General features: G+C 38.7%; 1 protein-coding gene and 1 pseudogene across 4 annotated transcripts; one reads left to right on the forward strand and one right to left on the reverse strand.

Annotated features, from left to right (window-relative positions):
- The first annotated feature begins 2,321 nt into the window (after positions 1–2,321).
- On the forward strand, positions 2,322–91,560 carry CYTIP (cytohesin 1 interacting protein). 4 transcript variants are annotated; one of them, XM_012136806.5, is made up of 10 exons: positions 2,322–2,423; positions 3,376–3,423; positions 3,909–4,010; positions 68,737–68,786; positions 69,046–69,100; positions 73,072–73,174; positions 73,391–73,484; positions 76,276–76,345; positions 85,201–85,267; positions 88,180–91,560. In XM_012136806.5, the coding sequence occupies exons 3-10, from the start codon at positions 4,008–4,010 to the stop codon at positions 88,638–88,640; spliced, it is 903 nt and encodes a 300-aa protein (XP_011992196.1). In that variant the 5' UTR covers positions 2,322–2,423; positions 3,376–3,423; positions 3,909–4,007; the 3' UTR covers positions 88,641–91,560. The 4 variants fall into 4 exon arrangements, with proteins under 4 accessions (XP_011992196.1, XP_042099767.1, XP_004004731.1 ...); XM_042243833.2 differs by having other exon boundaries at positions 3,934–4,010; XM_004004682.6 differs by lacking the exons at positions 2,322–2,423; positions 3,376–3,423; positions 3,909–4,010 and adding an exon at positions 60,864–61,109.
- An 18,133-nt stretch (positions 91,561–109,693) lies between these two features.
- On the reverse strand, positions 109,694–109,861 carry LOC114113455 (U2 spliceosomal RNA; annotated as a pseudogene).
- Positions 109,862–144,179: the final 34,318 nt, after the last annotated feature.

The following is a 144,179-nucleotide window of genomic DNA, read 5'->3' on the forward strand; positions in this document are numbered from 1 at the left end:
ACTGACTGTCAATATGTTCTTTCTATACAACCTATAAGAACATCAATTTTTCTCACTTTCATAAAGAGAAAAATGGCAAAAGTGAATCTGAAGGATAATTTTTGACAGCAATATATCCTCCCTTTTCTTCTTTCCTCGTTTTTTCTGGGTCCTTCCTATCCCTCGCTTCTCTTCTCCAGTTTCATTTGAAACCAGAAATAAATAGCTTCAGCTAGTATTGTCACTGTTTCAACGGTTAGCTTTCTCGTCCTCTGTAGCAAGTCCATGAGCATACCATTTTCTCTTCAGTGTAATTATTATAATTGGAATAGAATATGGTCTTGGCTCATTTAAAGGGTAAAAAGCTGAGTGGCAATGATGTTGATATTATTGTAGTAGCTTTTTAATGAAAATAGTATATTTTTTAACATAATAATTTATTTAACTTATATTATTCTCTTTATTAGCAGCTCTGCATAATAAAGGGTTTTTAGACATCCCATTTGTGCTTTCACCTGCAAAGTAAACCCATGTTTAATTCATCACCTTGCCAGCTTCAGGAAGTGTTATATTGATGTTTTGTAGGAAATTCAGCTTTAACAAAGTTGTAGTACTGGTTATTGAACATACAAAGGACTCTCTCTCTATAGGAAGTTTGCAAGCTCTAGTTACATACTTATATAAATAGATACATAACAAGCTAATGGTGTGAAAATTGGGGAAGAAGTAACTAGAAGTATCTGATCTTAAAAAATGAACAATTTTCCAGATGGGCAGAGTTCATTATGCATGTATTGGAGGGAGTGGGGAGCAGTCTTCAAGGCAGTGATTAAGTATGATATAGTGAAAATTATGAAGTCTATGCTGCAGTGAGAATAATAGGGAGATGAGCCTGAGGCTGGACTGGTAGTTTGGGGCCCAGTGTAGGGGCTACTGAGTTAATAAGATAAAGAGTTTGAATTTCATGGGCTGTGTGTATTAAATAATTCACTTGGTAACAGATCAATATTATTTCCTTGTTACATTCTTTTTAAAAATATTTGTTTATCCGTTTGGCTGTGCTGGGTGTTAGCTGTGGCTTGTGGACTCAGTTGCAGCAAGTAAACTCTTACTTGTGGCACGTGGGATCTAGTTCCCCAACCAGAGATTGAACCCGGGCTCACTGCGCTGGCACTGTAGAGTGTTAGCTACTGAACCACCAGGGAAGTCCATCCTCTCTTGTATTCTGTTTAGTCAGAGAAGTGTTTATGAGGGAGGGAAGTTGAGTTTTAAGTGGTATTATAATTCCCTCTGACTTTCAACATACGTGTAAGTTGCTAAATAAGGACTGCAAAGGTCTCTAAGTTCCATCCAAACTGGGTTAGAGACTTCCAGAACAGACTAGAATTCTTATCTTGCATTTAAAAAACACAACAGCTTAAATCCCTTTTGATTCATCAGAAAGTCACACATTTTTAAAAAACAGCCTCTTTGTTCCAGTTAGTCATAGATAACCATATAACTTAAAATATTGAGTCTGCTGTCTAAGAAGAAATACTTAGAAATGGCATAAGTCACTTTCTATATCTGACCTGCTGTTTTGTCACATAAAACAAAAAAGAGGTCAGAAAAAGACCCATGGATAAAGCCTCTCCACTTCACCAAATAGGCTTGCTCATCTGATTAATCTTTTTTAGAGTCAAATTACTTATATAAACTGCTTGGAATAATAATACTGATCTTAACTCTTTTTGTCTGCCTATAGTAATTCCATAAACATTGCAAGAGACAGGACTACTCACAGTAAAGCTTTGTTTATAGCTTCTTAAAATAAAGTACTTTGAATTGGTACTCCCCAACTCTGATCATCGTAATTAGATTTACAGGTAATCTTTTGTGTGTTTCCTCAGCACTTAGCACATTATAGGCATTCTGAAGGATGAAGCACATCCCATTAAACAATTTGGGCAAAAATAAAGTGTAAATAAGTGTAATAAGAAGTGTAGCCAGGTGCTTTGTACTCTGACTGGGCAAACAAAGGCCGGGGACTAGCATAAGAGCCTGGTGGGGCACAGATCTTGGCCGTCTTGCTTGTTTCTGTGCCTTCGGTGCCTCACACATAGTAGGTACTCAATAAATATCTGAGGTCTAGTGAAACAGTGAATAGACTCCCTTTCCTCATGGCTTTGCTTGCGGTGATTACTTTAAGGGCATAATAGATTAATAATTTCTGCATGACTACTTGGGCTCCTGAGTTAATGTTTGCAAAGCTCTTTGAACTTCTTGGGAAAAAGAATGGTGTTTTTTTTGGCACCCTTTCACATTTGCAGTGGCATACAAATTCCTCCTCCTCTTCTTCCTTTGGCTTTGCCTTCCTCCAGCTCTGTGCCGGGCCAGGATCTCCCAGAAGGCAGCCATACCGTTCCCACTGCCTTTTTCGTGCCACCTCCAGCCCTGCAGTACAGGTAGGGGCAGAGCAGATGCCAGAAAGATTTAAGACTTTGCAAGAGACTCTGGTAAAATGGAATTTGGGCTGATCCTAATAACACTTAGAGCAACTGGTGTATAGAAGGATGCAGATTCTTTGTCAGCCATGCAAAAAACTACTGGGACAGGCAGGTTGATCTGTGAGGATACATCGGTTTAGATCCTGAAGGGAGATAAAGGGTGTCATAGGGGCAATTGGGAGCACACGCCGAAGCAGCTGGATTCTAGAGTGTGTATGATTTTAGACACACAATACAAAATCTTGATAGTGACTGGTAGAAAATACTATAGTTTTATAAGAAGGAACTCAGACAAGATGTGTTTCTTTTACATGGGTAGAAATTTCAGCTTTTATGATTACTTTCCCTACAAATTTTTTAAATATTTGATGATGAAAAAGAGAGATTCTATCTCACAATAGATAATCATAGGCTGCAATGTTTTCCAAGGTGTTTATTGCTATAAAAATTGTCTTGATATTTGGAAACTCAATAATTAAACAGTTCAAATGTGATTTGGGAAACAAAACTGTTTGCTATTAAGCATAGCTGTCCTTTATGAACAAATTTAAGAAAAAGAGTTTTTTTCTTTTTAAGGTTACAATATATGAACTTGCAATTGATCACACCCCATGAATATCTCAAGGTAATTCAGGGAAAGCTGGTTACAGGCACAGAATAACTAAAATGTCTATCAGTGGCAGATCTTGCCTTAAAGACAGGAACAGATCCTATTTTCCACAACTTATAAAATGACTTGTTTTCCAAACCAAATCATGATGTTTTCTCTGTGTGTGGAAAAATTTTCATGATGCATATTTATATGCTACTTGCTGTATGTGTGGCAAATTTGCTCTCTCTAGAAATTGCTTCTAGGGACTGGAAATGAATATTATGTGGATAAAAAACTAACATGGTTTTCTGTTGAAAGGACAGACCACATGAATGGTGCCTGCTTTGCTTTAAAGGGAAAACTCAGGTAAGTCTGACTTTAGTTGAACAGCATGAAGTAAACAAAAGGTCTTAAATTTTGTTTAGAACAAATTATGGAAGTTTCTTCCAATTAAACTGAACTCATTAATCTGAAAACAAAAGCAAGGGGAATAAAATTAGAAGTTAGTTTATAGTAAGTAGCATTTGAAACTGTGAAAACTTAGTGTCCCCATAAAATCCACATGTGAAACATTTAGATGGGAGTGACTTCAGATAAGAAATGGTTTTTTTTTTCTCCACTTAATTCAGTATAGAAGGAAGAACCTTGATTTTCCATTGGTACAGGGCTCAGGGATCAACAGGCATTACTGAATTTTTGTTATTTCTTTTTGTGAGGTATTTTATACTAAACAGTTTGCCTGTGTCCCGAAATAGATGGGAACCCCCTTCAGGAAGAAGGAGAAAGGGCAGCATGAATTAGGGTGAGATTGAATTTCCTTTTTGGAATGTCAGTGTCTTATTGCATTGCAGGGGGCTGTAAATTCATTTGGAGCAGACCAGATTATACCTTATAGCTCTGGTGTGGCAACAAGGAGGGATCTCTGGCTGAGATTTACCAGCTAAACTTCTATGGTAAGTTCAACTTTGAAATCTGTGCTTGATTCTCATTATGTTCTTGGCTTTGATGTGGGGGAGGGGAGGAAATGAATAAATTCTAATGAAATGTTTTATAATAAGATAAATAAAATATGGACAGAATAATTGTTGGGAATTCTTTATTGAAAGTGTTTAATGAGCTGCTTGGTTCTTTCTGGTTTAGTTCCTAAATATTTTCAGCTTCTACTTGTTTACTAGGTCTCTTTGGCTGATATTCTTGTTACTACATCTCTTCTACTTTCTCTGATAGCATATGGTCCGTAGATTTGATCACAGGGATGTCTTCTTTCAGGCAAATGTTGAATTTGTGACATCCAGACAATTTTGAGCAACAGTTAGAAAGGTCCAGTAAAAACAGGAGTGTGATGTTACTGCAAGAAAGGAAAAATACCAATAAAATAGGCTGATTTAGAAAGTTGAAGGTTCTTGTTAAAAGAAAAGGAAAGAGGAAATTGGTGAGAAGCCAAATTTAAATGGACTGAGCACTAGAGTTCAAATATGATATTCTAATGATGAAGACAGGATAAGGCAGCTAATGGAAATTTACCGTGTGTGTGTGTGTGTGTGTGTGTGTGTGTGTGTGTGTGTGTAAGAAAAAAGGTAGAGAAGACTTGTTATTTTCTTATCTATATCCACATTAGCCTTTCTGAGGACAGGGCCTCTGTTCTTAGCTCTGTACAATCTGCAAAGAATAGACAATCAAAAAAACTTACTGATCAAAAAAGGTATTTCTTTTTGTAGCTGCTACAAAAAAAGATCACCAAACTAGGTGCTTTATGTACTTTCTGTGAGACAGGTCTGAATAAGGTAATCAGAGCTCAGGCAGAGGCAGCTGGAACTTACTCAAAAAGTTGCAGCCAGAGGGTGAGCCGTGAGCAGATCATAGTGTTCCCTCAAATGCTCATCAAGGCGATCACACTTTTGGTTCAACCACCAGGGGTCAGGACATTGTCTCCAAGAAAACTTTATTAAAGGACAGTTTTGGTGTCAAAGAAGAAAGAGCAGTGGATCTCAGACTTTTAGGATGAAAAGTGTTCTAGGACTAGTTCTGGAACTTCTAGTGATTGTCGTTGTTACTTCTAGTGATTCTGATTCAGGAAGTCAGCAGGGGTTGGGAATATGTACCCCTGGGAACCTTTGCTTTGTAAAAAGGTAGGTGTTGGAGGACATCACTCTTGAGAAAGAATGTATAGCGTTTCTCTAGCTTGTTGATCTCATCAGAGGACTGTTGGTTCAGAAGCCACCAGCCACCTGGTGCTGAGAGGGACTAAGCAGCCCGGATAAAGAAGCAGTGCCTGTGGCGCCCAGACCTGGGTTCAAATACCCTTGTGGCTTCTGAAATTATATTCTTCTCTTTTGAAAGAGACAACCTTGTTGTCTACCTCATGGATTTAAAGAAACAATACAAAGTGCCTAGCAGAGTGACTGACATATAATAAAGCAATTAGTAAACATTTCCTCTTGTGGTGGGGAGAGAAAGCAATGTCAATGATAATTCCTCTGGAGCCAGGAAAATAGTTTGCAGCAGATATAAGGTAGGATCAACCAGGAGGCTAGTTCCTGGATCCTGGGGGTCCAGGGACAGCATCTGAAGATAGATTCTAAACCAGAAGATGAATAAACACGAGCTTGGGAGACACAATTTCTCACCATTGTGAATGTTTCCCGAGAATAGTAATGAACAACACAGATGGCACAGTTAATTGGAATTATAATTGATCCCCAAATAGTATTTAAATCAATAGTTGAATGGATTTTCCTTGGGAAAATCATTATAAAAACGTCTAAAATGGAACAAAGTGAAATGTATCAAATTCAGTGATTTGTTCTTCTTTGCCACCCACCCTACATCAAAGGAATGATGAATGAAGAGAGAAACAGTCAATGGGAGGAAGGAAACAGGAACCACAAATCAAATAGACTGTCATTAAATGAAATCGTTTTCTGGTAATTCATTGTGATGTCAGGTTGTACTGAACTGGCTGGCTGGCTTGCAGATGGCTGCTGCCAGTTTCTCTCCCAAGATGACACTTGAAGAGAAGAGGAAATGGGACTGATTCCTTAGTTAGGTGCCCTTTAAAAAAAATGCTTATTTATTTGGCTATACCAGGTCTTAGTTGCAGTATGAGAACTCTTAGTTGCGGCATGTGGGATCCAGTTCCCTGACCAGGGATCAAACCCCAGCCCCCTGGATTAGGAGCATGGACTCTCAGCCACTGGACCACCAGGGAAGTCCCAGTTAGGTGCCTTTATTAAAAGACAAAGATGACGTTTATCAGCACTTGAATGTAAGGTATGGCTGAACCAGCAAACAAGTTAATAGATGAGGGATGTGAACAGGAAAGGGTTAGGTAGGCTCAAAGTATCTGCAGGCAAGTCATTTAGCTTCTTTGGGCCTTACTCTCTTCTCTAAACTTCCCTGGTGGCCCAGACAGTAAAGCGTCTGCCTGCAATGCAGGAGACCTGGGTTCGATCCCTGGGTTGGGAAGATCCCTTGGAGAAAAAAATGGCAACCCACTCCAGTACTCTTGCCTGGAAAATTCCATGGACGGAGGAGCCTGGTAGGCTACAGTCCATGGGGTCGCAAAGAATCGGACACGATGGAGCGACTTCACTTTCACTTTCTCCTCTCTAAATGTCCTTCTAGGCCTGATACATGATGATAAGGTGTAGATGGTGGGCCAAATCCCAACACTTTAAACATTTCATTTTATATTTCTCTCATCTGGAAAGTAGTCCCTAACTATAGTACCTAAGTTGTCACCAGATGAGAGCTATTTTTAGGAATTTTGTTTACCCTGAACTATGAAGTTTTTTGGCAACCCACTCCAGTATTCTTGCCTAGTGAACCCTGTGGACGGAGGAGCCTGGTGGACTGCTGTCCATAGGATTGTGCAGAGTCAGACACAACTGCAGCGACTTAGCAGGCATGCATGCATGCATTGGAGAAGGAAATGGCAACTCACTCCAGTATTCTTGCCTGGAGAATCCCAGGGACAGAGGAGCCTGGTGGGCTGCCATCTATGGGGTAGCACAGAGTCAGACACGACTGAAGCGACTTAGCAGCAGCAGCAGCAGCATGAAATTTTTAGTGTTTTCTCCACACAAATTCAAATTTCAACTTAAATATGTTTTAACTAATGCTGTTAGTTCTCTGGATAAACAACTGTGAAATTGACAGTCATGATAAGTAGTGAAGGAAATAGCGGTAACATTTTTTTGAATGCCTATCAGCTGACAGGTATTATGGGCTTCCCTTGTGGCTTAGCTTGTAAAGAATCCACCTGCAATGTGAGAGACCCGGACTTCATCCCTGGGTTAGGAAGATCCCCTGGAGAAGGGAAAGGCTACCCACTCCAGTCATCACATTTCATCTTTCATCCTTATACTAACCTTGTTAATTAAGGTTAATGAGGTTAACCTTGTGACCATTTCCCTGGAGGATTATGAGAGGTCACAGAGACAGCAAACAGCACAGTCAGGATTTGAACCTAGGTCTTCCTAATTCCAAAACCCATGTTTCTACTCCTTTTGTGCCATTATGCCAAGCCCCTTCAGCTGTGTCCGACTCTTTTGCGATCTTATGGACTGTAGCCCACCAGGCTCCTCTGTCCATGGGATTCTCCAGGCAAGAAAACTGAAGTGGATTGCTTTGCCTTTCTCCAGGGGATCTTCCCAACCTAGGGACTGAACCCGAATCTCTTAAACCTTCTGCATTGGCAGGCAGGTTCTTTACTGCTAGCACCACCTGGGAAGCCCTTCTACTCCTTTAATATACCTTACATCTGCTGTACAACTGCATTCATAATAATCCTGTAGAGTTTCTCTTTAATTGTTTCCTAATTTTTATTCATAAATATAATGCAAAGTATATTAGTGTCCTATTTGTTCACTTTCCACTTATGATCATTTTAATGAAGCACTTCTGTTCTTGATGGTAATATTATATTATTTTGTTTACTTTGAGTAATGAGTTTACTGAGAAGTCTGAACTGGCCTAGGGCATTTGCATGAAAGTAACAGTTTTTTTTTCTTCTCTAATTACTTAAGCTTTGTCAAATCTCGCTTTTCTTTGAGCAGATACCATGATGGCTTGGTCAGTTTTCTTTTTCTGTAAAACAAAAACAAAACCGATTCTGTGCTGTAAAAACTCAATCTCATCCAATTGAAAATGTTACCCTCCACCAGTATCACAGGACAGAAGTAAGGTTTGGAGATCAGAAGGACAGGGCTGTGTTATGTCTCTGGGATACTATACCCTCTCCCATTTCTAGGCTACTACAGTTTCATATTTGGGGCAGGGAGGAAGGAGAAGAAAAGAGGACAAGTCTTTCACATTTAATAGTGTACCTGTAGTTCTTCTGTGTAAGTTTTTGGCTCTTTTCCTGGTTAATGTGAACTGGCCAGCTCTCTGGATGGTAGGCATCCATAGAAGGGTTTTCAGTGGACAGTCAGTGATACAGGAAATCCTGCCACAGGAAGGCCTGCGAGCCACTCAGCCTCCTGATGCTGAGGTCTGCTCCTTCAGCAGCCAGCCCTCACGCATGGAACGTGGTAAGAGAGCACAAACTGGCTACTTCCCCTGAGTTCACTTGGCGCATGGAAACATGCTCCAGGACTGTGTCTTCTCTCTTCTCTACATCTCGATTTTTCCTTCTGTTCAAATAGGTACGGGGTGGGGGTGGGGTGGATTAGCAAGGCCACCACCTACTACAGATGTCAAATCTAGACATGAAATGGCAGCATTCCCTTACGGTAGGCACTCTTCTCTGGTTTTAAGAATGGTTCTCTTGGCAGCTGCTGCACTTTTTCAGTGGCGAGAGGTGTAGACAAAAACTTCAATCATCACTCCCTTCCCACCCTTACCAAGGCTACCTCACAGCTTTGACGATTTTCTGCTTCCCTTTTCCATTTCAGTCTTCCTTTTAGACTCAACTGGGGAAGGAGAGGGCACAGTATGAATGACAGTGGAGAGCATCAGAGTGTTTCACCTGTGCCTTAGTGCAGGAGACACCAGTTTGATTCCTGGGATGGGAAGATCCGTTGGAGAAGGGATAGGCTACCCACTCCAGTATTCTTGGGCTTTCCTGGTGGCTCAGCTGGTAAAGAATCCACCTGCAATGCGGGGGACCTGGGTTTGATCCCTGGGTTGGGAAGATCTCCTGGAGAAGGGAATGGCTGCCCACTCCAGTATTCTAGCCTGGAGAAGTCCATGGACTGTATAGTCCATGGGGTCAGAAAGAGTTGGACATGGCTAAGTGACTTTCACTTTCACTTTAGTTAGCCTTGGAGGAGATGGTGGCTTCAGTTGTTAGTTATCCATCTTCTTTATCTCACTATTGGGACTCTACAGGTCACATCTGGGGTAGGAGGAAAACTTGCCCTCCATAGCCTATTACATTGTGTACTCTTGGGGGCAAAAATTAATTGATATAAATTATATAACTTACCTGTGAAAGATATTGTCAAGAAAATAAAATGGCCAGACATATTGGGAGAAGATACTTATAAAAGACATATCTGATAAAAGACAGCTATCCAAAATATACAAATAAACTTGAACGTCTACCAAATGATAAAAAAACAAGCTGATTAATAAATTACAAAAGATCCAAAATGGACACTTCTTCAAAGAAGATATACAGATAGCAGATAAGCATTTATAAAGATGCCCAGCATCATCTCATTACAGAATTGCAAACTGAAATGACAGTAAGATACCAGTACACATCTATTTGACTGGTGAAAATATAAAACACTGACAACACTAAACACTAGTCAAGATGGGGAGCAACAGAAACTCTTATTAATTGCTAGTGGGAATTAGAAATGATACAGTCACTCTGGAAGACAGTTTGATAGTTTCTTATAAAACTGAACATATACTTACTATAGAATCAAGAAACTGCAATCCTTAGTATTTATCCAAATGAGCTGAAAAATTACATCCACATTATTACCTGCACATGAATGTTTAAGCAGTTTTATTCATAACTGCTCAAACTAGAAAGCAACCAAAATGTTCTTTAGTAGGCAAATAAACTGTGTATTCCAGACCATGGAATATTATTCAGTACTAAAAAATGAGCTAGCTATCAAGCCATGAAAGAACATGGAAGAATCTTAAATATATAGTACTAAGTGAAAGAAGGCTACGTGAAAAGGCCACAAAATGTTTGATTCCAGATTTCAGCTATATGATATCCAGGAAAAGGCAAAACTTGGAGACAGTGAAAAGACCACTGATTGCTAGGGAGTGGGGATACAGAGAGATGAGCCAGTGGAGAACAAAGTATTTTAGAGCAGTGAGATTTGTCTGTATGATACTACAATAGTGGATACATGTCATTAGGTACTTACCCAAACCCACAGAATGTACGCACACAAAGTGAGCCCTAATATGAACTCTGGACTTTGGGTGATAATAATACATTGGTGCAGGTTCATTACTGGCAACAAATTCCCTGGAGTGGAATGTTGGTGGTGGGGGTGGCTGTGTGTGTATGAGGACAAGGGGCGTATGCGAACTCTGTACTTTCTGGTCCATTTTGCTGTGATCCTAAAACTACTCTAAAAGATAGTCTGCTTAGAGTTAATTTATATTAAAATATTATTATATTATTATAAACAGTCAAAATAGAGAAATCTGGTTTCTAAATAGATAACAGATTTTCCACTTTTGTACGGGACAGAATGGTGTTTTATGACTCCCCTTTGACAGTGAATGTCTACCAAAGGATAGCTGCACTGTCTTCTGCATCCTCCGTGTTGTATAGTCGCTGATACTGATCCTGAGATGACTAGGCAGCAGCACAGGTGGGTAAGTAGAGACACCTCTTCCTGGAAGCCTTCTCTTTGATAGTACAGTCAGCTCAAGGCCGCAGAAAACTCTGCACCACAGTTACTGTTCTGAATGATGTAAGTCTACTGTGACTCATTATTACCTGAAAAACCAAGCACTCCCCAAAAGCTGGGATCTGTTTTCCTAGAACACTCTTTTGTGTTCACAATTTTTGTTGGTCTTTAAACCAGGTTAAAAGAAGCAGAGAAAGATAAAATTGAAGCTGGTAAATTCAATGTAGGATGGTTCTGCGAAATGTAGCCCCTTGGGCAAAGCTTGCATTTGCCTATTATGTTAACTCTTTCACATTTAGCTGTAGATGCCCATTCTTTGTGTGCCTTGGTCTCTCAAACAACCTTCTGTCAAAATAAGAGGTTGTACCCAACTAATAAAGAGTCAATATTTGAAAAATTCCTAGCTAAGTATTAACAACATATATTTTGAGTGGTGGGTGTTAAGTGATTTAAAATTATATTTATGCATTTTCTGAAAAATGTTCTTATAATGGACATACATTTTTTATTATCAGAAATTTCTTTTATTAAAAGAAATCTATTTTCATTTGAAAATAAAGGTTATTTTAAAAAACCGATAAAGGAGGTATGAAAATTTTGAAAGATCAGGATTGCAAAAAAGATTTGCCTTGCTAACGCAGAATGACAACAGTAATAGCCAACACTCTATGGTGCTTTCTATGTGCCAAACATTGTTCTAAGTTCTTTATTTTATTAATCAATGTTCTCTTCATGACAGTGTCATGATGGGAGTAATACTGATATGCCTATTTTACAGGTAAGGAAACTGAGTCATAGAGGCCATAACTAGTCTACTGCTAGATAACTAGTAAGGGGTAGAGTTGAAACCTGAGAACAAGAACCAGTACAAGCTAAAGATCAGAGCTATTAATTTAATAAAAATAAATAGGATAGAATAACAGAAAAGCTTAATAGGATAAATTAAGTACCATAAATCAGTGAGACAGGGGATGGGTAATTTAAAATGCTATTTTGGGGAAATAGAGTATTTAGGTTAAAAAAATTCAGTTTAGTGAATACCCATAAAAATAACCACTTTATTCCACATAGATTAAAAAGCTAAGTGTAAATAGTTAAGCCAAAATAATTTGGAAGAAATATATTTGAATATTTATCTGATCATTAGATAGAAAAATATTTTCTAAACTTAAAAGCAATTAAGGAAATGACAGAGGAAATGATTGCTGAATAAAAAATTGAAAGAATTTTCTGTATGTTATAAGCCAAATGAAAAGACAAACAGCTATTAACACATTACATAAATTGTGATTTTTCATATATATCTATAGGCAAATCACAAAAGAGGAAACAGAATAATTAATAAAATATGAAAAATCCTAACCTTCTCTTGTATTCAAAGAAGGACAAATTTTCAAAAATTCAAATTAAAACAAAAATTTGGTAGCAGCTTTCACAGAGCACCTTTTAACAAAGATTTTTAACTGCTAATAATCAAGTTTGTCAGGAATTCTGCAGGAGGGATGAACGATTTAATGTGCAAGTTTTCTGCCATTAATTTAGCAATATCTATCAAGAGCCTGGGCTTCCCTCATAGCTCAGTTGGTAAAGAATCTTCCTGCAATACCAGAGACCTGGGCTCGATTCCTGGGTCGGGAAGATCCCTTGGAGAAGGAAATGGCAATTTACTCCAGTATTCTTGCCTGGAGAATCCCATGGACAGAGGAACCTGGCGGGCTATAGTCCATGGGGTCGCAAGAGTCGGACACGACTTAGGGAGTAAACCACCATCATCAAGAGGCTTAAAACCAGCCATATTTTTCAAACCAATATTTTCTCATATAAGGATTTTGTTCTACAAAAATGACTGTGTGGACAAAGATTTATGTTCACATTTTATAGCAATCATTATTTCTAATAGTGAATTATTAGAAATAATGTTTAATAAAATTGAATTAATTAGTAATAAGTAAAAACTGTATTATATCTGGAGAAGGAAATGGCGACCCACTCCAGTATTCTTGCCTGGAAAATCCCAGGGACAGAGGAGCCTGGTGGGCTGCCATCTGAGGGGTCGCACAGAGTCAGACACGAGTTAGCAGCAGCAGCAGTGGTATAGCTATAGGATGAACCATCACACTAAATTAAGATCATGTTGTGAGTAGTTATTAGTGAGGAAAGAAAACAGTTATTAGATAGTGCTCTAAGTGTAATAAAAGTGGATATATATGTATAAAATTATGCATAACTGTTTAATCTAGTTAAAATTAATAACAATAAAAAGAACTAGAAAAGTCATGACAAATGTTCACAGTGATAATTGGTGGTGGAATGGATTTTTATATTTTACAAACTGCCTAAAACAGACATAATAATGGGAAAATTATTTTAAATAAGAAAAAAGAAAGAAATACGGGGTGCAACAAAGAGACAAAGAAAAAAGGTAGATCGTTGAAAATGGTGAAAGGCGCATAAATGTGATCTCAGATCTGAGGCTGTGGCAGAGCTGGAATGGAGTGTAGTGCAAATAAAGACACTGGAACAATTAACGCTTTTGGCTAACACTTTCAGAGCATTGGAATTGATAGAGCAACTGCAAGGACTGACCTGGGCTTCTCACTCAGCCATTGGGAAGCCAACCTATCCCTTGGGATATGTTGATGAAAGTGTTTTCCTAAAACAAGCCAGTTTTCTGCCCAAACTCATGTTTTTACAGATGCCACATAGATTTTCAGCTACCTTTAAAATGTCTATTTACTGTGTTTTCAAAGAAATGAATGTTGGAATTCAGTCTCTAGCATTTTCTCTATATTTTGTTTAAGTCCATGAACATGCTTTCCAATTCGTTGCTATATTATAAATTTTGAGAGTTTAGGAAGCAGCAGTAAATGTAGACATAATTTGTCTATTAACTGCTGCTTTAACTTCTCTATAGTTTAAAAACTCGCCGGTCTATGTCTGACGCAGGATACAGCATGCTTGGGGCTGGTGCATGGGGATGACCCAGAGAGATGTTATGGGGAGGGAGGTGGGAGGGGAGTTCATGTTTGGGAACGCATGTAAGAATTAAAGATTTTAAAATTTAAAAATAAAAAACTAAAAAAAAAAAATGAGAGAGAAAAAAAAAAAAACAACACAGAAGTTTCCAGTTTTTCCTACCTTCACTTCAATTGGCCTTGTCTGCCTTAGAGGTGTATGAAGGCCTATTTTATTCAAACGTTTTTCTCCCCTGAAGTTGGATGTGCTAATCTCCTGGCTGTAGGCTCGGTTCCATAGCCAGTAGAATTTATTTCCCTGAATTTTCAGTTCTCAACTGGCCCTCTTAGCTATAATCAAACCCTTCCAGAGACAGGCCCTTATGTGCTTGCTCTCAGCATACTGGATCCCTGATCCACACACTCAAGTCTATAGGTTCAGCTTCTGTCTCAGATTATTCTGGGGGTCTCATTCCTGTCTTCCCTTGCACTAGCCTGTCCACCACCACCTAATCCCATATCCCAACAGTGAGTGACCACTATGTAGGCATGACAGAAAAGAATGCTATTTTTCTTAATTCCTTTTCAGATGATATCAGTGGTTTTTAAGTTAAAATATGAACATAATTATTCATGTCTGAAGATCTTGAATAAAGTGTACTTAAAGCTGTATTTTTCCATTGAGTCATCGCTGAACTCCGTTATGTAGAGAGGAGCATTTTCCTTATCCTCAGACTCAGTAAGATTCCACAGGGTTCTCCATCAGCCCAGGATGTGTCATTCTGGTTGTTGAATCTCTGAAGAGTGATGTCACCGAGTCCCTTGGCATTAGTCATTGGAGCATATGCGTTGTTTTGATGCTTTGCTCTGCTGAGCCAAGGCGATGCCTGTGAATTCATACTCCTCAGCGTTCACTTTCTTTCATTTCCCATCTCCTCTTTCTCTCTGAAGGCAGTTTTGCCTGTCACCAAATACTGTACCCCAAATGCCAATGTTCTAAATGCAAGTGGTGTTGTGCCTATTTACAGGAACATTTCATCACTTGAGCCAGCTCACCTTTCAGTGGGTACCCACCTACTGGTAGGACAGCTATTGATTTTGGCTGCTGCTTTGTAAACATACAAGTCACAACCAGAAATGTAAATTTTAACTTGGAACATCTATGCTGCTGCTGCTAAGTCACTTCAGTCGTGTCCGACTCTGAGTGACCCCATAGACGGCAGCCCACCAGCCTCCCCGTCCCTGGGATTCTCCAGGCAAGAACACTGGAGTGGGTTGCCATTTCCTTCTCCAGTTCATGAAACAGAAAAGTGAAAGTGAAGTTGCTCAGTTGTGTCCGACTCTTAGCGACCCCATGGACTGCAGCCCACCAGGCTCCTCCGTCCGTGGGATTTTCCAGGCAAGAGTACTGGAGTGGGGTGCCATTGCCTTCTATCAGTTCAGTTCAGTTGCTCAGTCGTGTCCGACTCTTTGTGACCCCATGAATCGCAGCACGCCAGGCCTCCCTGTCCATCACCAACTCCCGGAGTTCACTCAGACTCATGTCCATCGAGTCCGTGATGCCATCCAGCCATCTCATCCTCTGTCGTCCCCTTCTCCTCCTGTCTCCAATCCCTCCCAGCATCAGAGTCTTTTCCAATGAGTCAACTCTTTCCATGAGGTGGCCAAAGTACTGGAGCTTCAGCTTTAGCATCATTCCTTCCAAAGAAATCCCAGGGTTGATCTCCTTCAGAATGGACTGGTTGGATCTCCTTGCAGTCCAAGGGACTCTCAAGAGTCTTCTCCAACACCACACTTCAAAAGCATCAATTCTTCGGTGCTCAGCTTTCTTCACAGTCCAACTCTCACATCCATACATGACCACAGGAAAAACCATAGCCTTGACTAGACGAACCTTAGTCGGCAGAGTGATGTCTCTGCTTTTGAATATACTATCTAGGTTGGTCATAACTTTTCTTCCAAGGAGTAAGTATCTTTTAATTTCATGGCTGCAGTCACCATCTGCAGTGATTTTGGAGCCCAAAAAAGATAAAGTCTGACACTGTTTCTACTGTTTCCCCATCTATTTCCCATGGAGTGATGGGACCGGATGCCATGATCTTCTCTTTCTGAATGTTGAGCTTTAAGCCAACTTTTTCTCTCTCCTCTTTCACTTTCATCAAGAGGCTTTTTAGTTCCTCTTCACTTTCTGCCATAAGGGTGGTGTCATCTGCATATCTGAGGTTATTGATATTTCTCCTGGCAATCTTGATTCCAGCTTGTGTTTCTTCCAGTCCAGCGTTTCTCATGATGTACTCTGCATATAAGTTAAATAAACAGGGTGACAATATACAGCCTTGACGTACTCCTTTTCCTATTTGGAACCAGTCTGTTGTTCCATGTCCAGTTCTAACTGTTGCTTCCTGACCTGCATACAGATTTCTCAAGAGGCAGGTCAGGTGGTCTGGTATTCCCATCTCTTTCAGAATTTTCCACAGTTTATTGTGATCCACCCAGTCAAAGGCTTTGGCATAGTCAATAAAGCAGAAATAGATGTTTTTCTGGAACTCTCTTGCTTTCTCCATGATACAGCGGATGTTGGCAATTTGATCTCTGGTTCCTCTCCCTTTTTGAAAACCAGCATGAACATCAGGGAGTTCACGGTTCACATATTGCTGAAGCCTGGCTTGGAGAATTATGAGCATTACTTTACTAGTGTGTGAGATGAGTCCAATTGTGTGGTATATGAGCATTCTTTAGCATTGCTTTTCTTTGCAATTGGAATGAAAACTGACCTTTTCCAGTCCTACAGCCACTGCTGAGTTTTCCAAATTTGCTGGCATATTGAGTGTAGCACTTTCACAGCATCATCTTTCAGGATTTGAAACAGCTCAACTGGAATTCCATCACCTCCACTAGCTTTGTTCATAGTAATGCTTTCTAAGGCCCACTTGACTTCACATTCCAAGATGTCTGGCTCTAGATTAGTGATCACATCATCATGATTATCTGGGTCATGAAGATCTTTTTTGTACAGTTCTTCTGTGTATTCTTGCCACCTCTTCTTAATATCTTCTTCTTCTGTTAGGTCCATACCATTTCTGTCCTTTATCGAGCCCATCTTTGCACGAAATGTTCCCTTGGTATCTCTAATTTTCTTGAAGAGATCTCTAGTCTTTCCCATTCTGTTGTTTTCCTCTATTTCTTTGCATTGATCGCTGAAGAAGGCTTTCTTATCTCTTCTTGCTATTCTTTGGAACTCTGCATTCAGATGCTTATATCTTTCCTTTTCTCCTTTGCTTTTCACTTCTCTTCTTTTCACAGCTATTTGTAAGGCCTCCCCAGACAGCCATTTTGCTTTTTTGCATTTCTTTTCCATGGGGATGTTCTTGATCCCTGTCTCCTGTACAATGTCATGAACCTCATTCCATAGTTCATCAGGCACTCTATCTATCAGATCTAGGCCATTTATCTATTTCTCACTTCCACTGTATAATAATAAGGGATTTGATTTAGGTCATACCTGAATGGTCTAGTGGTTTCCCCTACTTTCTTCAATTTGAGTCTGAATTTCATAATAAGGAGTTCATGATATGAGCCACAGTCAGCTCCTGGTCTTGTTTTTGTTGACTGTATAGAGCTTCTCCATCTTTGGCTGCAAAGAATATAATCAATCTGATTTTGGTGTTGACCATCTGGTGATGTCCATGTGTAGAGTCTTCTCCTGTGTTGTTGAAAGAGGTTGTGTGCTATGACCAGTGCATTTTCTTGGCAAAACTCTATTAGTCTTTGCCCTGCTTCATTCTGCATTCCAAGCCCAAATTTCCCTGTTACTCCAGGTGTTTCCTGACTTCCTACTTTTGCATTCCAGTCCCCTATAATGAAAAAGACATCTTTTTTGGACATCAAGGACATCAAGTTCTAAAAGGTCTTGTAGGTCTTCATAAAACCATTCAACTTCAGTTTCTTCAGTGTTACTGGTTGGGGCATAGACTTGGATAACTGTGATATTGAATGGTTTGCCTTGGAGATGAACAGAGATCATTCTGTTGTTTTTGAGATTGCATCCAAGTACTGCATTTTGGACTGTTTTGTTGACCATGATGGCTACTCCATTTCTTCTGAGGGATTCCTGCCCACAGTAGTAGATATAATGGTCGTCTTGGTTAAATTCACCCATTCCAGTCCATTTTAGTTCGCTGATTCCTAGAATGTCGATGTTCACCCTTGCCATCTCTTGTTTGACCACTTCCAATTTGCCTTGATTCATGGACCTGACATTCCAGGTTCCTATGCAATATTGCTCTTTACAGCACCGGATCTTGCTTCTATCACCAGTCACATCCACAACTGGGTATTGATTTTGCTTTGGATCCATCCCTTCATTCTTTCTGGAGTTATTTCTCCACTGATCTCCAGTAGCATATTGGGCACCTAACGATCTGGGGAGTTCCTCTTTTGGTATCCTATCATTTTGCCTTTTCATACTGTTCATGGGGTTCTCAAGGCAAGAATACTGAAGTGGTTTGCCATTCCCTTCTCCAGTGGACCACATTCTGTCAGACCTCTCCACCATGACCCGCCAGTCTTGGGTTGCCCCGCAAGCATGGCTTGGTTTCATTAAGTTAGACAAGGCTGTGGTCCTACTGTGATTAGATTGACTAGTTTTCTGTGAGTATGGTTTCAGTGTGTCTGCCCTCTGATGCCCTCTCACAACACCTACCATCTTACTTGGGTTTCTCTTACCTTTGTCTTGCCATCTATAGGTAGGCTCAGATGCATCTGGAGTCACCAAGTTTCTTTAGAAGTATGCAGCTGTATCAGCCTGCAGTTCTACTCCATGTCACCTAAGTCCCTCTGTCCCTTCTTGGAATTCTTGTTGCTCTTAATCTCTGATGTAAACCCTTCCACCGTTGCATCACAGTTAATCATTCTTTTAGCAAATATAGAGAGAACATCAACCATTGCCCGGCACTTAGCTGTGTGACAGAGATACAAGTGAAGAAAAGGAAAGTGACCTTGCCTCGAGAGAGCTTAAATCTTTCCAAAATTCTATAAAAGAGAGAGCTGGTTACAGGATGTTGTGTTAAGAAAAATCCCACGTACTACAGCAGAACACAGTGCATAAGACAGACACTCAGATGGGTCCTTGAAGAGGGTGATCATGGCAAGTGCCCTGGAGGAGCAAGCTAAAACCTGAAGGAGCAAGGCTGTGTGGATCTGATGCTTCCCAGTCCCTCCTCATGGGAGACACACGTGTGTGAAGCGTGTGACGCAAGCACACCCCGGGACTCCAGAAGCACCAGCATGGCAGAGTAGTCAGTCCTCCAAGCCAAGCCTGGCCAGACTAGGACAAGAGACAGGGAAGTGGAAGTCATCGTTTGTTTCTCATGGTGCTATGGTTTGTTAAAACTTTGGGGTGCTTTCTCAGTACTACTTAATACATGTCACAGAGAAATTACATAAGCAGTGATATTGTGAACAGAAATCCTGAATGTGCCTTTCCGGATTGAAGGGTTCTTCTGGTGTCTGACTGCAGATCCAACATGCCTGGAGGTTTGTTCAAATCTCATCAGTGACCTCCTAGAATGGACCCTTCTTGTGAATAGCCTCATTAGAGAAGATCTATATAGCCGAAGTTGAAGTGATGCAGTCATTTTCCCAGGATGCTTTCTGTAGATTCTTCCTTGTTCTGCTTAGAAGCAGACTCCACTGACTCAAATTTCTTATCCCTGGCATGATGGCTTTTGAACATGCTGGGCCTACAATGTCCTCGGTCTTAATTTCTCCCTTCTCATCATTCTTTCAGTAGTGTTCCAGCGTCTTTACTAATGTTATTACTACTACTTTATGGCTATGACTACCTTATGACTACTGCAACAACTACTATGACCATTTCTACTACTACCGCTTTTCCTTCTCCTCTTACCACTACTACTAAGACTTTTTGAAATTTTCATTTTATATTGGAGTATAATTGATTCACAGTGTTGTGTTAGTTTTATCTGTACAGTAAAGTGCTTTAGTTATACATACTCATGTATCTAATCTTCAGATTTTTTTCCCATTATAGGTTATTAGGGAGTATTGAGTAGAGTTCCCTGTGCTATCCAATAGGTCTTTGTTGATCATCTGTTTACATATTCAGCTCAGTTCAGTTCAGTTCAGTTCAGTCACTCAGTCATGTCCAACTGTTTGTGACCCCATGAATCACAGCACACCAGGCCTCCCTGTCCATCACCAACTCCCAGAGTTCACTCAGACTCATGTCCATCGAGTCCGTGATGCCATCCAGCCATCTCATCCTCTGTTGTCCCCTTCTCCTCCTGCCCCCAATCCCTCCCAGCATCAGAGTCTTTTCCAATGAATCAACTCTTCGCATGAGCTGGCCGAAGTACTGGAGTTTCAGCTTCTGCATCATTCCTTCCAAGGAAACCCCAGGGCTGATCTCCTTCAGAATGGACTGGTTGGATCTCCTTGCAGTCCAAGGGACTCTCAAGAGTCTTCTCCAACACCACAGTTCAAAAGCATCAATTCTTCGGTGCTCAGCCTTCTTCACAGTCCAACTCTCACATCCATACATGACCACAGGAAAAACCATAGCCTTGACTAGACGGACCTTTGTTGGTAAAGTAATGTCTCTGCTTTTCAATGTGCCTTCTAGGTTGGTCATAACTTTCCTTCCAAGGAGTAAGCATCTTTTAATTCCATGTTTACATATAGTAGTGTGCATATGCCAATCCCAACCTCCCAATTCATCCCTTTCCACACCTTTCCCCTTTGGCAACCACAAACCTGTGTCCTCTGTCTGTGAGTCTGCTTCTATTTTGTAAACTAAAAACCTGTTTCATTATTTTAGATTCCACTTATGAGTGGTATTATATGACACTTGTCTTTCTCTGTGTGACTTACTTCACTTAGTATGATAATCTCTAGGTTCATGTTGCTGCAAATGGCATTATTTCCCTCTTTTTTATGGCTGAGTAATATTCTATTGTGTTATATATACCACATCTTCTTTATCCATTTCTCTGTTGATGGACATTTATGTTGCTTCCATGTCTTACCTGTCATAAATAGTGCTGCAATGAACATTAAAGTGTATATATCTTTTTGAATTACTGTCTTCTCCTGAATATGCCCAGTAGGTAGGTTGCTGGATTAAATGGTAGCTCTGTTTTTGGGTTATTTTTTTTTTTTAAAGAATCTCAATACTGTTCTCCATAGTATTAAGCCATTTTAAATTTTGAGTTACTATATTCCAAGCTCTGCCCTAGGCATTTTTTCATCTCTCAGTATAACCCTGCAAAAACAAATATAGTCTTCATTTTGCAGGTGAGGTTACTGAGGTTCAGAGAATTTAAGAAACTTTGGTTTACTGAATATTATCCTCAGCTTATGGAACAACGTTAAAATAATATATGATATTTAATAGTAAATGGTGCTCCATTCACAATTTACTTGATCCTGAAAGCTTGTGCTTCCCAGCAGTGCTTCCTGCTATGGGACACTCTGGCAGCAACACGACCAAATAGCCTGGTCGACTTTGTGGACTGTACGTTTATCACAGGTTTCAATGTGTGTTAATCTCAGGCTGCTATAAAACACCATTGACTGGATGATTTAAACAACAAATCTTTATTCCTCACACTTCTGGAGTCTGGGAAGCCTAAGATCACAGGGCTAGCGTGGTCAGATTCTGCCAGGAGTCAGCTTCCTTTTTGTTGTGTCCTCATGTGGTGGAGAGAGCACAGAGAGAGGAAAGCTCTCTTTTCTGTTTTTTATAAGGGCACTAATCCTGTCATTAGAGCTCCACTCCTAAGACCTAATAACCTTCTGAAGGCCTCATCTCCAAATACCATCACATTGGGCATTAGGGTTTCAATATGTGAATTTGGGGCATGTGTGTGTATGCTAAGTTGCTTCAGTTGTGTCTGACATTTTGCGACCCTGGACTGTAGCCCACCAGGCTCCTCTGTCCATGAGATTCTCCAGGAAAGAATACTGGAGTTGGTTGCCATGCCTTCCTTCAGGAGATCCTCCTGACCCAGCAGTGGAACCTGCATTGGCAGGCGAGTTCTTTACCGCTACCACCACCTGGGAAGCCCATGAATTTGGTGGGGGAGGGTGGCGGTGGACATAAACATGCAGTGCAAAACACAAGACAAACAAAGGGTCTTCTTGAGGGCAGGCGGGCCCCAGTGATGGAGAAACGCTGCCAGACTCAGAGTCAGCAATCAGTGGGGAGGCCTGAACACTCCATCCTTAGGCACCAACTTTCTGTTTTGTGTTTTGTTTTTGTTCATACTGTCTGCTTAGTGTTGGTTGTTATGGGCTTGGCCCTGTTAATGCTTCATCATAAAAAATGATCTGAAGTATTTCAGTTGAAACCACTCCACGTGGGGACAGGAAGACAACAGGTGCTTGGATTATCAGATTAAAACTATTTATATCAGCACTTGTTATGTAATGTGAAAAAATATTGATGCCTTGGCATGCTATAAAAACGCTTTCAGTAAAATCATTATTTATAAGAATATTTTTTACTTATTGTAAGAATACATAAAATAAGGGAGAATACAAAAACAAATTCAACTTTTTACTCTCTGTTCTAGATAAGGGGCTTATGAGCATGTATGTCCTTTAGCTTTGGATGTATTTTTAAAAAGTATAGAAATACCTTATTTTGAAGGGATGAAGTTAGAGGAGGTGTCAAATGGATTCTGATCAGATCATTGAAGAGGCACTTCTAGTGATGGAGTAAGAGGTACGACCTGGAAGGCTAAGAATAGAAGGTGTATTTAGCTGTAGGTCATGGGTTAGCGGGGCTCTATTTCTTGTTTGGAAATACTGTCTACCTCAATAGACTTCTTTTTTTTTTTTCACCTCCAGCTTTTCTGAGGTAAAGTTGACAAAACTGTAAGATATTTAAAGTGTACAGTATGATGATTTAATGTATGTATACATCATGAAAGGATCACCCACATTGAGTTAGTCAACCTATCCATCATATCACAAGTTTACCGTTTTTTTTTTTTTTTTTGGTGAGAACATTTAAATTCTATAATTGTACAAATTTCAATTATACAATACAGTGTTATCAACTATCATATCGTGTTATACATTAGATTCTCAAACCTTGTTTATCTTATAATGAGTAGCCTTCCTATTGAAGCAACTCGAGTGCTAAAGGCTTGCGATAGAAGAACACTTAGAAGGGAATCAATGCCCATTGTTATTTTAACAAGACTTTCCACTTTTTCAGAATATTGCCGTAGGCAGAGACATGAAATGGAGGGGAAAATGGCCTGGAAAAGGGCTGACTGTTGTATCACAGAAATCCTTTATACATTTTTTTTTTTTTTTTGCTGGTTGCTAGAACCAACTTCCAGAAGTCCCAGGTAAGTGTGGTCACAATCTTTGTATGTACATTTTTCCCTTTAAAAAACTTCACACAGAGCTAATTAGGGATACTTCATACCCATATTCCATTCCACCCAATGTATCAACAAGAGTTTGGAATATGCAGTTTGTCTGGTCTATTCTCCATGTTCATTACAATTCACATACATACATTTGTCCTCATTCACTGCACAGTGGTGGAATCAGCCAAATTTTGTTAGTCAATCTCTTGGCTTATTTGATCTCATCCCTGTTAATACTAAAAGGGATTTAAAGTGGCTAAATTTTATTAAAATGCAATCAGTTGGCTCTTGACAACCTTTAGCATCATTTCTCTTTTCTTTGGAAAGTTTTTACTCTTCTTTTTTTGGTTTAATTCATTGTGAATATAGAGAGTTTTCTTACAATTGAGAAGTTAGAATCATCTCTACGTTAAAGAAACAAAAATGGAGATAAAAAATTTTCCTGAAATGCCAGAAATTTGCAAGAGGTGAAACACCTAGTTCTTTAAAAAAAAAAAAAATTAAGTCCAGCCATCTTTAAGGAGCTGAAATAATATTTTATCTGTTTCTAAGGTACTTGGGTAAGTTAAACCAAACAGGAAGAAACAGAGGTTATCGAGTCAGAGAGGAACTGCTTATTACTCATTTGACTTAGCAAGCAGAGTGATGATGCCATTACCCTGAAATCTACAAAACTTTAGACCACTCATTGTCAATTATGAAATACTATGGTTGTGCTCTCACACCATGTAATCTCATGGACAACTTCATCTTCTTCATTTCCTTTAGATAACTCCAGCCCTTCAGAGCTAGGTTATGTTTTCATAAACTTTTTAGAATATGGTATGTATTGGGGAAGAAGAAGATAACTTACAACACTCCATCTTTTGGGTGACCTACTCCATCCTATATAATTTGAATGGGAAAATTATATATGAGAACAAATGGAAGGACTGGTGTTGCTTTGACACAGCTGAGATAATACTAGGAGCTCCAAACACAAGGAGAAGCTAAACGTCAGATGCAAAATTATCGTAAACCACCTAATCTCCTTGATCTCCTACGGCCGGCAGTCATCTGTAACATGCAGACAACTCATCATCCCCAGTGAAAACTCTGAAGGGGAAGCAGAATGGGGAAGTGGGTGGAAAAATTTTAATTTAGTGGTCTTTTAACATTTTGGAAAATGTAAGTCAATGTGGCATTTGCAGAAGCTCTCAAATTGTTATCAAAGCCATCATATATTCTATCTTGCAATTACACCTAAAACTGCTGGTTCCTTTATATCCTTTAAGGAGGAAAGAGCTTGTCTTTCCTCCTAAAGCAACTGTCTGATTCTCTGTCTACATGCTGTGCCAGTTCTCAGCCACTCAGGATAGCTTAGATATTTGTTTTATTTTTCAATTGGAAGGTAATTGCTTTACAATGTTGTGTTGGTTTTTGCTGTACAGAAATGTGAATCAGTCATAACTATACATATATATCCTCTCCTTGAGTCTTCCTTCCTCCTCCCATTTCATTACTCCAGGTCATCACAAAGGGCCCTAGGTTATACAGAAGCTTCCCACTAGCTAGCTATTTTAAACATGCATAGTGTATATGTGTCAGTGCTACTTTCTCAATACGTTCTACCATCTCCTTCCCTGCTGTATTCATAAGTCCATTCTCTCTGTCTGTGAATCCATTCCTTCCCTGCAAATAGGTTCATCAGTACTATTTTTCTAGATTCCATATAGAAGTGTTAATATTGGAGAATATCTTCGGTTCAGTTCAATCGCTCAGTCATGTTCGACTCTTTGAGACCCCATGGACTGCAGCACTTCAGGCTTACCTGTCCTTCACCAACCCCCAGAGATTGCTCAGACTCATGTCCATCAAGTCGGTGATGCCATACAACTGTCTCATCCTGTGTCGTCCCCTTCTCCTCTAGCCTTCGATCTTTCCCAGTCTTTTCTGAGTCAGTTCTTCACACCAGGTGGCCAAAGTATTGGAGTTTCAGCTTCTGTATCTGTCCTTCCAGTGAATATTCAGGACTGATTTCCTTTAGGACTGACAGGTTTGAACTCCTTGCAGTCCAAGAGACTCTCAAGAGTCTTTCCAATACCACAGTTCAAAAACATCAGTTCTTCGGGGCTCAGCTTTCTGTATAGTCCAACTCACATCCATACATGACTACTGGAAAAACCATAGCTTTGACTATATAGACCTTTGTCAGTAAAGTAACGTCTCTACTTTTTAATACACTTTCTACGTTTGTCATAGCTTTACTTCCAAGGAGAAAGTGTCTTCTAGTTTCGGGCTGCAGTCACCATCTGCAGTGATTTTGGAGCCCAAGAAAATAAAGTCTCTCACTGTTTCCATTGTTTCCCCATTTTTTTTTTTTTTTTTGCCATGAAATGATGGGACCAGATACCATGATCTTCGTTTTTTGAATATTGAGTTTTAAGCCACTTTTTTTAACTCTCCTCTTTCTCTTTCACCAAGAGACTCTTTAGTTCCTCTTTGTTTTCTGCCATAAGGGTGGTGTCATCTGTGTATCTGAGGTTATTGATGTTTCTCCTGGCAATCTTGATTCCAGGTTGTGCTTCAGCCAGCCTGGCTTTTCACATTATGTACTCTGCATTTAAACTAATTAAGCAGGGTGACAATATACAGCCTTGACGTACTCCTTTCACAACTTGGAGCCATTCCACTGTTGCATGTCCGGTTCTAACTGTTGCTTCCTGACCTGCATACAGGTTTCTCAAGAGGCAGGTCAGGTGGTCTGGTATTCCCATCTTTTGAAAAATTTTCCACTTTTTGTTGTGAGCCACACAGTCAAAAGCTTTAGTGTAGTCAGTGAAGCAGAGTAGATGTTTTTCTGGAACTCTTGATTTTCAATGATCCAACAGATGTTGGCAATTTGATCTCTGGTTCCTCTGCCTTTGCTAAATCCAGCTTGAATATCTGGAAGTTATTGGTTCACATATTGTTGAAGCCTGGCTTGGAGAATTTTGAGCATTACTAGCATGTGAGATGAATGCAATTGTGTGGCAGTTTGAACATCATTTGGCATTGCCTTTCTTTGGGATTGGAATGAAAACTGACCTTTTCCAGACTTGTGGCCACTGCTGAGATTTCCTAAAATTTGCTGGCATATTGAGTACAGCACTTTCACAGCATCATCTTTTAGGATTTGAAATGACTCAACTGGAATTGTGTCTCCACTAGCTTTGTTTATAGACATGCTTTCTAATGCCCACTTGACTTTGCAGTCCAGGATGTCTGGCTCTAGGTGAATGATGACATCATTGTGGTTATCTGGGTCATTAGCATTTTTTGTATAGTTCTGTGTATTCTTGCCAGCTCTTTTTAATATCTTCCGTTAGGTCCATACCGTTTCTGTCCTTATTGTACCCATCTTTGCATGAAATGTTCCCTTGGTATCTCTAATTTTCTTGAAGAGATCTCTAGTCTTTCCCATTCTTTTGTTTTCTTCTATTTCTTTGTATTGATCACTTAGGAAGGCTTACTTATCTCTCCTTCCTATTCTTTGAAACTCTGTGTTCAAATGGGTATATCTTTCCTATTCTTCTTTGCTTTTCAGTCAGATCAGTTCAGTCGCTCAGTTGTGTCCGACGCTTTGCGACCCCGTGAATTGCAGCACGCCAGGCCTCCCTGTCCATCACCATCTCCCTGAGTTCACTCAAACTCACATCCATCGAGTTGGTGATGCCATCCAGCCATCTCATCCTCTGTTGTCCCCTTCTCCTGCCCACAATCCTTCCCAGAATCAGTGTCTTTTCCAATGAGTCAACTCTTCGCATGAAGTGGCCAAAGTACTGGAGTTTCAGCTTTAGCATCATTCCTTCCAAAGAACACCCAGGACTGATGTCCTTTAGAATGGACTGGTTGGATCTCCTTGAAGTCTAAGGGACTCTCAAGAGTCTTCTCCAACACCACAGTTCAAAGGCATCAATTCTTCGGTGCTCAGCTTTCTTCACAGTCCAACTCTCACATCCATACATGACCACGGGAGAAACCATAGCCTTGGCTAGATGGACCTTTGTTGGTAAAGTAATGTCTCTGCTTTTCAATATGCTATCTAGGTTGGTCATAACTTTTCCTCCAAGGAGTAAGCGTCTTTTAATTTCATGGCTGCACTCACCATCTGCAGTGATTTTGGAGCCCCCCCCCAAAAAATAAAGTCTGCCACTGTGTCCACTGTTTCCCCATCTATTTCCCATGAAGTGATGGGACCAGATGCCATGATCTTCTCTTTCTGAATGTTGAGCTTTAAGCCAACTTTTCACTCTCCACTTTCACTTTCATCAACAGGCTCTTTAGTTCTTTTTCACTTTCTGCCATAAGGGTGGTGCCATCTTCATATCTGCGGTTATTGATATTTCTCCTGGCAATCTTGACTCCAGCTTGTGCTTCCTCCAGCCCAGCATTTCTCATGATGTACTCTACATATAAGTTAAATAAGCAGGGTGACAATATACAGCTTTGACGTACTCCTTTTCCTATTTGAAACAAGTCTGTTGTTCCATGTCCAGCCTTTAGCTTCTCTTATTTTCTCAGCTATTTGTAAGGTCTCCTCATACAACCGTTTTGCCTCTTTTTGCATTTTTTCTTCTTGGGGATGATTTTGATCACCACCTCCTATACAATTTTACAAACCTCTGTCCATAGTTCTTTAGGCACTCTGTCTATCAGATCTAGTCCCTTGAATCTATTTGTCACTTCCACTGTATAATCATACGGGATTTGCTTTAGGTCATACCTGAATGGTCTAGTGGTTTTCCCTACTTTCTTCATTTAAGTCTGAATTTGATAATAAGGAGTTTATGATCTGAGCCACAGTCAGCTCCTAGTCTGGTTTTTGCTGATTGTGTAGAGCTTCTATATAAATATTTTTATTATGTTTATTGATTGCTTGGTATTGTGTCAGGAACTTGTACAGCACTTCAATTCTCACAAATACTGTATGAGGTTGCTACTCTATTTGTATATATGTCAAAACTGAGGCACACACAGAGAGAAAATTCAGTGATTCCCAGCTGCTTGGTTGCAACCTGTCCTCATGGGGTCCATAGTACAGTTCTCATGGGGTACTCAGCATCACTAGTTTAGCTCTTTCCCACTTTATTTTGTTTGTATTTTAGGAATTAAACTATTTTTGAAGCTACAGAAGTAACTGCATGTATAATGTAAGGACTAAAACACACAAAGAGGTGGGCAAACACAAAGACTTCCATTCCTTACCCCTAAGCAGTACTTTAAGTGGTAACTAATATTAATTTTTTAATGTATTTCAGAATTGTCTCTGCATAAATCAGGATATACACACATGTATGAATATTCCTTTTAGTTTATGGATCTCTTAAGATACTTGTGTCATAAATGGATGTCTTACAGGTATTTGTGAACATGATTCCCCACTGGCTCAGCAGGTAAAGAATGCACCTGCGGTGCAGGAGACACAGGTGATGGAGGTTCAATCCCTGGGTCAGGAAGATCCCTGGAGGAGGATATGGCAGCCTGCACCAGTATGCTTGCCTGGAGAATCCCATGGACAGAGGAGACTGGCGGGCTACAGTCCACGGGGTCACAAAGAGTCAGACGTGCCTGAGAGACTGAGCACACCACCTGCTGTGAGGCTGAACAGAGACCCTGCAGCAGGGTGGCCACTGCTTAGTGAGCGTGTTCATTTCCCTGAATTGACTATAAGGTCTGTGAGATTATGCCGAATGCGCTGTCCTGGTTATCTACTGTTAAGTAACAAATAATCCAAAGATTTAGTGGCTTAAATCAGGACAACACTTATTTTGCTCACAGAGCTTCCTTTTAGGCAGAGCTCAGTGGGAAGATCTCATCTTTGCTGTAAGATCAGCTGGGGTGGCTCAGAGCCTGGGGACTAGAATTACCTGGAGTTCCAATTGTTCACAGGTGCCGTGTTTGGTGCTGGCTCTCTATGGGACTTTCGATGAGATGGTGGTTGGGTCTCCTGTACATGCTTTTCCCTGTAGCCACTTGGCTTCCTCAGATTGTGGTGGCTGGGCTTTAAGCCTACTTAGAGGACCATGCAGAAGCTGTATCTTCTTTTACGACTTACTCTTGGGTCACAAAACATCAGTTCTGCAGTAGCAATAGACTTACCCAGACTCAAGGGGGAAAAACGTTTATCTTGAGTAGTATTCCATTGTATATATGTACCATGTCTTCTTAATGCATTCATATGTCATAAAAAGGAATGGTATTGGTTCCTTTGTAGAAATATGGATGGACTTAAGTCTGTCATACAGAGTGAAGTCAGAAAGAGAAAAACGTATATTGTGTATTAACACATACATGTGGAATCTAGAAAAATGGTGCTGATGCATCGATTTTCAGGGCAGAAATACAGATGCAGATGGAGAGAATGGACACGTGGATCCAGGACCTGGGGGAAGGGGTACGATGAGTTGGGAGACTGGGACTAACGTTTGTGCAGTGCTGAGTGTAAAACAGATAGCTGATGGGAACCTGCTGTATAGCTCAGGAAGCTCAGTTCACTGCTTTGTGGTGATCTAGATGGGTGGGATGGGGGGAGGGAGCACCAAGCAGGACGGGATATATGTAAACATGTATCTAGTTCACTTTGTTGTACAGCAAAAAACTAACACAACATTGAAAGCAACCGTTTGTGTGTGTGTGTGCATGCTCAGTCAAGATACCTCAATTAAAAAAAACAATGCAAATCCTGCCTCTCAATAATCACATTGCAAGTAGATTGCATGGGATAGGCTGTATGGTTGAGGCCACCTTTGGAAAATTCAACTGTCACAAGTATCTTTTTATTGTAGACACATCCCTCTATTGTCCAGACCTTTATTTCCTATACTTGTATACAGTAGGTGCTCAGTTACTGTCCAGGAAATTGAATTGTGAACCCAGGTTGGGAAGAGGCAGCTCTTTACACTGCTCTGGGCCAACAAGGGAGGGGAGGTAGTGGTTCATGCTTGTGAAGATGCTCTAGTTATCTCAAAGGTAGCATCCAGAGTGTAAAATCTCACCAGACACAATTGCTAGGGGTTCCTAGAAAAGGTGTTTATGAAATGATTCCCTTGGGGGTAATTAGCGGATGCCTTTGAGCTGTCTTCTTTGTCCAGGAGGCTTCTGAGAAGTGCCATTGTGATTGTGAAGGGGAAACACAGCCAGTATTAGGCTGAGTTTCTTGTAAGCAGGTGCACTGAAACCTTGCATCCTCTAGGAAGCACAGTCAGCATGTAAAGCCCTGCTCACCTGAATTGCTCAAAAGTTTTGCATATTTGGCAGTGGTTAAATTAGTATGAAGGTGAAACTCTGATCAGGAAAATGAGGGCCAAATGTGTCTTCTTTGCTCTTACATTTGGGGGGATGAATATTATAGGTGTCGATCAGAGCACTGACAGAATCTATGTTGGCCTTCTGGTATTGAGACTAGTCTGTAACTGCAGCTGAGGCCTGGCTTTTGAAGAACATATCTCTTGGCCAAGCCAAGCAAATAAGCTGTGCAAAACAAACATGAACAGGATGGAAGGTCTTTTTCACAGAGTTTGTTTCAGAACCCATTTCTGATGTGTCTTATTTTGTCTTTTTTGTTTTTCTGTCTTCTTCTCTGTACTGCTGTCTCACACTTGGTTTCCTCAGTCCGCTCTCAACTCCTCTGCTCACAGGAAATTGACATACTTGTTCTCTCTTGATGTCAGTTGAACTGATAACCCTGAATCAGACCAATCTGGCTACTAGGAATAATCTCTGACGCCCCACCACAAGAACAGGTCCAATTGCAATGCACATAATCGTGGTCTTCCCTCAGAGGGCTCTTAAGTGGGGAAGCCAAGCTTCAAGGGCTCTGTTCTTCTTCCCATTTTGACTTTGATAGAGTTAGAGCAAGCCATCATTAAGATTCAGTGATGATGAAAGGGCTTAGAACCAGAGACACAATGTGAAAAGAGCTTGTTGTACTCATAAGTAAGTGTATTTGGAAAAGTTCTGTCAGAGTCAATGTCTTTGGCTAAATATGTCTGGCTACCTGTTATGTTGAAGCTTTCTGTTATGTTGCCTACTGAATTCTCCATCCTAGTAGATATCCTTAGTATTGCTTGACTCCATCCTCCCTTTTATTTAGTGCTAACAAGGAAGATAAGTTAGTGGCTTATGCTTTATTATTATTTTTAATATTCACACTACTTGGAAACCATTACTTTTGAATAGATCATTGAAGGCCAACCTCTAGCTGCCTGCCTGTCACTGTCCACGTTCTTTCCCTATTGATAAAATTCACTAGTAGAGTATAACGTCAGGGTAACCATTTGGGGGTGCTTGATATAGGAAGAAAAAGCAAGTAAAATGTGAATCTCATGACAGCCTTTTGATACTCAAGTCACTGGACACTGGTCTAAAGGAATGGTCAGACACTCAATTATCTAGCCCAATTCAAGGTGCACATTTAGTATGACTTTCAGAACTATTGTTTTTGGAAAGCTATAGTATTTTGATACTTTTTAAACTGCCAATGAAAATGGTTTCTATAATGTCAGATAAAGAGAGAATTAGATTTCCCAGTTCAGTTCAGTTCAGTTGCTCATTCATGCCTGACTCTTTGTGACCCCATGGGCTGCAGCACACCAGGCCTCCCTGTCCATCTCCAACTCCTGGAGTTTACTCAAACTCATGTCCATTGAGTTGGTGATGCCATCCAACCATCTCATCCTCTGTCATCCCCTTTTCCTCCTGTCTTCAATCTTTACCAGCATCAGGGTTTTTTCCAATTAGTCAGTTCTTTGCATCAGGTGGCCAAAGTATTGGAACTTCAGGTTCTGCATCAGTCCTTCCAATGAACACTAGGACTGATTTCTTTTAGGATGGACTGGTTGGTTCTCCTTGCAGTCCAAGGGACTCTCAAGAGTCTTCTCCAGCACCACAGTTCAAAAGCATCAATTCTTTGGCACTCAGCTTTCTTCAATTTGGAGAAGGAAATGGCAAACCACGCCAGTACTCTTGCCTGCAAAATCCCATGGATGGAGGAGTGTGGTAGGCTACAGTCCACGGGGTCGCAAAGAGTTGGACATGAGTGTATGACTTCACTTTCTTTATAGTTCAGCTCTCACATCCATACATGACTACTGGAAAAACCATAGCCTTGACTAGACAGACCTTTGTTGGCAAAGTAATGTCTCTGCTTTTTAATACGCTGTCTAGGTTGGTCATAAATTTTCTTCCAAGGAGCTAGTGTCTTTTAATTTTATGGCTGCAGTCACCATCTGCAGTGATTTTGGAGCCCAGAAAAATAAAGTCAGCCACTGTTTCCACTGTTTCCCCATCTATTTCCCATGAAGTGATGGTACCAGATGCCATAATCTTAGTTTTCTGAATATTGAGCTTTAAGCCAACTTTTTCATTCTCCTCTTTCACTTTCATCAAGAAGCTCTTTAGTTCTTCTTCACTTTCTACCATAAGGGTGGTGTCATCTGCATATCTGAGGTTACTGATATTTCTCCCTGCAATCTTGATTCCAGCTTGTGCTTCTTCCAGCCCAGCGTTTCTCATGATGTACTCTGCATATAAGTTAAATAAGCAGGGAGACAATATACAGCCTTGACGTACTCCTTTCCCTATTTGGAGCCAATCTGTTCCATGTCCAATTCTAACTGTTGCTTCCTGACCTGCATACAGGTTTCTCAAGAGGCAGGTCAGGTTGTCTGGTATTCCCATCTCTTTCAGAATTTTCCACAGTTTATTGTGACCACACAAAGGCTTTGGCATAGTCAATACAGCAGAAGTAGATATTTTTCTGAAACTCTCTTGCTTTTTTGATGATCCAATGGATGTTGGCAGTTTGATCGCTGGTTCCTCTGCCTCTCTCGATCCAGCTTGTACATCTGGAATTTCACAGTTCACATACTGTTGAAGACTAACTTAGAGAATTTTGAGCATTATTTTAGTAGCATGTGAGATGAGTGCAATTGTGCAGTAGTTTGAGCATTCTTTGACATTGCCTTTCTTTGGGATCGCTGAGGAAGGCTTTCTTATCTCTTCTTGCTATTCTTTGGAACTCTGCATTCAGATGCTTACATCTTTCCTTTTCTCCTTTGCTTTTTGCCTTTTTTCTTTACACAGCTATTTGTAAGGCCTCCCCAGACAGCCATTTTGCCTTTTTGCATTTCTTTTCCATGGGGATGGTCTTGATCCCTGTTTCCTGTACAATGTCATGAACCTCTGTCCATAGTTCATCAGGCACTCTATCTATCAGATCTAGGCCCTTAAATCTATTTCTCACTTCCACTGTATAATCATAAGGGATTTGATTTAGGTCATACCTGAATGGTCTAGCAGTTTCCCCTACTTTCTTCAATTTAAGTCTGAATTTGGCAATAAGGAGCTCATGATCTGAGCCATAGTCTGCTCCCGGTCTTATTTTTGCTGACTGTATAGAGCTTCTCCATCTTTGGCTGCAAAGAATATAATCAATCTGATTTCGGTGTTGACCATCTGGTGATGTCCATGTGTAGAGTCTTCTCTTGTGTTGTTGGAAGAGAGTGTTTGCTATGACCAGTGTGTTCTCTTGGCAAAACTCTATTAGTCTTTGCCTTGCTTCATTCCATATTCCAAGGCCAAATTTGCCTGTTAATCCAGGTGTTTCTTGACTTCCTACTTTTGCATTTCAGTCCTCTTTGATGAAAAGCCTTCCTCAGTGATCAATGCAAAGAAATAGAGGAAAACAACAGAATGGAAAGACTAGAGATACTAAGGGAACATTTCATGCAAAGATGGGCTCAATAAAGGACAGAAATGTTATGGACCTAACAGAAGCAGAAGATATTAAGAAGAGGTGGCAAGAATACACAGAAGAATGTACAAAAAAGATCTTCATGACCAAGATAATCATGGTGTGATCACTCACCTAGAGCCAGACATCCTGGAATGTGAAGTCAAGTGGGCCTTAGAAAGTGTCACTATGAACAAAGCTAGTGGAGGTGATGGAATTCCAGTTGAGCTGTTTCAAATCCTGAAAGATGATGCTGTGAAAGTGCAATATGCCAGCAAATTTGGAAAACTCAGCAGTGGCCACAGGACTGGAAAAGGTCAGTTTTCATTCCAATCCCAAACAAAGGCAATCCCAGAGAATACTCAAACTACTGCACAATTGCACTCATCTCACATGCTAGTAAAGTGATGCTCAAAATTCTCCAAGCCAGGCTTCAGCAATACATGAACCGTGAACTTCCAGATGTTCAAGCTGGTTTTCAAAAAGGCAGAGGAACCAGAGATCAAATTGCCAACATCTGCTGGATCATCAAAAAAGCTAGAGAGTTCCATAAAAACATCTATTTCTGCTTTATTGACTATGCCAAAGGCTTTGACTGTGTGGATCACAATCAACTATGGAAAATTCTGAAAGAGATGGGAATACCAGACCACCCGACTTGCCTCTTGAGAAACCTGTATGCAGGTCAGGAAGCAACAGTTAGAACTGGACATGGAATAACAGACTGGTTCCAAATAGAAAAGGAGTACATCAAGGCTGTATATTGTCACCCTGCTTATTTAACTTCTATGCAGAGTACATCCTGAGAAACACTGGACTGGAAGAAGCACAAGCTGGAATCAAGATTGCCAGGAGAAATATCAATAACCTCACATATGCAGATGACACCACCCTTATGGCACAAAGTGAAGAGGAACTAAAAAGCCTCTTGATGAAAGTGAAAGAGGAGAGTGAAAAAGTTGGCTTAAACTTCAACATTAGAAAGCTAAGATCATGGCATCTGGTCCCATCACTTCATGGAAAATAAATGGGAAACAGTGGAAACAGTGTCAGACTTTATTTTTCTGGGCTCCAAACTCACTGCAGATGGTGACTCCAGCCGTGAAATTAAAAGACGCTTACTCTTTGGAAGGAAAGTTATGACCAACCTAGATAGCATATTGAAAAGCAGAGACATTACTTTACCGACTAAGGTCCATCTAGTCAAGGCTGTGGTTTTTCCAGTGGTCATGTATGGGTGTGAGATTTGGACTGTGAAGAAAGCTGAGCACCGAAGAATTGATGCTTTTGAACTGTGGTATTGGAGAAGACTCTTGAGAGTCCCTGGGACTGCAAGGAGATTCAACCAGTCCATTCTAAAGGAGATCAGTCCTGGTTGTTCTTTGGAAGGAATGATGCTAAAGCTGAAACTCCAGTACTTTGGCCACCTCATGCAAAGAGTTGACTCATTGGAAAAGACTCTGATGCTGGGAGGGACTGGGGGCAGGAGGAGAAGGGGATGGCATCGGTTGAGATGGCTGGATGGCATCGCCAACTCAATGGACGTGAGTTTGAGTGAACTCCGGGAGTGATGGACAGGGAGGCCTGGCATGCTGCGATTCATGGGGTTGCAGAGAGTCGGACACGACTGAGTGACTGAACTGAACTGAACTTCTTTGGGATTGGAATGAAAACTGACCTTTTCCAGTCCTGTGGCCACTGCTGAGTTTTCCAAACTTGCTGGCATATTGAGTGCAGCACTTTCACGGCATCATCTTTTAGGATTTGAACTGACTCAACTGGATTTCCATCACTTCCACTAGCTTTGTTTGTAGTGATGATTTAGATTTCCCATTGTGATTTTGATTTATGGGCCTCAGAGTTTCAGCCTTGTCTGTTGGATCTTTGGCACTCCAAAAAATTAAGGCATTTGAACTGTGGTGTTGGAGAAGACTCTTGAGAGTCCTTTGGACTGCAAGGAGATCTAACCAGTCATTCCTAAAGGAGACCAGTCCTGAATATTCACTGGAAGGACTGATGCCAAAGCTGAAACTCCAATAGTATGGCTACCTGATGTGGAGAACTGACTGTTTGGAAAAGACCCTGATGCTGGGAAAGATTGAAGGCAGGAGGAAAAGGGAATAACAGAGGATGAGATGGCTGAATGGCATTACTGACTCGATGGACATGAGTTTGAGCAAGGTCTGGAGATGGTGATGGACAGGGAAGCCTGGTGTGCTGCCATTCATGGGATTGTAAAGAGTTGGACACAACTGAGCGACTGAACTGAACTGTTGGATCTTGACTGGAGTGCTGTCAATGAAATTAGGGTCAAACAGTGGAGTAGTAGCCTTGCTATCACTGTCCATCATCCTTCCTATTCCTCACGATAATTCAGTTATCATCGCCCTCATCCGTTGCTCCTTGTATGGAGGAGGCACAAAGTCCTATTACTTATTTCTCTCCAGTGCTTCTGGCTTCTATTTTTTCCCCTTTTCCTCCACTGATACTCATCTAGTTCAAGCCTTTATAGCCTGTTTATAAGATTATGACATTAACTGAACTGGTCTTAAGCTTTCTCCCTTCAATTCCTAATTCATTCCAAGTCATTTTCCTAAAATTCCTGTTTAGTTAACCTACACCTCTCCTCAAAAAAGGAATGACTCCCTGGGGATTTCTCTGGAGGTCCAGTGGTCAGGACTCAGTACTTTCTTTGTTGTGGCCCCGGATTCAGTCCCTGGTTGGGGAACTAAGGTCCTGTAAGCCATGTGGCACAGCCAAAAAAAAAAAAAGTCATCCCCCTTTGATTGCTGAATCAAGTTCAAATTATTTGGCATAGTAGACTTCCAGCCCTAATAAGATGCATGGTAATTACCCCTTGCTAAGCATTTTTTTTATATTCCCTTTTTACTATCCTGGAACACCAGTCTCCTCACCAATCTCTGGTCAGTTCTCTCTCTGTGTTTTCCTTAATGATTCTCCTTCACATGGAATAGCTCATTCATATGAGAAATGTTGGTTCTTTCCTGGCCAACACCTCCTAACTATTGGAATTACACTGATTCTCTAAACTTCTCTTCCTCCTTCAAAGGAAACTCCTACCCATCTCAAGAAAAATTAATCTCTCTGTTCAGTCTTCTTGAAGTGCTTTTTACCTTTTTCTGTTTTGTATGCTGTGGAAATGGGTAAGATGATTTTTTACCAGACTGTAGGCTCATGCAGGACAGAGATGAGGTTTTGATAACTTCAACATTGCTGTAGACCTTTACTAAAAGTTATTATTAATTGAATTTTCACCGATTCTCTCTGGGTAAAGTTGTATCTAATTCAGACCATTACCTCCAGTTTTTCTATATGTTAAGAGTGCAAAGCAAGTGGTGACAATGTATGATTGGTTTTGGTGTCTAATTACCATGATGATATTTTGAAAACCAAGTTTTCCATGTGATTTATTAAAGGATACCAAAGAGATATAATTGCCCAAAGACTGTTTCCTCAAAAATTGGTGTACAGTGATTATTCTTATGTGTTAAACCTTATCAACTCTGATAACTCTTGTAGACACTAACTCCAAATACTGCCAATGGTTGTTTACTCAATATGCTGATTTGGGACGTCTTTAAGTATTTTGATATATATGCCTTATGCTTTTATTTTCTTGATTTCCTTTTAGAGGTGAGCTCTTTTGTGTGGTAGGTTTATTAAAAGAGAGAACCTCCAATGTGTCTTTCCATCTTCAACTATACTAACATGAGCTAACTGACGTATAGGCTAGGATGAGCACTAGGGTCACATAAAATTGCAATTAAGGTTTGAAAACTGCTATTTTTAAAGAAAACTTTCTTGTGATTTGTTGTTTCAAATCTTTTTTTTTTTCTCATATTAAATGTTAACAGTGTTCAGAATTGGTTCTCTTGTACCTCTCAAGAATATTTAGCTATCCTGTTTTCAATTTTGAAGTGCGTCATTTTTCCACCATACCTTTAGGTAATACATATATATATATATATATGTATATTTTTTTTTTTTTTTTGGTAATTTTATTCATAATGTATCTGATTTTCAGTCCCCACCACACATTCACCTATTTCTTTTGGGCACAGAGCTTCCTTTGAGGCCAGTCAGAGCTTTGTTGATAGATGAACTGTGTGGCAGGAAGGGGGATGTTTCCCACCTTTCTTTCTCTCTGACTCTTTCATCATATGTAACAATGTTTTCCATTCCTCTGTAGATAAGAATCTTTTGTGAATTTTCTATATTTAACACCAGCACTAAATGCTGTTAAGCACATCAGCCATTCTCACCACATCCACTCAGATTAAAAGTGAGTCAAAGACAATTAGGTTACTCTGGCAGGAACTGTGACCCCACAAACTGATAATTTTTGATAGTATCTTTCAGTCTTTGTAGATGCAAACACCGTGGTGTTCTGTTCTGTAAATGTTAGGAGAGGGACTAAGGCAATTTCCTTTTTACCTCCTTTTTTTTTTTTTTTTTTTTTTGAGGATAGGATATATTTTCTTTTTTCCACATTATTAGTCTTCCACTTGACTTGTTAGGGCTAGATAAGTACTTGATAACACTCAATTCTTACATGCTCAGTTTTATTCATTTGTTTATTTTGATCATGCCCCATGACATGCAGGATCTTAGTTCCCCAACCAGTGACTGAACCTGGACCATGGCAGTGAAAGCACCGAATACTAACCAGGGAAATCCCACATACTCAGTCACTGGGTTTCATCCAACCCTCTTCCCCAGATGTCTTGCCTTTGTAGAACTTTAGAAAAGACACTTCACAAATCCCCTTGACAGTACATGCTAATGTTGAAGGTCTTCCTTTCTGGAAAGTACCACCTCAAGTAATCATCTGAAGAGGAATAACCAGATTGTTCTTATTTGGACATCTGAGGGTGTCAGTCATGTCCTCTCGTAGATAACCAAAAGACTGATATCAAGTCATTTATGCTTTATCCAAACCCTATCATTAGAGTTTTAGTTTCTTCCTGTTTACTTCTCTGAATCATCTCCCATATATCCACAACCTATGAAATGCTAGAATTGGGGCTTTCTTTCCTCTAAAGTTATTAATATTTTCCATATTTAAGTTTCTTCTACGTGAAATAAATTCAGTGAAGGAAGTCTGCTTTTTATCAACTAGTTCAACTCCAACTCTTCTTGTTAAGATCCTCAGAAACCAAGAAGATATACTCCTGTGAAAACTTTTAATAAAAAGTTATTCTTAGTCCTCCAACTTAAGTGTCTTCATATACATGGAATTGAACACAAACAATATGTGTTTCCTAAATATTCAGTTACAGGTTTTTGATAAGCTGATATAAAGGGCCATCCGACCACCTCCCTCCCAGAGTAATTTTGTTTGGAATAAATTTATTTCTAATTTTTTTCTTTAAACTTTATATTTTGTATTGGAGTATAGCCAGTTTATAATGTTGTGATGGTTTCAGGTGGACAGTAAAGGGACTTGGCTATACATACATGCATATCCATTCTCCCTCGAACCCCCTTCTCACTCAGGCTGCCACATAACACTGAGTAGAGTTCCCTGTGCTATACAGCAGGTCCTTGTTGGTCATCCATTTAAAATATATCAGTGTCTTCTAACTTATTTAAAACAATTTTCTATGTGTTCTTGGGCGAACTAAAGGCCGTGTTTGTAAGTGTCTTTGTCTGTAAAATGAAGCACAGGAGAGGGATTATCTCAAGGATGTTTTATATTCTGATCATATTATTTGATTTTGAGATTCTAGATGAAGTTCAGTGTGGATAGAAAGGTAATATGAAGGGAGAGTTGGACAGAAAGACATGAATTATGAAGTTAAAGAGGAGAAAGCCTAAGAGTTAAATAGGACCATCTTTCTCCTACTGAGTCTTCACCATAACTCAGCAAAAGTCCACAACTTTCTCCTCCCCCTGCTGATTTTCCTTCTTCTTCTCCTTTTATCCCCTTATTTTCCTCCTCTTTCCCCCATGCCCTTTTTTCTACTTCTTTCTTTCTGTTTATTCTTCTAGAGGAAAACACACCCACTTTTTCTAGGTGGCACACTTAGGATATTTTACAATGATTACCCCAAATTCCTATTTTTATATAGACTGATATTGAACAAAAAGTGTCAATATCCATGTGTGTTTTTAAAAACTTTATTATGTGTGTCTTAAATTAACTTTTTAATTTCCCTAGCTTTCCACCTGAGATGGAAAAGGCTCAGTGGAGAGAATATTTATTAGAGTGTGAGATTCCTTACTCCATGATATTTTTCCTTTCCAATATAAAAAGGTTATACTAATTCAATGTGCATATTTTGGTTAAATGGATTTTTTTTTGCTTTAATATATTAGTTTTATTTTCTAATGAAATTCCAGTTATTGTGACTATATCTATATTTGATTTCTTTTCCTTTATACCTCAAATAATCAAGGGCAAAAAAATCTTAGATTTACTTAATTTAAAATAACAAGTAAAAAGAAAAACAGTTTCATTTAGAGTTGATTTATCTCGGACTTTTTCCAGGTGTTTTTTTGTTTTTGCTGTCTTATAATTATGTTTTAGTATTGAGGGTTATTTTTTGTCAAAGTATATTTCTAGCAATTTGGTATAATGTTGTAAATCAGTCAGTCTTTAAAAAATTTGTCCTGCCAAGACTGTGAAATGCATTCCTACATATTCATTTTTGAATTGATGGATGGATGACAGGCAGTAGGCAGCAGGATTGAGTACTGAACGATTCTTGTGTCAGGCTTCAGAAATCTTAGCAATCTGATCTGTAGCACATGAAAAGGAGTAGAACAAAAAGCGAAGCCAGAAATATGTATGAGAATTTGGTCTAAAGGCAGAAAATAGAAGCAAAGAATTATTTTTACTAGGAGGAAGAGAAAGATAGTAAGGTTAGAGAGCTGGAACGTTTGATACCAGTATGAAAAAGGGACCTGATTATTTTACATTTTATTGAATGTTTATTGTTACCTAACTGCATGTTGAAATTTTACAGATTAGTTGAAAGACTGTAAAAATGATTGAACATTTAAATGGTTAAATTTATGAAGGTGAGGAAACAGCAAAGTGGGTTCTAATGATGATACTCCAGGAAAATGTAGGGCGATTTGGGCTTCCTTGATAACTCAGTTGGTAAAGAATCCACCTGCAATGCAGAAGACCCTGGTTCGATTCCTGGGTTGGAAAGATCTGCTGGAGAAGGGATAGACTACTCACTCCAATATTCTTGGGCTTCCCTTGTAGCTCAGCTGGTAAAGAATCCACCCTCAATGAAGGAGACATGGGTTCGATCCCTGGGTTGGGAAGATCCCCTGGAGAAGGGAAAGGCTACCCACTCCAGTATTCTGGCCTGGAGAATTCCATGGACTGTATAGTCCATGGGGTCGCAAAGAGTTGGACACAACTAAGCAACTTTCACTTTGGCAGGAAGAGTATGGCTCTGGGAACTAGAAGTCCTTTGCCTTTTTCTACAGCTACTCCCAATGACCCAAGTCTCCAGATAAGTTGCCTTACCTGTTTGTATCAAATTGTCTGCATTAGATACTGAGGGCATTGGTTGATTTTTAAGGTCTCCACAGCTCAGAATTTATAATGGCTTCTCATCTACCTGAAATATGGAATGAGAAGAAACATGCAGAGTGTATGGAGTTAACCATGGAAGAAAAAAAAATACAGCATTCTTAAAGCTAATGATGAAACATTCATAAAATTGGAAGAAATTTTATTTAGTCTATGATGTGAACATTCAGGTTCAATGCTTATCTTCTTCCTTCCTTCCCTCTACAAAGTCCATTGTCCTGCTTATTCGTGTTCAAATACCAGCTGTAAAAAATAATAAAAAGAGAATACAAATAAAATTAATGCCAAGTACAACTTCTTCTGTGAAGTCCATTGGTTTTACCCAGCCTGCCCTACTTTTTTTCAAACCTGGTTTGCATGCCAATTTTGTGTGTCTCTTTGCAAACCATGTTGCAAGAAAAAAAAAAAAAGGTTAAAAAAAGGAAATAAAAAGAAAGGCAACCACAAAACTAAATATTATAAAACTAACAAACTTTCAGTACTTAAAAGCAAAATAACAGAATTGCATTTTTCTCTGTACCTAAAACTTTCACAAGCCCAAGGAACTGAGAAAATAATTAACTACTATTCCCTAGGAGAATGGCAAAAGGGCTTCAAGGTTTATTGAGCAAGGACTAGCCAATTTTTAAAGTCCCATCCCATGCAGTCCAAAGTTTCCCTGACATGATTCCTGCCTCTGAGGAAATCGAATTCCAAAAGTGAAGGAAAAGGGAAGTTACCCTAAGGAAGGTGGTTCCTTGAAAATGATGAAGGCTATTTTACTTCCTAGTATGTTCCTTCTGCCCCCTACCCTATCCCCCATACTGTTTTTCCTGGAGAGTTCACCAATTTAGGGGGTTTTAGTTTTCCAGTTGTTTAAAAGAGAGGTGTGTTTCAAAAGTCAAACCGTTAAGAAAAGGATAGCAAACAGCAAGCAAGGGATCCCATGAAGAGGGACAAATTGACAATGGTATGCTCTTATGAGCTCTTTACCATTTAAGGGAATTATTACCCTTTGGAAAAATAAAGTCATCAGTTAGCAGTAGTTGGAAAACAAGTCAGTTAATTGTAGTGAACACCATTGCTCATTTTATCTCTGCATTTTATTTATTCTTTATTTTTAAAGATAGAACCTCTTTATTTTACTTATTTTGGACATGCCCGTGGGGCATGTGGGATCTTAATTCCCTGACCAAGGATTGAATCAGTGCTCCCTGCATCTTAACCACTGGACTGCCAGGGAAGTTCCTATCCTTGCATTTTAAAAAGAAGATTTCAAAAACATCAATTTTGAAAAATCTACTTAAAATGCCAGTTAGTAAACTGACTCTCAAAGCCAGGGAAAGAGGGGAGTCAGAAGCCTGGCAAAAAACACGCCTTGCAACCCTTGGTTCTGGGAGTGAAATCTTGAGTCTGTTTTCTGGAGTCAAGAGGGAAAGAAACATTCCCTATTTGATTCTGTATTGGTGTGTAATATATACAGAATTTTTGCAGATGAGTGAGACAAAATATGTGACACAAACACACTTGGCCTTTCTGATAGCTATTATTTAGGAAGAGGAAATGCAGCAGTGTGCAGAAGACCTGGACTATTAATAATCTCCTTCCCAGCGGTAGAGCTGAGTATCATCACGGATAGGAGTGACAGATCGATGCAATCTGCCTTTCCCTTCATTCAGATTTTTAGCTCATGGCTGGAAGCCAGGGTTATATTTTCCTGTCTTTGTTCCTCCCTCCACACGTGCTCCGAGAAGCAGTTGTTATGCTTTCCTTCCGTTACTCAGCCATGTTCAGTGTGCTTCTTTGAGGCCCTAGCGAGAATTTTAATCAGTCCTGGCCGGTAATTACTGTCTCTCTCCAGATGAATCTCTTACACAGACTTCATTTTTATTCTTCACCAGTCTTAAGAAGAAGGGTATTGCTGAAATTCTCTGTGTTTCAGAGCTGATCCCCTGAAGTTGTACCACTAGCAAGAAAGACAAAAAGTGCTTCCTTTTCTCTTCTTGTAAAATGGCATTATTTTTCCTTGCTTCTCCCTTGCTTGTAAAATGGTGATGATACTTTTTCTTGACACTACTAATGCAAAATACCAGTATTTTGTGGATTACCTATACCCTGGTTTCCCCCCTCCTTGACTCTGAGAATATGTATCATTTTATAATTTCTACTTTGCACATATTCTGTTCGGTCTAAGAAAAACAAATCGGTTAGGGACGTGGCTATTTCATCTTCTAGTGCATTCTTCACTTCCCCAGTATTTCTCTGCCATGCTTCTGAATGTCACACTGAATGAATGTCTGATATAGCTTGAAATAAAATTCTTAATTTCAGTAATTTTTATTTGGTCTGACTCTCTCCATGGCACCTCAGATACCTCCTTGTGACATCCAATAACCTAAATTTTCTGTTCCCAAAACTTATTTATTTAATATATGTTCATCCAACTTTTACTAAACTAAGACGCTGAAGCCTATGAGGGTTGCAAATAAATATTAATATAAATTTGGGTTCCTACGCTAGTATGAGAATAGCTATGTAAATAAATAGCTATATTATATGATGATGTGCCAAGGGCTATATGAATGGGGCAGATAGTAAATTTTATAAAAGTTCAGTAGTGGTATTAAAACATTCTGGCTGCTGTCATCAGGGTATGCTTCACAGGGGAGGTGGCTTTTAAGCTCAGCTCTTAATAGTAGCTGCTGCTGCTGCTAAGTCGCTTCAGTTGTGTCCAACTCTGTGCAACCCAATGGACGGCAGCCCACCAGGCTTCCCCGTCCCTAGGATTCTCCAAGCAAGAACACTGGAGTAGGTTGCCATTTCCTTCTCCAATGCATGAAAGTGAAAAGTGAAAGTGAAGTCACTTAGTCGTGTCTGATTCTTCCTGACCCCATGGACTGCAGCCTACCAGGCTCCTCTGTCCATGGGATTTTCCAGGCAAGAGTACTGGAGTAGGAGGGAATTTCAAATGAGTGGAAGGGAATTTTAGGAAGAGGGAATATTTTTAAAAAGATGCAGAGGTATAACAATGATAGGTATGTACTTGGGAGGAAGGCTATTATATCTTGGAGCCTCTAAAACAATTTCTTTATTTATGGCTGCACCATATGTCATGGGGGATTTTAGTTACTCAACCAAAGATCAAGACCATGCGCCTTTCAGTGGAAGTGCAGAGTGTTAACTACTGGACCACCAGGGAAGTCTCTAAACCAATTTATTTAGATTAAAAATTAATACTGGAAAATTAGCTAAGTATTAGATTATGGGCTATGGTTTGTCCTGTGATCACGTATGGATGTGAGAGTTGGACTGTGAAGAAGGCAGAGCGCCGAAGAATTGATGCTTTTGAATTGTGGTGTTGGAGAAGACTCTTGAGAGTCCCTTGGACTGCAAGGAGATCCAACCAGTCCATTCTGAAGGAGATCAGCCCTGGGATTTCTTTGGAAGGAATGATGCTAAAGCTGAAACTCCAGTACTTTGGCTACCTCATGCGAAGAGTTGACTCATTGGAAAAGACTGTGATGCTGGGAGGGATTGGGGGCAGGAGGAGAAGGGGACGACAGAGGATGAGATGGCTGGATGGCATCACTGACTCAATGGACGTGAGTCTGAGTGAACTCCGGGGGTTGGTGATGGACAGGGAGGCCTGGTGTGCTGTGATTCATGGGGTCGCAAAGAGTCGGACATGACTGAGCGACTGAACTGAACTGAACTGAACCTAATAAAAGGCTAAGAAATCTAAGCCTAATTCAGTAGGCATGGGATAGGACATGATTAGACAGTTAGGGTTGGGAGAGTCTATGCTGGGAGACCCTTTGCCTGCTCTCTTGTGTTAAGGACTGAATCCAGGACCCGAGCTTGGAAGAAGCAGGTGGTCATGGAAGGGGGAAGACATTTTAGAGGCAGAAGTCGCCAAATGTGAGGTCCAAGCAAATAGAAGAAAGAAGCCTGAGACGAACGAGAAGTGAGGCTGCGTTCTGCCCTACAGGACTGGCTGGGTGAATCCAGTTTAACGTGTATATAACCTGGGGTATGGTGGAGACCGCAAGGGGGGGTCTATTTTGGGAGAAAAGAGCCCCAACTGTACTTATTCATTTCTGATGCACAACTTCTTCACATTTTACATTTCTGAAATTAGGATGCTTCTTACCATCTCTGGGTACATTAAATGTGGACGTTTTCCTTGAAAAGAAGTTGGTAAATCGATGGTGAATATTGCAATTGATGGCGCTTTATCATCATAGAAATAAAGTATAAAATATATATTATTACCTGTATTAGATTTTCCTTTCAAACTATCAAATTATTTCACTCTCATTGTTATTAAGCCAAACTCCCAGTAAACATAAATTACATTTAAGTATTAAGCACACAGTAAATATTATTCATCAAACTCCTACATTGCCCAAAGGAAAGAATCGTTGGGAGAATAAATCAGCTGCCAGAGCTTTGGGGAGATTATGAATGCATCCATCAAATGTGTACCACAGAGCTCTTATAAGAAAGTCACTCTTTTAAGGGCTGGAGGGATACAAAGATGAACGAGAAAGAAACTCTCTTAGGGTAGGACTAGGGGAGGTGAACTTACAAGTTATTACAAAAGAAAGGCAGGTGCACAGAATTTTGATGGAACAAAGAATGATTTATCATGAACAGATCCTTCAGATGTGCTTCAAGTGCTCTGGGGAGGGGACGCTCATATGCACTTGGGGATACCAGACAAGGTTTCATGAAGGAGGCAGCATTTAAGTTGGGCCAGGGAGAATGGGTAGGATTTCCACAGATAGAGGTGAAGTAGGCAAACGTGGGCTTGCCTGGAGGCTCAGTGATAAAGAATCTGCCTGTGATGCAGGAGATATGGGTTCAATCCCTGGGTCAGGAAGATCCCTGGATAAGGAACTGGCAGCCCACTCCAGTATTCTTGCCTGGGAAATCCCATGGGCAGAGGAACCTGGCAGAAATAGTCCATGGGGCTGCAAGAGAGTCAGACATGACTTAGCAACTGAACCACCACCATACAATCACAAGTAAATCCAAGTGAACTATGTGTTGTGGACCAGATGAAGTTCGAAAAACCATGCATATTCAGGGAACACAACAGTCGCAGATAGTTGCAGGGCAAACTACGAATAATAATAATAGTAACAAGAAACGTTTATTGAGCAAACACTATGTACTGGGTCCTACTATGTTTTACTGGGTGATATGTAGAATGATTGATCCCATTTTAAAGCTGAGGACAGTGAGCCCAGGTCAGTTAATTTACCCAGGGGCCTAAGAGCTCAAGCAGAATCAGTTGTCATTATTCCTTTCAGAAGTCGTGTGCAAGTAAGGGCGCACACAAACATATACAGTAGTGAAAGAAAGCTGGACTCAGGTTTGGGCAGGTTCTACAAATTACGCGCTGGAGTCTGACGTAGACCCTGTAGCTGATGTGAAGGCAGTCTCTGCATTTGAAACACTTGGCCACCCGCCTTTTGGTGTGTGTGTAATAGAGTCAATGTGTGCAGTGGTCTTCATTTTATTTATTTATTCATTTGGCTCTGCTAGGTCTTTGCTGCTGTGAGGAGGCTTTCTCTAGCTGTGGCAAGCAGGTGCTCCTCTAGTTATGGTGTGCAGGCTTCTCGTTGTGGTGGCTACCCTGTGGCAGAACACGGCTCTAGGGCACCTGGGCTTCAGTAGTTGTGACGCAGAGGCTGAGTAGTTTTGACTCAAGGCCTTAGCGTGCAGGCTCAGTAGTTGTGGTACACAGCTTAGTTGTCCCTTATCATGTAGGCTCTTCTTGGACCAGGGATTGAACCAGTGTCCCCTTGCAATCTGCATTGCAAGGCAGATTCTTAACCATTGGAACACCAGGGAGGCCCTATTTATGATTTTTAGGGATATGGCATCAGAGGAGTGTAGGCTGTGTGCCAAATTCTAGCAGCCTCTAGGGAACTTTTAAAACCTTTACATTTTTATAGGACTTTACATTATCAAAAAACCTTTTCCTTTTCCTATGTCATTTATTTTAATTCTTAGATCAATGTGGCATGTCTCCCTGCATTGAGTATATGGGGAAATGTACCCCTCACTGGCACTAACTTCGCCTAAACAAGCCCCAGGGCTGACAGATGGTAGAGCTAGAGAAGGAAACAAGATCTTCTGGAGCTTAAATCATTGCTACTGCCTTTTTCTCAAGCCTTTTTTTCCTTTCACTGGTTTTACATCAACAATGCCCTCATTACATTCAAAGGTGTAAATGGGTCTGCATACAGTAACTGATGGGTTTTCTCAACACCAGAAATCAGTTCTCCTGAATAGAAAATAGTATCTGTGCCCAATAAGAGAGAACAGACTAGTTTCTGACAGCAGCAGGGTCACGCTGGTCAGGTGCTTGCTCAAGAGGCAGTAGCTTCTGTACTTTTCCATTGGTGAGGAGGGAGCCGTCCTCGCTGCTCCCTCTTGAAAGTGTCCGGACTTCATGGCAATTTCCCCAGACTTCTCTTTTGGGAACTGGGTCAGCTGTCCAACTATCTCACATTAAATCATTCATCTCACAACCTTTCTAATTTCCTCCTCCCCACCTGCAGCTTATTAGTGAAATAGAATGCTCACAGTGCTTGGCTGAAGGGTCCCTGTTTCCAAATGCAGCACAATTCTTTGTCATATATTTGAATATTAAATTTCAACACTTGTTATTTCAAAGACTGTCCACTGTGTTTTGAGTTAATATCCTGGCCAATGAGGTGCTGAGCAATCACCTATTCTTGAGGCTGACAGCACATTGTGCTGTTAATATTGTCATAATATCTCTAAACGTAAGGGAGAAGAATGTAAGAGTTTCCTAGTTGCCATGATGAATTATCACAAATTTAGTGCCTTCAAACAACAGAATTTTTCCCTCACAGTTGCAGAGGCTACAAAAGCTGTCATAGGGCCAGGCGCCGTCTAGGACACCGGGTAGAGTCCTTCCTTGCCTCTTCGCAGTTTCTGATGCAGGCTGTTGATCCAGCTGTTGCTTGCTTTACAATGGCAAAGCTTACAATCCAAACTCTGCCTTTGTCATCACGTTGTGTTCTTTCTGAGTGTCTGTTTCAAACATGGCATTTTCCTCTTCTTATAAGGACTTATGCAGGTCATACTGAATTGTTGTTTAGTCCCTGAGGCCTGTCTGACTCTTTTGCGACCCCATGGACTGTAGCGCACCAGGCTCCTCTGTCCATGGGGTTTCCCAGGCAAGAATACGAGAGCGGGTTGCCATTTCCTACTCCAGGAGATCTTCCTGACCCAGAGATCGACCCTTTGTCTCCTGCTTTTTGATACGAGGATTCTTTACCACTGAGCCACTTGGGAAGCACCACGTTTAATTAGGGATACCCTAAGACCTCATCTTAACTGCAAAGACCCTATTTCTAAAATGAGTCATACAGATACCGAGAGTTAGAGGATTTCAACATATCTTTTGGAGAGATATAGTTTTAACCCATAAGGTAGTAACCAATAATTGGTACTTTTCCTTTCATTATGGTTAAGGATATACAGATATAGATTGTAAATTTCTTAAGGCTATGAGTTGAACTATAGTAGAGGAAATACTATTTTGTCCTTCTTTGGTAAATTCAAAATAGTTGTTAGAACCACTATTTTAATTGCTTCACAATGAGACATTATTTTTTTCTCTGTCTTTTCTACCAGATATAAACTCCATGAGTGTAAGGGTTGTACCTCGTTCATCTTTGTATCCAGACAATGCTGGCATAATTTGGGAAGGTAGTATTGCACAGTGGTAACCCTGTCATTGGAAATGGATATTGTGAATTCTAATCCTGGCTTTGCTAGGTATTAGCTGTGTAATATTAGGCAAGTGTGTTAGCCTCAGAATCTTCACCTGAAAAAGAATGAGAACTATATTACTATTCTCATTGTTTTCTGAGATTAAACTCTTTAGCCCATTGCCTAGCTGTTACCATGACTATATTCTCAGTAAATATTTGTAGAATTGAGGTGAAGGAGATCTAGTGATTCAGTAATTGTTCTGCCATTAAATTACTCTGACACTGGCAAAACCTGAATTTTCTAGGCCTTATATTTTTTAATCTGAAAATTAAGGGAGTTAGATGAGATGGCTCTAAGTTTCCTTCCAGTCTAATATTCTGTAAATTAAGCTAATATCTTCTGATGACTTATAGTTCTATGTATAGTTGATTCTGTTCTCTTCTAATAAACATGGACTTATCAAAGAAGGATGTATTATTATTGGTTTACCTTCCATATTTACTATTTTGTGCTGCAATTATTTGATTTTATTATTTTAGCTAAATAAAGTTAGGAAATATTTACTGATGTCTATTGTTAATCAGGTTCTGTGCTAGGTTATGGACACATACAGATGATTAACATACTGTTCTTCGCTGTACTATATTTGAATCTCAAAGAAATTGAGATTTCCTATCTTTTTTTGAAATTGTAGTTAGACAGTGATAGAAAATAAAGGATTCTGGTGCTCTAAAGTCACCTTATTCCTCTTTTGTACTTTCTTCTGGTGCACACACATCCCTCCCCCAACCCACCTTCCTTGTCTCAAAACAAAAACTGAGAAGGTGCGGAGCATTTCCCTAAGTTGCTTCCTGTTGGCCCTTCTCTGCTGATTCTTTACTATTGTCAAAGGCGAGTCCCCTACAGGGAGCAGGGCCAGTCCAGGCAGCTCTGGGTAGTGAGCGGATTGTAGGAGTGTCTGCTTAGAGACTCCAAAGTGATAGCTCTTTTTGGAGCCATTCCATTTGGACGTGGCCTGTTTAACACCTTTCTCCATTCAGTTGGGGATATTGAGGGCTTCTCTAGTAGATAGTATTTGAGCTGAGATTTGAAGGTGTGTGTGTGTGTGTGTGTGTGTGTGTGTATATATATATATATATATATATATATATGGAGAGAGAGAGAGGAAACAAGACAAATGAAGGCTGGTGGGGAAAAAGGAAGTGTGAGTGTGAAAGTCCTGAAGAGAAGCTGCATCTGTCAGGGGGTTAGAAGGAAGGCCAGTGTGACCGAGATGTGGTTTGATATGACATCATAGAATCTGCTGGAACATACACGACCTCAAACAGTGGGCTAAGGCTTTTGGATTTTACTCAAAAGCCAGGGGGAAATTATCTGCATCTCAAGTAAGTATTTTATTGTTCCAAGTATTACACAAAATTCTAGTCTCAGACAGGTTTATTGCTTCTAAGAAGTTACTTTCTTAAGCCCTGAAGTCCTTCCTGTTTCTATGAGGTGACTCTGTCCACACCTATTGAACAAGTTAAGTAAAACTTGAACCCGAAGGGTGACACATGGCGTTAGTTAAAGGAAGAGGAAGGAACGTCGTCACTTGTTTACCTTGAATTTTGATAAAAGATTTGGATTTTGAAATGGAACTGTGTGCATGTAGTGGGGGAGGTGGAGATACTAAATCACTAATGAGAACTGAATTAGGCAATTGGTAATGTCAACTTGAGAACTGCGGTTTGTGATAGGACAAACCAATGCTCTTTGCTTGCATAAAAAGTAGTGGCCCATGATGGCATTACTTTCCTTTATGATTCTATTTTATGAAAATTTTATCAGTCCTTTTTGAGGAGGAATTTTACTTGGTTGGAAGAAAGTGATTAAGAAATATGAAAGAATTACCTAAAAATCCCATTAAGCAAAATAAAATCTTAGCCTATAACCAAATACCAAACCTTCAGTTAATAGAACAATAATTCTCAACACTAGCATAAACAATATGAGGAGCTAGAAAATCATGATATCACTATCATCAATATGTAATTGGTTTTTAAAAATTCTCTGTGAGTTATTAATATTTTAAAAGTTGACCAACTAAAATAAGAATGCATACTTGTTTTTTAAAAAAGTGCAAACCATATATAGAATAAAAATTGAAAGCCTTCCTTCATGACCTTCCATATTCTTCCTTGGTGACTCATATGTTAAAGAATCTGCCTGAAATGCAGGAGACCTGGGTCTGATCTCTGGGTCAGGAAGATCCCCTGGAGAAGGGAATAGCGACTCACTCCAGTATTCTTGCCTGGAGTATTCTTCCATGGACAGAGGAGTCCTACAGTGCAGGGGCTTGCTAAGAGTTAGGTATGACTGAGCTGGTAACACTTTCACTTTCACTCTTCTCTCAACTCCTCCAGAGGTAACCACTGTTAACAGATTAGTATATGCAGATCTTCCTCACCATGCAATGAGGTTATGTCCTGATAGACCTACCGTAAACTGAAAATATTGTTAGTTGAAATACATTTGATACATCTAACCTGCCAAACAGCATAGCTGAGCCCAGCTGAATTTAAATGTTCTCAGAAAAATTTATTCACCTATAGTTGGGCAAAATCATTTAACATAAAGTCTATGTTATGTTGAATAGTTCATGTAATTTGTTGACTACTATACTGAAAGCGAGAAATAGAATGGTTGTAGATGTATTGATTGTTTATCCTCATGATGACATGGCTGACTGGGAGCTGTGGGTTGTTGCCCTGCCCAGCATCACAGGTATTATTTCCTATGTCACTAGCCTGAAAATAAAATTTCATAATTCTAAGTATCAGTCAGTTCAGTTGCTCATTTGTGACCCCATGGACTGCAGCACGTCAGGCCTCCCTGTCCATCACCAACTCCCAGAGATTACTCAAACTCATGTCCATTGAGTTAGTGATGCCATCCAACTATCTCATCCTCTGTCATCCCCTTCTCTGCCCACCTTCAATCTTTCCCAGCATCAGGGTCTTTTCAAATGAGTCAGTTCTTCACATTCTTCACCAAATCAGATGACCAAAGTATTGGGGTTTCAGCTTTAGTATCAGTCCTTCCAATGAATATTCAGGACTGATTTTCTTTAGGATTGACTGATTCGATCTCCTTGCAGTCCAAGGGACTCTCAAGAGTGTTGGTTTCTTTTGAATGCCACTTTCACATCAATGTAAATTTGAAAAATTCTAAGTCAGACAATTTTAAGTGGGGGACCATCCATATTATGTAATCATTTTTATGTTTATACATGTCACTGTATGTGGCTCAGTTTTAAAAGAATCTGCCTGCAATGCAGGAGACACAGGAGAAGAGGGTGAGATCCCTGGGTTGGAAAGATCCCCTGGAGGAGGAAATGGCACCTCCTTCAATATCCTTGCAAGGAGGATCCCATGGACAGAGGAGCCTGACAGGGTAGTCCATGGGGGTAGCAAAGAGTTGGACATGACTGAGTGACTGAGTACATATAGATACGTGATCTTTCTTCAAGAAAAAAGAATAAATGGGATCATATTGTGCCCATTGTTCTCCTTTTCCCCTACTTTATTTGTCTTAAAAATGTTTTTGCACATAACTGTCTATACTTTTCAATGAGTGCCGAGTAGTCCACTGAATTAAATTATCACAAGTTATTCGCTATTTCTCAACTGATACTCATTTAAAACATCAACTTTTCACAATTACAAACAATGTCATAAGAAACATACTTGTTTTCTGCACATGTAAGTGTACTTTTATAGAATAAATTCTTAAAAGTAGAATTATTGGAACACATTTTAAAATTCTGATACTGTTGAATTGTGTGCCTGCAGTTGAATTGTGTGCCTGCGTGCTAAGTCAACACAATGCTGTTGAACTGTGTGCTGGCGTGCTTCAGTCGTATTTGACTCTTTGAGACCCTGTGGACTGAAGGCCTCCAGGCTCCTCTGTCCATGGGATTATCCAGGCCAAGATTACTGGAGAGGGTTGCCATGTCCTCCTCCATGGGATCTTCCCAACCCAGGGCTTGAACCTGGTCTCCTGCCTTGGCAGGCGGGCTCTTTGCCCTAGTGTCATTTGGGAAACCCACTGTCAAATTACTCCACTAATAAAATTTTATTGATTTATATTACTACAAAGTTCTAAGAGCCCATTTGCTTGTAACTTCACCAGTACTGGATACCACCAGTTTTAATTTTTTGTTCATTTTTTTGGTGGGCAACAGTTAGTATCTGACTGTTGTTTTAAGTTTTACTTTCCTGATTACTTGTAAGTTTGAACATACAAGTATATTGATGATTTGAGCTTTCTCTGTAAGTTATCTCTTCAGAGTCTTTATTCATTTAAAAATACTTTTCTTCAAAGAATAATTTAAATATTCCTTATGTATTATGGCCTTTAACCAACTATGTATCACAAATAATTTCTTGTTGTCATTTAGCTTTAGCCTATGTATATTATAGCTTCCACTGAACATAAGTTTTTAACATTTATGTTACTAATGCTCTCTGAACTTTCTAATCTACTCTTACTGAAATACTCTATATTTTTCTGCTATTACTTTGAATATTTAAAGTTATTTTTAGGGACTTTCTTGGCTGTCCAGTGGTTAAGAGTTAGCCTTCCAATGCAGAGGGTGTGGAGTCGATCCCTGATTGAGGAGGTAAGATCCCACATGCCTCATGGCTAAAAACATAAAGCAGAAGCAATATTGTAACAAATTCAATAAAGACTTTAAAAAATATCTACATCAAAGAAATTATTTTTTACATTTAGCTCCTTAAGTCATCTGGAATTATTTTTATAACTTAATAAAAGACTATAACTTAATTGTTTCCATACAGATACCAATCCCATTTATTAGAAGGGCTAAACTTTTCCCAATGATTCAAATAAGTTAATGATATGATAAATTTATGAATATGCATGGATATGTCTTGGGATTTTCTATTCATTGACAATATTTGATTTTTTGTTTTCATTTACCTATCCTATTTGACCACACAATCCTAACGCTTTTAACGTTTTCTATACCCGAAATATCAGTAACCTCAGATATGCAGATGACCACCCTTATGGCAGAAAGTGAAGAGGAACTAAAAAGCCTCTTGATGAAAGTGAAAGAGGAAAGTGAAAGAGTTGGCTTAAAGCTCAACATTCAGAAAGCGAAGATCATGGCATCTGGTCCCTTCACTTCATGGGAAAAAGATGGGGAAACAGTAGAAACAGTGTCAGACTTTATTTTTTTGGGGCTCCAAAATCACTGCCATGGTGATTGTAGCCATGAAATTAAAAGACACTTACTCCTTGGAAGAAAAGTTATGACCAACCTAGATAGCATATTAAAAAGCAGAGACATTACTTTGCCAACAAAGGTCCGTCTAGTCAAGGCTATTGTTTTTCCTGTGGTCATGTATGGATGTGAGAGTTGGACTGTGAAAAAGGCTGAGCACTGAAGAATTGATGCTTTTGAAATGTGGTGTTGGAGGACTCCTGAGAGTCCCTTGGACTGCAAGGAGATCCAACCAGTCCATTCTGAAGGAGATCAGCCCTGGGATTTCTTTGGAAGGAATGATGCTAAAGCTGAAACTCCAGTACTTTGGCCACCTGATGCGAAGGGTTGACTCATTGGAAAAGACTGTGATGCTGGGAGGGACTGGGGGCAGGAGGAGAAGGGGACGACAGAGGATGAGATGGCTGGATGGCATCACTGACTTGATGGACATGAGTTTGAGTGAACTCCGAGAGTTGGTGATGGACAGGGAGGCCTGGTGTGCTGCGATTCATGGGGTCACAAAGAGTCAGACACTACTGTGCGACTGAACTGAACTGAACTGATACCCAAGTAGGGTAATTTTCTCAATGTTCACCTTACCTCTATCCCCTACCATTATTTTCAAATTCTTAGTTAGTTTTATGCACTTTCTCTTTCAGATGGGTATAAGAATATGTGTCAAATGTTATAAACTAGCAAGGAAACAAAACCTATGTAGATTTTGAATTCAGTACATTGAATGTTTTAGAAAATTTGAAAATAATAGGCATGTTTACAAGAAGGATTTTCTCATATGGGAGCATGGTATTTTTTCCCCTTACTCTGGACTTGATAATGTTCTTCATAAAATATTAAAAATGCTTGCTAAGTTCATTCCTGTTTTATGAAATTTTGGCTATTTTGTGAGTGTTTCTTTCCTCTGTTATTACAAGTTCATATCAGCCCCTGCTGCTATATGAGAAATTTACTTCTCTTTATATACCCTTTGAATCTTACATTTAGAAAAATTATCTTACTAAGTCTGTTCTTCAGTGGATTGTCTTGGATATTCTGGTTATGCAGCCATGTCACAAACAAATCTTTTGGTTTAGTTTCTTTCTTTACAAATTCTGTACCTCCTATTTGTGATATGAAGTACAGCAGTGATCATTGATGAGGGTTATTGTCATCTCTTCTTTCCTTCTCACTGTATTAGAAACATATTTTCAACACTTTGGTGGGTGCTCCTGACAGATACTTTTCATTATGTTAAGAAAATTTTCCTTCTATTCCTAACTTAGGATTTTTCAAAGCAAAGAAATCATACCAGTCTTGGTGTCCATTGCACTGAATTTTTTCTTTCATCTGGAGATTTAGTGATTTACGTTAATATTTTATATCCTAATGTTGAAGTATCTTTGTATTCCTGGGACACATCCTACTGTGTTGAGAATATTATTTTTAATATGATATTTGGCTCAAATTGATATTTTTATTAGGACATTTGTATCAGAATTAATGTGAGATTAGCTTAATTTTCTCTCTCCTTTCTTTCCTTCCTCCCTTCTTTTATGCCTTCTATATATAGTTTGTGTATACATGCTAAGTCTCTTCAGTCGTGTCTGACTCTTTGTGATCCTATGAACTATAGCTGGCCAGTCTCCTCTGTCCATGGGATTCTCAGGCAGGATCAGATTAATTAGCTTTAGAGAATGCATCTTGTTTTATGCTCTTGGACAATTCATACAAGATTTGTATTTATCTTGAAAATTTAGTATAGCACTGGTAAAATAAACTGGATCTCATCTCAAGATTTTTTGACTAGTTTGAATACTGTAAAAAATTCAGTCCATATCTTTCAGATAACTGTTTATAGAAAATTATAGAACTTTGGAATATGAGTTAATAGCACAAAATTTTTCCGCCAGTTTAGTTTTTCTTCTTTAATGCTTTAGAACAATGTTGTTGAATTAGTTTTGTTAAATATCTTCTCCTCTACCCTTTTATTTCTATTAACAAACATTTACTGAACATCTAGATATAGGTGTTCATATAGAACATGAGGTGGTTAGAGGAAATTAGACAATGTAGAAACAGACTTGTGTACAATTAGCTTTATCAGTTCAGTTCAGTTCAGTCACTCAGTCGTGTCCGACTCTTTGCGACCCCATGGACCACAGCATGCCAGGCCTCCCTGTCCATCACCAGCTCCTGGAGTTCACCCAAACTCTATCCATTGAGTTGGTGATGCCATCCAACCATCTCATCCTCTGTCTTCCCCTTCTCCTCCTGCCCTCAATCTTTCCCAGCATCAGTGTCTTTTCAAATGAGTCAGCTCTTCACATCAGGTGGTCAAAATATTGGAGTTTCAGTTTCAGCATCAATCCTTCCAATGAACACCCAGGACTGATCTCCTTTGGGATGGACTGGTTGGATCTCCTTGAAGTCCAAGGAACTCTCAAGAGTCTTCTCCAACACCACGGTTCAAAAGCATCAATTCTTCGACGTTCAGCTTTCTTCACAGTCCAACTCTCACATCCATATATGACCACTGGAAAAACCATAGCCTTGACTAGACGGACCTTTGTTGGCAAATTAATGTCTCTGCTTTTGAATACGCTGTCTAGGTTGGTCATAACTTTTCTTCCAAGGAGTAAGTGTCTTTTAATTTCATGGCTGCAATCACCATCTGCAGTGATTTTGGAGTCCCCCCAAATAAAGTCTGACACTGTTTCCACTGTTTCCCCATCTATTTCCCATGAAGTGATGGGACCGGATGCCATGATCTTCGTTTTCTGAATGTTGAGCTTTAAGCCAACTTTTTTACTCTCCTCTTTCACTTTCATCAAGAATCTATTTAGTTGTTCACTTTCTGCCATAAGGGTGGTGTCATCTGCATATGTGAAGTTATTGATATTTCTCCTGGCAATCTTGATTCCAGATTGTGCTTCCTCCAGCCCAGCATTTCTCATGATGTACTCTGCATATAAGTTAAATTAACTTGATAATCTAACTGTAAAATATTAAGTCTTAAAAGAATGATCTGAAAAAAGTGATATTAGAATGTTGGATGTAGAACATGAGGTGGTTAGAGTAAATAGTGTAGAAACAGACTTGTGTACAATTAGCTTTATAATCTTACTGTAAAATATTAAAAGAATGATCAGAAAAAATTGATATGAGAATGAAGGCAGTCACCATGTCTTGCTCTTTGTTGGCAGCACACAGCGTCACTCCAGGACATTGCTTCAGAGGTGTAAGACCTCCCATCCATAAGCTACTGATGCATCTTAAAGAAATGATATGACATTTCAGAGATGAAGTTAGATAAGAACTTGGAATTCTTTAATTTGTTTTATAGACAATGAGGTACTCCTGAATTTTTCTGAGTAGGTAGAAAACTTGATCTGGTTTCATTTTATTATGAAATAAAGGTGATGATGAAGGGGAAGATGGTTTCAGAGTATTATAATTATCTTAGTGGCAATTTTATAGAAAATGAAGTAAATAGTAGAAAATCTTTGGAAATCAGGACTTGAAGGTTGAAATCACGTTTGTTTGGAAACATTAGTTTTTCCCCACATTTATCACAAAGGATACTTTTGATCAGGGTAGTTATTAAAATAAAAAATTTCTAATTGTGGTTCTGGAGAAGACTCTTGAGAGTCCCTTGGACAGCAAGGAGATGAAACCAGTCAATCTTAAAGGAAATCAATCCTGATATTCACTGGAAGGATTGATGTTGAGGCTGAAACTCCAATACTTTGGCCATCTGATATGAAGAGCTTACTCACCAGGGCTTCCCTAGTGGTGCAGAGGTTAAAGCATCTGCCTGCAATGTGGGAGACCTGGGTTCGATCCCTGGGTCAGGAAGATCCCCTGGAGAAGGAAATGGCAACCCACTCCAGTATTCTTGCCTGGAGAATCCCATGGACGGAGGAGGTTGGTGGGCTACAGTCCACGGGTCGCAAAGAGTCAGACCCGACTGAGCGACTTCACTTTCACTTTCACTCATTGGAAGAGACCCTGATACTGGGAAAGACTGAGGGCTGGAGGAGAAGGGGGCAACTGAAGATGAGACGGTTGGATGGCATCATCGACACAGTAGACATGAGTTTGAGCAAACTCAGGGAGATTGTGAAGGAGAGGGAAGCCTGACATGTAGCAGTCCATGGGGTCGCAAGAATTTGACACAACTGAGAGACTGAACAACGAAGTTATTAAAATATTTACTAATTAGTGTGATACATGTCCTGATAATCAGAACAGGAAACTGATCTATTTTGATCAAAATAGACAAAGTCATAAATATGTAATTAACAAGGGTGACCATACTGGTATGTACTGGCTGAATGTCAAATTTGCCCTTGACTCTGATTTTACAGCCATGGATCTCATGATCTAAAATGTTCTACTAGTTAAACACATTTCATAAATCTAGTAAAAATTTTATTTTCCAATTTCTGATTTAACATATTTTTCTAGAATCTATTCTTTCAATAGATTTCTATAATTTATATTAGCTTAAGATTAGTATCACACACTTAAGTGATACAATTTTAATATCTGTCAGTAAAACCTGATTGTTGGTTGGCTTAGAGTCCTTAGACAAACATGTCATTTATATTTGGTATCTTGAAATATTAAAATATTTACCTAATTTTATAAAATTCCCAGAAGATGGGTGGACTGCTGTCCTCAAGTAATAGTGTTAATTTACTTCATGTACCTTATAGTAACCTGGAGATACTTTAAAACTCAATCTCTCTCTCATCTCTCTCTCTGTCTCACACACACACACCCCATAAATGTCTTTTTAATTGACCATATTCATTAGTTGCCAAAGTCTCTACCACTCCCTTTTGTATTACACATTTATATTATTTTATCCAACTGAACCTTGAAGGCATATGTGTTTGTCATCCCTGATTTAGATCTTTATAGGGCTTCCCTGGTGTCTCAGATGGTAAAGAATTGCCTGCAGTGTGGGAGACTTGGGTTCGATTCCTGGATTAGGAAGATCCCTTGGAGAATGGAAGGGCTACCCACTCGAGTATTCTGACCTGGGAAATCTCCATGGACAGAAGAGCCTGGCGGGCTACAGTCCATGGGAAGCAAAGAGTTGGACACAACTGAATGACTTTCATTCATTCATTCAGGTCTTTGGGGACATCAGTTTGTTCATGTCGTTATCTAGTTCCAATCATCATGAGTCATGCTGTGATAGCATTTTAAAAATTTCTGAGGTGACTCCATCTCTTAAGCACCATTAACTCTGAAGATTTTACGATTTACATTTGGCAGATTTTGCCTGAGCTGAATTTGCTTTGACTTCCATTTTAAAGACTTTTGACTCTTTAACATTCTACTATTGAACTTCCCAATGATTTTGAAAATGACAATTCTCTTTTTATACTATACCAAACTTCTCCTTTTGATTTTATTTTGAATCTTTCTCCTATTTATGTCTCCTGCTCCTCCTCTGAAACTAATTTCCTTAAAACTGCGTTTCTCCAACTTCCACCAATAAAAGCGTCAGTGAAAGTGAGTAATTCATGTTGTTGCCCTTGGTGCATATGCGTTGGCAGGAACCAACTGGAAATGTTCTTGTGCCTGTTTATTTTGCCTATTACTTTTATGCCCTCTCCATTCCTCCCTTGGACCACTTGATGATGTCGTAACTAAGTCTAGTCTAAGACATGGCCAACTTTGTGCTCTAAATGTGATTCCCCTCCCATTGCTCTTTGTAGACATGATGGATAATTTTAGTGAGGATGAACCAGTGGAAGTTCAACCAGAGGAATGCTGAATGGTCACAGCCCAAGTGGCAGATATAAGTTTTTTTTCATGAACATCAATCAGCTAAGATGTACTTTGGTGAAAGTACATTACAAGGACTTCATGAGAGGACATTATGACTGGACCCTGTAGGTCTTGCTTATACTCATGAGGAATCAATATCCACACATCCTGACCTTTACACTACACTGGACCATATTAAGTAGGAGAGTGGATGTCAAACTAATGGCAGAATTTGGGGAACTTTTTCTTTTTCTTTTACAAAAAAAGGTAGATGGTGTTTTGAACACAACTTGCCATAGCACATGAAAGAGTTCTGGCTGTTTGAAGAGAAAGAAAAATATTTTAATGCTGAAAACTAGCCTTCTCTCAGGGGCTTAAAGAAAAAAGTACCGAGAATGGGAGTGAACTGCAAGATAGTGTTTGTGTAACAAGTACCTCAAACCACAGAAGTCACATGGGCTCTTTCTGCTTTGCTACTTTTGATTGCTTGTCAGAGGGTTATACTTTTAGCTTTCCCCACCCTGCAAGGCCACTCAACCATGTGCTAGCTGGAGTAATCTTTACTCACAATGTCTTTACAAAAGCTCAGGAAACAGAGCAGCAATGGCAATTTCATGGAGTACTGTGCTGGTCCAGGGCATAGCTCTTACTCCACGCTCACAGGCAGTTTTACTATGGATGATGACAAGAGAAGGCTTCAAATGCTGGCAGATACTGTGGCTACTTTGCCTCGGGGAAGAAAGCAGGTATGAGTGCTATTTTTTACCTTTTACAGTATTCTTGTTCTCTTGAGAGAAGAGTGATATGTTTGTTTGACTGCATGTTAAAAATGTTATTTCAGATCCTTTGAAATTAGTGGCTCAGAGTATGGGTGAAGAGAGAGGCAAGGGGCCCAGAGAACTCAGACTCCAGTCATTAAGTCTTAAGATTTAAGACCATAAGGAAACATTTGAAAGGAAAAACTTGAAAGATTATTTTCTCACTACAAGAGGTATTCTGATGAATTAAAAATCATTAAGCATATCAACTTGAAGATGGTATGTATTATAGACACAATCAGTTTGAGAATTATTGTTCTTTTTTCCTGTATGTCTCCCATTGAGTCCTTCCCTCCCAGCCTCTCTCCCAGTCTCTAATAGTCATGTCAATTCATAATCCAGGGAAAATACATGATTTTTTAGTGCAAGTTTTATTGACAAAATTATCTTTAGTTCTGGGCACTGGATGTACCTCACGCTATTGGGAATTAAGACTTTTATTGGATAAATGAGTGCAAGATCTGCCACTTGGTAGCTGTGGAATCTTGAGTAATTTTCTTCTCTAAGATTCAGTTTGCTTTTTTTCTGAAATGAAGATAGTAATAGAACCATCCTGCAGGGCTCTTCTGCGGTGTAAGTGAAGAAAAGCACAGTGTTTAACAGAATGACTGACATGTAGTATGTGCCAAATAACTCAGTAATTATGTTATTATTTTAATTGTGATTGCAAAGTATTTCCCTAGAGAGGAAAACTCATTTGGGAAAATCCATGTCCAACTGGATTTATTGCGAGTTTTTTTCAATTTCCAACTTGTAAAAAAGGATCAAACTAGAAAATCTCTTTAGATTTTGGTTAGCTAGCTTGCTATAATGCTCCACGTACACATCTGAATACAAAAATATTTAGAATTGTTTTAAAGCATGAAGTTTTGCCCTTAAATCTTGCATGCACGTTGTATGTTCTTCTTAAGCCTTCTAATTTCAGGATTACAGAGTTATAGCATAGTGGAAGAGTCATGATCTTTTTTAAGTGATGCACATAGCTGATTCTTTGGTATTTTTCAAGAGAGATAAGGGAATAATTTGTTCTGGTTTGGATGATTGATCTTTTTCAATTCCAAAGTGCCTTTATGACAATAAGTTTAATAAAAAAAAAACATTCCTATCAAGTTACTGTCTGAAAATAAAGCCCCTTTGGGAAGTACCAAAACCTTTATTCACTTTTCAGGTGTATAGCAGTGTAGAGTGTATAAAGATGAGAAGGAAAATTTCCCGCCTTACAGGGTTTACGATTGAGTAGACAGAACAAGTAGGTGTTGTACAATATAAAGTAACATACGTGCTCTAACCCAAGTACATGTCTTTGAATACAACCTTCAAGGATAGATATACTGGATATTGAAGGGTATTCCAGAGCAAAGGATAATTAAAATGCTGAGGTACAGATCTTGGGGCCCTTAGGGAAGTTTAAGTAATCGTATATTACTGTGTTAGGTGGACCCAATGAGTGTCTGTATGGGAGAGGAGGGGAGACCTCAGAGCTGGGCTGTTTTTCATAAGACTTGGACACTTCCCCTGAGGAAGTAGTAATCTGACCAGTACGCAGGGAACTGATCATGACTGAATACAAGGTTTCAGGAACCTTACTCTGGAAACTTGCTTGTCAGTAAATGGGTAGAGCCTAGTGGTGAGGGAGCAATTTTTGCAGTAGTTGGAGAAAGAGGAACCGAAGGAATTGAGAAGAGACACAAAGACTTTGCTGTGAAAAGCGGTGAAGAAGAGGGAGCCACATTTGATTTTAAGCCTGAGTGAAGAAAGCGTGAACTAAAAAGAAGCAATCAGGGAGGCTATGGGAGAAGATGAGAATGATTTAGGTATATGAGACACAGGTGTGTGTGTGTGTGTGTGTGTGTGTGTGTGTGTGTGATCTGTGTATCTATGTACACATACACACACACTTTCTCACCAATTATTTTCCTTATATGTTCACATCTTTTGTAGGTCCTTTCTTCTCCCTTTCCTCATATTCTTTCCCATGGTGAGACTCCTCCTATTTAGACAGTTTTTTGTTACTGTTGTGAAATTTACTTAAAGAAAATAAAAAGTAAAACAAAACATTTGTATATGATATATTTGATTCTGTACAATTATCATCAATGAGACTTGATGCAAGTTTATTCCAACTGTTTAGAATTTTCCAAATGGATGTTCATTTCCTTTAACTGGTCTTTAGAGAATAACTATTCATTTGGCACTGACTGAATTGCAGGCAACGAGATCCCTGTGAAGCAATCCCACAAGCAGGTGTTTTCTGCCCACTGTTATTTTCAACCCTTTCAGTGCTGACATCAACAATTCATACTTCTTGTTATCACTGGCTTTGGTTTCTGCCAAGCTGTATCTGGTTAGCCCATAGTTTCAGATTAATCTTCAGAATCACTGGGGTGTTTGTACTCAACATTATTTAAAAATAGATTTCTCTGTGTTCATATTATCTTGATACCTGTATTTGTAGGAGGTGACATACACCCAGTGAGGTCTCCCACTTTTGAACACAGTTTTAGGAAAAAAAATCCCTGCAATGGAAAATGCTGTAGGAAGGAGATGGTATGAAGTAAGGTTATCTTGATGAATGTTGTGATACTAAAAGAGTAGCCATGGGCCTTACACCCATTTTCCCAAGGGCAGTAGGTCACCCTTGGAAAGTAGTTTTCACTGAATGCTATAGTGAAAAACTGACAGAGGGGAAGACTGAATATGCATTCGTGGGACCACAAACTGTTTCTCTTTGTTTGGTTTTCTTTGGTTATCAAATTATTCCTAAATAGACAACTTCTGGAAGGGTGATTTCAGTTATAAGTCCGATATAGAATATTGTGCTGACTTAGTATGTATTTCTGAGTTGGGTTCTGCCCTTCAGGAGCTTTTATTTTATTTCTGGCCACACACTCATCTGTCACTAAAATTCCTAAGTGTTCTTGATGACAACAAGATATTCTGACATTTAATGAATACTTTTAGTAGAAAACTGTTAACTTCATTACAAAAGAATTTGATAAGTATTCTCTAATCCATATTGTGGTGCTCTTAGAGAATATATCCAAAAATTTTTCTTGAAAGAGACTCATGAGCCCACAAAAAGATTTTCTTGAGAAGCTGCAATGTTGTACAGTATTTACATTCCTCAAGAGCGCTTATAGTTAAGAAATTGAGTTCAGCTCCATTATTTTGTTAATCTTAAAATATTTCTGCAGAGCCATGTTATTCTAAGCCTCCTGACTCAAAAAGGGGAAAACCCTGTATTCATGGAAGAATTGGGAGAATGAGGTAGGGTACTGGAAAGGGAGCAGAACACACAATTTGTGGACTTTTGAAACAAATAACAAAAACAAAAATATCTCATCTGTGAGTAGGTATCTGTCCCTTCCCCCACTCATGACACTTTCAGGAAATGAGTACACAGTGGGGAGAGGAAGTAGCAGGCTGTTACTTAGCAGCAGAAGTGGCTACAGTATGAAACTACAAGCTCCTCTGCAGGGCTGACTATCTGGCTCTGCTACAGATTATTATTATTTTTTGCAAACTGACAGTTGAAATATTTGGTCTTTGTTTCCCACTAAAGAGGGACATTGTGAATCACCTCATAGCAGCAAAAATTAGGTTACATTTTTTGGTAAGCTTTTAAATCACCTGACTAAAAACACAAGAGTTGGGATCCTCAGCCCAAACCCCAGGCATCTTTATATCAGAAGCTGAAAAAAAGTGAAAGCGTTAGTTGCTCAGTCACATCCGACTCTTTGTGACCCCATGGACTGTAGTCCATCAGGCTCCTCTGTCCATGAAATTCTCCAGGCAAGAATACTGGAGTGGGTAGCCATTCCCTTTTCCAGAGGATCTTCCCAACCCAGGGATCAGAAGCTAGCAAGGGGTTAAGGAGCTTTGTCTTCTCAGGAGATATAATTGAATGTGTAGTTTGCAGCCCTGCCAAATTGCTAAACCTAGATTTCTCATATTAGATAATGTGTAATAAAAGACAGCTGTTGCCAGCATATGCTGTTTGTTGCATACCAGTTCCTCATTCAGGAGTTTTGGTGTCATCCCTCCAGCCCCGAGAAAGGGCTCGGCTTGGGAGGGCAGTCTAGGGAGCAGAGACTCCACTGGTCAGATTCTAGAAGAAGGCTGCTCACTCCAGGGAGAGGGCTGCAGACAAAACTCATTCTAAAGTGTAAAAATATTTGATAAGACTTCAGACATACTTTTTTTCACTTAGACAGATAGTTTGGTTGAACATTCCTAAGAACATTCCTTTGGTTGAACCCTGAGAACATTCCACATTGCCTGAGTCTGAGAGTTCAGATCAAAAACAAGTAGGTACTGTGTCTGGATGTGGCATGTGTCAGAGAATTTGATGGTGCCTCATTTATTTAAATTTTTTTTAATTTTAAATGTTAGGTGCCTATGACAGGCTCATTGCTGATCCAGAGTGGAAACTAATTTATAATTAGGTTTAGTCTGATTTTTTTTTTTTCTCACTGAACCCTAGTCAGTCCACAAGAACTGAGTTTCTGCTCTGCATCTCATCTAGGTAGAAATTTCCATTTTAATCTAATTAGCTAGAGCAGAAAGTTTAGCCCAAGAGAGGTGGGGAAATTTCCTTTTTACAGAGGTCTTGGATTTGTCTTGTGGACTTAATTTTGTATTTGAATTTATCTAGAATGATTTTTTTTAAATTTAGAAGACAGGTTAATGGAGGATGAGATGAAATCTTGAGATTCTCATCAATGCTATGATTATTTGCTTAGCAAAGGTGTATTTAAAATTGATGAGGAAAAAGTCTCAAAACTTTAAGAATTCATTAATTCCTGCTAAATGAATGAAAATGAACTATTCATTTAATGTGTGCATTTAATGTTAGGTGCCTATGACCGGCTCATTGCTGATCCAGAGTGGAAACTAATTCATAATTTGATTTAGTCTGGTTTTTTTTCTTTGTTTCACTGATGACCCAAGTCAGTCCCCAAGAGCTGAGTATCTGCTCTGCATCTCCTATTATTCTAGGCAGATATTTCCATTTTAATCAGGTCAGTTAGCTAGAGTTTGACTGACTTTGTTTTCTATTAGTTCTTTTGCTATGGTTCTTGCTGTTTTAGAATTCAGGTTTTTTTTTTTAAATCTTTGTTTGTTTTCTTCCATTTAAAATTTTATTTTATATTTTTAAAACTCTACCTTTGAGCTTTTCCTATGACTATTTAATTTAATGGAGAGAGTTGAAGACTCTTTTATAAAACTTTGCATCTCCCACTACCACTTACTTGATTGTATTGTTATCTCGTGGTTTACTTCTGTTTTTCTCTTTATATGGTTCCATTCTATTCCAAACCCTGTGCTAGGTGTTGGGGTAGAAATAAAATGAATGAATCCCCTAAGAGGCCCAAAGGCTACAAGTAATTATGAACAGAAGTGAGGTATTTAATCCCATCTGCCCTTCATATAAGTATACATATATGCTTCCATATCTATAAATATATGCATAATCTGATGAATATTGATAGTATGAATAATATTTTTAAATATAAACACTAGTTATGATTTACAGATAGCATGACATGACCTACCTAAGTACTTTACATCTGAAGTAAGGATAAAAGCCAAGCAAATAGAGGTAATGAAAATAAATTAAGAAAATATGAGTATAGTATAGTTGAGAGGTTGAGAATGCTTGGGCAAATCAAGTTTATTGCTCTTTTCCACAAGAAGGCAGCCGACTGCATAGCTGAATGGTCCCCACCCTTGTTAATGGTACCTATCAGGACAAAATCAGGCTGAAACAAACCATACAAACTCTAATAGGCCTTCCACAGTTAGTTCTTATAAATTAAAAATAGATTGTTGTTCACTCGCTGTCATGTCTGATTCTTTGTGACCCCATGGATGGAGCATGCCAGGCTTCCTGTCCTTCACTGTCTCCTGGAGTTTGCTCCAATTCATGTCCATTGAGTCAGTGTTGCTATCTAACCGTATCATCCTCTGCTGCCCTCTTTTCCTTTTGCCTTCAATCTTTCCCACCATTAGGGTTTTTTTTTTTTTTAAGCAAATATAGAGAAACTTTTTTTTTTTTTGGTTCTGAGCCTTCTCTTGTTGTAGTCTTCAAGATGATATAAATGATTTGCAGTCCAGAACTAATAAAAGAGGAAAGTATAGTAAATTTATTATTATTGTAGGAAGAGGTCAGTTTTTTCACTGGGTTAACGGTACTGACCAGTGGCCAAATTCTGAACACTGAACCATTCAAGAAAATTTGTGAGAATGCTGGCATTTTGTACTTGGTAATTCAATTTCCTTACAGTGATGTAGCTTCTCTAACAGATGCCTTAATGAAGACTTCATTTGTGCATTAATTTCTTCTGCATACTTTTCTCCTTTTGGCTGTTAGCTTCTATTTTCCTTTTATTTGTTTGGACACCTGCATTATCTCCTGATATTTTCTATAGTCACTGATATATAAGAAGCATAATAGGTTGCCACTTAAATAAACACCTTGGACTAACCAGTAGCATGAACTTCTATTCTGGAACCCTGAACCAACACTTGAGAAAGAGCTGATTAACATTCGTTAATGCCTAAGCAAAAAACCAACACAATACACACAAAACTCACTATAATTACTTTAAAAAAAATGACACCTTTCAGCAACTTTTCCTTTATTTATAATGATAGACTGTATCCTGGAAGCTTATCTTTAAATGATCTCTTCCCAAAACATGCAGAGGAGTAAAGTGAAAGTGTTAGTTGCTCAGTCCTGTCTGACTCTTTGCGACCCCATGGACTGTAGCCTGCCAGGCTCATCTGTCCATGGGATTCTCCAGGCAAAAATACCAGAGTGGGTAGCCATTCTTATCTCCAGGGGATCTTCCCGACCCAGGGATCAAACCCAGGTCTCCCACATTGCAGGCAGATTCTTTACTGTCTGAGCTAACAGGGAAGCAAAAGTTTATGCCATTTACAACGTTTATACCATTCTGAAGTTCCTTTCCTTTCTTGGATAGAAATCTTACTGTACTCTTTTAAAATGATTGCAAAAATAAATCATAAAAATAATTGAGGTTTTGAGTCCCTCTTTTTACCCAAATTATGCTTCTAGATATTAGATGATTTTATCCTTCTAAAAACAGTAACATATTAAACTATTACAATAAACAGTCATTTCATAAGCATCTCCCCAAACTATCAACTATTTTGTTTTATATGCCATTCTATGGGTGTTATTTTTTCTTTGGATTTCAGTGTGATTATAAACTGCTGTGGTTAAACTTTCAGAGGCTATTTTAGATACAGATTAGATATGAAGTTCTTTTTGGAAGCTTCGGAATTTTGCCACATTACATTAACTCTTTTGCCATAGGGTGTTATTATCGAAGCCTGTTTTAATCTTTCAGATGAAATACCTGAATGGTTCCTTTCCCAGCTCTCCTTTGCTATCACTGGAGAATGGAAATTACTGTCTTTCTGTAACAGTTTCCCAGGAGTGGGGCCAAAGTAGAGTCCTTTGTGATTTAGAACATTTTGCAGTTGTGTCTTAAGAATCTTTCAATAACTGTGTACTTTTATTTTTCAGCTTGCTCTGACAAGATCAAGTTCTGTAGGTGACTTTTCCTGGTCTCAAAGGTAAAGAATTTCATTTATTTTTTGGTGTCTCACCAAGATGTTTAGGAACACAGGTTTCCAGGCTGTTGATATCTCATACACACACACACACACACTCACACACACACACACACACACACACACACACAGTCATACATACTACAATTTATACAAACATCAGCTATTTTTTATTGGCAGTTATTTTTAATGATAGATATGTGCCAAATGTGACACTTTGATCTTCATTCCTAGCTTTTTTTTCTTTTTTTTTTTTTTACAGAAAGCTTGTTACTGTGGAAAAACAAGATAATGGAACATTTGGATTTGAAATTCAGGTGGGCAGTTTTCAAATTTTCCAGACTTTTAATTAAGAAAGTGGCACTGGCAATATCATGATATTTACAAAGAAAGAATGAAGTCGGGCTTAGGGATTGAGAGAGGCTGTGACTTGTGTTCTATGTGTGGCTGTTTTTGGCAGTTTTTCGGTTTGTTGGGTACCATCAAGGAAAGAAAACATTCAAGCAGATAAAGTAATCACCCTGAGATTTACTCAACTTCTTGTTCCTCTTTGCTTTATTCCTCTTGTCGGTCTGAGACTGATCAGAAATTCTTGCTATCAGTCAGCTCACAAATAAGAGAATGATGTACGCTTTATAAGTGAATCTTATATATTAGCATTAGTGATGGGTTTGCACAATAATTTCTTACACTGTGCATCAGATTTTGCCTACACTTCAGTATTCAGAGATACTTGACAGAAATATATTTGTGTATATGGACTGCATCTATTCATTTATAGTTACTATTATATTTGAAAATACTAAAGTTTTCATATTGGACTTTATGAAAAGTTTGTACTCTTTTCCTTAGTGGTAACATTTTATCACTACTATTTGAAAATGCTTAAGAATATTTGGCTCTATGCGTGTATTGCCTCATGCTGTAGGAAATTTTAAGTCTTTATGGATTTCTATTTAATAGCCTAAGAATTTAATTTCTTACTTGCTGTCTGCTTTTTCATGGCTATATTTGTAAATATGATGCATTAGGTCAAACAAAGGCATGTCTAATTAAGCGCAACAGAAGTAGTTTAAGTATTACTGTGTTCTTTTTCCAGTACACTTTTGCATTTCTTTTAGAAGCATTCTGCATAATCATATCCTCATACCAAACATCAGTTTTTATGTCTTAACTTTGGTGCTGGCTTCAGAAAACTTTGGTGACTAATTATCAGCACAACAATTGGAAACTCAGTGTGTTTTAAGAATAGGAACAGGATGCTGCTCTGTAAGATGCGTTTTAAGAATAAACAATATGGAACTTCAGCTGCAATGAGCAGGGAGAAGGCTCTCAGAGAAAAGAAGAGACCTTCTCCTTTCTGAATTCTACTTTTGAATTTGGTGAAATCTCTAATTCTTTCATTGGGCTTTAGAAGCATAGTACTCTCTCTTATTCCTCATTCACATGAAACACTCCCTATTCTGTATTGTAGAGACACTGTGCTTTTTGTGACCACTTCTTTTCAAATGAGAATTATGCCCAAGGATGTTCAGTGATTGCTACTGAAAACAGGAGCAAAGACTACTCATTTATCCTTACTTAATGTGACCAAGGAGAATCTCTTCTCATCTTTCTATAGACATATCACTGCTTCTCCCACATTTCTCCTTCATACCATAAACACTGCATGGAGCAAGAATCAAAACTGTCATTAGTAGACAGCAGGTTTTAGTGGCCTGAACCTTTGTGGATTCACATGAATGATGGCTTCACCTCTGGACTGTAGCATGTTATTTTAGTGATGCAAGGGTCCATTCCTCTGCAAATTCCCTATGGGTGTATGCTTTCCATTACTAGCTCTATGCATTACCTATTACCTAGTACTCACAAGGCTTATAGTGATTATCAAATAGGGGGCATGCCCTGAGAACATTTTAAAGGCCAAGTAGAATCTCATATATCCTTATTGTGCCTCCATTCGTTAACACGTATTTGGATCCTGGTCAGTGGGGCACAGGGCATGCTGGGAGAGAACAAGTTCTCCTCCACTGGTTTCCATGGATGTTAGTGTTTTGCTGATATGGACAGTCATGTTGCAAGACCAGAACACAGACCTTAGATTCATTTACAACTGAATTTGTATTCTTTCAGTGCTACTTTAGTAGGTTCTTAGGCATTTTTAATGAGATAACTTATGTGAAGTACTAAATAATGTGCCTGATTCCAGTAGAAGGTAGGCAAATGACAAGTGTTAGAATGAAGGCTATTGGGCATGAGAAAGTAGTGTACTTTTGTGTCTCTGGGAAATGACTGAGCAAAAGAAAAATGTCCAACTGATTAGTTCTTTCCAAAGCTCTTGGACCTCTGCCTATCTCGAACCACAAATTTTACACCTGCGGCAAACATATACGCAAGTGCATGCTACCCCAATTAACGGTTCCCCTTCACTGTACTTACTCTGCTTCCTGGACATGGAGTGTAAATTCTCACTGCTAATGAGAATCATTATAACAGTGGTTTCCCAAAGGAAGGTCTCTTATAGCTTTGGTCCATGTGTTGTGTGAACCAGACCATGCTTCATTTCTGGAAGGGCCTGGGTGGTGGCAAGAAGATTCCCTGGCAAAAAAAAATCTGTTAAAAGAATCTCTCATATTGATGGAAAGTAAATTCAGTTCAGTTCAGTTCAGTTGGCTAGTCATGTCCGACTCTTTGCGACTCCATAGGCTGCAGCATGCCGGGCTTCCCTGTCCATCACCAGCTCCTGGAGCTTGCTCAAACTCATGTCCATCGAGTCAGTGACACCATCCAACCATCTCATCCTCTGGTGTCCCCTTCTTCTCCTGTCTTCAATCTTTCCTAGCATCAGGGTCTTGAAAGTAGATTACATGATCTCTTAAAGTCTCATCTGCCTTTAAGATAGGGGAACTCTAAATGCCTTTTAGAGTAAATAGAAATCCCTTCAAGGTTAACAAAGTCAAGTTTCTAGAAGTTCATCGCATTGATTGACTTGTAGTTCTGCTGGTTCTGGAAACTGTATGTCTAAAATATAAAGGAATGGACATCGGACATTCGTTTTTCCACAAGGAAGCAATACTGGGATGTGGTTTAATTTTAGGAAACAGATATTAGGAAGACTTACTCAACTCAGAATGCTAATTTTGATTCTAAACGGAACTAGACCTCATAACTTAAATATGTGAAAAAGAAGAAAATAGAACACTGGGCCACTCTATTCATCAAACACTGGTGCTGTGTTCTTGGTACAAATTGAAAGGAAAAACAAAACCAAGTTGCTTTTGCCAAATTGAGGCAAGAGATGAAGCATAACTTTTTCTCTTTTAGTCGAGTGGCTAATGAATTGGTGAGTATTCAGGGCAGGTGTACCAACGAGTGTTCAGGAATGAAGATAATTGAGTCAATTATAAAACTTTTGAATTAATGAAGGGCAGATTGTCATTATTTGCAGAACTCTGATTTAAAATAATTATTGTTGGCATATCTCCCTTGCTGGATGTGTAATGTTTCATACGCTCCTGTAATGAGTACTTTAGCTTGGGAGAACCACATAGAGATTTTTCTCTCTGCTCTTGGCTACTGTTGTTTTATCCTCCTGGGGAAAGAGAAACTGAATTTTTCTTGTTAAATACCCAATAGCATCAGGTGGTCTCTTAGGCATGAACGTCTTAAATCTTAAGCCAGTCTTACACTGCTTCCTTTCTTAAGCCAGATGTGTTTTCTTTTAACATTTATTTATTGATTTTTGGCTGTGCTGGCTCTGTGTTGCTGTGTTGCTTTTCTCTAGTTGTAGTGAGTGGGGACTCCTCTCTAGTCGCAGGGAGCGGGCTTCTCATTGCAGTGGCTTCTCTTTTTACGAAGCACAGGCTCTAGAGCATGTCGGCTTCAGTAGCGGCGACTCGCAGGCTCTAGGGCACAGGCTCTAGGGCTCAGGCTCAGTAGGTGTGGCACATGGGTTTAGTTGGCCCCTGACATGCGGGATAATACTGAGCCAGGGATCCAACTTGTGTCTCCTGCATTGGCAGGCAGGTTCTTTACCACTGAGCCACCAGGGAAGCCCCAGATGTGGTTTTTTTTTTTTTTTTTTTTTTTTTAATGAATGGGGTCAGCTACAGAATGTGTGGGAGGTGTCAGATTGGTCCTTATATTCAGTTTATACTCAGAAAAGCTTCCCAGATTGTTCTTTGTACTTATGTATCATGTTACATAAGGTAATTGATACTGCTCAATTTTTTTGACAAATAGATTTTGAGTTTTTTAATAGTAATTATGTATCTTTCTCATTTTACAGACTTACAGGCTCCCAAACCAGAACACCTGCTCCACAGATATGTGCACCCTGATCTGCAAAATCCAGGAGGACAGCCCAGCACACTGTGCTGGCCTGCAAGCTGGTAAGTCAGAACTATGCTTATGTTTGGAATTATTTAAATAGCAAGAAAAACAAATTTTTTTTTGATGGTGGAGGTCAGGATGTGATTGTTGCTTTGAATTTCCTCAGCTCCTTTATGTTGCCAAGGTTTGGGGCTTGTGTGTTTTGTTTCATTTGTGGGTCAGGAAAGATTATTTAACCAACCATTTTAACACTCGTTTTTCTTGGCATCTCCCAGGTGATGTCCTTGCAAAAATCAATGGTGTGAGCACAGAAGGCTTTACCCACAAACAAGTTGTTGACCTGATCAGATCGTCAGGAAACCTGTTAATGTAACTATCTGGTTGCTTCCCGTGGGGCTTAAAAAATTGTTACTGTCTCTCATAATGCCTGTTGAATGAATGAATAGGGTTTTTGTTCAGGATCACAAGGGAGGCAGCACACCATAGCTTGGGGATTGGGTACAGACGTTTTTATCAGTTCCTTTTGTTTCTCAAGGTTTCCTCAAACTTGAACATGTTGTCAACATCTGAAGTCAGAGGGCATCAGTAGCCCAATGTCTGAGTGGGAAGGATAGCATTTTTAAAATTTTATTTTTGATTCAAATTCAATTAAACTGGCCTACATTCTGTTTAGACAGAGAGGAATGAATCCAGTTTCCGTGGTTTACATAATCCTGTGGTTAGAGCAAATGGAAATTCAGAAGGGCTGAGCTTTTTCTTCTTATACCACCAGCCAGTTGTTTTTATCTCCTAGTGTTCTGTCTGAAAGAACAGTCTGCTCAGCCCTCCTGCCCTACAACATATACACTGACACCTGCTGTTATTCCCAATTTACTAATGGGATGTTTGTTTCCCCAATAGAGATTCAACTGACGTTTCCACCCTTAGAACCTAATAAGACAAAGATGGAATTAACCCATTCATTAAAATAATATTTATTGAGCAAGTACTATATTTCCAGCTCTGTGATAGGCTCGGGGAGACAAAGACTCTTCTATTGTTTTATTAATTATGGAAAGAGATAGGTAAGAGAAGCCCACAAAAATAAGTAATTTTGATATTTAAATTATGATGACTATTATGGAGAAAGTAGAAAAAGGGATGGGATAAAATACTGAGTGAGAGGGCTGCAATTTTAGCTTAAGTGTTACAAGTGGTCCTTTCTGAGAAGGTGAATTTTGAGCTGAGAGTGAAATAATGAGAAGGGATGGTTAGATGAACTCCTGGTGAGAACATTTCAGGTAAAAGAGAGGTTTGAGTTATCAAAGTAGGCTTGGTATGTTCAAGGGATGGAGAGATAGCCAGTCTAATTAATTGGTGGCTGGTGAATTAAGAAGAGTAGAGTAAGAAATGAAGACAGAGTGTTCTTCAGGAAGCAGAGCATGGGTCTCACCAGTCAGGTGTAATAGTTTAGAATTTATTCTGATTATCTCATTTATTCTTTACAGTCATCTTGTGAAGTTGATTTTATTCCTCTTTATAAGTGAAGTGACTCAGGCTGAAATGAGGTTTAGTTAAAACCAGCCACTTAGTAAGTGCCTGAACTGGGATCTGACCATCTGCTCTGGATGCCAGGATCCTTTCTCCAGCTATCCCACAGCTGTTCCTTGCAAGCTGCCAATGAAAAATTCCCTGGACACTCTTTTGTGATTCTAGTCTAAAACTTCAAAGGATGGTTTTTTGGGGGGTTGGGAGAAGTTTTGTGAGAGTAATTTTGAAAGATGACTGATGGTGGAAGAGGACCGTGTCCAACTCTGTGGTTGCTATGAGTTCAGGATAGAGGATGGGGACCACTCTAGCTCCAGAGAAATTTCAATCCATGAGGTAGGAACATGTTCAGGGGAACGTGCTGGTGGTTAGAATCAGAAACCTGTATTCCAAATGGGTGAAGTGGGCAGACCGCAGGTGTATAATTAAAGAGTAGTGGGTGGAGATAGGTGGAAATCCAGAGGGCAGGGAAATGATAGACAGTTTGTACAAATACTGAAGACAGCGGCCAATCTATGCCTACAGTTCTGCCCACAGATATCTGTTGCTTGGGTAGCTCAGATCAACAGTAAGGTACCAAACAGATTCACATGGATCTTCCCTAACATCTAGAGTCAAGAGCCCGTAATGAGAAAACTGGTGTGTTGGCTTGCTATCATTTCATTGTCTTGGGTATAATGCTATCCGAAACAGCATTATACCCAATAGACTGCATTTAATATTATTATTTTACCAGGCCGTGACAAATTTCTTGCATCTTTATAGAGTTACAGCTTATTGACTTTGAACCAATACTTAAAAAGATGCTTAGTTTTGTAATTTGTACGTCATATTTATCTTATTCAGAATGATGGTTTTGTAGTCAAAATAAAGGCTTCTAACTTGAGCCCACAAAACAAATGAATCACTCAGGATAGAACAAGTCTCTTTATTTTTAGAAAGGCATTTGGTATAGGGAGAAAGAACACCATTAAATTGATAATTCTAGGATTAAAATTTGTACACTTAAAAGTTTTGAGATGAGTCATTTGAAAGTTAATATCTCAGTAGTTTTGATCCTATTTGTTCTAGTTCTAAATTTCAGGCAACTTACAGAGGTAAAATTTTCTAGAATCTTAAGAAGAGATTTTCCCATTTCAAGAAGTAGTTTTTTGATTTCATTGTTTGAAAGTCCCTAGCGCAGGTTTTCAATTGCTGTATTCCTCACGCTTAGCATGATGTCTAGAGTCTGGCTCATAGTAGGTGCCCCATGAATATTTACCAAATGAAAGAGGTGGTTCAGCCAGACCACACAATATGTTCTAGTAGAGAACAACCACCATTGCCCCAGAGTGGCTTTTATAAAATAAGCTACAGTTTACATATAAAACAGAGCCTTTTCTTCTAGTCACCCTCTCAAAAGGTGTGTGTGTGTGTGTGTGTGTGTGTGTGTGTGTTTCCATATTCTTTCTTTGAATGTTGTCAGAAGGTTTGGCTTAGGTCCAGATACTTGAAGTGCCACGAGAATGGTGACATTTATGTTGCTTTTTGAGGATAGTCTGTGCTCAAAGTGTAGTACTCCGTAAGGGATGGTGCTTGTTTGAGAGAATCACTCATGTTATTTCCCACTCCCCTCCATTTTTTCTTAAAACAGGATAGAGACTCTTAATGGAACAATGATTCTCAAAAGAACAGAGCTTGAGGCAAAGCTGCAAGTTTTAAAGGTAATTTAATTTAATACAGTGGGGCAAATTTTTCATCCTTGAATATGTGAGTGGAAGAATAAACATCTATTTGAAGACTTGAGATAGCCCTTGAAGATGAAATGTCATGATGAGTCTAAACTGCTGAATTATCAAGAGCCATACAATTACCTTTGCAGGAATATTAAATTCTACAAACCAGGGCAAATCACTTCCTTCCTTCCTCCTCCTGTGTGTCTATGGGGCTCAGAAAGGCAACAGGAAAGCACATTGCCTGAAGAAGTTTCATTAATGCACCTGTGATCTCTTTTGATTTACATTCTGTTTGGGAAAAAACAAAGATGGAGGAGCTGTCGATTTCCCAAGTGCTGTATGTGTGTGTAGGAAGGCCTGGGATTTTCGTTTTTTGTTTCCTTCCATTTCGCCTCCCTCTTTCTACAAAGATCAAGTTCCTCTACTCCTGTGGATATCCTTGAATCTACTTTTGTTGGCAAATACACTGTCAACTCTGGAGAAGAAATTGAAGTTCTCAGGAGATGTTGCACAGTGCAGGATGTTCAGTGAATATTCTCTGGGCCCTTTGAGGGTCTTAAAAATCTCAGTTTCCTAGCGTGAGGAAATTCTGGCAGGCCATGAAATCTAGGACCTCACTCATGTGCATCTTAATTATTGAGTCCAAGAGGGTAGAGTTACCATATTTCTGTATTATCTTGTATTCCTCCCTTCTTCCACATCTAATTTATCAACAAGCCCTGTTTTCTTCTTTGTCAACATTAGTTTTATATTCTTATCATTTTGCTTATCCCTCTGATCTGTTGAATCAATCTATAAAATTCTTTGAAAAAAATATCCTCTGTTAGGTTATGATAAGAACTGAATTGTCTTTATAGAATAAATGAGATCAATGAACATTTTTATGATTTTTGCTTTCCTTACTTCAAACACAGGGTCTGTGTCTTTCCATTCGAGTCTTTTATGTACTTCAAAAACATTCTGTATTTTCTTCATCCATTTTATATTTACACTGATTATATATCACATATTATACGTTTATTACATATGCACTGATAGATTTATTCCCACATAATAAATAAATTTAAATTGTGGTTTTAATTAATAAATATAATTATTTCTAAATTTTTCTTGCTGTAATTAATGTGATCTTTTAATTTTTCAACTGCTTATTGCTATTGATATTTAGATAAAGTTTTAAATCCAGGAGTCTTGCTGAACTCCCTTTATTCTAGCTGTATGTTTGCAGATTCCCTTGGATTTTTTTATATAAACATATTATCTGCACATAATAAAAGTTTGCCCCTTTACTCCCAATTAGTCAACTAGTTTATTTTTTCTTCTCTTATAGTATTGGTTAGGACCTTCAGGATATTGCAAATAGTGAGTGTTAGTTTTCAAATTAAAAGAAGAGTCTCTAACATTTTATCATTGAAATTTTGTAAGGAGTAAATAGCTCATCATGTTATCTTTAGGTTTTTTAAAACTGTCGAAAGCTGATTTGTTTCTACAGTAGAGAGTCTTAGTGAAAATCTTTTTTGAAAAAATAAAACTGGCTGTTTCAGCCTTTTGTAAGAAAAAAAGGAAAGAAATGTAGAATATAAGCAATAGGTTTATGTTTCATGGAATAAAGAACTCTCTTGCACGACACATATATGCATGTTTATAAGCATTTTCTGTGCTTTGAACATTTTCTCTTAAAGTTTTAATATACATACTTTATTGTTTTCTAACCTAGAAAATTTTCAACACCTCCATCCTCTCCCAGAACATCAGGAATCTCAACATCTTTAAATGTCCATTTAGGACTCCATCTTCCTTATTATTACTTACTTTAGAAAATTCTATCAATTTTCAAAATAAAAAAGACAGGTTTTTATTCCTAACTGCTGGTAATGAGTGAGTATACCAACCTGTGAACCGATGGGCTTGCCCCATTTCTTATATTCTGTTCTTTACTTTTGGGTTCACTTTCCTTCTTGCCATAGTGTTTCTTTCAGTGAGGGTGGGTGGGTCTTTATTGAAAAATATGTATTTCCCTGCTGCTATTGAAAGAGTTTTACAGGTAACTGGATTATTCTAAGCTGATGTTTTGTCTCCTTAGTCCTTTTATTGTATTGTTATTTGATATTTTGTTTGTGAGGGATCTCCTAATTGTTTATCTTTTGTAGGTAATTTGCATTTTCTATATTTTCTTCTAAAAGTTTAAAGCATTTTTTTTTAATATTGAAGTCTTTAATTCACTTAGAATTAATTTTTTACATAGTATAAGATAAGATTCCAATTTTATTTTATTTTTTCTCTTTGGAAACTCGGTTCTCCCAGTGCCATTTACTTTATACAGTCTTTCATTTTCCCCAGTGGACCTGAAATGAAACTTCTGTTTTTACACTAGTTCCATATATGAAGGATCCTATAGGCTTCTAATTCTGATTCATTGATTAATTTGTTTCTCTCAGAGTCAGCTATTCTACCTTTATAATAAATATTGATGTCTGATTGGGCAAGATTTTTAGGTTATTCTTGGCTCTTTAATTGTCTTTGCACATTTTAGAATCAGATTGTCATATTCTATAACTAATTTTGGAGTTTTGATGGGTATCATGGTTTTATATAGATCAATTTGAGGAAACCTGATATCCGTATGCTACTGAGCTTTCTTACTGACAGACTGTCTCACTAGATAATTTTTAATTATTTTTTGTATTTCAATAAGGTCCTATATTTTTATGCAGATAGATCTTATGCATCTTTTATTAGATTTATTCTTTTGTAAAATGATTTTTCTTCTCATATAATTACTTTATTGAAAATATTGTTTTGAGGTTTATGCATAGATGTGTGAAATAAATTTTTCTACGCTGTTATTATACTCAAATGCTTTGCCAGACTATATAATTTCTAATTATCTATAGATTATTTTGAGTTTCTCATGAAGATACTAACTATTAGGAATGATTTTCAGCTCTTATTTTGCTATGTTGGGTAAGGTCTATAATACAGTGATGAATAGAAACTAAACTAGTAAGCATTCTTGCTTTGCTCTTGACCATAAAGGGAGTTCTTTTGACTCTTTCTTATCTCTAGGGATATACTTTTCATGTTAAGAAGGCTCCCTTCTATACCAAGTTTGCTAGTCTTGTTTATAGTGCTTGTGTATTATCTTGTATCAGATACATTTTTTTTTCTGTAAGTGTTGAGATGGTCTTCTTATTTATTTTTAAAAATCTATCAGTTTGGTGAATAACATTTAAAGATTTTCTAATGTAAAAACACCCTTGCATTTCTATAATACATCCATAATTTACATAATTATAATAAGTATAACATAATTATGTAAATTGTGGTCATAATTTATATTTTTTATATACTTATAGATTTGGCCTGCTGACATTTTCTTTAGAATTGTTGAGCATAACTTCATTTTACAGGTAGAATGGCCTGTAATTTTCTTCTCTCAGACTATCTTTTTTTATCTTCTTTTTTAGTTTCGGTATCGAATTTACTAGGCTCTTAGCATGAGCTGAGGAATCTCTTCCCCTTTTTGTCCTCTGGTAGAATTCTTGTAACACTATCTGAATCACCTGGCCTTGGGGTTCTTTTTGATGTGAATACTTCTAAACTCGGTTTTGGTTTCTTTATAAGACTGCTCAAGGTTTCTGCTTTTGTTTGTTTGTTTGCTTGAGCCAGCTTTATTGAATGATGTTTTTGCTAGTAAAGTTTTGAAGTTTTCAAATTTATTGCATGAAGTTGATAATAAACATTCTATTTTCATCTTTTTCTTTTATAACAAGCTGTGCTTATGTTCCCATTTTCATTTGTACTACTTTTTATGTCTTTTTTTTTTCCCTTGGTAATTCTCTCTAGAGGATTTCCTATTTGGGGATCTTTTCAAAACCCAGTATTTCAATTTTGGTCAATTATTCATCTTTTTCCTGGTTGCTTTTAAGGAGTTCTTTTGTCTTTCCTGATCTACAGTTTCACCACAGTCTCATTAGGCTTGGATTCATTTCTAAATTTTTCTTGCTGGGAACTTGCAGAGTCCTCAGTTTTTGTGACTCTTCGGTTTGGGGTAATTATCAGCTTGACCTCGGTGAATATACCTTCTTCATCATTCCCTGGATGATCTTCTGAAACTCCTGCTAGGCACATTTCAGAATCTTTTGATTTACCTTGCATGCTTCTTAACCACTCTTTCAGATTTTGTATCACATTATGTTTTTGTTTAATTTTTTAATTGAGGTATAATTGATTTGCAATCAGTTACGTTAGTTTCAGATGTACAGCAAAGTGATTCACTTATACGTATGTATGTGTATGTATCTACTATATCTGCATTCTTTTCTCAGTTCTTTTCATTGTTACATTATTTTTTAATTCCTGCATAATATCTTCAGTAATGTTGTCTGTGTTCTGTATAGAATGTGTTCTTTCTATTGAGTTTTAAAAATTAATTTTTTATTTTCAAATAATTCTTTTTCATGCCTATCTTTTCTTTTCTTCCTTTGTTTCAAATTTCTTGTTCTTAGAAACATCACGTTTCTCTCTCAGAGGATTGCAAATACTCTTTATTTTAAAGTTTTTGAACACTTTTCTATTTTTTGTTTGGAGAGAAGTCATGGACTGATGATCAGTTTTGTTGCCTTTTTATCATTAAACTTCTGTGGAGTTCTGGAGTGTGGATTGCCTGCTTTCCTTGGCCTCTCTGTGCCACTCAGTATGAGTTGGGCAGTGGCCTCTGCTCTGCAACTCAAGACTTCCAGTACAGAGCCAGGTCTGGCAGCTTGGATGCCTTCCCTGGGGGCCAGTATGCAGCTTAGGTCGTGAGGCTGTGCTCATGTGCTCCTGCCCCTGTGGGTACATGTTTTCCATTAGCTATAGTCACCCTTAGCAGCTTTGTTCAGCCTCCTTTTCATGGTGGTAGAGCTTAACCAAGGTTCTTCTCTCAAGCAGAAAACCTGTCTTTGTCTCTGCCTCACATAGGGTCTAATTTTCTCCTGACTTCTTTCTTTTTCTCCAGGTCTAGTAGAACTTTGGGTTCATTCCTGTTCATCATCTTTCATTTCTATTGCCTTTCTAATCTTGTAATTGTGAAATTTCCAGCTCATCACTGGGCTAGAAATGTCTGGGTCTGACCTATTAACCAGTCAGGATGGCTTCCCCTTCACACAGTGACATTTAGTTTGTGCATCCTGCTACGTTAGTGGCATCGTGTCTCACGAAGGTTCCTTGTGTGGCCACGACCTCTTCTTCAGAAACAATGGTCCCTTCTGAGCTAAATTTTCAGGGATTCCCTTTCTTGTGACCTATGATTCAAATGTTTGACATGGAAACAGCACATCTAGTGGGCTAACTGAGGGAGCTATTCTCTGATATTTACTGAGTTTGTAGCCCTTGGGAAACGTTTTGCTACATTGAACCTTTATTTTTTAATTTGGAACTTTTAGGACAGTTATCTATGAAAGCACGATAAAAGTAGTAAGTGTTAGTTGCTCAGTCATGTCTTACCCTTTGTGACCCCACAGACCGTAGCCCATCAGCCTCCTCTGGCCATGGAATTCTCCAGGCAAGAATACTGGAGTGGGTAGCCATTCCATTCTCCAGAGAATCTTCCCAATCTACGGTTCAAACCCAGGGTCTCTCCTGCATTGCATTGCAGGCAAATTGTTTTCTGTCTGAGCCACCAGGGAAGCCCAGGTGGGATATAAGTAATAAAGTGCTATGGAAAGGTTTATCTAAAGTCTCATGGAGAATGAAAACATTGGAGACATATTCAACCAATATCCAGCCTGTGACAGCTGAGTGTTGTTTCAGAAAGTCACCCTTTCATTTACTCATTTAGCCAACATTTAAGGAGCAGCTTCAGTATGATAGGCACTGACCTAGGCACAGTGAGCTGAGCTGATGTGGCCTAGTAAGGTTAGATCTCACCTATGCTTCAATTTTCTTCTAATAATGAGAGGTTAGATTTGTCCAAATACACCCCTGTGATGTTAATAATAGACCGAAACAGACTTTGAGGAAAATAGGGAAGCTTCATTACAGACTAAAAGCTCTCAGTCACTTTGACACAGCTGCTCTTTACACTGGTATTTTCTTGGTTTGAGTGATGACATACTGAGATGACTGGGACAAATCAACAGATATGATACTTAAAAACCTTTATTTTCACAGAAACTATTTGGCAAGCCCTGACTTTGTATTTATAGGTAGTAAGTACAGAAATACAACTCCCTCTTCTACTTCTAATTAGTTTTGAGTATTGGTCTATCCTTATGCTCCCCAGTTGGACTCTATTCTCTGGTAAGAGATAAACCTCTTTAAGAAAGAAAAAAAGGCTGGTTCTGTACTTCCTGGTTTCCTGACTCTGATCTTCACATGATCTCAGGTTTATAAGAGCTATTATTCAGGTGGCCCAGCAGTCTTAGAGCCAGGTAGACTATGTTATAGTATAGAAAGAACAAGGAATTAACTGAGCAAGGAATTTTATGTCTTTGACTTATTGATTACATATTTTATTGACAGGCATAAGGAGTGCTGCTATATGTTACTGTTATCAAGGCTGAGAAAGTCCTGCCCAGTGATTGTTCATTCCCTGAACAGCCAGAGTCCCCCTTAAACATTTAATGACATTCTTGTAATATTTTCTTTTCCTTTAGTCTTCTTCTTCCAGATGTACTTTCCCCCCAGTCTCCCATTTTAGCCTTCGTCTGCCCCTTCCAGACTGATGTGTACAAAGGACCACTTGTTTCTAACTAGGCTGCCTTTCCTTCCTGATAAATGTCCACAGGCAAATCTGAGTGGTGGGGGACCTAAATCTGGGGGCTTGCTGTGGGGACCTGAAGTGGCAAAGGAAGGGATGGAGTAAAATGCAGAGAGAGGGGAGAAGGAGCCTTTTTGCTTTGTCATGTGCCTCCTGCTTTGTTGACTTTCGATTCCCATCCACAGCCTGGCTGTGGGCCAGGCCTCATGAGCAGTCGTGACCATTACAACAGCCACTTCATCCCTCCCTGGGCCACTGTTCTCATGCACGGGGCAGCCAAGGAAGGAAGCAGTTAAGAGGTCAAGAACTGTTAAGAAATGTTCTAAGTTTAGCCCTCCAAGGATATCTTTTAGAGCTGGTCAGCTTCCCTTTTTGTGTATAGAAAATAAATAGATATCCAGCAGAAAATATAGTGGTAGTGACCCAGGCTTATAGAATGATGGTGGTATTTTTTTTTTAATCGAAATACAGTTGATTTATAATATTGTGTTAGTTTCGGATGTACAGCAAAGTGATCCAGTTTTACATATATGTTTTATTCAGATTTCTATTACATGTTACTATAAGATACTGAATGTAGTTCTCTGTGGTGTACGATAAATTCTTGTTGTTCATCTAGTTTATGTATAATGGTGTGTATGTCTTAATCCTATACTCCTAGTTTATCCCTCTCCTGACCCGTTTCCCCTTTGATAAGCATGTTTGTTTTCTATGTCTGTGAATCTGTTTCTGTTTTTTTTTTTAAATTTTTATTTTTACTTTATTTTACTTTACAATACTGTATTGGTGTTGCCATACATTGACATGAATCTGCCACGGGTGTACATGAGTTCCCAAACATGAACCCCCCTTCCACCTCCCACCCCATATCATCTCTCTGGATCATCCCTGTGCACCAGCCCCAAGCATCCTGTATCCTGCATTGAATATAGACTGGCGATTCGTTTCTTACATGATAGTATACATGTTTCAATGCCATTCTCCCAAATCATCCCACCCTCGCCCTCTCCCTCAGAGTCCAAAAGTCCGCTCTACACATCTGTGTCTCTTTTGCTGTCTCGCATACAGGGTCATCATTATCATCTTTCTAAATTCCATATATATGTGTTAGTATACTGTATTGGTGTTTTTCTTTCTGGCTTACTTCACTCTGTATAATCCATCTCATTAGAACTGATTCAAATGAATTCTTTTTAACGGCTGAGTAATACTCCATTGTGTATATGTATCACAGCTTTCTTATCCATTCATCTGCTGATGGACATCTAGGTTGCTTCCATGTCCTGGCTATTATAAACAGTGCTGCGATGAACACTGGGGTACAAGTGTCTCTTTCTATTCTGGTTTCCTTGGTGTGTATGCCCAGCAGTGGGATTGCTGGGTCATAAGGCAGTTCAAATAAGCTTATTGGTATCATTTTTTTTTTAGGTTCCACATATAAGTGATATCATATAGTATTTGTCTTTCTTTTTCTGACTTGCTTTTTGCTTAGTGTGAAAATCTCTAGGCCCATCCATGTTGCTGCAAATGGCATTATTTCATTCTTTTTCATAGCTGAGTAACATTTCATTGTATATATGTACCACATCTTCTGTGTCCATTCAAAATGATCATGGCATTTTTGGAACATTTACTAAGCTGTATCCACTGTTCCACCCATTTTCATCTACTAATACTTATAATCCTCATGAAAATCCAAGGGTTTAGGTTCTGTTGTCCTCATGTTATAGATGAGAGAAGCCTAGAGTTTAAAGTCTTGCTGAATCAGCTAGTAAATGGACACAAACCCAAGCAATCTGCTTTTCCAATAATTTAAAATAAAAAAATCATAAATGTCATTGTTTCTATTATCTGTCGTCTCTATTGAAACAATGTCATTGTTTCAATTTGTTGGTGCTACTAGACTATTTCTTGAGAAATGGGTGTTCCCAATATTCCCCTATTACACACACACACAAAATCTTTCAAATGAATGAGAGGGATTGTTAGCACTAGAAAGAAATGAAAAAAAAAATGAATTGACAAATCTGAACAGCTGAAAGTACATTGCTGTCTTCTCTGGGGTTTCCTAATAATTAGCACTTTTTTTCTTCTTTCTCAGCAAACCTTGAAGAAGAAATGGGTGGAGTTCAGATCTCTGCAATTACAGGAACAGCGCCTGCTTCATGGTAAATGTGATTTCCGGTTCAGAAACCACACTTATATTTCATTCTTTCAGTACTTCTGTATCTAAATTGTTTTAAGATTGTCATCATTACAAGGAAAAAATTGTCTAGCGTGGGTCAAAAATAGTCTGTATTCCTTTGGCTTGGCTTTTGGAGTGACCAGTGTATTTGGAGGAGGGGTAAGTCACGTGACGTCCCCTCTTCCATACACATAACACATGCACATGAAAACATGGGCACGCATGCATGCACACACTCGTAAGAAGCACCTGGGGATTTCAGAAGAGCGATATGAATGATTGCCTCATTTTCTTATTACTTTGGCAGATGACTTAGATTCCTGAGAATGCCTATGGCTCAGGGGCTGCGTAGTTCTGAGAAACTCTTGAAACTGGAATGGTAGCATGCTTCTTGGGTGGAGCTTGTATTATTTGTTCAAATTGTGTCAGTTACAATAATGCAGAGGTATTCTCCTTCATGGCCCTCAAACCCAGGAAATGTGAAGGATCTTTAAAACAGTAAATACATGCTTCTTGCCATTGTATGCATTCTGAGAAGAAGGGTTGAATTTAACATTTGTTGACTTGGCACTTGCTGTGTGACTGGTATAACCTGAAGAATGAACTTATGTGTACAAATAATGCACTGAAACCACTAGCTATGTGGGTGTGAAATATAGCTTATATATTTGTTAGATAAGACTGACCTAAAGTCTCTATTTATAACCTTACAATATCTGTTTGTTAAAGTGATCATCTGTTTATAGAAAAAAGATACATTTAATTCTTAATTCGGCACTGATTTATGACAGAAGTTTGTGTTCAAGTTCTTTCTTTTCAGAAAATGAAACATATATGAGTTACTTCTCTATTTGTGTTTACAAAGTAATTTTCCTAAAAATGTATAACAGTGTTTTTCTGAGGGATCTAAAATTTGCTAACAACTCAGAGAAGGCAGTGGCACCCCACTCCAGTACTCTTGCCTGGAAAATCCCATGGACGGAGGAGCCTGGTAGGCTGCAGTCCATGGGGTCGCAAAGAGTTGGACACAACTGAGTGACTTTACTTTCACTTTTCAGTTTCATGCATTGGAGAAGGCAATGGCAACCCACTCCAGTGTTCTTACCTGGAGAATCCCAGGGACGGGGGAACCTGGTGGGCTGCCGTCTCTGGGGTCGCACAGAGTCGGACACGACTGAAGCGACTTAGCAGCAGCAGCAGAGGCACAAATATATGGCTACTTCCTGGATTTCTGTAAACTTCAGGGTCTACAGACTTGCAGAGGGCATCCTAGAGGGGAGACGGGGTTTGATCTGATAAGTGTAGGCAGTTCTGTGGTTCTATGGGCATGGCCTTGTATAGACAAGGTCCTTTGTTCAGGTTCAAGGAGATTGGCTCCTCATTGTCTATATTGGCCATTGTCTATATTTTTTGAGAGATAAAAGAGTTCTTTAGTTTACTTTTTATAGACCTAGAATAAATATCGAGGGCATGAGACTCTACAAGCCATATGCTCTCCAATCAGAAGACATTCATCAACTTGTTGCCAGATGAAATAAAGTAGGTTTTGTTAACAAAAAAGAACGCATTATAACTGGTCACTACAGGGCTGACCCTACTCAACTTTGCAGATCAAATGGAAAAATAAACAAACAGTCTCTTTTAATATTGTCAACCAAGGGCAAAGGAGAGCAGCAGTAGAGACGATGAGCATGAGGTTTAAAAAACACATTTCTGAGTGTGTAATGTTCTATTACTTTTCCTGAAGCAAAGTCACCTTCAAATGATTTTTTTTTTTCTGGCTAGTATTACAAATAATCTCCTTTCTTTTAGCAGCATACCAAACAACTCAGACAGTACATAAGCAAGTGGGATATGAACAGGCTGTTGGTGTGAGATTAAAATTTGAGTTTGGAGAGCCCAGATGTAGATTATAAAGGGTTGATGAAGAAATTCAGCCAAGCAGATAACATTCAATTTTTTCAAGTGATTATTTATTTTAGGACAGGGATGTTTTCTGGTACACTACCATTTCGAAGAATTTGAGTATTAAAGCATTCTAAGAATAAACTGGGAATATCGAGGCTCTAAGATATCCTTTCTGTTCTAAACATCTTTGAATTCTCTAATAATCAGTCTGTAAGGTGCAGGTTTTATAACTGTGCTTTCCATACACTTCAAGTTATGTTATAATAATTTTGCAATTATTTAAAAATACGGTAACTAAAAACCAAAGGAACTAAAATAGAGAAAATCCATAAGAGGGCATTTCTCCAAGTATATTCTTTGGAACCAATTTCTATGATGATTTTAATAAAAAGTGGCAGGGTCACTTCAATGTAAGAAATGATTCTTTTGGAAATTCAAAAGTTGCACTGGAATACTGTTAGATGAGTTGAACTGTTCTAATGTGAAGAATTTTGTTTCAATTTACTTAATCTAGACCATTTTTGTGACCATGGAATCCTTTACATGAAACTAATCCATAAACAAGGGTTTCCCAGGTGGCACAGTGCTAAAGAATCTGCCTACCAATGCAGGAAATGCAAGAGATGGAGGTTTGGTCCCTGGGTCAGGAAGATTCCTGCAGTAGAAAATTGCAACCCAGTCTAGTATTCTTGCCTGGAAAACTCCATGGACAGAAGAGCCTTGCAGCCTACAGTCACAGGGTCACAAAGAGTCAAACACAACGAAGTAACTGAGCATACACAGTCTATGGACAAATAGCTTGAAAAATCATAGTCTTAAGCTTATCAAATGATCTCATAGACAGTCACTTATTTGTGCAAGCTTGGTGAAAAGAATTATTCACTCTTACTCTTTCTTGTGCCTTTCAAAGAGAAATTTTGATGTATTTACTTGTAAGAGGTGATGCTTAGATCTATTTCACAGTACGCTTTCTTTTCTGCGTTCTAGGTGATGCAACTAACTGCCCAAGTTTGGAAAATATGGACATAGATGAATTCACGCTGCTTGGACCCCTGCCTGGCCCCGCCCTCCTGGACCGGAATCGATTATCCAGTGCAAGCAGTTGTAAGAGCTGGCTGAGCTCCATGACGATAGACAGTGAGGATGGGTACCAGACCTGTGTGTCTGAAGACTCCAGTCGGGAAGCCTTCAGCCGCCAGACAAGCACAGATGATGAGTGCTTTGTCCCCAGGGAAGGAGATGATTTTCTGAAGAGGTCTTCTTCGAGGAGGAATCGGAGCATTAGTTCTGCCAGCAGTGGGTCCATGTCTCCTTTGTGCGAAGGTAACTTCTCAGGCATGTATGGGACCCTGCCCAGGAAAAGCAGAAGGGGAAGTGTCCGGAAACAGCTGTTGAAATTCATCCCAGGCCTTCACCACGCTGTGGAAGAGGAAGAGAGTCGCTTTTAATGGGTTGTCATGCCCTTTCATATTAGCTTATTTTGTAAATATCTTCAGATTCCTTTAGATCAACTCCACCCGTGGGAAAGTGCAGATGGATTGCAAAACTGACACCTCATTTCATGGCAGTAGTGAACTTTATTTAAGCTTTCGTACCACTGTGTATGCTTTTGCAATCGTTTTTTAACCAGAATGGTTCAAGTTCTAAGCAGGCAGTAGGAAAATTAAATAATAATAAATTACAAAATATAACAAATTAACTCAAGTGCCTGCTCATTTTAATGCTGCCTATGAAGGCAAGGGTAATATTTATTTTCTAGATTAGTCATGTGAAAAGTTGGGAACTTTTTAGAATCAAGTGTAAATAAGAATGTGACAGAATGTAATTATTTGGAATACCTTCTGTAGATTAATTGGTAGGTTACAAAACTTATATTTGCTTAAGCTCAGTAGACTATGGGGAGGCTTAATTAATAGGCAATTTTGAATGTTTCTGTTCAAATTTATGAAAGATTAGAAGCGAAGATGATCATCAGCCCTTTTTTACATCCACAGTGATAATAAAGCAAGAAGTAGATTTAATAGGAGGATTTAAGGTTTATAAAATCCACTGGAAGATGTTTTCTAAGATGGGTACTAAAGGAGACTATAATAAGGTCTTTTATATTGGTGGCCTAAACAAAATGGATGAGGATGTCTTTCTTACCTGATTCAACTTTTGCTCTTCCTAAACACTGATGACAAGTCTGGAACTCTCAAGATCCTATAGCCTTGTGATGTTTTTTGAACACATATCTAAAATTTGAAAAGTTAAAGTTAGGAAAAAGATTTTCCTCCTGTGGAATTTTTTTCACATTGCTCCTCACTTTATATTTTCTTAGTAGTTCTTGCCGCAGCACTCTCTTGTCTATTAGTTATGTTGGTATCACTTTACTCCTCACCTTTCAATCACATTTTTATTCAATGTCCATTAAAGTTCATGATTTCTCTGTTCTGGTGATACAGCTGCTCATTACCTATATTCTAGGGTAGATATTCTGGACAATGCAATATACAGACCCTACTGATTGTGAATGCTGTGTGTGCGTGTGTGTGTGTGTATGTGTGAGAGATAGATGACTTTGAGTGCAACTGATACACTTTAATAAACTGAGTAAAGAGTGACTCATTTTGAGAAAAAAAGAGATGAGGGCAAGGAAGCTTGTAGGGTAAGAAATGAATGATAAAATAAAATAGGAAAATATTTCTAATGGGACATACTTTCTATTAATTCTTTGAATTCAGGAGTATCCAATGGGCTCTGCATAAGAATCATTCATGTGAAGAGTAGAGCTTTCACAGGAACAACGGCAATCTTGTCTGTCATTTACTGAAGGCATAGTAGGTGAAAGGTATTGTCCATGTGATTCCAGAAATAAACCTGTAGAGAGACATTAGGCATATAGATAAGGAAGCAGGTATTCAGAGAAGCCCCCATGGTCACTGGAAGGGCTAATCTTGGGAGCCAGTTTTTCCCAGCTCGAGCTTACCTGCTCAGTCTCTCTGGATGTTGTTCACCTCTTTGCTGGTTCTGTGTAGTTACCACCACAGGACTACCATTTGCCCCAACCCCAATATTTAAAATGTACAATTGTAGATTGCATGAATAAGGATATTATAAACAGGAGAAAAAACCCTCTTTGGTGAATATGAAGGGAAACATATATAAGGTGACTCTTCTCAGGTCTACAAGCAAGTTTTCAGATATAAGCACATAACTTATAATAACTACATGGTTAGCAATACATTTATTTTCAACAGGGGCTTGCAAATCAATTGTGATTTGACAGATATTGCTTATTTCTCACCACAGACGAGAATTGTCATGTTAAAGATCTGCTTACATGAATGTAGCATTTTCTGTTTGTCCTCTTTCGCCAAGTGCAGGGGCAAAAATACTACATTTATTTTAAGAAAGATGCTTTTAAAGTATTCTACGTGAACAATGTTTTAAGAACTACCACAGTTCATCTGGAAAAGCAGACAACATGTCATTTGCTTCTCTGTGGTTTTAAGTGTTAAATATAGTATGATACCATCTTACAGTAAGCATCAGCCCAAAATGGTAGAGGGAAGAAGCCCGGCATGTTGCACTGTCGCCTGCGATCAGAAGCGTGAGAGTCGAGTTAGATATGTTCTGGAAAAAAAAGTTAAGCATTTTTTAACCAAAGTACAGGAAGGAAGGGTATCTCATGTTTTGTGTGTTCACAAGTTGTAAGAAACCTGATGTTGAGTGGAAATGTGGGTAAATTTCCCATAGCATAGTTTTTCAACCTGAATCTGACCTCAGTGAGGCTTTAGAAGATGTCATTTCTCAAATTTTCTGGTGCGCAATGACCACAGTGACTTACTTGGATATAATTTACTGGGAAAAGAAAAGTGAAGAATTTTTTCTTAACCCTAAAGTTGTCAAATATGTAATATTGGTGAATTTGTTAATTGAAAATTTGTTATGAAAATGCATTTTTCTAATATGGCTTTGATTGATAAATCAAATTTGAATCAAACCTATTAGGAATCACTCTTGTCATGTGACTATAGGAACACCACCATGTCAGACAGGTTGGAACTATATTTTTTGAAATGACTTTTATTTATCATTTCTACTTTTTAATGCTTTTCCATCTTAGTGCATGATATAAACAATATTAAAAATCCTAGTCTGAATTGAAGATCACAGTTGGAAACTGCTTGTGTATACTAATCATAAAGTATAAATATTTGTGGATGTATACAATCTAAGCATAGTAAATAACACATAACAACTATACTATACTTTGGATCACAAAATTATTGGTGCTTCATATCCTATTCCTTACATAACTATGAGCAATAAAATAAAATTTTGACACCTTTCTGAAATAAAGAATGCTACTTTTCAATGACAGAACTTTCTGCTGTCTCTCTCTGTCTTTACTTACTTTAAATGAAATGGAATTTGAAAAACCTAGAGTGACCGATTAACACCTACCTCTTTGAGCTTCTTAAAATATATTACCTATTTAATTGAGGCTTTGCACTTGTATTAGCTTTCTGTTGTTTGACAAATTGCTGCAAACATAGAGGTTTAAAACATATTTATTATCTCAAAGGTTCATGGGTCAAGAGTATGGGCAATGTTTAGCTGGGTATCCTTGAAATGAAGCAGGACCCTGTGGTCCTTGACCTCCAATCCCGCAACATCCTCTGCCTGCTTTTGCCTGTGGAAAACTTCAGTCAATGAATAAGTTTAATCAGAGAAATGAAAAGGTAGAAACAAAGGAAAACAGTCAAAGGAGAGCAAATAATAATAATGTAGTCATTAAACATAGTTAAGGACGTTTATTTCCTTCTTAAGGATTATAGATAATATTCTGAACCATATCCCAGAAGCTGTCTTATAGATACTAAAACACCAGATGAAAAAATTAACTACATGATGACCAGACTATACCAATGACATAAGCTGCCACAATTCCAAGAATTTGCCTCAAAGAAATGGGAAGAAACAGACCCTGGAACTGAAAATTAACTGTACCTGAAACAACCAAGTTGACATTGATTAGACCACTGATGATCAATTTGAAGATGACTGTCAAAGATGACAGTAATGTTTCTCTATGTAACCTCATTTATGTCTCTAAAAACTCTTGCCCCTCTGGTTGTGTGTGTGTGTGCGGGGGTCTGCCAGTTGTCAGGGGGTACAGCCTTTGGACAGATGTCTGCCCACCACCCCTCTAGTTGCTGAAATATGAAATAAAGCAAGCTTTCCTTTCCATCAAACTGGCCTGTTTATTGGCTTTTGAACTGTGGTCATCCAGACACCACACTCTTTGTAACATCCTCAGAGTTTCACAGAGCAGCAATCATGATGTCACCCAGGACTGAGTTCTTATCTACAGGGTTGACTGGGGAAGGATTTCCTAGCACAATTCCTCAGGGTTGTTGTCAGAAGCATTCCTTATAGCCATAGGTTTCATGGCAACTTGCTTGTCAAAATCCAACAAGAGAGAGAAAGAGATACTACAAGCATGAGTTGCTCAATCATGTCCAACTCTTTGTGACCCCATGGACTGTAGCCTGCTAGGCCCTTCTGTCCATCAAATTCTCCAGGCAAGATAATGGAGGGGGTAGCCATTCCCTTCTCCAGAAGATTTTCCCCAACTCAGGGATTGAACCTGAGTCTCCCACATTGCAGGCAGAATCTTTACCATCTGAGCCACGAGGGAAGTGAGATAATGCAAATGTAGCCAGACTGACATCCCAGTACCTTTGCCATAGAACAGAACATAATCACAAGAGTGATATCCTATCAATTGCGCCATCTATTTGTTAGCTACAAGTCACAGGACCTACCCACACTCACAAAGCTGGGCTTACACAAAGGCATGAACATCAGGAGGAGGGGATTGGGAGCTACCTTAGAAGCTATTCACAACACTATTCAAGGAGTTCCCAAATTGATAATTTAAGACATTGAGTCTTCTCTAAACTTCTTTGAGCAAAAAGAAAGCGTGAATGTCACAATTTTTAATTTTTACATAAAGAAATGTTAAGATTAATGATTTTTTAAATTAAAGAAATTGGCCAAGATTGTATAACCAGCCAAAAAGCTGAGGAGGAAACTATATCCAGCCCTGTGACAGACGTCCCAGCTTTGTTCCCCAGCTGCATGAAATGACAGAAGATTTTAAAAGAATGTTAAAAGAATGAACCAGTTACTTGCTTCTAAATTCTGCTCAGGGAATGTGAATGTATTTAAGTGAATTCACTGATCGATATACTGGACTTTATCAAGTCTATGTGGGTACATCTTTGTGAGCAGATGAAAGGAATTCCACAGAAAAACAAAATTTTCATAATCAAAACTATAAAACTCAAAATGATATGATTAACTATGAGCAAATTGTCAGGTGATCTTGCAAATAACACATTTATTAGAACTTGGGAAAATAAGACAGTTTGAAGAATAAAAAGCATGTATATCTTAGGAGTAGAGGATAAGCCCCACAACTTGATAAAGAACATCTATAAAAAACCCTACAGCTAACTAATATTATGACATGAGAAACTGGATGCTTTCTCCCTAAGATGAGGTACAAACAAAGAATATCCCCTCACCACTTCTATTTATCACTATACTGAAAATCCTAATTAGTTCACTAAGACAAGGAAAGGAAATAAAAGATACAAATTGGGAAAGAAGATGTGAAATTTCCTTTGTTTTCAGATAATATGATTGTCAATGTGAAAAATCCCCCCAAATCAACAGCAAACATTCTGAAACTAATAAGTGAGTATAGCAAGGTTATAGGACACAAATCACTGTACAAAAATATGGTAACTGGTTTCCTGTATACAAGAAATGGACAACTAAGATTTCAAACTCAACCATCAATACTGTTCACAATAGTACCAAAAAAATGAAACACTTCAGTATAAACTTGACAAAATATGTACAGATCTATACAGATCTATTTATATCTCAATGCTGATGAAATAAATCCAAGAAAACCTAAATAGATATTCTGTGTTCATGGGTTGAAAGACGCAATAATGTTGATATTAGCTCTTCCTAACTCAACTATAGATTCACTGACATCCCAATCAACATTCCTGCAAGCTATTTTGTAATCATTGAGAAACAGATTCTAAAATTTCTATGAAAAAGCAAAAGATAAAATAGCCAAGGTAACACCAAAGAAGAAGTAGTATAAGGAGGAGGAGGAAGAGAAGAAGATGAAAATTAGAGGAATCACAATACACAATTTCTAGATGCCCTATAAATCTATAATGATTGAGACAACCAGGTTTTGGCAAAGGAATAGACTTGTAGATCAATGAAACAGATTAAAGTACCCAGATATAGACCTGCACAAATATAGTCACTGATCTTTGACAAAGAAGTAAATGTAGTTTCATGGAGAAAGGACAGTATTTTTAAAAATGGTTCTTGAACAATTGGACATCCATATGCAAGACTTTACACATTTCATGAAATTAACTTAAATGAATCATAGACCTAGATGCAGAACATAAAAGTATAACATTTCTGGATGATGACATAGGAGAACATCTAGGTAACCTTGGGTTTGATGATAACTTTTTACATACACCAAAAAGGTGATTTGTAAAAGCAAAAACAGATATATTGGATTTTATTAAAATTAAATACTTCCACTTTAGGAAAGATACTGTTAAAAGAATAAAAAGAAAAATCTTACACTGGGAGAAAATATTTGCAAAACACATATTTGAAAAAGAACTTGCATCCAAAATATAAAAAGAACTTTTAAAATTCAAAAATAAGAATGCAAACAACCCAATTAAAGCATGTTCAAAAGATGTGAGCAAGCACATCTCCAAAGATGGTATGTAGGTGGCAAATAAGTGCATTAAAAGAGCTCGATATCATTTGTCACTTGGGATTTACAAATTAAATCCCAAGTAGTAACAAGATACTACTCCATGGATGTTAGGATGACTAAAATCCAGATAAATGACAATATAAATTGCTGGCAAGGATGCAGACTAACAGGAGTATTCCTTCATTGCTGATGGGAATGCAAACTAGTATAGTGCTTTGGAAGACAGTTTGGCGGTATTTTTACAAAGCTAAACATAATTTTACCGTATGATCTAGCATTTGCACTTTTAGGTACAGGCATACCTTGCTTAATTGCACTATATTTTGTTACACTTCACCGATATTGTTTTTTTTTTTTATTTTTATAAATTGAAGGTCTTTAAAAAAATTGGAGGCAACCCCACATTAAGCAAGTCTATCAGCAAACTGCATTTGCTCACTTCATGTCTCGGTGTCACATTTTGTGAATTCTTGCAATATTTAAATGTTGTTCCTTACTATTATATTTTATATTTGTTATGATGATCTGTGATCAGTGATCTTTGCTGTTATTACTGGAGTTGTTTTGAGATGCCACAAACTGTGTTCATATAAGATGGCAAACTTAACTGATAAATGTTATGTGTATTCTGATTGTTCCACCAACCGTTTCCCCATCTCTCCCTATTGCCTCAGGCCTCCTTATTCTCTGAGATACCCAGTATTGAAATTAGGCCAGAGAATAACTCCACAATGGGCTTCTAAGTGTTCACATGAAAGGAAGAGTCACACACCTTCTCCTTTAAATCAAAAGCTAGAAATGATAGAGCTTAGGGAGGAAGCCATACTGAAAGTTGAGATAGGTCAAAAGTTAGGACCTTTTCCTGAAGTTAGCCAAGTTGTGGATGCAAAGGAAAAAAAAAATTCTGAAGAAAATTAAAGGTGCTACTAGAACGAACACATGAATAAGAGAGTGAAGCAGTGTTATTGATGATATAGGAAAAGTTTGAGTGGTCTGGATAGCTCAGACTAGCCACAGTATTTCATTAAGCCAAAGCCTAATCCAGAGCATTCATTAATTCTATGAAGGCCAAGAGATGTGAGGAGGCTGCAGAAGAAACCTTTGAAGGTAGTAGAAGTTGGTTTCTGAAGTTTTAGGAAAGAAGCCATCTCTGTAACATCGAAGGGCAAGGTGAAGAAGCAATGCTGATGCAGAAGCTGCAGCAAGTTATTCAGAAGATCTAGCTAAGATCATTAATGAAGGTGATAACACTAACCAATAGATTTTCCATATAGATGATCAGCTTTATTGGAAGAAGATTCCATCTAGGATTTTCATAGCTAGAGAGGAGAAGTCAATGCCTGACTTCAAAGCTTCAAATGACAGACTGACTCTCTTGTTAGAGGCTCATGCAGCAACTGACTTTAAGCTGAAACCATTCTGAAAATCCTAGAGCCCTTCAGAAGTATGTTAAACTACTTTGCCTGTGCTCTATCAATGGAAAAATACAGAGCTTACATGACAGAACATCTGCTTACAACATGGCTTACTAACTACTTTAAACTCACTGTTAAGACCTACTGTTCAGAAAAAAAAAAGATTTCTTTCAGAACATTACTGCTCATTGACAATGTGTGTGATAACCCAAGAGCTCTGTTGGAGATATCCAATGAGATTCATGCTGTTTTCATGCCTGCTAACACAACCTTCATGGTGCAGCTCATGGATCAAGGAATAATTTTGAATTCTAAGTCTTTTTACTTAAGAAATACATTTTGTAAGGTTTTAGGTGCCATAGATAGTGATTCTTCTAATGGACCTGGGCAAAGAAACTTTAGGAAAACATTTGCCGTTCTAAATGCCATTAAGAACAACTGTGATACATGGGAAGAGGCCAAAATATGAACATTAGCCAGAGTTTGGAAGAAGGTAATTCCACCCCTTGTAGGTGATTTTGAGGGGTTCAAAACTTCAGTAGAGGAGATAGCTGTAGATTTGGTGGAAATAGCAAGAAAATCTGAAGTAGAAATGGAGCCTGAAGATGTGTCTGTAATGCTGCAATCTCATGATAAAATTTTAATTGACAAGGAGTTACTTCTTAGAGATAAGCAAAGAAAGTGATTTATTGAGGTGGAATCTACTCCTGGTCATGATGCTGTGAAGATTGTTGAAATGACCACAAATAATTTAGAATATTACATGAACTTATTTGATAAAGCAGCAGTAGGGTTTGAAAGGACTGATTCCAATTATGAAAGAAGTTCTACTATCGGTAGAATGCTATCAGATAGCATTGCATATGATAGAGAAATCATTCCCAAAAGGAAGAGCCAATCAATGTGTAAACTTTATTTTTTTCTTATTTTTAAAAATTCTACAGCTGTCCTAACTTTCGACAATCCCCACCATGATCAGTCAGCAGCCATCAACATCAAGGCAAGACACCCCACCTACAAAAGCATTACAACACACTGAAGGTACAGATGATGGCTAGCACTTTTTAGCAATAAAGTATTTTTAAATTAAGGTATATACATTGGTGGGTATTTTTAATCCTTTTTTTTTTTTTTTTTTTTTACTAATTAGCTTATTTGTTTATTTTTGGTTGCACTGGGCCTTTGCTGCTTCATGCAGGCTTTCTCTAGTTGAGGCGATCTGGGGCCAGCCTTCATTCCAGCGCATGGGCTTCTCATTATGGTGACTTCTCTTATTGTAGAGCATGGGTTCTAAGTGCGTGGGCTTCAGAGATTACAGCATGTGGACTCAGTTCTGCTGCATGTAAAATCTTCCCTGACCAGGGAATCAAACCTGTGTCCCCTACATTGGCAGGCATATTCTTCTCCACTGTACCACCAGGGAAGTCCCATAGGCCATTGTTTTAAATAATGACATTGCACAATTAATAGACAGCATATAGTTTAAATATAACTTTTATATGGACTGGGGAACCAAAAATTCATGTAACTCTATTTATTGTGCTGTTTACTTTATTAGGGCTTCCCAAATGGTGCTAGTGGTAAAGAACACGCCTACCAATGCAGGAGACATCAGAGTCGCAGGTTCAATCCCTGGGTCGGGAAGATCCCCTGGAGAAGGAAATGGCTACCCACTCCAGTATTCTTGCCCGGAGAATCCCTTGGATGCAGAAGCCTGGCAGGCTGCAGTCCATAGGGTTGCAAAGAGTCGGACACAACTGAAGTGACTTAGCATGCACACATTTACTTTATTTCAGAGTCTGGAACTGAACCTGCAGTGTCTCCTAAGTATGCCTATATTGGGGGTTTCTAGGGTACTCAGACAGTAAGAATCTGCCTGCAGAGCGGCAGACCTAGGTTCAATCCCTGGGTCAGGAAGATCCCCTGGAGAAGGCAACCCACCCCTGTTTTCTGGCCCTGGTAGAGGAGCCTGGCAGGCTACAGTCCATGAAGTTGTAAACAGTTGGACACGACTGAGCGACTAACACTTTCACTTTTTTCATGCTTATATTTACCTGATTGACTTGAAAACTTATGTCCTCACAAAAAAAAAAAAAAACAAGAAGAAATATTTGTGACAGTTTTGTTCTCAATCACAGAAAAAGATTGGAATGATCTGAAATGTCCTTTAATAGGTTAATGGATTAAAAAAAAGTGGAATATTATTCAACTATTGTAAAAATGAGCTGTCAAGCCAGGAAAAGTCTTGATGAACCTTAAATACATGTTGATTAGTGGCAGAAGCTAGTCTGAAAGGGTTACATACTGTATAGTTCCACTTATATGACATTCTGGAAGAGACAATACTGTAGTGATTGTGAAAAAATCAGTGGTTTGCAGGGGTTTGGTGGGGGTGATGTGGGGTGTTTGGGTATGTGGAGAAGGTTGAATAGATGGAGCACCCGTGAGTTTTATAGCATTCTCTTAGTCTACCTGGGCTATCGAAATAAAATACCACAGACTAGGTGGTGAAACAACAGATATCTATTTTTTATCTATTATTTCCCAGATATCTATTTTTTTCTCATAGTTCTAGAGGCTGACTGCCTAGCAGAGCCTTGGGGTAGGCAAGCTGTCTGATGACCAAGCCACTTGCAAGCCAAGAAAAGAGCTCTAACCAAAAACTGAACCCTCCCAAAATTGATCTTGGACTAGATCTGGAACCAGCATCCAGAACAAAGAGAAAAATTTCTGTTGCGTATGCTACCCAGTCTGTGGAATTTTGTTGTGGGAGCTGAGCAGACTAAGAAGAGCAAACAACTCGGTATGACATTATAATTACAAATATATGACACTATGCATTTGTCAATACCCATAGGATTTTCAGCACAAAGAATGACTCAATGTATGCAAATTATTAAAACCCACTTAGAAGTTGGGGGATCCCAGAATTGAATACAGAATGTGACAAGTCAATCTAACTGTATTAATAATGTAGGAAACAACTTAAGAAAGTGGAAGAAAAAGAAGCTGACCCAAGTAACTTTGGAAATGACTTAAGTCTATAATATTAAAGGCTAGAAAAAAATCACACATAAACATTATACTCTAACTGAAACAGTTGTTTCCCACGGGAGTGATATAGTTAAACATTCTGACACTGGTATACATGTATATTGTAATTAAACTATTAATAAATAAATGGTTGATTATGGGAACCAGGCTTTTCACTGTTAGAGTGAAAATTTACAGATAAGCAACAGAAGAGCTTAGAATGATTCACATGGAAAAGGTAACTAGAGTTGGAGACATCAGAATTTACCTACTATAATATCAATATAGATAAAGATGATTATACAGAGAAATACTTATAGATATGTTATATACATGGGTTAATATACACACATATAGTAACTTGCTCTGTCAGCTGAGAGGGCCCAGAAACAAAGATATCCTGGTAGCAAGGAGCACACCTAAGATCTTGGTTTCTAATACTATCCTCCAATAAAGGAAAACAGCATTCCCTGGAAAAATAACTGATTCTAGGATTGGCGCAAGAAATGTACAAAAAGATTCTCAAGTGTTTTATAGTGCTAGAAAATAAGGAAGTATTAAAGAAAAAGAATAAAATCTGAGTGATGGGAATGTATCGGAGTCACAGAAACCAATTGAATAAGCTTCCAGTGGCCAAATATGGAACACTTTGAGCAACAGAATAAAAGAATAGTAGATTGTAGCCCCAAACAAAATAAATATCCTTGCATGAGTCCATCCATACTGATATAAATAGGTGACTGAATAAATAATAAATGGTGTAGAGACAGATCTCCTGTGTAAGAGGATTCCCATGTAATTAATGTACTATACTTTCAAGGAAGTGGAGCAGAAGTCTTATTTCTTAAGCATGGTGACTTTCTTCCAAAGAGTAGAATGTAGAAAGGGGAGGAAAAAAAGTAACTCTACATAGAGATACTCGACAAACAGTATTTCAATCAGATGCTCAAGATCAGCATCAGTAATGACGGGACATTTTGATAATATGCACACTTGATATGACATAGTGCAAATGGCACTTCATCTCTGTGTTCTTCCTCCCCTAAGTCTTTACCCTGAGTCTAATAACAAGAAAAACATTTAAAAAAAAAACCCCATGGTTAAAAGACATTCTGCAAAATGCCAACTGGTACTTCTTAAAACTGTTAAGGTTATCAAAACAAGTAAAGTCTGAGAAACTGTCATAGCCAAGAGTAGCCTATGTAGATATGATGAATAAATATAATGTGATATCCAAATAGCATCCTGGAACAGAAAAGGCCATTAGGTAAAGAAATTCTGAATAAAGTATGGACATTAGTTAATGTCCATTAAATCCATTTATATAGTTAATATAATAATATATTAATATCGGTTTCTTAAATATAAGAAATGTACCATACTAATGTACGATGTCAGTAAGAGGGGAAACTGGGTGCAAGGTATAGAGGAACTCTGTATACAATCTTCACAATTTTTCTGTAGATATAAAATTGTTCTAAAAATAGCCAGGTCATGGAAACAACCTAGATGTCCATCAGCAGATGAATGGATAACAAAGCTGTAGTACATATACACAATGGAGTATTACTCAGCCGTAAAAAGAATTCATTTGAATCAGTTCTGATGAGATGGATGAAACTGGAGCCGATTATACAGAGTGAAGTAAGCCAGAAAGAAAAACACCAATACAGTATACTAACACATATATGTGGAATTTAGGAAGATGGCAATGACGACCCTGTATGCAAGACAGGGAAAGAGACACAGATGTGTATAACGGACTTTTGGACTCAGAGGGGGAGGGAGAGGGTGGGATGATTTGGGAGAATGACATTCTAACATGTATAGTATCATGTAAGAATTGAATCGCCAGTCTATGTCTGACGCAGGATGCAGCATGCTTCGGGCTGGTGCATGGGGATGACCCAGAGAGATGTTATGGGGAGGGAGGTGGGAGGGGGTTCATGTTTGGGAACGCATGTAAGAATTAAAGATTTTAAAATTTAAAAAATAAAAACTAAAAAAAAATAAAGTTTATTAAATATAAGGATTTTGAAATTGATTAAGGAGAATAAAAAGAATAAAAATCATCTTGGAATAAAATAGCAACATTAATTGGGAAGATATAAATAAATATAAGCACATTTCATTTCTAAAAATATGCCACTGAAATTAAATCTTCACCATGGATGGAACAGCATATCACACATAGAAACAGAGAATTTATGAACTGAATGATAGAGGAAATTGCATTAATATATATATAGAGATAAAGAGATTGAAAGTATCAAAGACAGGTTAAAGCCAAGCCAAAGAGAATGAAAAACTCCAATATACATCTAATGGATATTTGGAAAGATGAAATAGAGAAAATGAGAGGGGGGCAATATTTGAAGATCTGACTGAGAATATAGCAGAATTGGTAAACACCCAAGAACAACTCGAGGGGAGTAAATAAAAATAAACCCACTGTCACACATTAGAGTAGAGCCATGGAACACTTAAGCCAATGAGAAAAAATTTAAAAAGCAACCAAAGAGAAAAGACAAATCACAAGAAACAATAATGATGCTGACACAATCAAATTTCTCCATCTGTAACAGGGAGGAGACCTACCTACAAATTCTGATGGTAAAGAATGCCACTTCATGATATCTTTTGTGAGATTTTTCATTAGCCTTTCCTAGATGCACAACTTAACTTACAAGGATGGCATGTGCACTTTTCCTTTTTTCTTATATATCTGCAGATACTAGATTAAGAAAATATTTTTTAAAGAGACAAGACTTTGGGTAGAGTTCTGTTAGAAGACACATATTTATATCATAGAATGATACTTTTTTTTTTTTTAACCACACCATGCGGCACGCGGGATCTTTGTTCTCCAACCAGGGAAGTGTGGAGCCCCCTGCAGTGAAAGTGTGGAGTTACAGCCAGTGGACCACCAGGGAATTCCTCATGATAAATTCCAAGGTAAAGATAAAGCCTCTTGATGAAAGTGAAAGTGGAGAGTGAAAAAGTTGGCTTAAAGCTCAACATTCAGAAAACGAAGATCATGGCATCCTGTCCCATCACTTCACGGGAAATAGATGGGGAAACAGTGGAAACAGTGTCAGACTTTATCTTTTGGGGCTCCAAAATCACTGCAGATGGTGATTGCAGCCATGAAATTAAAAGACACTTACTCCTTGGAAGAAAACTTATGACCAACCTAGATAGCATATTCAAAAGCAGAGACATTACTTTGCCGACTAAGGTCCGTCTAGTCAAGGCTATGGTTTTCCTGTGGTCATGTATGGATGTGAGAGTTGGACTGTGAAGAAGGCTGAGCGCCAAAGAATTGATGCTTTTGAGCTGTGGTGTTGGAGAAGACTCTTGAGAGTCCCTTGGACTGCAAGGAGATCCAACCAGTCCATTCTGAAGGAGATCAGCCCTGGGATTTCTTTGGAAGGAATGATGCTTAAAGCTGAAACTCCAGTACTCTGGCCACCTCATGCGAAGAGTTGACCCATTGGAAAAGACTCTGATGCTGGGAGGGATTGGGGGCAGGAGGAGAAGGGGACGACAGAGGATGAGATGGCTGGATGGCATCACGGACTTGATGGACGTGAGTCTGAGTGAACTCCGGGAGTTGGTGATGGACAGGGAGGCCTGGCGTGCTGCGATTCATGGGTTGCAAAGAGTTGGACACGACTGAGTGACTGAACTGAAAGATATGTAATGTACTTTAAGAACTTATACTAGGGCTACTAAACTCAGACTGGAGTTAGAAATGTGATTATTTTTCACAAATCCTTCAGAAGAGGACAACAAAGAGCTTTACTTTTATGATGTTAAGTCAGATGGGTTTCCCAGGTGACAGTAGTGGTAAAGAGCCCACCTGCCAACCCAGGAGATACGGGAGATGCAGATTCCAACCCTGTGTCAGGAAGATTCCCCTGGAGGAGGGCAGAGCAACCTACTCTACTATCCTTGCCTGGAGAATCCCATGGACAGAGGGCCCTGGAGGGCTACAGTCCATAGGTTTGCAAAAAGTTGGACATAACTGAAGCCATTTAGCATGCATGAAAGTCAGACATACGAGAAAGGAAACTACAAAGTTTTTCATGTAAGCAAATCACTTGAATTTGAAGTGAGCTTTCCTTTTCACAACAGTGTCAGTTTGGTAATGTTGACATGAGAACATTCTGCCCAGATCAGAAATTCATTACTGATGAAAGTGTCTGTGCTCAGACTGAAGAGCAGAGAAGGTAGAATGCTACCCACCTTCCTTCTCAATGGCCAACACAAAGTGTCTTCCATTTTTGCCACACTTGTTTCCTACTTGAATCTCTAAGTATCAGTGAACCAGTTAAACCAGAGAGGAAATGAGCAGAGGACTAGTTTTTGCACTGTTCGGAGAGTAAAATTCTGTAATTCCCTTGTCCCCAAATGCCCAGAATTAAGTAACTAGGTTGCTACATCTTCAAATCTAATTGACCAAACAATGCAGGTTACTATTATAACTATGCTTCAATATTGTAATCCTACCATTCTTGACCATCCGTAAATAAGTGGATTTTAAACTATTTTTTAAAAATAAAAAAATAACAAAATCATAGAAGATGAGCCTGGGCTTGAGTCTGATCCTCGCTAGCTGCACTTGAAGGCACAGTTGCCATTTCCTCACCACAATGTGTGACACTTTTATTTTAGTTTTAAAACTGTAGACATAGCCGCTGATTAAAAACAGGATGTGGGTGAATAGTCATGCATAGGACTTGCTGGACTAGACATGAGCTAAGATAGTGGTTCTGAAACAGCATCATCAGACCAGTGCTGGCTTGCTGCGCAAGAATCAGCTGAGAAACTTGTTAGGATGCAGATTCCCAGGCACCAGATCCCAGGTAATCTGTCAGATAAGGCTGCTCGGGGTGCAGGAAACTTCCTTTTAAACAGGCTCCCCAAGAGATTCTCTGACAGATAGTCAAGAAGCACTGTTCTAGAAACTTACTATTTGTTTGCCAACTCTGGATGTGTAAAAAAGGTTGGATTTTGAGTTATAAGAAGAGAAGTATACTAAAAATTATGAGAAATACAAAGATTATTAAAAATGTCTTTAGAAAAAAGCTGAATTTCTCCTATGAATTTCCTGTTTGATTTCCCATCATGGCTGAGTGAAATCTTTACACTTTCCAGCCTCTATTTCTCCTCATTTTTGGTGTGTAACCCCAACCCTTAATTCACTGCACTGGAAGTCACTTGAAAGGAATTTCTTTAATTCCTTTCTTCCAACAACTTCTGTCTCACTTTTACTTTGCCCCGGTTCAGAGATAAGGTACTGACAGGAGTAAAACCATGTTTTTCCCATCTTTCCCATCTTTTAACTTAACCAGTGATGTCTTCCATCAGGCCTGTACATGTTTGTATTTTTTTAAATTTTTTTCTTATTCTGGTTTTGACCAGTTAGACCTGCTTTTCCAGCATGAAATTAAATAAAATCATATCTCTTCAATATTTAATTTTATGAATCCACAATCTGCTCAGCTTTGAAGGAGGAGACTTTGATTCATGGGTCCTGTTTCACCTTCATTTCTAAATTCCCGGAGAATAATGGGAACTTTCTTACTTGATAGTGCTTCCAAACTTCCTGAAGAAAGAAGTGGAGAATTTGAAATGCCAATAGTGGGCCCAGGTTCTGTAACTGTTGTTTTTGCTATGGTCACAAAACATCATTACTGAAATCCTGCCCTGTAGAGTTCAAGGGACTGACATCATCCCTTGTCCTGAGAATTCTTGGTATTTTTTGGAAAGAGGCCAGTCTAGGTAGTTAATGCAGCCAAAAGAATGTGAGTTTCCAAGATTTCGGCTCTCTTAATTTTCATTCATAAGTTGTGTCTGTTTTTAAACTAGATGTACATGTTTTTAATTAAAAATATAATTTATATGTACTCCATCTTTTGTCTTCAAGACTCCTTTCTTAATTGGATGGCTGAATTGGAAGGCGCTGTGGTCTAATTTTGCACACAGGAGCAACCCCTCTCTGAGTACCCAGCAAGGTTCTGCTATTAAGCAAAACCCACCATCTGAGACTGCTCCTTTCCCTGTGGTGAAATCTCTTTGTGATCTTTTCCTGTTAGTGGACTTCATTAAGGACAATTTCAATTCATGAAAGGTCTTAGAGAGCTGGCTTTAGAGTCTACAGAGAGGGAACCAGTGTTTCTTTTCTGACTTCTTGATTCTTCTCCGATGATATCCAACTTCACATACCGAAGATGCTCGTTGTTTGCTGATGAAAGGTCCTGTTTTTTTTACACCTGGTAGAGTAGGTTGTGACTTGTGTTATAACTAGTTCATTAAAGAGCCAAGCTAGTGATTCTTCCCTTATTAACAAATCATATTCCAAGATGACTTGCTGTCTCCACTTCCAAACTTAGAGAAATTTGTCATAACATATTTCCCTTAAATATATGTGTATATATACAGATACATGTATATATCTGTGTGTATATATGTATATATACATACATACATATGTATACATCTGTATATATACATCTTCTCTTGACTGATTTCTTCTTGCATCTGTTGCTGTATCTTTTCCCTTCTGTTAACAGCTAATCTTAGAAAAGTGTCATTGACAACCTTCTAAAGAACAAGGCTATGGTTCTTTCAATTAAACTTAATCTTCCTCAACCACTTTGTAACATTTGATACCTGCAGTCAAACTCTTTCCTTTATGAAACACTACTGCCTTCTTGACTATTCCTTTTCTGATTTCTCTTTCAGCCACCTAAGTGAGATATTCCTTAGGTTCTCTACTCTCTATATTCTTTTCTTGGAGTTCTCATCTTCTGTTATAATTTCACATACCACTGATGTGTACCTCAGCAATTTTCCCAGACATAATTTCTTGCTTTTAATGTAACTGTCTGACCCTAACTTTCCCTGTTTATCCTACATATCCTGTATGTCAGTTATACTGAATGAACAGTGATTTTCTATGATTACAGAGATTAGGGAGAATATACAAATGAGTGATATGGGCTGAATCACAAATCATTTTGAAGAGACACTCTTTCTCAGTGTCAGGACAGCACGGAAAGGTAGGTGAGACCCAGCAGATCATGGCCAGGAAGCCAGCTGCTGCTCAGCCCTGCTGAATTGTTTTTCAGACTTCCCTCCCTCCTTCCCTCTTTCTTTCTTTTCTTCCTTCCTTCTTCCCTTCCTCTCTTTCTTTCTTTCTACATGATCTCCTGGTTTCTAAATGTTCAAAATTAAATTTAAAATTTTAGAAGACACATTGCAAACTAACCAGAATATATTTGCCAGCTGTTGGTAGCCTGATGAAAAGCAGTTTGCAACTTCTGGCTTCAACCTAGATTATTAACAAAACTCCCTGCACAATCCATACTCTAACTCAAGTCTCTGCCTATTCCACTCACCTTACAAAGTTGCTAGATCTATCTTCCAAAGGTTGAAGTGAACTGCAAGTCATTTTCCAGTAAAACATTCTGTTGTTGGTCAAACAAATCATAAACCCTTAGCAGAACTCTAAATGTTCTTCTCAACATGGTCACAATTTTCCTGTCCAGCCTTATTTTCCCTGCTTCTCTGCCTGGGTCTCTGTCTTAGTGACTTTCTCAACAGACATCTGCTTAACTGCCCCACCACAGTGACTCAAGCTCTCCGTTTCTACCTTCATCCACCTTTGGTATGCTCACGCACCTCTGCTCCTGCTAATGGGGATATGCCATTCAAGGTTTCTTTGTTTTTATTCTCAGCTGGGCTTGTAATTTTAAAACTGTTGTTGAAAATTGGCTGGACAATATGAAATGTTAGAAGAAAATAGCAAAAATCCAAAATTCTGCAATTAGATTTCTTCACAAGGGTCTTTTAATTTTCCTTTCATTTTAAAGAAGCTAAGACTGAGTATTCTGGATAATGCTTTTACAAGAAGGATAACGTTGGAGTGCCAGTTAGTGGATCTATACTGAAAGAAGAGTACATGGCCTTAGGCCAAAATGGCGATGCATGAATCTATACCTGTATGCATGCATGCAAGGTCATTTCAGTCATGTCTGACTCTTTGTAACCCTAGGGACTGTAGCCCACCGGGTTCCTCTGTCCATGGGATTCTCCAGGCAAGAATACTAGAGTGGGTAGCCATTCCTTTTCCCAGTGGATCTTTTGGACCTTGGGATTGAAACTGGATATCTTATTTCTTCCGCATTGGCAGATGGCTTCTTTACCACTAGTGCGTTCTGGGAAGCCCCTGTACATGTATGCTGCTGCTAAGTCGCTTCAGTCGTGTCCGACTCTGTGCGACCCCATAGATGGCAGCTCACCAGGCTCCCTCCATCCCTGGGATTCTCCAGACAAGAACACTGGAGTGGGTTGCCATTTCCTTCTCCAGTGCATGAAAGTGAAAAGTGAAAATGAAGTCGCTCAGTTGTGCCCAACTCCTAGCGACCCCATGGACTGCAGCCCACCAGGCTCCTCCGTCCATGGGATTTTCCAGGCAAGAGTACTGGAGTGGGGTGCCATTGCCTTCTCCATGTACATGTATACTCCAGGTTAACATAAATGTATGCCGTTTCATGATTATCTGCTTTAATAGACTTTTTAGATTGATCAACTACACGTCAAAAGTGCCTCAGATTGTATTTGGTAGTGTGCAACCTCCCTCCCTCCCTCTGAAAGGAGAGTTAAAAAGCTGGTTTAAAACTCAACATTCAACAGACAAAGATTGTGGCATCTGGTCTCATCACTTCATGGCAAACAGGTAGGGACACAATGGAAACAGTGACAGAATTTATTTTCTTGAGCTCCAAGATCACTGCAGATTGTGACTGTAGTTATGAAATTAAAAGACACCTGCTCCTGGGAAGAAAAACTATGACTAAGCTACACAGCGTATTAAAAAGAAGAGACATTACTTTGCTGACAAAGGTCCTTCTAGTCTAAGCTATGGTTTTTCCAGTGGTCATGTATGGATGTGAGAGCTGGACCATAAAGGAAACTGAGTGCCAATGAATTGATGCTTTTGAACTGTGGTGTTGGAGAAGACTCTTGAGAGTCCCTTGGACTTCAAGGAGATCAAACCATTCAATTCTAAAGGAAAATAGTCCTGAGTATTCATTGGAAGGACTGATGCTGAAGCTGAAGCTCAAATACTTTGGCAATCTGATGCAAAGTACTAACTCATTGGAAAAGATCAGAATGCTGGGAAAGATTGAAGGCAGGAGGAGAAGGGGATGACAGAGGATGAGAAGGTTGGATGGCATCACTGACTTGATGGACATGAGTCTGAGCAAGCTCCAGGAGATGGTGACGGACAGGGAAGGCTGATGTGCTGCAGTCCATGTGGTCCCAAAGGGTCGGACACAACTGAGTGACCGAACTGAACTGAATTGAACCTCCCTTCACCCAAATTTCCTTGACATTATTGTCTTATTTACTCTGCTCCCTCAGCCTATAGGTCCGCCTCTTCATGTCTGATTTTCTGAAATTCATTATTAATAAATTGGCTCAAATGTCACACTCATCACTCTATGTGTGTGCAAATATACATATGCATGCACACCCATACCACACCCATAATTTTCCATTTGAATTTTCTTCTTGATATAAACTCTCTATCCTTTACCTATCTTTGGTCTTTTTGCTTCTCTTTGCTGATATTAATAGTACTGATTTTCTTCTTTGTTATATTGAATAATGACTTGTATTTTTATCTCATGCCTTATTATTTGAAGGCAGATTTATTTATGTATTCATTTCTATTTCCCACTGTACCAACCATTGTATATACACATGGGAAGTATCTAGACTGGTTTGGTTTCTTACACCCCCAAACTCCTCTTGCTCCTTTTACTTAAGATCAAACGATGTTGGCTGTCAGCTTCATCTGGACCTCTAATGGGTGCTCAAATCTGTTGAACGGTTGTATTTAAATACCCAAGAGACTAAAATCTGTCACAGAATTGTCAGGCCAGTAATAATGAATTTCTTCCCTTTCTCTGTCATCAGAGTTGACAAACTTGGGGAAAAAGATACACTGAGTTTAGAAGTGGTATATTGTCGGGCCAATACTGAGTTGATACTCACTGCTTTTAGCAAAATCTTTGGATTTAATGTATGTTCATGTTTGCAGTATGTATGTTGACTTTATAATTTGAGATTGTATATAAATCCACATGCTTTACTTCTGTGCAATTGGAGGTTTTTGATTGCCGCTGTTTTAAGGGGAAGAATTTCACATTCAAAGTGGTCCAAAAGATATTTACTGATGCTTTTGCCTTAAAAACAAACAACAACAACCAAATATTGTGCATGTATCGCTAGCCATGGAACAGATTAAAAACTTGGCAGTCATTTTAAACTGATAACAACAGATACTATACTTATCTTAGCCAAAAGGCCGAGAAGTGATGACAATCATTTTAAAAAGGCAGTAGAAATATGTGTGCCCATTGGGCTTATTTTGGAGACAAAAAAGAATTTGAAAATGTCAAGTTTACAAGAGCAGAATCCCTTTGTAAGGTGCCAGAACATGGAACATGCTTAACAAGAATCAACCATGGATTATTGACATTCCTCAAATTGTTAGGGGAAGCATACTGACTGAAACCGCCCACCCTGGCCAGGCACCATAGTAACTATTTGCATGAACTGTTTTACGACAGGAGGTAAAACAACTGAAAAGGTGGAACATGGAACTAATAAGCCACCACCACCCGGGAGAGTTCAGGAAAGGTCAAAATATGACACCATGTGTCCAGCCGCCTCCCAGATCCCTTCTCACTGGCATCCATCTTGGCTGAACAAGGCGTGCACCACCAGGAAGGACTCTGAGTTAGAATGACTGGCTGAAGACAACCTGGAAACTAATCCTATCACCATAAAACCTGAGACTGCAAGCCATGTGGCCAAGCAGTTCTCCTGGGTTCCCTTACCCTATTCTATTGCTCTCTGCCCAGGCAGCCCTTCCCAATAAAATCTCTTGCTTTGTCAACACATGTGTCTCCTCGGATGATTCATTTCTGAGTGTTAGACAAGAGCCCACTTTCAGGCCCTGGAAGGGGCCCCCCACTCCTGCAACAAAATGAGAGTGTTCATGAGCATAGTTGCCTGGCAGTGAGAAAAAATTTTGTATTTTTATTAAATCATGTTAAAAATATTCACAGTTAACTCCTACTCACTTGCTCAGAGGAGTTTTTGTCAACACTTTAGAGAGCTTTCTTACAGGCCTTTGTCTGGGCATTGATATATTAAATTGTGGCTTAAAAAATATATGTATATATATATGTGTGTGTGTATATGTATATATATATATATATAATTGTAGTTTTTAATATCCCCCAAACCAAAAACATTTAATATATTTATATAAATGAGTTATACCATATATAATGCTCAATAACTTGATGTTTTAAATTTCATCAGTCTACTTATTTTTGTAAAATTAAGAATCGTTTTTAATATCTAAGCCTTTTAAAATTTATTTCACCTTGAAATTGCTTATTAAGTTAAAAAATTCTTTCCTTCTCATTAGCATTTTAGCTATTTTAATGAATCCCTTTCTTTCTTTCTTTTTTTTTTAAATGAATCCCTTTCTTAAGCTAATGGTTTCTTGATTTTCTTCTTTCCTGTGTGTTGGTTACAGATATCCAATCACCCCACTCCCGCCCCATCCTCCTTATACTATTTGAAGTTTGCTTCTATTGTTCAGTCCCTGAGTGGTGTCCTGACTCTTTGAGATCCCATGGATGTAGCATGCCAGTCTTCCCTGTCCTTCATTATCTCCCAGAGTTTGCTCAAATTCACGTCCATTGAGTTGGTGATGCTATCTAACCATTTTATTTTCTGCCGCCCCCTTCTTTTGCCTTCAGTCTTACCCAGCATCAGGGTCTTTTCCGATGAGCTGGCTCTTCACATCAGGTGGACAAAGTACTGGAGCTTCACCTTCAGCATACGTGCTTCCAATGAATATTCAGGATTGATTTCCTTGAGAATTGACTGGTTTGATTTCCTTGTTTTTTAAGGGACTCTCAAGAGTCTTCTCCGGCACCACAATTTGAAAGCATCAGTTCTATGGTGCTCTTTATGGTCCAACTGTCAACATCAGTAGCATCTTCCCAAGTAGCACAGTGGTAACAAATCTGCCTGCCATCACAGGAAGTGCAAAGAGATACAGGTTCAGTTCTTGGGTCGGGGAGATGCTTTGGAGTAGGAAATGGCAAACCACTCCAGTATTCTTACCTGGAAAATTCTATGGATAGAGGAGCCTGGTGGGCTAGAGTCCATGGGGCCACAAAAAGTTGGACACGACTGAGGGAATGCCCACACGCATTATCACATCCCTACATGACCACTGGAAAAGCCATAGCTTTGACTATAGGGATCTTTGTTGACAATATCATGTCTTTGCTTTTTAATACACTATCTAGGTTTGTCATAGCTTTCCTTCCAAGGAGCAAACATCTTTTAATTTTATGGCTGTAGTCTTCTTCCACATTGATTTTTGGAGCCCAGGAAAGTAAAATCTGTCACTGCTTCCACTTTTTCCCCTTTTATTTGCCATGAAATGATGGGACCAGATGCCATGATTTTAGTTTTGAGAATGTTGAATTTTAAGCCAGCTTTTTCACTCTGCCTCTTCAATCTCATCAAGAGACTATTTAGTTCTTCACTTTCTGCCTTTAGAGTGGTGTCATCTGCATATCTGAGGCTGTTGATATGCTCTGTCTATGATCCAACGAATATTTGAGGTTTAAGCATACACAAAACTTTCTAGTACTGACTCTTTACTGAACCATTTTCCTCATTGTGGCCCTGTGGACTATCACAGTAATTCTTTTTTTTTTTTGTTTGTTTTGTTTTGTTTTTTGTTTTGTTTTTTTTAGTTTTTTTATTTTTAAATTTTAAAATCTTTAATTCTTACATGCGTTCCCAAACATGAACCCCCTCCCACCTCCTCCCCATAACATCTCTCTGGGTCATCCCCATGCACCAGCCCCAAGCATGCTGCATCCTGCGTCAGACATAGACTGGCGATTCAATTCTTACATGATAGTATACATGTTAGAATGTCATTCTCCCAAATCATCCCACCCTCTCCTCTCCCTCTGAGTCCAAAAGTCCGTTATACACATCTGTGTCTCTTTCCCTGTCTTGCATACAGGGTCGTCATTGCCATCTTCCTAAATTCCACATATATGTGTTAGTATACTGTATTGGTGTTTTTCTTTCTGGCTTACTTCACTCTGTATAATCGGCTCCAGTTTCATCCATCTCATCAGAACTGATTCAAATGAATTCTTTTAATGGCTGAGTAATACTCCATTGTGTATATGTACCACAGCTTTCTTATCCATTCGTCTGCTGATGGACATCTAGGTTGTTTCCATGTCCTGGCTATTATAAACAGTGCTGCGATGAACATTGGGGTACATGTGTCTCTTTCAATTCTGGTTTCCTCGGTGTGTATGCCCAGAAGTGGGATTGCTGGGTCATAAGGTCTAGAGTTAGCAAGAACTGAGCAATGTCTGTCTTTTTCTGTTCTCTCAGAGAGTTTCTGAAAGGCTGGCATAGTCTGGTCCTCAAAGGATTGGTAGAACTCAACTTTAAAATCACCTATGTCTACTATTTGCTTTGCAGAAAATCTTTAAAATTTTGTTTTGATTTTTCTATACTATTTTTAGGATTATTCAAGAATTGTTTCTTCTTGAGAACTTTTTAATAATTTATTTCTAAAACCCTTCATTTTGTATCACTTTTCAAAGTCTTTAACACGATATTTTTCACAGTATCATTTTATTTTCTTTCTACCTGTTTGGTTGTGCATATGTGTGTGCTAAGTCACTTCAGTCATTTGACTCTTTGTGACGGCATGGACTGTAGCCTGCCAGGCTCTTCTGTTGATGGGATTATCCAGGCAAGAATACTAGAGTGGGTTGCCATGCCCTTTCCAGGGAATCTTCCTGGTCCAGGGATCGAACCCAGATCGCTTCTTTCTCCTGCATTGGCAGGCAGATTCTTCACCACTGGCACCACCTGGGAAGCCCACCTTTTTTATTGGTTATGTTATCTTTTAAAAAAAAACTTAATATTGTTTATTTGTCTCTTTTCAATTTCCTCCTTCAATCTTGGTAGGAGCTCATCTGTTTTATTAGTCTTTAAGAATAAACTTTTATCTTTGTTGAATTTATTGTATTTTTGTTTGATTGATTTTGGGGCTTACCAGGTGATGCTAGTGATAAAGAATCCATCTGCCAATGCAGGAGATTCAGGTTTGATCCCCGGGTTGGGAAGATTCCCTGGAGTAGAAAATAGCAACCCACTCCAGTATTCTTGCCTGGAAAATTCCATCGGCAATGGAGACTGGGGCTGCAAAGAGGTGACACGACTGAGCATACAGCACATTAATTTTAGCTCTTCTAAAATTTTTTTCTTCCTACTACTTTCTTCAAACGTAGCCTACTGTTATATTTCTAATTTCTTATAATGGATTTGTATTTTCTAAAGTAATAATTAAAGATCATGGATTTCTTTCTAATGATTAGTTTGGATGCATCCCATAGGTTTTGTCCCATATTTGATCTTTGTATTTTTTATTGTTTAGTACTAAATATTTTAACTTTGCTTATTACTTATTTTATAATTATAGGATTGTGTTTTATATCTCCAAATGTATGGGATGCTTTATTTAACTTTTTGTTATTTATTTCTTAATTAAAGTGAAAGTCACTCAGTTGTGTCCAGCTCTTTGTGACCCCATGGACTATACAGGCCATGGAACTCTCCAGGCCAGAATAATGGAGTGGGTAGTCTTACCATTCTCCAAGGGATCTTCCCAACCCAGGGATCAAACCCAGGTCTCCCGCATTGCAAGCAGATTCTTTACCGCTGAGCCAGAAGGGAAGCCCATTTCTTAATCAACTACACTGCAAATAAAATGATTTGCATCATGCATTTTGTTTAATATTAACTGAGATTTTCTTTTTATCTTGTTACAGATCAAGATTTTCTTGTTCCTCGTGTACTGGAGCAGATGTATATTCTCTAATTTCTGGCTACAAAATTATATATAATTCACCTTTCTGTGCTTGGTCAATGAGACATGTATTTGAAAATCTTCCACTTTGCTTTATGTATTCTGAAGTTATCTTATTAGATGTAGAAAAGTTTAGAATTAATATATCTTTCTGATGACTGGCAACATTCATCACTTTGTAGAGATGTCTTTGTCCCCAGAGTAATTTTTGTATTAAAGTCTGTATTTCTGATATTAATATAGGAACTTTAGGATTTTTGTTATTTGCCTGGTGTATCATTTTCCATGCTTTCAATGTTTTTGGATCTTTAACTTTTAGATGTCTCTTATAAACAGAGTATAGCTCAATTTTAAAAGAAGCTTATCCCTAAAAAGTCTACTTTTTTTGCTGTAATATTTAGTTTCATTTTATTTATTTTGATAAGTGAATTTTTTGTCTTGTATTTTATATGGTGCTGGAGCTATTGATTTGTTTTTTCTATGCTTCAGAAAATGCTCCTTTTTACGTGAATGGATTTTGTTTTTGCTTTTGCATCTATTGGGTTGAATTTAAGATTATGCCTTCTATTTTAACTCTTTTAATGGGCACCCTTAAACTTGTACCTTGTGCACTTAATAACCTAGCAAAGTCTGAAGTTTATAAAAACAGTTAACCTCTTCTTTTGATGAAAGAAAGAATATTATACAAAATATTATCCATTAACTCTGATCATCCTCCTCTTGACTTGCATTCTATTATTTTCCAGTATTTCAATTCTGTCTAATTATACAAATTAAATATAATAACTCTTATTTTGTAAAGACAATCTTTATTACCATTATCTTGATCAATTTTTACTATTTCTTGAATCTCAGGCAGTCCTGAGATAATTTTCTCTTTTCCAAATATTGATCCAGAAAAAGATCTTTTAGTAAAAATCTAGTGGTGAATCCTCTTTTTTTAAAAAAAATATAAAAGCAATCTTCATTTCACATTTTTCAAAATAAAGATTTTTTTATAGATTCATAATTTTAGGCATGTAGCATATTCTCTCAACACATTGAAGATTTTATTTTATGGCCTTATTAAGTTTTTGCCATTCAGAAATCTGCTATCAGTTTATTTTCCTTTCTAGCTTTTTTTTCTAAGTGAATAATTTTAGTGTCTTCTTCTTGTCTATTATTATCTACCCTTTTTACTGCTAATTTCTAGATGTTGATTTCTTTTATTTATCTTGACTGGTATATATTTTACTTTCTATATCTAGGGCTTCTTATATTTTATCAGTTCTGGAAAATTTTCAGCTATATCTCTTGAATATCACCTTACCTCCATTTTATTTTTCTCCCTCTGCATATTTGATTAGATGCATGTTAGATAATGCCATTCTATGCTTCTGCGTTTTTATCTCTATTTTGCATTTTCCATCTCCTAGTTTCACTATGTTTCCATCTTGATTTTTTCACAGTTAACTAATTCTGGATAATTTCTTCAGATTATTCTTTCATCTGGATCTAAACTATTTAGTCCATCCACTGAACGTTTAATTTCAGTGGTTATGTTCTCTAAATGTTCTACTTGGTTCTTTTAAAAATTCTCATCATCACCCTTGCTCATCTAAAAAAAGCAATATTTTTATTTTTTAAAATATATAGTGCATAGCTATTTTATATTCTATACCTAATAGTTTCAACTGAAGACTTTGATGATACAATCTATTGTTTCTGGTTACTCTTAACCAGGGTGATGTATTTCTTTGGTGTCTTCTTGATCACTGTAGCTCTTCATTGAATCCCTTTTCAGAGTTCATAATCCTTTTAATTTTATAAGAGCTTAATTTTTTCCATTTCATTGGGTACTCTTAGATTTTTTGCTGTTCTTTTCTTTTTATTCATTTTTTAAAACAATCGTGGCTTTTGGTTGAGGTTCCCATGTTGCAATCTTACATTTCTTATTCCTCTTCCTGAATGAGGAAGTTAATGTTCACCTGTGCCTTAGAGTAGTGGGGACCATGCACCCCAGGTCTGAGCTGAAGTCATGGACAGTTTCAGATCAGGGATGTTGCCTCACAAGTCCTCAGCAATTCAACATAGTTTTCTGACCTGATAGCATGTTTCCCTTCAATGTGAGCAGGTGAACTAGGCAGAGACCATATTGTGTTTCAGTAGAGCATATTGGCTTACCATGGTCTTGAAAGTGATCATTCCGGATTTATTTCTGCTCAGTTGCATTCATCCTTAACTGCAAATCTGGTTTTTGTTCCTCTTTTATCCTCTTCCTCATGTTACCTCCAGATGGTAGTTAGAGGTCAGATATCCCAGCCTTGTGGCAGTTTCTCCTGTTCTATTTGCATGCTGTTGGCTTTGACTTTCTTAGGACTGTACCATGAGTCTTCTTCAGAAGCTATGCCTTTAATCCTCCTTATGTTATATAAAATGCCATTGGAAGAGTCTTTGAGTGATCCTTTGGCTTACTTCAAGATGCTTAAGTTTATATCTTCTTCCCTCATTTTTGGCTACATTTTACCGAACTGAACTCAGTAGATTTTGCGTGATTGTTCCCTTCGATTTGTTTGTTTGTTTGTTTTTTAAGTTCTTGTTTATTAGCTCTTTTCTGAACTTGTGAGTGTAATGTTCCTCCCCATTAAAACTTTTTGGGCACTTTTGGTAGATTTCAAGGAAAACTAAAGAATAAATGTAACTTTGACGTATTTTCCTGAAATTCCAAACCAAATGATTTTAGAAAGATGGGGTTAAATTCAAGGCCTGCTTCTTTTTCAATGTAAGCCTGCAGGATGGTCTTTTGCTGTGGTTTGATATGAGATACCATCTAAAGAGGCAAGCCCAAACAACAAAGAAAGAGGAAGGGTTTAAACACTATGAACTTCTTCCCAGAAAAACATTTTTAGGGGACTGTCTTTCCTCCATGTTACTTTGATCATAGAGAGTGACACCTTGCATTTCCGTTTTTTTCCCATCAGGGTCTTACAGATATTTTGGGTCACAAAAATACTGTGGGAGCTTTTACTTATAGCCTCACCTCTCCTTAGGACTTGGACAGTAGCTCACATGGAGAGTGAGGTTTGAGCCAAAAGACAAGTCCAAGCAAGATTAACCAACACCAACAGTAGCATTTTAACAGTAGATAATTAGATAGAAGTCTTTCCAGGAAGCTTCTCTGTCCTGCCATTATTGAAACTTGGTGTTCATAAAATCTGAGATATACCCAAACATATTTGTATAGTACTTATCATTTCTAATAAAAAACACTGCTGGGTAAAATTAAAATTTTAGTTTGTATTTATTTAATACTTACTACATATGTTCTAGTACTCTTTAAGCTATCACACATACATTATCTCATATTTACTGGTCATAATCTAAGAGCTAGTTATTAGGCTGGCCAAAAAGTTCATTTGGGTTTTTCATAAGATATTACAGAAAGCCTGAGCAAACTTTTTGGCCAACCCAATATATCATCATTTCCATTTTTCATATGAGGAGATTGTGGGTCATTAAGGTTTTCTGTCTTACCCAAGGTACACTCAGCTAATGAAGAGTGACATTAACCCAACTTTATAATGACTAAAATTTGAATTTGTAGTCCCATAGCTCTGGAATCAAACCCTATCTCTTTCTGAAAGCTTTATAATGTTGGACAAGACACTTACCTTTTCTGAGTCTCAGTTTCTTCAGACATAACAGAGATAATAGCAACATATAGAGGTTGGTGAGGATCAAATTGAGTAACTTACGCATAGAGCTTAGCACTGTGCCTGATACATACTTACACTCAATAAATGCTACCTATATAAAGAAATAATTTATATCTTCACTGAAAGCAAGAGATTACGTAAGAAGAGGGGATTCCTGCAAATCAATCTAATAAATCAGAGTTTATTGAAATTCACATCTACTGATACTTGCAAGAGGAAAAGAAAATGGAATTTTAAAAAATGAATTCACTTGGAAAAAAAAAACATAAGCTCAATCTGGAGACTTTCACAAGCTCTTGAAGAAAATGAACACAAATTATCAGACTGTGTCCAATATTATGCTGCTTGTTTTGAAGACTTTCACCCTGTAAATTATGGTTAAACATCAGGAGGCTTTTATTGGTAAGTGGAAATGTTTGAGCAGAAGCTCATGAGATCTACTGGTGTTGTTAAAGAGCATAGTGAAAGGGTTGAATGCTTGGACTTTGGAATCAGATGCTAGTGTTTGCGTCTCATAATTGTATGATTTTGGCCTATTCTTTATGCTTAAAATCGAGGTCAAAATTTATTACACAGATCACAAAGCTATTGGGTGATGAAATGAGATTGTTAATGTAAGCTCTCAGTTTAGTGCCTGGTCTATAAGGAAGAGTCACTAAATGTTAATTATGTTTAAAAACTGCCATACTTTGGCTTTTATCTCCCCAACTCTTTTAAAAGTGTGAAAGTTGGAAAATTCTTTATTGATTCTAGAACTTCTCTTTATTTATAAATAACCCTACTTGAGTATTTATAACTTAGACCATTACTTTCCAAATATGTTCACCTTAAATAAGCCCACACTTGGTGCTCTTCTTTAGATATTCTCTTTTAAAATGTCTTTGAGACAGAAGAAATCATCTATTTTTGTAGCCTTTTACTTTCACTATTCCATTTATCCCTAAATCTATTAAAAAAAGGCAGGTTTCTCACTATCCTTTGTCCTGATTTGTGTAAAGAGATGGTTAATTCATAGCTAAGGACTGAGCACACACAACTCATTGCTAATAATAAAGTGCCTCAGTGTAATTACAGAGTAGGATTCAGTACTTTAAGGGAAAATAAAATTATGGGACTCATTTAATTTTCTTATTTCTTGAATAGGTGCTGTTCTCCTGTATGTACAAATTGATATAGTTTTGCCAACTATAATAGTGATGATGCAAAGAATTAGATGTGAAGGTATCCTAGGTATTGTGTGTGTGTGTTAGTTGTTCAGTTGTGTCTGATTTTTTGCGACCCCATGGGCTGCAGACTAGCCCACCAGGCTCCTCTGTCCAGGGGATTCTCCAGGCAAGAATACTGGAGTAGCCAGGAGCCATTCCCTTCTCCAGGAGATCCTCCCAAACCAGGGATCAAACCCAGGTCTACTGCATTGCAGGCAGTCTTTTCTACCACCTGAGCCACCAGGGAAGCCCCGAAGCATTACATATCATGAGTCAAATGCTTTCAAGGTGATATCTCATTTACATCTTTGAGCAACTCCAATGAGGTTAATTTCTGAGCTTAATTTTACAGTTAAGGACATTGGGGCTCAGAAAAGTAAAGCAACTGGCCTGAGATGACCTGGCTGGTTAGTGATGGAGGATGGAGGCAAATATGTCTTTCTTACTATATACTCTGTGCTTTTTTTGCAGTAGGGCATGCTTCCCAATAAAGTAGCTTGTGCGAGTGTGCTAAGTCACTTCAGTGGTGTCTGACGCTTTGCAACCCCATGGGCTGTAGCCTGCCAGGCTCCTCTGTCCATGTGGATTCTCCAGGCAAGAATACTGGAGTGGGTTGCCATTTCCTCCTCCAGGAGATCTTCCCAGGGATCGAGCCCATGTCCCTTATGTCTCCTGCATTGGTAGATAGGTTATTTACCAGTAGCGTCACCTGGGAAGCCCCAAGATATTTAAAGCAGCTTAAACATGTGAATTAAGCTTTAGATTTTGACATTTTTTCCCCAGGGTTACTTTAACCATCCAGATATACTAGTTATTTTTCCCCCATTGATGGAAAATATGTTTTTCCAGAGGGGCACACCTGTATTTGCTGATGACCAATAAAAAGGAGAAGTTGTTCTCTGTTTTAATGTCACTACTTTTATTATATTTTATATATAAATAATGTGTATCTCTCCAACTGACCCCACTATCCCATTTACCTTGGCCATTTCACTATGAAAAGTTCTATATAAATATTCCATTTTTAACTCAAGTACCACTTTATTTTATTTATTTATGTTGACAAAATTTTTTCTGTAACTGCTTGAAAAACTGGGTTAGAAGAGTTTAGAACTTTGAAACTTTAAATTTCTCTTACTCTTTATCCATGGTTAAAAGGAGCTGACTGTTACCCAGATTAATGAGGTGGTAAAATCAGATGCTTACAATTGCCTTGAGACTTAAAGAAGTAAAGCTTTGTAATGTTTTCTACAATCCATCTACTTTCATGAGATTCTTACTAAAATTTTCCTGCAGCATTTGTAAGGCTGCGAAACTTGGTTTACCAAAATACCAAGGTCTAAGCAGACGTTCCATGGGAAGTCTTGTGCAATCATATTTGTATTAATACTTCAAGGACATGGCCTGAGATCCTGCTAAGCGTCCTCTAGCACAAAGGGTTCTGGGCATTATCCTTGTAGAACAAATACAGATTGCAGACTCATTCTCCTGGTTTTTACTGTTCACCTCCACAAATATAAGATTTGACAGACATAATGTGATTTTTTTCAAATGTCTATCACAAAGCATTCAGACCTTTGTATTGCCTAGAAGCCTGATGCATAGTTTCTAGATTAACCAACAAAGAAGATGGAAAAAAAAAAAAAATAGAAAGGCCTGAAGTGCAGTGGTTTGGAGTCTCAACTCTCTGTAGGTGATTTCTTTTAGCATTTTGTAAAATTTGTTTCACTAGACTCTTCTTTCAATAAGAAAACTAACTTATGAGCCAAATGTAAGGTTCTGATTTTTTTTTTTTTTTTTGCTGCGAAGCTTATTAGAGGACTTCTAAATTTGCCTCCCTCAAGTCGATTCATTTAAAATTTTTCTATTAACAAAGACATGTTATCAGTCTTGGCCACCTTTTTAGCTCACTCAGCTCAAAACTTCCTCAGTTTAAAAGTACACAAGAGCTGATGATTAGAAATGCATTTGCTTTGTATTTTCCAGGCATGTTTCAGGCTTTCCCCCTCTATTTCTTTCATCCCCTTTGCCTTTACATATTTTTTATTTTCACTTTGTTTTACCTTTTCTTTGTCCATATCTATGCTGACCAAATTTTATCAAAATTATATAATAAGTCAGTAGCACTTAATGAAACATTGTGAAAAATGTATTGTCCTGTTTAAAATATAGGAACTGAGGTAAATAAATAGAGGAAAGACATGGAAAATCCCACAGATGCAGAAGCCCTGGTCTTTCTACAGTGATCACAGAATTAGAGACAGCTTTTACTTTTATTTCTATACCGGTCTCACAATGCATTCTTCTATAATTCTCTAATATCAAGTAGACCCTTCCTCATTTTCAAACCTTCTCTTACTTAGATACTTTACTTTTGTTATCAATTTTGAACTCCTACCATGCAGTGCAGAGACTGGTATGAAATAGGCTGAAGAATAAAGTACAAAAATTGTTGCCTCAACTCCTCATTTTGATTTCACACATCACATCAATCAAAAAACCCATTGACTTTACTTCCAAAATATATCCTGAATCTGATCACCTCTTACAGTCATCATTTCTTCTCTGGACCCACTTTCAGTGATAGTCCAAGCCATCAACTATGTTTTGTCTGTATTACTGAATGTTTCAAAAGACTAAATAACTTCCCTACTTCCATTGGGATTGGGGGCAGGAGGAGAAGGGGACGACAGAGGATGAGACGGCTGGATGGCATCACAGACTCGATGGACATGAGTCTGAGTGAACTCCAGGAGATGGTGATGGACAGGGAGGCCTGGCATGCTGCGATTCATGGGGTTGCAAAGAGTCGGACACGACTGAGCGACTGAACTGAACTGAACTGAACTGAATATTTGTGATAACTTTATAAGACAAATATTATTATTTTTACTTTTTAGATTAGGAGGCCATGATTCTAGAAGATTCATAATGTGCTTGAGGTCACACAGATATTTTTATTTCTGCAACAATTGGTAGGTATTTTACAAAAAAGGATTTCATGGTAAATAATTTTTGAAAAACAGCTTATCATATTTCTCTCTCTAAGCTCTGAGAGTTTGTGCAGAGATAAAAGTATTCAGCCTCCCTTTAACCCAAAATTTCTCAAACTTATAACATGATGGGAAATGTGTGTGTGCTTGTGTGTGTGTATGTTTGTGTGTTCTCGCTACCTTTGTGAGCACATGAATGTTCTATGGGAAGCATTTTGGAAAAGATATCAAAAGCTATAATGGAGCTAAGCCAATAAAATGGAATTTAATAGAGGGCAATTGGATAGTCTCAGAATCTCCATGCTACTCCTTCTAAGTCACTTCAGTTGCGTCCGACTCTGTGCGACCCCATAGACAGCAGCCCACCAGGCTCCCCCGTCCCTGGGATTCTCCATGTAAGAACACTGGAGTGGGTTGCCATTTCCTTCTCCAATGTATGAAAATGAAAAGTGAAAGAGAAGTTGCTCAGTCGTGTCCCACTCTTAGCGACTCCATGGACTGCAGCCCACCAGGCTCCTCTGTCCATGGGATTTTCCAGGCAAGAGTATTGGAGTGGGGTGCCACTGCCTTCTCCACAGAATCTCCATAGCCCTATTTAAAGAAGAAATTGGATATTTTTAAAGTCTGATTATGCAGGAACAAAATTCAGGGCAACAATGTCATTTAAAATGCTCAGGAACAGGGCTATCATGAGTCAAAAGATGATAACAAAGCTGAAAGTCAATGAAATCTCAGGCTATATTAATAAGAGTATAATGCCAATATGAAGTGAGGCATGTCTGACCCTGGATAAAACCTTGAAATAGAATGTTTACAAATTAAAGAAGAATCAGACACTGACAATGTCTAAAGTTCTGGGAACAATATCACATGACATTACTGGAGAATCTGAGAATATTTTAAAGCATATTTGGTTAGAGGCTTGGGGCTGCTGAGGGGAGGTAGTTATCTTTCATAGTTAAAAGATTGTCATAAGGATAATGGTGTAGATTTAGTCAGTGTTTTTCTAGAGTGATGAACAAGGACTAACAAACTATAGTGACAAGGGATTAAGTTTATTATTATACATGATAAAATGATTCACTGAGATATCTGAGAAAAATAGGAGTTGATGAATGATTCAGTTCAGTTCAGTCACTCAGTCGTGTCCAACTCTTTGCGACCCCATGAATCGCAGCACGCCAGGCCTCCCTGTCCATCACCAACTCCTGGAGTTCACTCAGACTCACGTCCATCGAGTCAGTGATGCCATCCAGCCATCTTATCCTCTGTCGTCCCCTTCTCCTCCTGCCCCCTATCCTTCCCAGCATCAGAGTCTTTTCCAATGAGTCAACACTTTGCATGAGGTGGCCAAAGTACTGGAGCTTCAGCTTTAGCATCATTCCCTCCAAAGAAATCCCAGGGCTGATCTCCTTCAGAATGGACTGGTTGGATCTCCTTGCAGTCCAAGGGACTCTCAAGAGTCTTCTCCAACACCACAATTCAAAAGTATCAATTCTTCGGTGCTCAGCCTTCTTCACAGTCCAACTCTCACATCCATACATGACCACAGGAAAAACCATAGCCTTGACTAGATGGACCTTAGTCAGCAAAGTAATGTCTCTGCTTTTGAATATGCTATCTAGGTTGGTCATAACTTTTCTTCCAAGGAGTAGGCGTCTTTTAATTTCATGGCTGCAGTCACCATCTGCAGTGATTTTGGAGTCCAAAAAATAAAGTCTGACACTGTTTCTACTGTTTCCCCATCTATTTCCCATGGAGTGATGGGACCAGATGCCATGATCTTCGTTTTCTGAATGTTGAGCTTTAAGCCAACTTTTTCACTCTCCTCTTTCACTTTCATCAAGAGGTTTTTTAGTTCCTTTTCACTTTCTGCCATAAGGGTGGTGTCATCTGCATACCTGAGGTTATTGATATTTCTCCCGGCAATCTTGATTCCAGCTTGTGCTTCTTCCAGTCCAGCGTTTCTCATGATGTACTCTGCATAGAAGTTAAATAAGCAGGTTGACAATATACAGCCTTGACGTACTCCTTTTCCTATTTGAAACCAGTCTGTTGTCCCATGTCTAGTTCTAACTGTTGCTTCCTGACCTGCATACAGATTTCTCAAGAGGCAGGTCAAGTGGTCTGGTATTCCCATCTCTCTCAGAATTTTCCACAGTTTATTGTGATCCACACAGTCAGAGGCTTTGGCATAGTCAATAAAGCAGAAATACATGTTTTTCTAGAACTCTCTTGCTTTTTCCATGATCCAGCGGATGTTGGCAATTTGATCTCTGGTTCCTCTGCCTTTTCTAAAACTAGCTTGAACATCAGGGAGTTCACGGTTCACGTATTGCTGAAGCCTGGCTTGGAGAATTTTGAGCATTACTTTACTAGCATGTGAGATGAGTGCAATTGTGCGGTAGTTTGAGCATTCTTTGGCATTGCCTTTCTTTGGAATTGGAATGAAAACTGACCTTTTCCAGTCCTGTGGCCTCTGCTGAGTTTTCCAAGTTTGCTGGCATATTGAGTGTAGCACTTTCACAGCATCATCTTTCAGGATTTGAAACAGCTCAACTGGAATTCCATCACCTCCACTAGCTTTGTTCGTAGTGATGCTTTCTAAAGCCCACTTGACTTCACATTCCAAGATGTCTGGCTCTAGATTAGTGATCACATCATCATGATTATCTTGGTCATGAAAATCTTTTTGTACAGTTCTTCTGTGTATTCTTGCCACCTCGTCTTTATATCTTCTTCTTCTGTTAGGTCCATACCATTTCTGTCCTTTATCGAGCCCATCTTTGCATGAAATGTTCCCTTGGTATCTCTAATTTTCTTGAAGAGATCTCTAGTCTTTCCCATTCTGTTGTTTTCCTCTATTTCTTTGCATTGATTGCTGAAGAAGGCATTCTTATCTCTTTTTGCTATTCTTTGGAACTCTGCATTCAGATGCTTATATCTTTCCTTTTCTCCTTTGCTTTTCACCTCTCTTCTTTTCACAGCTATTTGTAAGGCCTTCCCAGACAGCCATTTTGCTTTTTTGCATTTCTTTTCCATGGGGATGGTCTTGATCCCTGTCTCCTGTACAATGTCACCAACATCAGTCCATAGTTCATCAGACACTCTATCTATCAGATCAGACTCTTAAATCTATTTCTCACTTCCACTGTATAATCATAAGGAATTTGACTTAGGTCATACCTGAATGGTCTAGTAGTTTTCCCTACTTTCTTCAATTTAAGTCTGAATTTGGCAGTAAGGAGTTCATGATCTGAGCCACAGTCAGCTTCCGGTCTTGTTTTTGTTGACTGTATAGAGCTTCTCCATCTTTGGTTGCAAAGAATATAATCAATCTGATTTCGGTGTTGACCATCTGGTGATGTCCATGTGTAGAGTTTTCTCTTGTGTTGTTGGAAGAGGGTGTTTGCTATGACCAGTGCATTTTCTTGGCAGAACTCTATTAGCCTTTGCCCTGCTTCATTCCGCATTCCAAGGCCAAATTTGCCTGTTACTCCAGGTGTTTCTTGACTTCCTACTTTTGCATTCCAGTCCCCTATAATGAAAAGGACATCTTTTTTGGGTGTTACTTCTAGAAGATCTTGTAGATCTTCATAAAACCATTCAACTTCAGTTTCTTCAGTGTTACTGGTTGGGGCATAGACTTGGATTACTGTGATATTGAATGGTTTGCCTTGGAAACGAACACAAATCATCCTATAGTTTTTGAGATTGCATCCAAGTACTGCATTTCGGACTCTTTTGTTGACCATGATGGCTACTCCATTTCTTCTGAGGGATTCCTGCCCACAGTAGTAGATATAATGGTCATCTGAGTTAAATTCACCCATTCCAGTCCATTTTAGTTTGCTGATTCCTAGAATGTCGACATTCACCCTTGCCATCTCTTGTTTGACCACGTCCAATTTGCCTTGATTCATGGACCTGACATTCCAGGTTCCTATGCAATATTGTTCTATACAGAATCGGATCTGGCTTCTATCATCAGTCACATCCACAGCTGGGTATTTTTGCTTTGACTCCATCCTTTCATTCTTTCTGGAGTTATTTCTCCACTGATCTCCAGTAGCATATTGGGGACCTACTGACCTGGGGAGTTCCTCTTTGGTATCCTATCATTTTGCCTTTTCATACTGTTCATGTGGTTCTCAAGGCAAGAATACTGAAGTGGCTTGCTATTCCTTTCTCCGCGAGCTGGCTCACTAAGTGCGGCCAAGAGGAGCTACCCTGGGTCCGAGGTCAGGGGCAGCAGCTGGGAGGAGCAACCGAAGGAGTGGTGGCTGCGCAGGCACAGGAGGGCCTAGAGGAGCTATTCTACGTTGAATGTCAGGAACAGTGGCAGTAAGGAGATACCTCTCGTCCAAGGTAAGGAGCAGCGGCTGGGCTTTGCTGGAGCAGCCGTGAGGATATACCCCACACCAAGGTAAGAGAAACCCAAGTAAGATGGCAGGTGTTGCAAGAGGGTATCAGAGGGCAGACACACTAAAACCATACTCACAGAAAACTAGTCAAGCTAATCACATAGGACCACAGCCTTGTCTAACTCAATGAAACCAAGCCATGCCCACGGGGCAACCCAAGATGGGTGGGTCATGGTGGAGAGGTCTGACAGAATGTGGTCCACTGGAGAAGGGAATGGCAAGCCACAAATATTACAGGAAGTGATATATTTGACCTCAAGAAAGAGTTCAATGTTTTCTCTTTTTTATTCTCTTTTGTTAAGATTTTTAGTTCAGTTTATGACTTTTATTGACATACGATTATATTTAGTTTTCTAAGTCCAGCAAAATGTTTATGTTTGTCTTTAATTTTTCAATTATTCTTTCTCTATTCTTCTATTCTAGAATTATTTCAGCCTTCTATCAAATATCACATTAGTATTCTACTTTATTAGCTAGTTTTGATTACGTTCAATTCAAGCTGTTTCTTGAGCTTTCTCATCAGGCTTGTTGAAGCAAATGTTGACCTCGGCCTTCTTAGCCATGCATCGTGACTCCTCATTCCTCCTCTCCATTCCTCTCTCCTGGGAATACCCTGGCAATCCAGTGGGCAGGACTTCTTGCTTTCACGGCCGAGGGCCTAAGGTTCAATCCTTGGTCAGGGAACTAAGATCTTGCAAGCTAAATGTTGTGGCTGAAAAAATTGCCCTTTCCCACTTCTTAGGGTACAATCACATTGGATTTAAGGTTTTTCCGACTCTTTTGACTGTCTCAGGATAACCTCTAAATCAGACATTCGGCTCTTGCCTACTGAGATGAATATTTGTTTACAATAAGGTATTTTGAGAGCGCAGTCTTTAAGTGTTCTTGGCTGATATTTGCAAAACTTTTTCAAGTTTTTTCGTCTTTTAAATTTTTTTCTGTGGAATAAATTGAAAGAAGAATTAAAGAAACACCCGAAAATAAGACAGGGCTTAGAACCATATTTGCAATTTCTCTGTTTTGGTGACTCTTCTCTTCATGCAGAAATGGCAGCAATTCCTCTGTCTCCCCACCCAGATGTCTGGGGCTGCCCTAGAGAAGGCCCCAGATGCCTCTTCCAGCTGCGATATGCAGTGACCCAGAAAGGGGCAGGTAGTGAAGAGAAGGGAGCCAGTGTGAAGAAAAGAGCGAGCACATTTGCCTTTAAAATAACTCCATTTGGGAATTTTAGAATCCATTTTACCTTCTCAGTGCCTCTCCTGATAATATTAATAATTAGTCCACAGAAAATTCTCTGTTAGGAACTTATGTGTATTGAAATTACTCTGAGTTTATCTTTTCTTCTCCTTTGGGAATCTGTAGTTCCCACCCTGAATGGCAGTGCTCTGGAGAATTTCCATGAGCAAGTCACCCACCAGCTCTTCACCTGCCAGACAGTGGATGCAGATAATCAATGTCCTACTCAGGCACAGAAGGGAAACCAGCATCTCCACTCTTTTATACCTCAGTTTCTTTTACTATTCAAAACAGACTTGTTTCCTCAATCCTGAAGAAGGAAGCCATGTTAGACCCATAATTTTATTCCTACAAACAGACTTGGCTTTGATAAATAACTGATGTGTGTGTGTGTGTGAATTATGTTGGCACAATTTCAAAGGACAGCGTTAATCTTAACACCTCCTTATACTCTTAATTTCCTTCAAAAAGGGCAGCATCTTCAGGATTTGTCCTCCTTTTCTTAGCAAGACCCGAACCTATTCCTCTCTTGTATCCAGTCCCCAGATTCTTTCTTCCTTTGTAGTAATGTGAAAGTTAATGTGTTAATCAAGTAAAATAATTTCTGTATGTAGCTCAGAAGATTTGTATCCATGTTATGGCAATGGCACATTCTCTCTGGGTGATTCTGGAAAGTCTCAATAATTCTGGACCTCAGTTTTCTCATCTGTAAAATGAGACACTGAACTAGAATGACATGTAAGTTGCCCCTTAGTACTAACTGAAACTTTAGTTAGCCATGGGTAATATATATATGTTCAAGATGGTGAAAATTTCCTTACCGTCATAAGTGTGCCATTTATTTCTTTGTAGAAAGAGCACGGGGCTCATGGTCAGATAGCCTAGGTTCTTAATCTCACTTTTTATTAAATTATGTCATTATATCAATCAGAGTTTAATCGGGAAAACAGAAACCACTGTGAGGACATAATGGGCTGCCTATGACCTAGAACTCACTGCTTACTCTTCAAAGAGACACATGCGTCTGCTCTCTGTGGAACTAAAGAGTGGTGGCGATAAGCAGTTCCATTAAATGATAATAGTAGTGGGCTTCTCCTTCTGATTTTGTTTGTATTTCAGAAAACTCTGGTCCAAGGGCTTCTAAAACTTCATAGAAGCACTCAATTCAGGGAAGGGTGGTAGAATTATAGAAGGAGGGCATATTTTGGAAATACTAAACAGAGAGAGTTTTGACCTAAAGTTATGGTGAAGGAAGGAAACACTATTTAGGAAAATGAATATACATATATAATTTGTATAATACCAGCAGCCTCCAGATGCAATAAACAGATGCCAACATGCATTACTAGTCAGAAAATTTGGGAATCACAGACTTCCATATGGAAGTGTTCAGTAGGCAGCCAACTGTTCCAAGCTTTGTTTTTCCCTAGATGAAAACATGTCTTTTTTGAGAAAGTGGAAAGGGTCATAGAATATTTCCCCAAGGTTCGTTTATATATACATGGAAGGAGTGGGAATCCCTTGATGGTCCAGTGTTTAAAACTCTGCTCTTCCACTGCAGGGGGAACAGTTTCACTTCCTGGTTGGGGAATACCCCATGCTGCGAGGTATGGCCAAAAAAAATTTTTTTTAAAGAAAGAAAGAAAAAAATATTAAAAAATTAAGAGTGGGAGGAGTATTATTTTCAGATTACTCAAGCTTATTACATTTCCAAGTGCTGCTGGTCTGCAGGAAATACTCTTAATGAGGTTTAGAAGGAAGATTTTCTTGAATATGATAAAATAGCAACAGCAAAAATTATTAGTGGTAAAGAAAAAAAAATCAATAATGTAAATAGAAAAACAGAATTTAAACAGAAGCTTAGGAGTCTGAGGAATGGACTAAATTATAAGCATTAGCAAGATGTGAAAGTTGACTTATTTTCTGTATTTCCTGCAGAAAGGACAGAGCATAGCAGACATCTTTGACTATGATCACGTGTACATGAAATAACTGTGATAACAACTGAACAGAAGAGCTGTTTTACTATCACAAGTTTGACAGAGAGAATATGAAATATCTGTTGAGACTGAATTTTCTTATTGAACAGATGAGGGAAAGTAGTTGCTTCTTAAGGGAAGTGATAAGCTAATATTGGATACAAGTCAATTGAAATACTTCTTTAAATACTGTAAAACACTCTTAAGGTTGACATTATGAATAACACTGTTTTGGAGCTGGCTAGTGCCTGGAAAATCCCATGGATGGAGGAGCCTGGTAGGCTGCAGTCCATGGGGTCGCGAAGAGTTGGACATGACTGAGCAACTTCACTTTCACTTTTCACTTTCATGCATTGAAGAAGGAAATGGCAACCCACTCCAGTGTTCTTGCCTGGAGAATTCCAGGGACGGAGGAGCCTGGTGGGCTGTCATCTCTGGGGTTGCACAGAGTTGGACACGACTGAAGCGACTTAGCAGCAGCAGCAGCAGCAGCAGCAGCAGCAGTGTAACAGAAAGAAAAGGACTTTTGCAGTCAGACAGACCTGGGTTTTAACTTGCTGCTTTTTCACAAGATCCATAACCTTGAATAGCTTACTTAGCTTTCAAAGCTCAGGTTTCCTTCTCCCTATAATGCAAATAGTAAGACTTTCTCGTTGAGTAGTTGGGAGGATGATGGGAGAAATCACAGAAAGAGGGCAAAATGGAACTTGATCTTTCACAAGTAGTTACAACAGATTCCTTCTTGAGGGCAGGTGAAATACTGGGAAAGTGCTTATCAGCCAGAAGCCAACCTGCCCAACATTCGGAAGGTTCAGGAAGCTAGGCACTGTTGAACAACCTAGGATAGAAGACATATGTCAGAGTTTGGAATTCTAGTCAATTGTGTTATTTTGGCAGTCAGCCATGTCATTTTTGTTGTTGTTGTTGTTATTGTCAAGGGCCTTAAGAGTAAGAGTCAGAAATAAAGGGAAAGCACAGTACTGTACTAGTTGAGAGGATTGCACAGGCTTAAAGAAGAACCTAATCAAATGGAAGTGGTATGAGCTCTATTAGCACAGCTTCAAGGGCAGAGAATTTTAAATCTGCCTTTAGCTGGCCTTCATCTGCAGGCTTTGGTTTTCCATATAAGATATTATAATGGTCAATAATGCTTTTCACGAATATTGAAATATCTCCCAAGATGAAGTTCCTGGAAATGTTTTACATTCCTTTTTGGCTTAGGATTTTGAGCAAGCTTCTTTGTGATTAATTAGAATGTAAAGACGTTATTTTCTTTTTCCTGTTGGTTATAAAGGATTTATATATTTCAGACATTAGAAAGTCAGGATCGCACATGAATAGAATATGAATGTGAATGAGATCCATGAAGAGAAAAGTCAAAAAGTCTCACCTTATGACTGCTGATCAAGACTCTCTTTACAGGATATGTGTTGTCATGGTGATGGGGAACAGGGACTGAATTGGGACGGGGTTAGATAAGACATCATAATTATACTTAATGATATATAACTGCAATTGTAGTATATATAAACTCTGGAGAAAAGCACACTTCCTTGCTCTAGTCTTGGGCATCACACAGCCTGCTTACAGGGTACTGACAGACATTATGCTAAACAGTAAAATGTTCTGTGAGTCAGACTGGTTTCCTTCATCTCTGCCTTAACTGAGCTCTAACCTCAAAGATGAGAGTAGGAGTTGGGTGTGGAAATTGTCCTGCTAGTCAACACCAGGAGATACCTTGAGAAGAGTTGGGGAGGTACCGATATCTTAAATCAGAAACTTTCCTGATATCCCTGAATGTCAGTTTAACACATTGAAATATTTAGTTAGCAGTACTTGTGCACTCAATGCTGACAATTACTGGTTCTACAATTCTGTCCTAACACAGAAGAGTTAGGATGGTATCCGTAATTTAAAGGAGATAAAAGTCAAATGCAACTTGCATTTTTATTATTTATTGATTAATTATTTTAAAATTCTGTGTAAAAACATTGGGAATCTGGTATAGGAATGGGTACCAAATGCTGATTTTTCAAAGAATCATTTTTGTAATAAATAACAAGAATATAATTTCATTGATAATACCAGTATAAACATGAAAATGTGTACACTGAATTATGGGATATTTCCTTAATTCTTTTTATACTAACTTCATGATTTATTCCAAGCCTTAAACCATCTGTACTGTTAATTTTCTTTTTATTTCAATTCATTTATTTGAAAAAGAAATGGAATTTGGAAACAAATATAGCTGAAATCAGGTTGATTATATTCTTTTCAACTGAAGATGGAGAAGTTCTATACAGTCAGCAAAAAAAAGACCGGGAGCTATGTGGTTTAGATCATGAACCCCTTATTGCAAAATTCAAACTTAAATTGAATAAAGTAGGGAAAACCACTAGATCATTCAGATTAGACCTAAATCAAATCCCTTATGATTATACAGTGGAAATGAGAAATAGATTTAAGGGACTAGATTTAATAGAGTGCCTGATGAACTATGGTCGGAGGTTTGTGACATTGTACAGGAGACAGGGATCAAGACCATCCCCACGGAAAAGAAATGCAAAAAGGCAAAATGGCTGTCTGAGGAGGCCTCACAAATAGCTGTGAAAAGAAAAGTGGAAGGCAAAGGAGAAATGCAAAGCTATACCCATATGAATGCAGAGTTTCAAAAAATAGCAAGGAGAGATAAGAAAGCCTTCCTCAGTGATCAATGCAAATAAATAGAGGGGAAAAAAGAAAAAAAGAATGGGAAAGACTAGAGATCTCTTCAAGAAAATTAGAGATACCAGGGGGCATTTCTTGCAATATGGGCTTGATAAAAGAAACAGTATGGACCTAACAGAAGCAGAAGATATTAAGAAGAGGTGGCAAGAAAACACAGAAGAACTGTACAAAAAAAGATGTTAATGACCCAGGTAGTGGTCACTCACCTAAAGCCAGACATCCTGGAATGTGAAGTCAAGTGGGCCTTAGGAAGCATCATTATGAACAAAGCTAGTGGATGTGACGGAATTCCAGCTGAACTATTCCAAGTCCTAAAAGATGATGCTGTGAAAGTGCTGCACTCAGTATGCCAGCAAATTTGTAAAACTCAGCAGTGGCTACAAGACTAGAAAAATTCAGTTTTCATTCAAATCCCAAAGAAAGGCAATGCCAAACAATGTTCAAACTATTGCACAATTGCACTCATCTTACACACTAGCTGAGCCACAGTCAGCTCCTGGTCTTGTTCTTGTTGACTGTATAGAGCTTCTCCATCTTTGGCTGCAAAGAATATAATCAATCTGATTTCGGTGTTGACCATCTGGTGATGTCCATGGTTAGAGTCTTCTCTTGTGTTGTTGGAAGAGGATGTTTGCTATGATCAGTGCATTTTCTTGGCAAAACTCTATTAGTCCTTGCCCTGCTTCATTCCGCATTCCAAGGCCATATTTGCCTGTTATTCCTAGGTGTTTCTTGACTTCCTACTTTTGCATTCCAGTCCCTTATAATGAAAAGGACATCTTTTTTGGGTGTTAGTTCTTCTTTTTTTTTAATTTTATTTTTACTTTATTTTACTTTACAATACTGTATTGGTTTTGCCATACATTGACATGAATCCGCCACGGGTGTATTGGTCTTGTAGGTCTTCATAGAACCATTCAACTTCAGCTTCTTCAGCATTACTGGTTGGGGCATAGACTTGGATTACTGTGATATAGAATGGTTTGCCTTGGAAACAAACAGAGATCATTCTGTTGTTTTTGTGATTGCATCCAAATATTGCATTGCAAACTCTTTTGTTGACTATGATGGCTACTCCATTTCTTCTAAGGGATTCCTGCCCACAGTAGTAGATATAATGGTCATCTAAGTTAAATTCACCCATTCCAGTCCATTTTAGTTTGCTGATTCCTAGAATGTCGACGTTCACTCTTGCGATCTCTTGTTTGACCACTTCCAATTTGCCTTGATTCATGGACCTGACATTCCAGGTTCCTATGCAATATTGCTCTATATAGCATCAGACCTTGCTTCTATCACCAGACATATCCACAGCTGGGTATTATTTTTGCTTTGGCTCCATCCCTTCATTCTTTCTTGAGTTATTTCTCCACTGATCTCCAGTAGTATATTGGGCACCTACTGACCTGGGGAGTTCCTCTTTTGGTATCCTATCATTTTGCCTTTTCATACTGTTCATGGGGTTCTCAAGGCAAGAATACTGAAGTGGCTTGCCATTCCTTCTCCAGTGGACCACATTCTGTCAGACCTCTCCACCATGACCCACCAGTCTTGGGTTGTCCCGCGGGCATGGCTTAGTTTCTTTGAGTTAGACAAGGCTGTGGTCCTAGTGTGATTAGATTGACTAGTTTTCTGTGAGTATGGTTCCAGTGTGTCTGCCCTCTGATGCGCTCTTGCAACACCTACCATCTTACTTAGCTTTCTCTTACCTTGGGCATGGGGTATCCCTTCACGGCTGCTCCAGCAATGCACAGCCACTGCTCCTTACCTTGGACGAGGGGTATCTCCTTACCACCACTGTTCCTGACCTTCAACGTGGGAAAGCTCCTCTAGGCCCTCCTGTGCCCACACAGCCACCGCTCCTTGGACATGGTGTGGCTCCTTCCAGCCGCTGCCCCTGGCCTCGGGCGTGGGGTTGCTCCTCCCAGCTGCCGCCACTGGCATCAGGCATGGGGTGGTCCCTCCCAGCTGCTGACCCTAGCCTCGGATGCGGGGTAGCTCCTCTTGGCTGTTCCTGCATCGTCGAAGCCTGGCACTCTCGGCCGCTGCCCCTGACCTCAGATGTGGGGTAATTCCTCTTGACCACCACCCTTTGGGCATGGGGTCCTCCCGGCTTCTGCCCCTGACCTCGGACGTGGGGTAGCTCCTCTTGGCCGTGCTTAGTGCACCGGTCGCAGCCACCTGCGCTTAGTGCACTGGTCTGACCTAAATCAAATCCCTTATAATTATACAGTGGAAGTGAGAAATAGATTTAAGGGCCTAGATCTGATAGATAGAGTGCCTGATGAACTATGGACTGAGGTTCATGACCTTGTACAGGAGACAGGAATCAAGAACATCCCCATGGAAAAGAAATGCAAAAAAGCAAAATGGCTGTCTGGGGAGGCCTTACAAATAGCTGTGAAAAGAAGAGAAGTGAAAAGCAAAGGAGAAAAGGAAAGATATAAGCATCTGAATGCAGAGTTCCAAAGAATAGCAAAAAGAGATAAGAAAGCCTTCTTCAGCGATCAATGCAAAGAAATAGAAGAAAACAGAATGGGAAAGACTAGCGATCTCTTCAAGGAAATTAGAGATACCAAGGGAACATTTCATGCAAAGATGGGTACAATAAAGGACAGAAATGGTCTGGACCTAACAGAAGCAGATGATATTAAGAAGAGGTGGCAAGAATACACAGAAGAACTGTACAAAAAAGATCTTCACTACCTGGATAATCACGATGGTGTGATCACTCATCTAGAGCCAGACATCCTGGAATGTGAAGTCAAGTGGGCCTTAGGAAGCATCACTATGAACAAAGCTAGTGGAGGTTATGGAATTCCAGTTGAGCTATTTCAAATCCTGAAAGATGATGCTGTGAAAGTGCTGCAGTCAATATGCCAGCAAATTTGGAAAACTCAGCAGTGGCCACAGGACTGGAAAAAGTCAGTTTTCATTCCAATCCCAAAGAAAGGCAATGCAAAAGAATGCTCAAACTACCACACAATTGCACTCATCTCACATGCTAGTAAAGTAATGCTCAAAATTCTCCAAGCCAGGCTTCAGCAATACGTGAGCCATGAACTTCCAGATGTTCAAGCTGGTTTTAGAAAAGGCTGAGGAACCAGAGATCAAATTGCCAACATCATCTAAAAAAAAGCATGAGAAAGCATGAAAAAACCAAGAGAGTTCCAGAAAAACATGTATTTCTGCTTTATTGACTATGCCAAAGCCTCTGACTGTGTGGATCACAATAAACTGTGGAAAATTCTGAGAGAGATGGGAATTACCAGACCAACTGACCTGCCTCTTGTATGCAGGTCAGGAAGCAACAGTTAGAACTGGACATGGAACAACCCGACTGGTTTCAAATAGGAAAAGGAGTACATCAAGGCTGTATATTGTCACCCTGCCTATTTAACTTCTATGCAGAGTACATCCTGAGAAACGCTGGACTGGAAGAAGCACAAGCAGGAATCAAGACTGCAGGGAGAAATATCAATAACCTCAGGTATGCAGATGACACCACCCTTATGGCAGAAAGTGAAGAGGAACTAAAAAGCCTCTTGATGAAAGTGAAAGAGGAGAGTGAAAAGTTGGCTTAAAGCTCAACATTCAGAAAACTAAGATCATGGCATCCAGTCCCATCACTTCATGGGAAATAGATGGGGAAACAGTGGAAACAGTGTCAGACTTTATTTTTTTGGACTCCAAAATCACTGCAGATGGTGACTGCAGCCCTGAAATTGAAAGACGCTTACTCCTTGGAAGAAAAGTTATGACCAACCTAGATAGCATATTCAAAAGCAGAGATATTACTTTGCCAACTAAGGTCCATCTAGTCAAGGCTATGGTTTTTCCTGTGGTCATGTATGGATGTGAGAGTTGGACTGTGAGGAAGGCTGAGCGCTGAGGAATTGATGCTTTTGAACTGTGGTGTTGGAGAAGACTCCTGAGAGTCCCTTGGACTGCAAGGAGATCCAACCAGTCCATTCTGAAGGAGATCAGCCCTGGGATTTCTTTGGAGGGAATGATGCTAAAGCTGAAGCTCCAGTACTTTGGCCACCTCATGCGAAGAGTTGACTCATTGGAAAAGACTGTGATGCTGGGAGGGATTGGGGGCAGGAGGAGAAGGGAATGACAGAGGATGAGATGGCTGGATGGCATCACTGACTCGATGGACGTGAGTCTGAGTGAACTCCGGGAGTTGGTGATGGACAGGGAGGCCTGGTGTGCTGCAATTCATGGGGTCGCAAAGAGTTGGACACGACTGAGCGACTGAACTGAACTACACACTAGCAAAGTAATGCTCAAAATTCTCCAAGCCAGGCTTCAACAATACGTGAATTGAGAACTTCCAGATATCCAAGCTTGATTTAGAAAAAGCAGAGGAACCAGAGTTTGCCTTTAAACTGTTTGCCAACATCCATTGGATGATAGAAAAAGCAAGATAGTTCCAATAAAACATCTACTTCTGCTTTATTGACTACGCCAAAGCCTTTGACTGTGTGAATTACAACAAAATGTGGGAAATCTTAAAGATATGGGAATTTCAGACCACCTACCTGCCTCCTGAGAAATCTGTATTTGGGTCAAGAAGCAATAGTTAGAACAAGACAAGGAACAATGGACCGGTTCTGAATTGGGAAAGGAGTACATCAAGGCTGTATGTTGTCGCTCTGCTTACTTAACTTATACGCAGAGTACATCATGTGAAATGCCGGGGTGGATGAAGCACAAGCCAGGATCAAGATTGCCAGGAGAAATATCAGTAACCTCAGATATTCAGATGACCTCATGCTTATGGCAGAAAGCAAAGAGGAGCTGAGGAACCTCTTGATGAAGGTGAAAGAGGAGAGTGAAAAACCTGGCTTAAAACTCAATATTAATAAAACTAAAATCATGGCCTCCAGTTCCATCACTTCATGGAAAATGGATGGAGAAACAATGGAAACAATGATAAACTTTATTTTCTTGGACTCCAAAATCATTGCAGACAGTGACTGCAGCCATGAAATTAAAAAATGCTCCCTGAAAGAAAAGCTATGACCAAGCTAGACAGCATATTAAAAAGCAGAGACATTACTTTGCTGACAAAGGTCTGTCTAGTCAAAGCTATGGTTTTTCCAGTATTCATGTATGGATGTGAGAGCTGGACCATAAAAACACCTGAGTGCTGAAGAATCCGTGCTTTTCAAGTGTGGTGTTGGAGAAGACTCTTGACAGTCCCTTGGACTGCAAAGAGATCAAACCAGTCAGTCCTAAAGGAAATCAATCCTGAATATTCATTGTAAGGACTGATGCTGAAGCTGAAGCTCCGATACTTTTGCCACCTGATGTGAAGAGCTGACTCACTGGAAAAGATCCCGATGCTGGGAAAGATTGGAGGCAGGAGGAGAAGGGGATGACAGAGGATGAGATGGCTGGATGGCATCACTGACTTGATGGACATGAGTTTGAGCAAGCTCCAGGAGTTGGTGATAGGGAGGCCTGGTGTGCTGCAGTCCATGAAGTTGCAAAGAGTCAGACATGACTGAGCAACTGACCTAAACTGGACTACAAAAATAAGTACAATTAAAACAAAACAATGTAATTAAATTCTAGATAAATGTTGTCTGCTGAAGGGTGGACTGTGATCTACTTCCCCTTTGTTTACAAAAGAAGTTCTAGTAAAGTATGAAATGATACTAGTACCAGAGTTTTTTTTACATAATTAAAAAAAATTAAAGTTGTTTTCTTACTGTGTGCTTTAATGTTACTTAGTACATGTCTAATAGCCATAAAACATCATGTTTTATGTCCCATACTTTGAATTCACTGCCTTGAGGCTTTCAAGGTTAAGACCATATACTTTATTTCATTTACCCTTAGAAGAACCTTATGAGGTTGGAATTAGCAATGTGTTCATTTATTAGGCCAACTTTAGAGATGTGGAAACAAAGATTAAAGAGGTTAAAGGACCACCTCTGCCCTTGTGTTTAGTCAGTATTAGATATAGACAGGGCTCCAGATTTTTTAGAAGCAAAATGTTTTCCAACTATACAGTCATTGTATTATATTATTATGTTATACACTATTATTGTGTTATACATTATACAACTATTTCAAGCTTTTTGTTCCTTTTTTCTTCCCAACTTAATGAGATATAAATACATAGACAACATTGTGCAAGTTTGAAGTTTACAATCTGTTGATTTGATACATTTACTTGTTATAAAATGATCACCACCCTAGGGTTAGCTAACACCAGCATCATATCACATCACATAATCATTGTTTCTTTTTAGTAATGAAAGCATTTAGGGTTTAGTCTCTTAGCAACTTTGAAGAATATAATATAGCATCCTTATTATAATCCCCATGCTGTGTCAATAGATCCCCACAATTTACTTGTCTTATAGCTGGAAGTTTGTATTATTTGATCAATACCTCCCCATTATTTTACACTAGCCCCTGGTAACCACCATTTCTAATCCTTGTTTCTGTGTCCAGTTTTTAAAAATTCTACATAAAAGTGAAGTTGTAGAGTATTTGTTTGCTCTATCTGACTTATTTCACTAAGCTCTTTCATAATTAAATATCTCAAATAAGTAAAAGTAGAAATTATAAAAAAAATTATCAAGATACAGGAAACTGATTTGCTTTATTTCAATACCCTGATGTACATATTTTATTAACCTGCATTCAGCCTGTGCTTATGATTTAAGAGGAATATAGGTTAGTAAGTGGATTTCATTCATCTGCATTCATGTATAGTGTAGTAGATGTACAGAGAAGGAAGAGATTTGGCCTGAGTTGCCATATAGAAAATGTTCCACACTCTTCAATGACCTCAGATTTAGATCAGTAAAAATAAAGGCTCCTGATTTTGAAAAAATTTAAGGTAATAGCAAAGGGGGAAGAAAAGATCTGAAGATCAGTTTTAAAAAGACTAAGGTCCAAAGTGGCCTGTAACTTATGAGAAAGTCAAGGATGAACAAACAACTTTAGTTACATTTAGGACCGGAATAAGATCATCAAGAGAACAGACTCAGGAACAGAGAGTTTTTTTGCGATAAGGGTATAAAGTTGCTGGCTGAAATAAGAGGGTAGACCTTTTAAATTTCTAACTGCCCTTTCGTGAGATAGACTGACTTTTATATTAAACTGTACAAAATAAACACTGGTAAGGCAGAATAGGAGATAAAAATGAGATAAAACTATTTAAGATAATTCTGCTACTAAAAATGAGTTCAAATTTCCTGCTGTGGCAATCAGAAGTACAATTTCCTAGGGTGCAAATGAGGAGAGTGCTTTGTGAAGGGATTTGAGGGATAAAGGAAAAGTTGAAGAGAGGAAAATGCAAATGTAGATTCAAATTTTAAAAAGAGAAATAAAAAGAGCATGCTCTGCTATTCTGGATTAGGGAGCTTTAAATTAATGTTGGGCAAGGTTCCAGAATGAATTATTAAAGAGATGATTCAGAGAAACCTAGAAGATCCATCAAAAGTTCACTGAGATCAATTCATGACAGAGTAACATCATTTCCTATTTTAGCAAGAAATATTGCTTGTTGTATGAGTGTATCTGATCTTCCCCAGGCATATTGGAAGTTCCTTCATAAAGTTTCTGGGGGAAGAATGAGAAAGAATAGATTTAATGCAATGATAAATATCCTGTTGGAAATGTGTCTGAAGAAGGGCTGCTTAACAGAATGATGTTATCCAAAGAGAAAGGTCTAAATGCTACTTCCCAGGACTCTTCCACATTTACCATTTCTTGCAGGATAGGTCTGCTGGTGATGAATTCCCTCAGTTTCCATTTGCCTGAGAAATGTATTTGTCGTTCATTTTCAAAGGATGATTTCACAGGATATAGAATTCTAGGTGAGTGGATTTTTTTCTTTAAACACTCTTTAAGTGTTTCACTCTTGACTTACTTGCAAGGTTTCTGATGAGAAGTCTGTGGCTATTCTTATTCTTTCTCCTCTACATATTTGGTAAAAAAATCATCCTTCTGGCTTCTTCTTTGATTTTCTTTTTTTGGGTTCAATTTTCTGCATATGTTTGAATAAGATATGGGTAAATTTTTGCTTTGTTTTTCTTATTTATTTGCTTGGTATTCTCTGATCTTCTTGATTTGGCATCTGATATTAATTTTGCAAAGTTGTTGGTCATTATACTCTAAATATTCATTCTCTCTCTCTCACTCTTTTTTTTTTTTTTTGTACTAGTATGCCAATTACATACTATACCTTTTGAAACTGCCCTGTGCTTCTTAAATGTTGTTAATTTTTCTTATTATTTTCTTCTTACATTTGCATGTTTGGAGGTTGCTACTGACTTATTATTTATTTAATTGAAATATAGCTGGTTTACAATGTTGAGTTAGTTTCAACTGTACAGCAAAGTGATTCATATATATGTATATACATATGGGTCAGACGGTAAAGTGTCTGCCCACAATGTGGGATACCCGGGTTTGATTCCTGGGTTGGGAAGATCCCCTGGAGAAGGAAATGGCAATCCACTCCAGCATTCTTGCCTGGAAAATCCCATGGACTGAGGAACCTGATAGGCTACAGTCCATGGGGTCGCAAAGAGTCGGACACGACTGAGCGACTTCACTTTCACTTTCACTTTCAGACATAGGCTTCCCAGATGGCACTAGTGTTAAAGAACCCACCTGGCAGTGCAGATGTAAGAGAAGGGGGTTCAATCCCCACCGCGGCCGGGAAGATCCTCTGGAGAAGGGCATGGCAACCCACTTCAATATTGTTGCCTGGAGAATCCCATGGACAGAGGAGCCTGGCGGGCTACAGTCCATGGGGTCACAAAGAGTTGGACACAACTGAGTGACTAAAGCACATGCACACACACATATATATATGTGAGTGTGAGTGTGTATGTGTGTATATATACATAGTATGTTTTTTCAGTCTAAAAAGATAACTTTTTCTCTTATCAGTTCAGTTAAGTTCAGTCGCTCAGTTGTGTCTGACTCTTTGCGGCCCCATGGACTGCAGCACGCCAGGCTTTCCTGTCCATCACCAGTTCCCAAGTTTGCACAAACTCATGTTCATCAAGTTGGTGATGTAGGGTCTTTTCGGTTATCTGTTTTATACATAGTAGTGTGTAGATGCTAATTTCAACTCTTTATTTATCTCCCCCTTCCCCCTTTGGTAACCATATGTTTGCTTTTGAAGTCTGTGGATCTATTTCTGTTTTGTTTATAAGTTCATTTGTATTTTTTTTTTTAGATTTCACATTCATGCTATACCATGTATTTGTCTTTCTCTGCCTAGCTTATTTCACTTAGTAAGATAATCTCTAGGTCCATCCAAGTTGCTGCAAGTGGCTTTATTTCCTTCTATTTTATGGCTGAGTTGTATTCCATTATGTGTATATATATACCACATCTTTATCCATTCATCTGTGGTTGCTTAGGTTGCTTCCATGTCTTGGTTATTATGTATAGAGCTACAGTGAGCACTGGGGAGAATATATCTTTTTAAATTAGAGTTTTCTCTGCATCTATGCTCAAGAGTGGGATTGAATGGCAGCTCTATTTTCAGAATTTTAAGGTACTGTTCTCCATAAATTAGACTGTTTTTTTTTTAATTTGGAACATTTTCTTGTAATTATCTTTTAGGATTTTCATCTCTCTTTTAATTCTTTTTAAAACTTTCATCTCTGCTTGCATCATTTATCTGATCTTGAATGTTATCTACTTTAAAAAAATTAAAGCCCTTAATACATTAATCATAGTTATTATTTTGTAAAATACCAGTCTGACCTGTCATACCTGAGTCTAGTTCTGATTGATTTTTCTCTTCAGGGTATGTTTGTTGCTTTCCTTTTGTCATGCTTAGTAATATTTTGGTTGAAAATTAGTCATATAAATAGGTAATAGGCTTTTATTTTTATTTATTTTTTTTACAGGATTAAAAAAATTTTATTCAAAGTGTACAAAAGTAGAATGTACCTTCATAAAAAATGTAAATTGAAATTAATGCAGGATTCATGTTGATGTGTGGCGGTAATAGGCCTTTAGTATAAGGATTTATGTTAATCTGGCTAGTAGTTGGTCTGTGCTTAGTGTTCACTATAGTATTACAGTGCCAGAGATTTCAAAATCTTCCTTAATTTTGTCTCTCATCTTGCCTTTTGGCTTCCCTGTGTAGTTTTCCTCAGAAAGAATCTGTGTCTTGAAGATCCTTCATTGGCAACCCACTATTACACTGGAGCTTCATTGCTCCACCACATGGAGATAAGGGGAGCAGAAATATTCAATAATTATATGATTAAATCTCAGTCCTTGTGGGAGCAGTGTCTCTGGGCTGCCACCTTCACAAATGTTTCTGCAGTAGCATAGCTTTATAATTTCTCCCCTAGGTAAAACAGGGCAGTTAGAGGCGACTGGAGAGATAGGAATGCCCTCCTCAGTGAGAATAAACCTCGGGGAAAGTCTTTCCCAGGAGTGTAGGCCTTCATTACGAAGAAGACTCGGGCATATTTCACTATTATTTTTCTTCCCCCCCCCTTTTTTTTTTCTGCCAGAGTCAGCAGATGATCTTTCTCAGAGCTCTACCCTGAGAATCTGGGTGAATTTGTGGATGAAAAGCCCATAAATGTGTAAGGGCACCTCTGAGACTGTACCCACCAGAAATTTCTCCTCTCATATTAATCATTCAGCTTCTATCAATTTGTCAAAGTTATCATGTGAGTGTTCCTAACAGTTTATGGCTCCAGTACCTTCTGCTCTAGGTCAGCAGATAACAACTGTGCCTCTCTGAATGAACTTTTCTCACCAGATATGAGGGTCAGGTTTTTGCCCTGAAACCTCAGTTCTTTGATAGGTCTAAGAGAAGTCAGTGGTTTATTTTAGGTTATCTAAGATTTTTAATCACAAGGATGGAGGTGATGACTTCTGATCTCATTACATGTTAGAGTTGAAAGTCCTCAATTCTTCTATGTTTAACATTTATAATTCTGAGTCTAAATGTAGAGAATGTGATCAGCCAGTGTTAGGGTGAATTAAACAAGAGGAATAGTGACTACATAAGATGGTCAGCTACCCCACGCCCGAGGTCAGGGGTGGCGGCTAGGAGGAGCTACCCCATGTCCAAGGAGCAGTGGCTGCGCGGGTGTAGGAGGGCCTAGAAGAGCTACTTCATGTTCAAGGTCAGGAGGGGTGGCGGTGAGGAGATACCCCTCATCCAAGGTAAGGAGCAGTGGCTGCACTTTGCTGGAGCAGCCGTAAAGGGATACCCCACGCCCAAGGTAAGAGAAACCCAAGAAAGATGGTAGGTGTTGCAAGAGCGCATCAGAGGGCAGACACACTGGAACCACACTCACAGAAAACTAGTCAATCTAATCACACTAGGACCACAGCCTTGTCTAACTCAATGAAACTAAGCCATGCCGTGTGGGGCCACCCAAGACGGCGGCTCATGGTGGAGAGGTCTGACAGAAT

Source organism: Ovis aries, chromosome 2 (assembly GCF_016772045.2).
Source record: "Ovis aries strain OAR_USU_Benz2616 breed Rambouillet chromosome 2, ARS-UI_Ramb_v3.0, whole genome shotgun sequence".
NCBI classification, from domain to species: Eukaryota; Metazoa; Chordata; class Mammalia; order Artiodactyla; family Bovidae; genus Ovis; species Ovis aries.

What these genes read in the sequence shown, in the direction of transcription:
- CYTIP (XM_004004682.6), top strand. Translation starts at nt 60,933, where the DNA reads ATGTCTTTACAAAAGCTCAGGAAACAGAGCAGCAATGGCAATTTCATG. An exon ending in TGCCTCGGGGAAGAAAGCAG is followed by an intron (nt 61,110 to 68,736) that starts GTATGAGTGCTA and finishes TTTATTTTTCAG; the next exon opens with CTTGCTCTGACAAGATCAAG. An exon ending in GACTTTTCCTGGTCTCAAAG is followed by an intron (nt 68,787 to 69,045) that starts GTAAAGAATTTC and finishes TTTTTTTTACAG; the next exon opens with AAAGCTTGTTACTGTGGAAA.